Source organism: Molossus molossus, unplaced genomic scaffold (assembly GCF_014108415.1).
Source record: "Molossus molossus isolate mMolMol1 unplaced genomic scaffold, mMolMol1.p scaffold_m16_p_17, whole genome shotgun sequence".
Classification (NCBI taxonomy): Eukaryota; Metazoa; Chordata; class Mammalia; order Chiroptera; family Molossidae; genus Molossus; species Molossus molossus.
The window spans coordinates 11134849-11262985 of record NW_023425352.1 but is presented as its reverse complement, the minus strand read 5'-3'; the positions used below and the strand labels follow the sequence as shown (position 1 = coordinate 11262985).

General features: G+C 40.9%; 1 protein-coding gene across 1 annotated transcript; it reads left to right on the top strand.

The window, feature by feature from the left end:
- Positions 1-51835: 51835 nt before the first annotated feature.
- Positions 51836-105642, top strand: CCDC172 (coiled-coil domain containing 172). Its single transcript, XM_036265970.1, has 8 exons — positions 51836-51969; positions 52146-52231; positions 77545-77661; positions 79224-79389; positions 85756-85857; positions 87014-87116; positions 104369-104456; positions 105292-105642. The coding sequence occupies exons 1-8, from the start codon at positions 51891-51893 to the stop codon at positions 105331-105333; spliced, it is 783 nt and encodes a 260-aa protein (XP_036121863.1). The 5' UTR covers positions 51836-51890; the 3' UTR covers positions 105334-105642.
- The last annotated feature ends 22495 nt before the right edge of the window (positions 105643-128137 follow it).

Here is a 128137-nt window from a genome sequence, read left to right as displayed (position 1 = left end):
ATTGAATGAAGTAAGATTTCATTTAAGGACATCATCCACATCTTTTGTAAGTGTTCTTTATTCAGAAATGATGCTATGTTATCATAATATTCCACAGGCATCTTTAAAATAAAAATTTAACTGGGTGGGGGGAGGGTGGAATAAAAGTTCTCCAAAAGTAAAATATGGGATTTCTTTTTAAATATTTATAGCTTCACTATGGCCGGGTTTGCTCAGCGGTTAGCGTCTTGGCCCACGGACCAGAGAGATTGGGTTCGGTTCCCGCTAAGGGCATGTACCTGGGTTGCAGTTTGTCCCCGGCCCCAGTTGGGGTTGTGTGGGTGGCAACCAGTGATGTGACTCTCTCATATCTATGTTTCTCTCTCTCTCTTCCTCCCTCTCTCCCTCCCACTCTATCTGAAGATAAATGCAAATATATATACATATATGTGTATATATATTTATAGCTTCAAGAATATGTCAGAACCACTCACAAACACACGTTCTCATTACATTCTTGCTGCTGATGAAAACAGAGCTTTATTTTTCTTGAAAATGTTTAAAAATTTTTTAAAATTAGTCACCAGGCACTATAAGTGTTGTCCAATACAATGATCACTAGCCGGGTGGTTTTTTTTTTTTTTAGTAAAAATTAATTTAAATTAAAGAAAAGGAAAATGCAGCTCCTTGGTAGCACTTGCTATGTTTCAAGTGCTCAATGGCCACATGTGGCTAGTGGCTACCATATTGGACAGCACAGCTGAAGAACATTTCCAATTTCCATCATCACAGGAGATTTCTATTTCTTGAGGATAGCTGTGTAGAAAAACAAAAAAAACAAAAATTGTGGCCCCTACCCTGAGACTTCTTATAGCAGGAGCTAATAAAAAAATTTTGCCCAGCAGGTGTGGCTCAGTGGTGGAGCATCAACCCATGCACCAAGAGGTCGCTGGTTCGATTCCTGGTCAGGGCACATGCCCAGGTTGTGGGCCAAATCCCCAGTGGGGGCATGCAGGAGGCGGCCAATTAATGTTCTCTCTCATCGATGCTTCCATCTCTCCCTATGTATCCCTTCCTCTCTCTCTAAAATCAATAAAGAAAAAAAAATCACTGCTTTACTACTATATCCACTACCTTCGAAAAGTGGAAGAGACATGACTGAATGTCCTTTGAATACGGACAATAGAAATGCAGCGTGACTTGTTGTATTAATATTATTTCTGTTTCCTTGGAGCTTTTCTGTTCCCATGTGCACGGGATTGATCTCAGGATAAAAGGTGGCATCGAAATATCAAATATTATTAATAATTATAAAAATCTGTGCCATCTTCTGTGACATGTTTTCTCAGTAGAAAATTGGTTTTAATGCTGCAAAATTAGGTTCACTCCATCCATAGGCATGTAAAGTGAGCAGTTTTCCTACACTTCTTGATACAAGTGCATTTTCATAAGTTAACAGATGAGTCACGGTGAGAATGACAGTTTTATTCCATGCAATATTTTGTCTCCCACTTTCATTGCCTTGGCCCTATAAACTATAATGCAAAATACATTCATTTAGCAAAATTATGCTGCTCAAAAACCACTCAAGTTTCTTTAACTCAAACTAGTTCATCAAAGTAGGTGACATTAGACAACTTGACAAGCCTACCTCTGTAGCTATACAAAACCACTCACTACACCTAGAAGTGCCATGTTTGTTTGTTTGTTTGTTTCCTGCTGCTCCTTCTTTGCTCATGCTGTTCCATCCTGATGTTTGAAGATCTAGCTGAGCTCTAACGAGCCACTAAGGAAAGTCTCCTTTGGTCAGAAAGAATCGATCTCTTTATTGGGCTCTATGGCCCCAGCAGAGTTTCCATTATACCTGTTGTCACACTGCATTGTGGCTACTTGCTCTATCTGTCTCTTTAACTGGAATGTGAGTTCCTTGAAGGCAGGAAATGTTCTGTTCTTTTTTTCTTTTCTTTTTTTTTCTTTTTGTATCCACAGCATTTAGACTGATGACTGATACACAGTCACCCCAATAAATGTATATTGATTGCCTGAATAATGAGTGATGATGTTTCCCATTTTTCTCTGACACAATAATTCTACTGAAAGACTTTCATAAAATCTCTTTGCTATGGGAACAATACTAAATGTAAGTACCTCATGCAATTACTGGTATTGCTGTTCCAATAGTACTATCAAATTTGTATTATTCCTTTGGGGGTTTGACATTTACATTTTTTTAAACAAAACCCATTATTGTAATAGAATGCTCTTTTACTGGTTCACTTTAATAGTAACATATGACATATTTCATTTCTGGGAAATGATAGCTTGCCTCAGGTCATATTTTAAGGCATAAAGCCAGAGGCACAGTAACATTCCCACCTGAGGTTCTCTAATCATCTAGAAATGTGCCTCTCTCTGGGAGAAAGGATTTAGAAGGGCTAGATTAAAACTACCCTGGAGCCTATACCCTCAAAGGCAAAATTCTTAAAGCCCAGTTTGCCCCAAGAGTGTTAAAAAAAATTTTTTTTATGAACACACAAGATTTGGTATAATCTTTTAGAAAAATGAGAAAATGGTAACCATTCCAACCTGGAATGCTAGTGAGAGGGTCTGTCTGAGGCTGACACAGAGCTCACCTTCCAGTGCTGTCCTCAAAACATTTGCCCTTTGGAAGTGCCCCTTGCTCTCAGATTTCAGAGCCCTGGTCCAAGATGACTATATTAAGATGTGTCTCTTGAACATTATTTGAAAATGTCCGCTTCTTATTGGCTGTCAAGGTGCCTGACCCCTAGGAACCTATCTTAGGAAGCTTCTCTTCCTCCTTACTTTTTGAGCCATTCTTCTTTCTTAGTATTAATAAGCCAGTGCACGGATTCTAATGCATTTGTGAAAGACTATTGCATTTTGTGAGCGTTAAAGTCATTTGTACTTTGGCCTTATGCCACAAAATGCATTCAAGGTGTGCAGCCCTGATGAAATAAAGTGCCTGTCACGTCTTATTGCTTAGATATATAGCAAAAGATACCCCATCTTCAGGGGACTTAGAAGGCTTTCTTGGTGATTGCCGAAGGTGCCGCATTGAAAGCTCTGTACATTTCAGCCCTCTGTAGCCAGGAAGGTTGGGAAATGGCTACACTAAGGAAACATCTTTTCTCTCTACCACTCTCCTAATAAGCCCTAACCCCCATTCCAGAGGGACTGTCTCTTCAGAAGGGCGAGAGGGAAGCTTAATCCCCAGCTTTGTCCAGTAATTAGCCTCTCTCTCTCTCTCCCGGGAGGCAGCAAACACAGATGCCGGGCCGGATGAGCTTTGGGACACAGAATAAAAACAAGACGGAAAACACTGACTCATTTCTTCAGAAGCCTTTTAGCAGCCTTTCAGACAGTAAAAACTTCTGCTCCTCTCGAAGCTCATTAGGTCTGAAGTGGTGGGATGGGGTTCTACCAGCGGCGATCAAGCAGGGAGGCAGCAAAGGCAACCCAAAGTGTGGGAGTGAGCAGCTCCGAGGCCCTGGCTGCAACCAGGGCAGGCTCCGGAACAGAGCTGGTCCTCGGCATGCCACTTGCCAGGCGCCTTTCAGCCGGTGCCATGGAAATGCACTCTCTTCCGAAACCAAAACCTCTGGAAGCGCTGTGGTATGAGCCCACTCACACGATTAGCTTGTGGTTAATGATGAAGTCCCCACCAGAACTAATTAAGCCAAGGGTGCTTGGAGCACAAAGGATCCGGGCCTGTATTAAAGCATTTATTGTGACATCACTGAAAAGTCATTTCAAACTCAGCCGAGACTGTTGCTCCGAACACAAACGCAATGTAATGTTCTTAGAGTTGTTGGTTTGATTTTCCCTTGTCAAACATTTGACAAAAGTCAGTTGAAACTGTCAAGGGAAAAACATCACACAATATGAGGTTTTCCTCAAATTTGAAGTATAGACAGAATGACAAATCTGTTCTATAGATTACGAAACCACAGAATAGAATTAGAACAGCCCAGGAGATATACTATCATAATGAATATATGAGGTTATCCTTGACACACTTCATAAATTTGGGGTCATGACAAAGAATTCAAATGAGTTCAATTTGGTTTTGATCTGAATTACCTGTTAAGCTTAAAATACAGAAAGATCAATAGGATGGATATTTGTGTGAGTGTTTTATATATACACATCATACTAAGAGACAAAGAATGTTTCCTTTTCCCATTGCTAGAGTATCTCTTGGTGAAAAGGTCCCTCTAGCTTTCAATATTTTGTCTCAAGTGTCAGTAGAGATTTACTTGTATTCTCTAAGATTTCATTGGCTGCTTGATTGATTCGTGGGCAGGTTGCTTTGGTTCATTTATTTATTTACTTACACCTGTGCAGTAGCTATGACTGTACGGTACAAAGAATGCCCGAGGCCAGACCAGCATGCTTCCTTCCCAATGGGAGACTCCTGATTGCCCCTGGGTTTTTCTGTCATAATTCTACAGTAGTGCCTTCAGACTGTGGACCATGCTTCATTTGTTAGTCATAAACAACCTTTATTTATAAAAATCTAAAAATAAGAAAATGCATTACACACAGTATTGTTTTTGAAAAAACTTTTCATTTCTGTATGTGTATGGGGCTCTACTGGATTGTCACATAAAATGTCTTTCTTATTGTGAGTCATGATTAAAATTTTCAAAAACCACCGCTTTATAATAACAATACTCTGATTTTTATTTTGATGCCTGGCCACCCAGAATAAAGATCAAACTTCCCAGCTCCCATGGAAGCCAACTGTGGTCCTGTGGCCAGGATCTGATGACTAAGATGTCACAGAAATGATGTGAAGGGGCTCGGATGGGAGCCCTTACTCGCTGCTTTTCCTGTGTCCTCCATCCCGCTGCCTGGTGTGCTGTATTTGACTAGATGGGTGAAAGTAACAACTAGAGATGGCAGAGTGACAAGACAGGAGGGGCCTGAGTCCCAAGATGACCTCCTGGAGCAAAGCTGTTTGCCCACCTTGGACCTTCTACCTTCATACTATGATGTGAGAGACAAATAAACGTGTCTTATTTAAGCCACTGTTACACTGGGTCTCCAATACACGCAGCTGGTCTTATGGAGCTAATATATACAATTTCTAATGAAAGAAGAGAAAGAAAGGAAAATAAATGCAGTGCAACAGTTATTTACTGAGACCAACCGGGGAACACAGAAGAACGCTGGCTCTGGAGGGAAGTGTAATCTCAGTGATGAGTGGTATATCTGACATAATCAAATAATATTGTAAGGAAGTGTAAGAAATCGTCGGCATGAATGGAAATAAAAACAAGGCTCTACAGCGTCGGAAGAGATAGGTAGAAAGGTAGGAAATCAATGGATCCATGGAACTGAGAGAAGAAAAAAAAGAAAGTAATAGAGTAGCAGGAACATTCTCGAGATACTTTCAACTACTCTGAAGATCTGGAATGAAATTGAAGACACCCAAAATAGAAGCGGCATGTCCCTTTATCCCAGGTCTCCACATGCCAGCTCTGTATGACATTCCAGCAAGGCTATCAGCAAGGCTCCTGCTGTGGCAGAGTGCCCCATCTACAGACTTGTTCCTATCTGGACAGACTCATTCTCATTTGTCAAAAACCCTTGTTTTGTTACCACCACGACAGACCAAAGGCCACAGGCTCCTTTGTTAAAACCTCACGCTGAACAGGAGGCTGTCCTTGTGGGAAGTCATTCTGGATTTACGGAGAATGTCTTTCTTGTGGGATGACAGCCATCCCACCTACACGTACCCCCACTTTAGGATGCATTGGTCCCTGCCCTATTCGACAAGGTTTTGATGAGGCTTCTAATGTTTCTCTGGGTAGTTTGCGCTGCTAATGATGTGGACATTCCGGAATTCTGTTTTCTGTACACCATCTCCAAGCCATTCAACACCCTGGCCTCCCGACTTGGAAGATGCACGACTTGGAGATGCCTTGCTGGCAAGGGAGGGGCATGTGAAAAGGAAAAGCGTTATTTCAGCAGACTCACCACAGAGGTATGTGTTAATTAACTTAATTGTGCTATCAGTGATGCAGACAATGACAGTAACTACTCCCCATAATGGGACTGGGTTATTGCCATCATTTATTAAACGTGCAGATTTTCTCAAATGCAGCCACTTTTCCTGATTTCTTAAGTGTGTGTGCGTGTGCGCGCGCGTGGGTGCATGCGTGCACACACACACATTTATAGCTTGCCAACCTCTTCCGTATGAATTAAACTACAGAATTTGATCCTCATACCTACTCTGTGAAGGAGGGCAGTTATTTTCTCCATCGAGCAAATGAGGAAACTGAAATCAGAGCTGTCCTGTGACTTGCCCAAGGCCACCCACCTTCTTAGTCAAGGAGACACGTTCTAAGTCCAGTCTCCCTCCCCATCTGCCACATGTCTTTGAAGATTCATGATATTCTGAAACACAACAACCAACTTTTTATATTCCACATCCCCAAGCACATGGGTTTGGCAAGTTGTAAATACTAACTTATCTATTTAAGTGATTGGCGAATTGTCTAATTGCTCCACTTATGAAATATGAAAGTAGTAACCTCCTATGGATTGGTCCAGACCAAACACAATCTGAATAAATAGAAATTTGGATAATTTGAAATGTCACCCCAGACTCCATCCCCTACATGATTCTCCAAAATGTTAGACAAGTGGCTTAACCCCTTTAAAGCTTTGATATAATTAGTGACTGCTGAGAAAACACCATCATCCTTGGGAAAGTTCACTCAGAAGTGTTTTGGTCAATTTCCCTGTAGTATGACTGCGTTTGTGGTCCTTGGCTGGAAAAAGAAAGAGCTTCCTGAACTCCTGACATGGTGTCCTGGAGTAGATGAGCAACGAGCTCCCCGTTCAAAGATTCTAACTTCTGGAAACTGGTCAGGCTTGAGGTTGGTGTGCAAGGGAGAATCTCAACCATGTCTAACATCACCAAACACTTGAACGTAAAGCTTCTAAAAAAAAAGGTATGCTACCCTGGCTGATTTTGCTCAGCGGTTAGAGCCTTGGCCCTCAGACCAATGAGTCATGGGTTTCATTCCAGTCAAGGACATGTACCTCGGTTGTGGTTCATCCCTGGCCCTGGTCGGGGTCGTGCAGGAGGCAACCAGTCGAGGTGTCCCTCCCACGTCGATGTTTCTCTCTCTCCCTCCCTCCCACTCTAATCTGAAGACAAATAGAAAAATATCCTCAGGTGAGGATTCTTTAAAAAAAAGGTATGATAAACTCACTTTTACCTTATGCCTAAACAAGCTGTAAAAGCAGAGAGAGCAGGTTTCTTCATCAGGTGGATAAGATTGCGTGTCATCTTTAAAAGGCTTTCTAGAGCAGTCTTCTTCAGCTGCTGGACAGAAGAAAGCTGGTTCACTGACAAGTGAGTTCACTCAGCATGCGCTGGAGAGAGTGTTCCGAGAAACTCATTTGTGCTTGAATTCATTATTCCCTGTTAGTGTAAACACGTATCAGCCAAATCTAATAAGTTTTAGAAAATACATATTTGGAACTGTGCAGAAATGAGTTAACACAGCAGGCCTGAAACTTGTTATTCTTGGAAAGGTCTGCTTACAAGGTTGGACCTGGCTAGAGTCTGGGAACTTGGATTTTAAGAGATTCCCATCATTTCCTAATAAGAATGGCTCACGGTGCCTAAACATTTGTGAAAGCAATAATGGTCTGTGGTACACTCTCTTTTCTTCTGGGAGTCCAGAATGTGGGTTCATGCTAGGAAGAGGGTGACTCTATGACCAGCCCCCAATAGAAACCACGGGTAGTAAGTCTCCAGTGAGCTTCTCTACTAGACATTTCACATGTCATCATGGCCCCTTGCTGGGGAAGGAAGCAGGCCCTGTGTGACTCCTCGGGGAGGGGACTATTGGAAGCTCACACCCGGTTTCCTTTGGACTTTGCACCTTCAGCCTTTCTCCTTTCTGATCCTGCTTGGTCTCCTTTCACCGTAATGAATCATGGCTGGGAATGAGCTAGATGTTGAGTCCTACATTGAATGTGGGGCTGGTCTTGGGGACCTCCAACCCAGAAATATATATATATATTTTTAATTTTGTTCTTTATTGATTTTAGAGAGAAAGGAAGAAAAAGGGAGAGAGAGAGATAGAAACATTGATGAGAGAGAACATCGATTGGCCGCCTCCTGCATGCCCCACACTGGGGATTGGGCCCACAACCTGGGCATGTGTCCTGACTGGGAATCGAACCAGCAACTTCTTGGTGCATGGGTTGATGCTCAACCACTGAGCCACACTGGCCAGACCCAGAAATATTCTAAATGCAAGTCATGAAATGAATGGCCAGCAGTAGAATACTGTAAGTGATGGTGCTGGTGCAGTCAAAGTGGGAGTGGAGAGAAATACAGCCCCATGTGTAGATGGGCTCTGGGCTTGGTTTCATGCTCTGCCACTATTTCGAAATTCCAAATAATAAATGAACAAAGGCCCCTGAATTTCCCTTTTTCATTAGGCCCTGCAATTTATAAAATTGGTCCTGTGTCAAGGTGACATGTAGAGACAAAAGAATGGACTTTTGTCACCCCCGAGGCTTACTCTCTCGCCACTGGCAGTTTTTCAGTCAACTTCCTACAGGGCCTAAAAGTCTAACGATTGTAGATTCACTTTCTGGAGGAGGGTGCCCCGGAGTGCTGAATGGCTGTCAGTACCAACTTTGGGGGGACTCGGTTATTCATTCACTCACTGTGTGGCCTCCTCCTCAACTCTTAGCTAGGCTCAAAGTACCAGGTCAGCATTTCCCAAAATGCGATCCTCAGAATATTGATCCCCACGGAAGGCAGCGGGGGTGGGGGGAGGGCACGGTTTTATTGTTAAATGTCTGAGATACTCCATCACTTCTTGGAGGTTTAGGGTGTACATTAGCCTGTTAAAAACTCCGAAACTCTTGCACTGACATAAGCTGTTTAACTTTAAAATAGTTTCCCAGGGTTCCCATAACACTGCGCTGCAAACTGGCCGAGTTTAACCACAGACGTGCTGTCTCTCAGCTCTGGAGTCTAAAAGTCCAACATCGCGTTTCAGCAGGACTGGCTCCTCTGAGGCTGCGCGGGAGACGGTCCAGGCCTCTGTCCTTCTTCTACTGGTTTCTGGCGCTCCTCGGCGGCTAGACATCCCTCCAAGCCCTGCCTTCAGGTTCACGTGGCCTTCTCCCTGTGTGTGTGTCTCCGCATTCGATTTTCCCCCTTTTATTAATCCTCACCCGAGGATATGTTTCCATTTATCTTCGGATAGAGCAGGAGGCAGGGAGAGAGAGAGATGCATGCAAATAAGAGAGACACACCGATTGGTGGCCACCCAAAAGACCCCAACCGGGGCTGGGGACAAACTGCAACCAAGGTAAGTGCCCTTGACCAGAACCGAAACCCAAGACTCTTTGGTCCACCGGCCGATGCTCTAACCACTGACCCAAACCAGCCAAGGTCTGAATTATTAGGACACTAATCATATTTGATTAGGGCTCACCCTAATGACCTCATTTTAACCTGGTTATCTCATCAAGACCCTGTTTTCAAGTTCAAGTGTATTCTGAGGCCCTGGGGTTTAGGATGGCAACCTATGAATGTGGGGGGAGACGAGTCAGCCCATAACGAACTTTATCACTTTGTCCCAACATGTTTAACTGTCAGAGGGCCTACATCCTGTTAGCATCCCGTGGAAGGAGGGTGTGGCGGCGGCGGTGGACAGGTGCTCTCGTGGCAGGGTGACTTCCTGCAGCGCGCCGGCGCGGCGGCCGAGTGGGGAGGATTACACCGGGCAGCTGTTTGGAGATGGAAAGAGGAGAGGCTGGAGGCAGGGAGACCGAAGAAGAGGTTATTTCAAAGTCTAGGGGTAAAATGGAAAAGAAACCTAAACCAAGGCAGCAGCGGTGGCAAGGGGGAGGGGCTCACTCAAAAGGTAATAAAATATAAAAGACACACACTTTCATATTCATATATATGTGCACATATCTCAATACATATTCATGTGTATACGTATTCATATATAAATAGGTATACACACACACACACACATAGTGGATCTCAGAGGAGGTGCCCTTGCCCTTTGAGCCTTTGGCTTCTCTACCTGGCTGGGGCCACTCAGGTGAAAAGCTCAGAGAGGGCACATCTGGGAGATGTGTCAGGCTGGGAGAATCCTGTTTTGTCCCTATTAGTGGCCTTGATGTGCCATGAATTCGAAGGGACAGATGGGGAAACAGGGTCCTCGGTTGTCAGTCCCAGCTTCATCTTGCCCCCCGCCCCACCCCCAATTTCCTAAGCACTAGACATACTGACCTTGTGTCTGTTCTGTTCCAGAGCTTTACCCTTGCTGGGCCCTTAGCCTGGCTCCTGACTCAGTCCCAGTTTTGGTTGAAGGTCTTAGCTTATATGACACTTCTGGGAAGCTTCTCGGCCAACCCCCTGCAATTCTTTCATCAGATTTGTCATCTCTTGTTCCATATGTCTCTTTTCCTCTAGACCCCAAGCTCCTTGAGGGCAGGGGGCATGTCTGCTGTACCCCAGAACCTAGCACAGGGCCTGGCACTCGAAATACATGTTGGGCGAAGGAATGATTTACAATATAAAAAGGATTTGAAGTGATAGAATAAAGGAATGATAAAAAATAGTCGAGGGACTAGATGATTTGATAGCTTAGAAGTCAGTTGGGAACTTCCCCTTACCAAAATGACTTTTAAATATGAGGCCAAAGTCAACTCCTAAAGGGTTTATATTAATTTAATCTTATCCAAAGAAACTTCCTCTCAGGAAAAAAAAACAGGGCAAGGGGGTTACCAAGATTTATTTTAAAAGCTTCATAGACATCAAATCACTAAGAAAAGGGGGGGAAAAACCTTCAGATGAATGTGTTTGAGCAGAAACATGTGGATTGCATTTCCCTTAAACTCTCCTGGGTTTGCAAATTAGAAAGAAGGGTTTGGAATAAAATGCACTTTTTATTTTTCTGAAGTCAGTGTATTTAGAAACAGCGATGTTGGAGATATGCCGGAAACTGAGAATATGTGTGGGTACCTGTTTAAGTACTGTTCTTTCCAGTAGAACAGTAAAATGCTGATAAGAAAGAGGAAGTGGGCATTTAGCATCTGAAAAGAACCAATTCAAAAAAAACTTTTTTTTCTGGGTAGCTTTCATACAAGAGAAATCTCCCTCGGCTTCCCCACCCTTGACCACAATCAATATTTTTAGGGGCTGGAGGCAGAAAGAGGAAAGAGTCTATTCTGGCTTTTGTATGCGACTGAGCTGTAGAAACAGGATGGAGATTTTGCTAAATCTGTCCATTAAGTGCCTCTAAGTGCTTTTAAAACATGTCCTAGAGCAGAATGGAGGCCACAAGAAAGAGAAACTGGAAATTAGGGCTAAATGATTACATTTAAGTGTCTTGATAGTGGAAATGTCAGAAAAAAATAGCAGGAGGGTTGAGCAGATACAACTTCAGATGCTCCACTTAAATCTTCTTTTGTTGAGCCACCCCTAGAAGCTGAAAAGTTGTTTTGGTTCTAAAATGGTCGAATTATATAATTTCTGTGGAGTGAGGAGTCATTTTTCTTACCCATCAGGATCAATATATAGTTCTTTTCCAGGTGTGCTAGATAAGAATTGAGTTAGAATGTAACAACCTAAATGCTTAAGATGATTGTAGGCATTTCAACAACGTACCCATTGGGAGAAATTTACTTTCTAATTTAGATCATTTGAAGAATTCTTTTAACAGAAAATCAAGAAGTTTCATGACATATAGGAAAAAATTTTAATGTAAGGAAGAAACAGTGAAAAAAAGAAAACTTTTTACAAAGGCTATTAGTAATTTTGCTTATGTTGTAAATAATATTGAGATAACCTGAATCTATGGATATTTAGAGATGACAATGAAGAGTTATCTATTTTTAAATTTCAATTTCTTATAGCAAATCTATTTGTGTCTAAAAGGTGGACTGCTAGAGCCCTCTAGCTGTTGGAAATAATTCTGTTCTCCTAAGTATAGATTAATAACCTAACTGCACTGGCAATAAGTAGTTCACCAAGAAACCTACTGGAAAAAAATTAGATAATAACATACAATTTGCCCAGCCAGTGTGGCTCAGGGGTTGAGTGTTGACCCATGCACCAAGAGGTCACTGGTTTGATTCCCGGTCAGGGCACATGCCCAGGTTGTGGGCCCGATCCCCAGTGGGAAGCATGTAGGAGGCGGCCAATCGATGTTTCTGTCTCTCCCTCTCCCTTTCTCTCTCTCTAAAATCAATAAAGAAAAAAAGAGTAAACAACAACAAACAAACATACAGTTTGATCTTCCACTACTGTCTTACCATTTGGGTTGGTAGTAATGTCAACACTGTTGTGAGCATCCATGGACATCTATCCTGGCCCTCCACACCCCTGAACTTCTCTCCACGCCACTTATAAGGACACCATCACCACCCTTTCCCCAACTGTTTTTTTTTTTTTTAATCCTCACCCAAGGAGATTTTTTCCACTTTTTGTTCAGATAGAGTGGGAGGGAGAGAGAGAAACATCGATGTGAAAGGGACACATCGAGTGGCTGCCACCCGCATGACCCAACCAGGGACAAACTGCAACCAAGGTACGTGCCCTTAGTGGGAACCGAACCCGGGTCTCTCTGGACCACAGGCCGACGCTCTAACTGCTGAGCCAAACCGTCCAGGGCTCCCCAATTGTTTTAATTGGTTTGAACTAGATGGTATTCCCAATCCAGAAATAAAGTTCCCCAGATCTAGATGGACGATTCCAGTTCCCCTCTCGGTGGGAGGGTCTGTCCTAAGAACCTGGGGTGAACTGGGCCTTGGGATAAATCAGGGGTACAAACACATCCCCTAGGGACAAACATGTTTTGTTTGCCTTGCACAGAGCTTTAATAACCTTTAATAACCAGCTAGACGATTTTAAAAAACTGGGAAATTTCAGATGAAAATCCACATGTTCATCTTCTCTTAAAAATCAAAAGACCTAGAAGCTCTGGGCCTGAGTCCCCACATGGTACCAACAGGCAAGAGATAAGTAGTGGTAACCTGCTTTATTCGAAAGATACAAGTTCAGTTCACCAAAGTTCCCACCTTTTCCCACTGCAATTACTTCACCTACTTAGAACCCATAGGCACTGGAGTCTACAACACCTGGTCTAAACCCTGAAAACTATATTCTTCCTCCTCCTCCTAAAAACAACAACAACAATAATAATGCAGCTTCTGGCATTAAAAACACTTACTATGAGTCAGACATGGTAAGAGGTTCGTTATGTGTAGTATTATCTCAAACCTTCATATTGACTAATTATTACACTTATTTTACAAACCAGGAATATGAGACTCATATTCAAATAAAGTAGCTCAATCAACATACAATGAGCGCCACTCTGAGCCAGGGACTGTCCTCAATGCTGAGCAAGCAACACTGAACGAGAGAGCATAGTCCCTGCCCCCAGGACGCCTGTGGTCCAAGTCCAAGCTGATGACAAAGTGGAGAGCGCAGGTTGCTGTGAGGGGTGAGGCGAGGGGGATTTGATGTGGTTTGTATCAGGCTTCTCGATTTTTTACATCAGAGTCACCTGGAGAGCTTGCAGGTTCCCACGGAATCCCTATCTCTTCCTCTCAATTTTCTGATGTAATAGGCCAGGGTGGAAGCCAGGAATCTGCCCCCATTTTGTTTTTATTTACTATTTTTAAAATGCCCGGTGGGACTTCCAGCCAAAATGGCTGTGTACTTGAAAGAGGAACTCGCCTCCTCCTACAACCACATCAAAATTCAGAACAATCATCATTCAGAACCGCTTGACATCGAGCTGAATGAAAGTCCTACAGCTACGAAATTAAAGAAGCCACATGGAGACTGGTAGGAGGGCAGAGGGGACGGGCTGGTCCCACACCCACGAGTGGTGGATAAAAATCAGGAGGACACCTTGGCTGGGAAGGTCCTCCCCAAGGAGTAAGGGGACCCGTCCCACCCCAGGCCCCCCAGCTCAGGGTTCCAGTGCCAGGAAGAGAAGTCCTCCTAACTTCTGGCTGTAAAACCAGCAGGAACTGAGGCTGAGGGAGGCTGCAGCTGCTGGAGCCCCAGGCAGTTCCTGTTTTTTTTGTTATCCTCACCTGAGGACATTTTTTTTTTTTTGGTTTTATTTTCAGATAGAGAGGGAGAAAGAGAGAGAGAGAAACATGGGTGTGAGAGAGACACACATGGACTGGTCACCACCCACACAACCCCAACCAGGGCTGGGGACAAACTGCAACCGAGGTGTGCCCTTAGCAGGAACCGAACCCAGGACTCTCTGGTCTGCGGGCCGACACTATAACCGCTGAGCCAAAGTAGCCAGGGCCAGGCAGTTCCCCTTAAAGGACACACACTCACTCAGACTCATTCCCTCTGGGCTCCATCATGGGGGAGGCAGCTTGAAAGGCACCAGAAACTTACAGGGAAGAACTGAGCTGTTTGGCGTAGGGGTGAGAGCTGGAGGGGCAGCTTTCTCCCGGACAGACGTGCTGGTGGAGGCCGCTGTTCCGTTGGTGAACCCTGCTACCACGGGGCTGGCAGATGGCCACCATATCTGGGACTCCAGCAACCTGGATCATACTGTTTGCCCCGCCCTGCTAACTACCTGAGGTCCTGTTCCACCCAACGTTTGGACCCACCTAAGCTGTTTCCAGTGGCTTTACCGTAGGACGAACCTGTCTAGGATGGACCTGTCTTGGCTCATGCTTTGGACTTTCCTAAAATCTCTCAATCAGCATCTAGTCTCAGCGAGCCCCTTATCTCTCACTAAGTGGTCCCAGGCCCGGCACTAGTAGCAGCGGGCCTTGGCTCATAGCTTGGCCTTGCCTGGGCACCTTCAAGCCCTGCACAGGAAGTAGCCATCTGCAGATCACCTTGCAGTTTACGCCTGGTGGCCCCAGGTAGAACACAGGGAGTGGCTGACCTTGACCTGCCCTCCCAGGAGGCCCCAGAGCCAGCATGCCCAGTGGACAGCTTCAGACCACACCAGAGCACCATGACCCAACCACCTTCACAAGTGACACACTCAAGGGGTGGACTCAGTGGGTACCAGAGCCCTGCTGAAGTAAGTCTCACTCTGTGTAGTGGGCCCCTGCACAGCTGATCCTCCAAAGTAGTCAGAGGTTGGTGGTCAGGGGACATAGCCAGTCCTTGTAGCTGATCAGCCTGAGTAAATCCCTCCCATTGATATACCAACAGCAATCAAGACTCAATGACAACAGAAGAGTGTATAGTCCACATGGGGGGTGCACCTCGAATGCCCAGCTGGGGTGATCAGGGAGGCTGTACCACTGGACCCTACAGGACACCTACTATAATAGGCCACCCTAAAAAGCCTAGGGGATATAACAACTCTACCTAGTAAATAGAAACAAACACAGGAGGCAGCCAAAATGAGAAGACAAAGAAATATGTCCCAAATGAAAGAACAAAACAAAACTCCAGGGAAAGAACTAAACAAAATGGAGATAAGCAATCTAACAGATGCAGAGTTCAAAACACTGGTTATAAGGATGCTCAAGGAACTTAGTGAGGCTCTCACTAAGGACCAGTCCAAAATGAAGGATGCACTAACTGAAATAAAGAATAATTTACAAGGTATCAACAGCAGAGTAGGTGAAGCTGAGAATCAAGTCATCGATTAGGAATATAAGGAAGCAAAAAACAGTCAGAACAACAAAAAGAAAGAAGAATAAAAAAAAAAAAGAGTCTCTGGGACAACTTCAAGCATACCGACGTTTGAATCATGAGGTTGCCAGAAGGAGAAGAGAGAGAGCAAAAAATTGAAAATCTATTTGAAAAACAATGAGAGAAAATGTCCTTAATTTGGTGAAGAAAAAAAGACATACAAGTCTGGGAAGCACAGAGAGTCCCAAACAAGATGAATCCAAAGAGGCCCACACCAAGACACATCATAATTAAAATGCAAAAGGTTCAAGACAAAGAGAGAATCTTAAAAGCAGCAAAAGAAAAGCAGTTAGTTGACCACAAAGAAGCTCCCATAAGACTGTCAGCTGATTTCTTCAAAGAAACTTTGCAGGCCAGAAGGGAGTGGCAAGAAATAGTCAAAGTGATGAAAAGCAAGGACCTACAACCAAGATTACTCTATCTTCCAAAGCTATCACTTAGAATCAATGGCCATATAAAGAGCTTCCCCCACCCCCACCCCCAAAAAGCTAAAGGAGTTCATCATCACCAATCGAGTATTTATATGAAATGTTGAAGGGTCTTCTTGAAGAAGAAGATAAAAAAATATGAACAATAAAATGACAATAAATACATATATATCAACCATTGAATCTACAAACCAAATGAACAAGCAGAACAGAAACAGACTCATAGATACAGAGAACGTTTTGTTGGTTGCCAGATGGGAGGGGGGCTAGGGAGATGGGCAAAATGGTGAAGGGATTAAGAAGTACAAATTGGTTATTAGACTGTTAAACCTCACAGGGAAGGGGGAGGGTTGCAGGAAGAGATAAACCAAAAAACTTATATTAATATATGTATAACCAATGGACACAGACAATAGTGTGGTGAAGGCAGAAGGATGGGAGCAGGAAGGAGGGAGTCAAGAGGGGGGAGGGGAAGACATCTGTAATTCTTTCATCAATAAAGATAAATTTAAAAAATGCCTAGTAAGAACCCTGGCTGGTGTTGCTCAGTGGTTAGAACATCAGCCTGTGTACTGAAGGGTCTCAAGTTCAATTCCTGGTCAAGGGCACATACCTGGGTTGCAGGTTTAATTCCCCTGCCCCAGTTGGGGTGCATGCAGGAGGCAACTAATCTGTGTGTCTCTCTCACATCAGTGTTTCTCTCTCTCTCTCCCCTTTCCTTCCTCCCTTTCACTCTTTCTAAAAATCAATGGAAAAAATATCCTCCTTTGAGGATTAACAACAACAATAAAATGTGCCTGGTGGGATATGATATTTTCATGCTTGAGTCAGAGATAAACAATTTTATGCTGTAGGAGTTCTCAAAGAAATTGAGGAGAATGCTTTTCTGAGTACTTAAATCACTTCATTTAGATGACATTTATTATAATCTACCTCGTATTATAGGTTATTGTGTATATTTGTGATTTTTCCTTACCAGATTATAAGTTTCTTGAAGTTAGGAACTATTTCTTAATCATCTTTGAACAGTTCTCAGCTACGTTACCAAATAACTCACAGCACTGAGTAACTCACAGTATATTATGTGCTGGATACCTCCTTAATAAAATAGAGATCCAATAAAAATTCAGTGAGTGAACAAATAAATAAACACGATTCACAGAATAGCAATTGGAGAAACGAGCATAAATGGGTTACGATTTGCTTAAAATGAACACATTTATGTGTTAGAGAAGGCAAACAGCAAAACAATTATGAAACAAAATGTTGCAAATAAAAGCCTTCCCTTAAAAAAATAAAAATAAAAAAGAGTAATAGATACCTCAAGAAGCTTGTGGCTTATCCTTCAAAAAACTGCTCTTCTCAGAAATGGGAATATGTCTGGAAGGACAAATCAGACAGAGCATCGGATCAACAGAAGTTGAGGATACCATACCGCCTGGATTAAAGGGACTGTTCAGAATGAGGTATAGAATATGAGAGAGCAGCCTAGCCCGTGTGGCTCTATGAATTGAGCAGTCAGCCCATGGTCTGAGAGGTCCTGGTTCAATTCCCAGTCAAGGCATATGCCCTGGTTATGGGCTCGATCCCCAGTAGGGGGCGTGCAGGAGGCATCCCATCGATGTTTCTTCTCTGACACTGTTTCTCTCTCTCTCCCTTTCTCTCTCTGTAAGAAGAAATCAATTTAAAAAATTAAATAATAACATAAGAGAGGAAGTAGACATATTTTGTTGTCTCTGCATGGAAGGCTCAGACTGACACGTGATCCATGCTTTAACCAGGGAAGGGGTCAGGAGAGAGAAAGGGGCAGAGGACAAGGGGCACAGTGGAAAAGGAAGGAGAGGAAGTTTTAAATTAAAGTTTGAAATAATAGCTTCTCTTTCCCCTCTATTCCAGGGAGAGAAAGAGAATTAACTAAAGCAGTCAGATACAATGAAATATTATTCAGCCTTTCAAAATGAGGAAATCCTGTGATTTATAGCAGAATGAATGGACCTGGAAGACATTATGCTAAGTGATGTAAGCCAGGTACAAAAAGACAAATAGTGCATGATGTCACTTACATGTGGAATCTTAAAAATTCAAGTTTATAGAGTCAGACAGAGTACAATGGTGGTTACCAGGGGCTGGAGGGTAAGGGAACTAAGAAGATGTCGGTTAGAAGGTATAAAGTTTCCATTATCAGATGAATAAATTCTGGAGATCTGACGTACAGCATGGTGGCTACAGTTATGAATACTGCATTATATACTTGAAATTTGCTAAGAGAGTAGATCTTAAATGTTCACATCATAAAAAGAGTGAAAATTATAGCTAATAAATAAAGCAGTCAGTGAAACACATATTGAGCCTCAAAAGATTAAGTGATGTAGAAGCATCTTCTTTGGAAATAAACTTTCCTAAAAAAATATTTTCATATTTGACCATTTTCAGGGGGGATATTTCTTGCAATCAAAGTTGTTTATGTTGAAGCTCACAGATACCTGCTTATCTCCCATCTGCTATTTCTAAGAGTTAATCAGGACCCAGTTACTGCTTCACCGGTTTTAATGGGAGTTCAAGAAAAATCTTCAATCTATTTATTTTACAGATTCTTAGTAACTGGTTTTCTTGACATTTCTCTCTACTACCTGAGGATTCTCAGGGTTTTTTTGGCCCACATTTAACCAGAACACTTACTTTTAAGTAAACTTTAGTTGAGGCCAAAATGTTTATAAATGAGGGGAGGCTGAAATAGCAAAATGGGGGGAGAATCTAAGAAGTCAGGATTGGGAACGGAGAGAGGATTTGGAAAGACAGAGGGAAGGGTTTGCAAATTCCTCCAGTTCTTTCCAAGTGCACAAAGGACAGGTCACACCGGCTGTAACTGAAACCATATTGTTCCCAGAGAGTAGAATGCTCATACATGTTTAAACCCTGTCATCGCCTGGGGATGACTTGGGGAGTCTGAGCAGAAGGGGTTCACAGCGTATGTCAGCAAATCAAAATCAAGTACGTAGGCTTCCTCCCAGCTTGTTCTGGGCTCCCATCTTATGGGACTGGGAATAAAGCCCGAAATGCAGCTACTTCCTCCACCGTCTGACCCCATCTCATGGATCATTCCTGATAGCTTCACTGGCTCTGCTAAAAAAGTTAATGCTTTTTTTTGAAAATTTGGGAATTAACAACCTAGGAAAATGACCATGTGTAGCAGGTACAGTGACTTCTAGCTTCTAAAAGGACACAGTCTGAAGAAAACCTGCACCGTGGCGGACATCTGGTCCTTTGAGTCACCTCTCAACACCTGGCGTGAGAGGAAGCGCCGTAAATGTTTGTGGAATGCAGTGGAAGGACTGAAAAAAAAAAAGATACTATGCAGATCATTGTAAAGCATGTAATTAGGAAGAACTTTCTAATTCAGAAAGCAAGCAGTTGTCCATGCAAAGTGATTGCCCAATATAACAATTGTTAATTATTCAACCCTTTGGATTAATTCAACGTTGCCAACAATATACTGTTTTTATTAGTTGGAGTCCTATGGAATTGCAAATACTTGACCATTTTTTATCTCCAGAGTGGTGGTTTAATGTGGTTCAATCTAACATTCTAATTAGCATCATCATAATAGTAGTAGTAGGTTGATCCCTCTGAGATTGCTATTTTTGTAGGTCACACACTGTGGACTACCAACAATTTCATAGTTTAACTATAGTAATAATACCCACCTGTTTAGGTATTATATAATTTTTTGTCATCAAATAGCAGTAACAGCTACTACCACCTATTAAGTATCTACCATATCCACACATTTTGCTAAGTAGTTTATATACATTATTTCATTTAATCTTATGAGGTTCTAACATTATCCCTCAAATTATGCAAACAGTCCAGGAAATAGTAAGACGTTAAGCCGTTAGGCATTTTTGCCTCCTGAGATCAGTTTAATAAGTGGTCCCAGTCGCATGCTTTCAAGGATGTAAGGATTCAAGGTTGAAGCCACAACCTTACAGGGTAACAGCTTCAGGTTACAATTCCGGGTGACCTTTTGTGAAACACACCTGAGTTTCCTCCTTGGTTTCCAACTGGTCCTGGGGTCACAGCTGTGGGAAAGGTAGTGTGTAATCTGGTGGGAGACAAGACACGCACATACTCACACCCGCGCACACACACTTTCAAACACAGAGTGGCCCTGCAGTGGGCCCTGACAGCTAGAGGGACCACACGTCCGCCGGGTCCAGGACAGCACTGATTTACACTGCTGTTCCAGCACAGTCGTTAAAAGTCCTCCATGCCAGGCCGGTGCGGCTCAGTGGGCTGAGCGAAGCCCCATGGACTGAGAGGTCCCGGTCCGATTCCCGGTCCGATTCCCGGTCAGGGCACATGCCCAGTGTACAGGCTCCAACCCCAGCGGGGGGCATGCAGGAGGCAGCCGATGGATGTTTCTCTCTCACATGGATGTTTCTATCTCTTTCTCCCTTCCTCTCTCTCTCTAAAAAACTCAATAGAAACATATTTAAAGAAAAGAAAGCATTAAAAAAAAAAAGTCCTCCATATCCCCCTCAACAGCAGAGCCAGAGCGAGAATGAGGCCATGAGGTGTTCGCCCAAGGCGCAAAACTGAAGGGGCACCGACAAACTCAGTAATCAAGAGAAATCATATTTTAAGGCAGTATTTTTAAAAATCTAAATTAATACAGAAATACCAAAATTGTAAATAAAAGAAGCATCAGCATTAGCGGTTTTCCCTGTCGCCTCAGGCTGTGCATGGCACAGTTCTAACACCTCTCAGTTTGAGCAATAAATTACAGGGCGGCCCGGGTGCAGAGTACTCCGAACGTGGTGGCTAGTGCTTACTTAGCGGTTCCTAGCCGCCACGTACTGGGGCACGTGCTCCACATATACTAACTACGAGCCAAGTGTTGTTATTACCCCATCTACAACCGAGGCTCGGGAAGCTTTGGTCATTTGTGTGAAGTCCCACAACTAGGGGGTGGCGAGGCCAAGTTCGGAACCCAGGCAGTCCGCCTGCGAGGTCCCTACCCCCGACTCCACAGATGCCAGGCCTCCAAGAAAGAGCTTCCCCAACATCGCTACTGTGCATGTCATTATAGATCATGAAGAGAGAGGAGCATCTGGGAAAGGGCGGTGGGAGGACCAGGAAGCAAGTTGTACCTGCGTCTCCGTTTGGACTAAGTACAGCCCAGAATACAGCTGTTAGCTGGCTGTAACTTAACCTTCCTGAGCTTCCTGTCAACTGAAAAGATTGGACCGACTGATCTCCAAGGCCTCTTTCGGTTCCCAACAATAGCTCCTTTCTCTAGGAATCCTCACTGCCAGATAGCATGTGTCTCGCACTCGCCCATCTTCCAAAGTACCTTTTCCCTCCCATGTCCAGTTCCCTCCGAGCTCCTCCCTGGTCCTCCCTCCATATGGTTTTTCCTTGGTGACCTCATCCCTCGGCTTCAGCTCTCACCTCTCTGTGGCTGACTCCAATCTCTGCCTCGCCCCTCTCCTGCCCCCTTTCCGGCTGTCTGCTGGGCTCTCCTGAATCTCATCGCAAACTGGAAGTCATTGTGTCCTGGGTGGAAGTCAGCGCCTCCCACCATACTCCCCTTCCTCAGGCTCAACCCCTCCCTCGTCTCTTGAGCCCCAACTCGGGCAGTTTCTGAGACCTGGCAGTCTGATCTCTGCCTCTTTTCTTGCTCTGCTTCTTCCCATTCCAACTGCCCTCACCCCAGGGAGCTCCTCACCTCCAGTCTGCCCCCTCCGGATCCTGGGCAAGAAGACTGGTGCTGGCATGACTCTCCAAGACTCTAATCAGGATCCTGGCTCTCCTGCTGCCGAACAGTTAGTGGCCTCCCAGTGTCTGCAGAGGAAAGTCCAGATTCTGGTTTTGTCATTCAGACCTGCGCTGCCAGAGTCCGGCTCCGATCTGCTTTCCCAGTCTTCCCTTCCACTTCTCCGCTCTATGTATTTTACAAGCCGTCTACACTGGACACTGATTCCTGAATACGTTGTGTATCTCACACGTTGTGTGACTCCCTTTGCTTGGTGTTCTTCCCTCCATGTCTCTCTACCCATCCTTCAAGATTCAGCTCAAATGCCCCCTCCTTTATAAATCTTCTCAAATTCCCCAGGGCAGAGAGAGTCTTTCCCTCTTGTAAATATTTATAGCACTTTATCTATACATTTCTGCCAGCACTTAACTCCTTCTACATTGTCTTATACTTTCGTGTATTTACTTTTTCGTCCCAGCAGACTAGAGGCCTCGTGGCTGCAAGGGTCACGTCTTTCAGCTCCTCTGCCCACACCTCCTCCGTGGTGCCTATTACATCATCCCGCCCAAGGTGCTGATCAAAATGCACGCGAATGATCTCCCTTGTATGTGGACTCCAGTGAACAAAATAGATCCAGAGACATGGAAACATGGAACAGACTGATGGATCTCAGCGGGAAGGGGATGGGTGGGAAGAGACTAACCAAAGAACTTATACGTCTATATGCATAACCCATGGACACAGAACATAGTGTGGTGACAGCAGGGATGCAGGGGTGGAGGTGGGGGTGAAGGGGGACATCTATAATATGTTCAACAATAAAGATAAATTTCTAAAAAATGCAAGCTAAACCACTTGATGTGATTTTTTAAAATTATTATGTCTGCACGATACAGTAACTGACCTAAATTTTGAGTGAGTGGAAGGACAGAATCCAGTTTCACTGACTCTCCCAGAAGGTAATTATCCTCTGTGAAGAGTGGCCTCTTTCTGGCAGCAATCCTTCAGGGACAAGCCTGCTGCCCAGCCTAAATTCCAAATCTCTTTTAACACTTGAGAGCATCTCATCCCTTGCGAGGAGTCTGAAGTCTTCCTTCCTCTTTCCAGAGGTTCTCCCAGGATCCCTGGGTGGCAGCCCTTTGACTCCTCTTCTTCCCAGGCATGCTGAACTCCGATGTTCCTTACAAGGGTCATTACTCAGCTATTTCAAAGACCAACCCTATCCCTGTGTGATGTTCGTGGGGTGGTCTATTCAGGGAGTACAGCGAATGGTTTTGAGATAGGCTGTTCTCATGATTCCTAACTGATAATACTGAAAATACTTAGAAATGGTTAAAGATAACTCTCCATCCTACATTTATAGCTGGGTGAAGATCCAACACAGGACATGAGTTACAAAGATGAGTCAAGAAGAGCTCATCGCCAAAGGTCATTCGTTCTTAATCTAACAGCTAAGAGACAACATTTTTTTAAAATGCATTTTCTGCTCGGGTTTGTTCTTGAGCTAACATCTGATTATAGAATTGTAATGTAATATTACAGCATATGTTGTCTTTCTGAATTTAAAACTCCACGACGTGATTCCAAAATATTTTCAACTTCTCCAGAAGAATATTCTCACCAAAATAAGGTCATCACTGGCAGGTGGTATTTATAATAAATTTACAATTTCTGAAAAACTGGGATCAATATATACAATTAATATTGCAAATAAATGTCAAAATGATATACTTCCCACCATGTAAATGAACCCTGTTTCACACATAAATGTGCTCTGTGGCAATGGTTCAAAATCCTTTTTCTTCAACAGTAAGCAGATTGAATGAAATAAAAAATGATGTGCCAGGATTCAAAGGTACAAATGGTGCAAATTTCAAATTATTGATTGCTGACTGCGCTTACAGGCATCAAACAATACTTTTTCAGGCAGCTATAATAGTCCACTTCAATGGAGACAGGATATATTACAGGAAAGTTGAAAATGTGAAGACTATTGGACTTGTCAATGGTCATTTTAAATTATTAAGGCTTGGGGTTTTGTTTGATTTTTAGGTTTTATATATATACATATGTATAAAACTATGCAAACTAAGAGGAATCTCATTAATGTCAAACCGTTCGTACCAAGCACCTTTATTATAGTTTGAAAAGTACCGAGATGTCCGGTTAGAATATAAACTCTCTGCTAGAAGAAGTGCACATTTGGGCCGAATCCATAGGCAGTGACAGCCCTTAATGGAAACTCTAGCAGACCAAAGCAATCACTCTTGAAGGACGCTGAATGTATTTATGTAGCAAGAAATTTTATCAGGAACTAAGTTCTGATGTATAGGTGAGATGTGCTCTCATAGAGCCCGAATCTGAACTCACTCAACCTGCTCACTTCTGTACAATTATTGTCAGGCAACTTCTTCCCAGAAGTAGCTAAGAAATCGAGTCAATGGTCCTGCACTGTGGCACTTGAAGCACTCGTCCCATAACCTGGAAATGGGAAGCAGATTTGTGTAGTAGAAAAATCAATTGGTCAGAACTCTTTCAGTTGCAAGTGACAAAAACCAAACTCCAGCTAGCTTAGGCCAAAAAGATAATTTATTGCCCCATGTTATTAGAGAGTTTTAATAAGGCTGGACCCAGGGGTTCAGATGATGTCATCAGGAGGATGTCTGTTTCTCTCCATCTCTCAGCCCTGCTTCCTCTGTAATGGATTCATTCCCAAGCTGGCTATAACCACGTGGAGGGCCCGAGAATCAAGGATGCTGAGAGCTGGTGTGGCCAGGGGGACATTTTTTCTAGGTGCTGCAGCAAGGGTCAAGTGGCTGAAAATCTTTACACTGTGTTTGTATAGATCAGAACACTGAGGCCCAGGGCACTCTCTGATCTCTTACCCTGTAATGTGTAAGAGATCTCTTCTCCACACACACACCCAACTCTGTTCCATCTCATTGGTCTAGCTCATGGGCTTCCATGCTAATTTCACAAGACAAAAGTCTCTACCTGTTTCTTTGTTTCTCAATCTCTCTTCTTCTCTTCCCACCCCTAGGTCCCTCCCAATCCATATCAAACTTAGGGACAGAACACCAACTGGTCCTGCTAAGGTACATGCCCCCAACCCTGACCAATCACTACGCCCAGTGGGATGAGTATTCTGAAGGACCAGGGCATGCCCATCCAATGGGAACTGGGGCATACCTTGATGGACAGCCCACGAATTACATGTGCAATTAGGGTGAAGGAAGCAGTCCCCCAAAGGAAGTGTTCTAGCACACCCAAATAAGAAACAGACTCCAGCTTGACTACTGAAATCACCATAAAGAATCAGGATTTGTTGTTGTATGTGATTTTCCTTCCTCTCAGTTTTCTGATTCAGTTGAGACCCATAAAGCCAGTGGACATAATACCTCTATGGAAATCGCCACTGATAGCTACATGAGAAAAGGACCACTTGTTTCCACCTTATGCCCTGGCATTGGATCTATCCTCATTACACATGTGTGGCTTGCCCAGCCGTGTGGCTCAGTGGACTGAGTGTCTCCCCATGGACTGAGAGGTCCCGGTTAGACTCGCAGTCAGGGCACATGCTGAGTTGCCACTAGATCCCCAGAAGGGGGCGTGCAGGAGGCAGCCGATTGTTGTTTCTCTCACATCAGTGTTTCTCTCTCTCCCTACCTCTCTCTCTAAAAAATCAATAAAAACAATTTTTTTTTTAAATGTGCGGCCCAGAACTTCTATGCATATACCCAGGCTTCAAGACTGGACGCGAGGCCAGGCCTTGGAGCAGCGGAGCTGGTGTCTAGGACAGGAAATGAAGAAAGGCATTGACGTGGGGAAAAGCCTCTCCCTCGCGATCTGGGAAGGGGCTGAACATTCAACCTGGTCAAATAAAGATGTACTGTGTGCTTCCTATACACCAGGCATTACAGAGACATTTTTTAAAAACCCCAACTTCAGAAAATGCACAGGTTTTAGGAGAAAAGCCAAGCAAATGGCGAACTAGCCCAGCATGATTCCGGTAATGAGAATGGTGTGACAAAGTGTAGGAGCGAGGAGGACGAGGTGATTGATTCCGCTGGGGATGGAGGGAGTGAGCAGCAATCAGAGAAGTGGGGAGAGAGAGATGTCAGGAGAGGTATCCCAGGGGAGGTGACATCTGACCTGGAGGGTGAGAGGGAGTGTGACAACTTCCAAGGAGGGAAACAGCATGTTAGGCAGAGGAAGCAGCAACAGGGAGGGAGAAATCAATCCGCCGTCTCTTTAATCGTCGCCGGCCAAGTTTCCACGGCCAGTACAAGGGGGAAGATTGAAGCAATTATTGAGAAAACTGTCTCAATCTTTCCTTTTCTCCTAGCTGTGGAAATCTGGCCATTGTAACTCTTTTGTAAGAAAAAGAGTCTTGATTCCAGAGACCACACAATGTTAAGTGATGGCAAAATTATTTTTTCGACAGAACAGAGAAAAACCAGAGCACCTGAATTCAACTGGGAAAAACTAGATTTTATAAGAAAAGAAAACGAAAATCCTTATTCTTATTCTTCTCCCCCCCCCCTCCTTCCCTCTTCCTTTCTTTGTCCGGGAGGGGATGGAGAGGGTTCACTTCAAAGAGAAAATCCACTGAGCAAAAACCATGTGTCTATATGCAATTGATGCCTTGTGAAAACTTAATAAATACTGATCATAGGATGATGAGGATGACTCAAATAATTTTTCAAGAATTTACTAACATCAAAGTTAAAAAGGACCTGACTCCCATGCCCTCTCCTCCACTATCCCATCTCCCCAAATGCCTAGGTAGCTTATTAGCCTTCAACACATCGTTGGAAGATGAAATAGCATTAAATGTTTCCCTTGCAAGGAAAGAGATACAAATTTATGTGTAAACAAGTCTTTGGTAAAAATGTGTGCAAGAACACAAAGACCACAAAAGGTGCCGCAAATGAACAGACACTGAGCGGACTTCAGTTTGAGTTTCAGCACCACGACTTATTAACTGGGTGACTTTAGACAAGTTTCTGAACATCTCTAGACCTCAGTTTTAAAGTGTTAATAATGGCATTGCCTACATTGTAGAGATACATTGAACATTAAAAGGGACAATCCATGAAAACAATGTGTTAGGTAGTACATAGCACACAGTATTATCTTGAAATCAACAGAGCGATGGAATTACCAGAAATTGCTCCAGAAGTGGTAGTAACCACAGCAGCAAACATTACATCAAGATCCTAATCTGGTGCCACCGATGCCATTGTTTGTCTCGTCGTCCAGGTGTTACACTAACAACATTTGCGGACTGTCATTATGACACTGATCCACGTTGGCTGTCACCAGAGGACCAAGAGACGACCTTCAGAGCTTTTTACCTTCCTGTTATTTGCAAAGAGGAAAGAGAAGGCATGGGACTCCCTCTGCTGGAAACCTTGTCCACGTGGCGCCTGTGACCTTGGTTGTGGAGAGGGAAGGAGAAGGTTCTAATTGCGATGTTAGCATGAGTCCAAAAGGCCTCCCCCACGGCAGAACTTCCTCATGGTATCTGAACATACTCTTGGAAAACAACAGGTCACTTCCTGAGCATTAAGCCTTAGAATTTGCTAACGTGTAACCTTTGAGCTGCTATTCTCTTTACAAAAAGACAGAGGGAAGCATATGCTTCTAACCGAAGTGTCGTGTGCGTAGCAGTGGAATTGTCTATGCTTCAAAGAGGAGATAGACTCATGGACACAGAGAACTGACTGACAGCTGTCCGAGGGGAAGGGTTGGAGGAAGGGGGGAGGGATTAAGCAAAGAAAAAAAAGACTCATGGACACAGATAGCAGTCTGGTAATTGCCAAAGGAAAGGGGGTGTGGGAGGAGGGAGAAGAAGGTAAAGGGGAGTAAATGGCGATGGAAGGACACTTGACTTGGGGTGGTGAACACGCAATGCAATATACAGACGATGTGTTACAGAACTGTACACCTGAAACCTGTATAATTGTATTAACCAATGTCACCCCAATACATTTTTAAAAAAAGAAGACAAAAATGAGTATGAACGTTCTCTTTATGTTACACATGAGAAGTAGGTACATAATTCAGGGCTGCTTGTCTCTGTATTTGCCTGTTGAGTCTTCACCTGGAATTCCATTTCTCACAAAGGAGCTAAAATATGAATTTGTGTGGAAACAGACGTCACGGCGTAATTTCCAGTAGGCTGTGTTTAAACTGACCTTTTTGTGTTTTACTTTTATAGTTAACTGCTTTGACACAGTGTCATTCATCTCATTGAATATACAAGGAGGAAAGTATGACTGATTGCAGACTGAAAATAAACATGTGACAGGGAGTGCTCAGGGCTGTACACTGTGGGCAGATTTTTTTTTTCATGACTTGATTCACATATCTGCTACTCAAATTCATTTTTAGCTGAATGTGTACACCAAAGGGATGTGCCGGCTGCTTGTGATTTATTGAAGTAGCTGAACAGTCGCAGGATACGGCTTCTTGCAGTCATCTATCGTTCTGAACGGTAATTAAGACCAAAGGGCGTCATGATTTAGAACAAGAGCGACGTGAAGTTGGGGTGACGAGAATGGGCCGCACCACGGTTCGCATTCACAATGAAACTGGAGGAAGAAATGAAAGAAAGAAATCATGCTAGACATATTAGATTTTGCAAAAATCAAATAAGCACGACTTTGCAGAATGGGTAATTAAATACTGGTATCTTAGGTCAGTTTTACAAGTGACGTTATAATGGTCTTTGGCCAAGTCTATAATGACTTCCTACCTTTCTTTAAAAAAATAAAAAATAAAGTGTGCCCTGGCCAGTTTGGCTTAGCGGTTAGAGCGTCAGCCTGCAGTCTGGAGAGACCCGGGTTCGGTTCCCACTAAGGGCATGTACTTCGGTTGCTGTTAGTCCCCGGCCCTGGATGGGTCGTGCAGGTGACAGCCACTCGATGTGTCCCTTTCACGTCGATGTTTCTCTCTCTCTCTCTCTCTCTCTCTTCCTCCTGCTCTATCTGAATAAAAGATGGAGAAATGTCAACGAGTGAGGATTAAAAAAAAAAAAAAGTGTGAAGTTAAAAGAATTGTTGTAATTGAACTAAGAAGCTCTATACTTTAAGGTTTCTCAGTTCAGAGAAAGTCAACCAAAAGTGGAGGCTTTTGAGCCTAGAACGGGTCTGTCACCGTACATTTGAGCCAATCAGAGCCTCAGTTTCTTGATCTGTAAATCAGAGACAATGATAATCATTGTGCTGCTTCCCCACCGAATTGTCCTGAGGATCAAATGAGATAACTGATGTAAGCTGCCTTATTAGTATCTGAAAATCAATCAGTTTAAAGAGAATTACTGCTTTCATTTCTTCTTAAACAGCTTAGACATAGTCTTGCATGGAAGCACCGTGACGTAATACGTTATTTCCAAAGGTATTGCCTTGAAAGTGAGGTATCGTCGTGTTATTTGTTTTTTAATCTTATTTTTATTCCCAGGCTGAGGGGACATAAGGAAATATTGCTCATACTTAAGTTTCTCTGAAAAGTGCATAAATTGATCCAATGATGCATGTGTAAAAACCATGTGTGCATCTGTTTGTGTGCGTAAGGATTAAGAATAGGTATTCTGGCCCTGGCCGGTTTGGCTCAGCGGTTAGAGCATAGGCCTGCAGTCCAGAGAGACCCGGGTTCGGTTCCCGCTAAGGGCATGTACCTCGGTTGCAGTTTGTCCCCGGCCCTGGTTGGGGTTCTGTGTGTGTGGCAGCAGTCGATGTGTCTCTCCGACATCAATGTTTCTCTCTCTCTTCCCCCTTCTCTGCCTCCCGCTCTATCTGAAGATAAATGAAAAACATCTTTGGGTGAGGATTAAAAAAAAAAAAAAAATAGGGGTTCTGGAACCGGGTGGCTTAAATTTGAATCCTACTTGCTTGTAACCCTGAAAAGTAACTTAATCTCAATCTTGCTGTGTCTCAGTTTTCTTACCTGGAAAAGAACAAATATACGCAGGGATATCAGTGTGGATTAAAGCACTGAGAATGGTATCGCTACGTGGCGTAAGCGCCTAGTAAATGTTCATTGTTTTTATCATCAAGAGGACCTATAGTTTAGCAGCAAAATAATCAGAGGTGATTTACTCTGTTCAAAACACACTCGTGTCCTGCCCCTGGTGAACAACAGTTAACCAAATCGCTAGCCTAGACCAAGGTTACAACTTCTAGGACTCCTGGACAGAGCGAAGCTGAGTAGCCTGTAACAGAAATCCATACCCGGCTGGGAACCGCAAATTGTGTATTGTAGAACATCATTGACCCCCCACATGGTTAAGTGCTCCTCACGAGAAAGGGTCGTGGCCAAATACATTGGGGAACATTTTGTTAAACATTGTGAATCAGGGTTTCTTTATTGCAGGCTGTCTCAGAACTTTTAATTAACTGATATGCAGGAACACTGTAGAATGCTGTTTCCCAAATTATTTTCCTACAGAATCATTGTTTATTTTATTTATTTATTTATTTATTTATTTATTTATTTATTTATTTATTTTTTATCCTCACTCAAGGACATTCTTGCATCTTATCTTCAGATAGAGCGGAAAGGAGAGAGGGAGGAAGAGAGAGAGAGAAACATCGACATGAGACACCCACACGACCCCAACCAGGGCTGGGGACAAACTGCAACTGAGGTACATGCCCTTAGTGGGAACCGAACCTAGGACTCTCCGGTCCATGGGCTGATGCTCTAACCACTGAACAACTGGCCAGGGCTGTTTTTGTTTTTTATAGAAAACCTCTGAAAATCTTGAGGCATATTAGAGGCTCTTTAAGACACAGCTCAAATAGTTTTTCTCACATTCAGATACTTTCGGCTGGTACATTTTTTAAAAAATTTATTTTGTTACAGATGTTTTTCCTTTTTTCCCCATTGACACCCTCCTCCCATGCCCCCGACCTCATCCCCAGCTTTGTTGTCCATGTCCATCGGTTATTCGCACATACATATAAGTTCTGTAGTTTATCTCTTCCCTCCCCTCCAGCTCCTCTTCTGAGGGTTGTCAGTCTGTACCTACTTCCATGTCTCTGGGTCTAGCCTGTTCCTCAGACTGTTATGTCCATTATATTCCACACAAAAAACTGCGATCATGTGACATTTGTCTTTCTCTGCTTGGCTTGTTTTGCTTAGTATAATATTCTCCAGGTCCTTCCATGTCGTCTCAAAGGATAAGAGATCTTTCTTTCTTACAGCTGCATAGTACTCTATTGTGTATATGTACCACTGCTTTTTTATCCATTCGTCTACTGATGGACACTTGGGCTGTTTCCAGATCTTAAGTATTGTAAATAGTGCTGCTATGAACATGGGGGTACATATATTCTTTCTGATTGGTGTTTCAGGCTTCTTAGGGTATATTCCTAGAAGTGGGATCACTGGGTCAAATGGAAGTTCAATTTTTAATTTTTTGAGGTAACACCATATTGTTTTCCATAGTGGCTGCACCAGTCTGCATTCCCACCAGCAGTGCACTAGAGTCCCCTTTTCTCCACACCCTCACCAACACTTGTTTGATGATTTGTTGATGGCGGCCATTCTGACAGGTGTGAGGTGATACCTCATTGTTGTTTTGATTTGTATCTCTCTGATGATTAGTGATGTTGAGCATTTCTTCTTATGTCTCTTAGGCTGGTACATTTTTTGTGTGTGTGTGTTTTGTTTTGTTTTTTTTATCCTCACCCGAGGACAATTTTCCATATTTGTTCAGATAGAGTGGGAGGGAGAGAGAGGAGGAGAGAGAGAGGGGGGGAAACATCGACATGAAAGGGGCACATCAAGTGGCTGCCTCCCACACGACCAACCAGGGCCAGAGACAAACTGCAACTGAGGTACATGCCCTTATTGGGAACTGAACCCCGGTCTCTCTGGTCTGCAGGCTGATGCTCTAACCGCTGAGCCAAACCGGCCAGGGCTAGGCTGGTACATTTTTAATAACAGGATGATGAAGAACCAAAAGTATGCAACAAAATGCTTTTTTTGGCCCGGCCAGTGTGGCTCAGCGGAATAAGCATCCTTCCATGGACTGAGAGGTCCTGGTTCGATTCCCGGTCAGGGCACATGCCTGCGTTGCAGGCTCAATCCCCAGTAGGGGGTGCACAGGAGGCAGCTGGTTGATATTTCTCACATGGATATTTCTGTCTCTCTCTCCAAAAAAAGTCAATAAAATCATATTTTTTAAAAATGCTCTTTTGGGTGGGACGGGGTCTCATAGAATCCTCCACTGAAAGATCTTGGGGTCATCTTTGTTGGTAATAAGTTAATTATGGCTTGTCAGTGATTTTTAAAGAGAAGAACCTCAAATCCTAGAGATTGCTGTGGATTGTAGAACAGGGTTCACTGTGAAAACTCAACTGAAGTGTGAGCTTTTGGGAACCCATTTACACAATTTAGAGATGATGAAAATTTCTTTTTTGTGGATTAAAACAAAATTGTTCACTGCAGAGCAGAAGTCAGGCCAGACAGATCGCTGCTCCAGAGAATGAGCGGATGGTGATTTCTATTTTACAGTAGCTGACGAGTTGGAGCTGCTTGTTAATGAGATCAAGCACCATTTCATATATGACTGGCGTCCTCAGTAGCTGCAGGTCTATTTTGAAATATCTTTATGCTACATTTGTTCAAAGAATTGTCTTTCTGTTCAAATAATTCACCTGCACATTAAATTTTCTCCAGAATATACTATTGATAGTTTAAAGAAATATTTCTGTGTATCTTATTGTCTGAATTTGGAAGCTCTGTATTTTCTTTGAGTTCCATTTCTTCTAAAAACTAGTTGTTGACAAATACAACTGTCACAATGATTGCAGGACTGAATTACCCTGTTGATTTCCTAATTCGTTGCCTGAATCGTCATGATTCAAAATAAGAGCAGTCTCTCTAAACTACTTTGTCATCTTTGACTGTTTGAAAGATAAATGGTCTTAAATAGAATTGTTGAAATTCTTTGCTAGAATTGAAGTTTTCACATCAAGGTCTATATCCAATAGAACGTACAGGGCGGGGAGTGCTCTTTTTGGGGTAGGTTTTTCTCATTAAAGCAGGAGAATTCTGTAGGATCAAGGATAGATTTCCAAGTAAAAAAGAGAGCTGAAATGTGTATTAAAAAGAGTGCAGGGTTCAGGTCTAGATCTTCATGAAATCTTGGATACATCCGGCAGCTATCTGGGTGTCAATTTCCATATTTATGAAATGAAAGGAACAGACAGCAGCTGTCTGTGAGGTACAACATTTTCCATTAAATAGCTGGTATGGAAGGAGAGGAACAAAGGAAAAATATGGGGCCTAGCAACTAACTCTAGACTTCTCTCCATACATTAAACATGGGGGAAAGTCATGCTATTAAGACTCATAATACCGTATTCTTTGGTTATGATTATTGCACGTGTAGATTAGTGACAGCTATTGCTTTGGGGGTAGAGGTAGCATTTCCAAACTCGACTCAATTTTCTGCCTAGAATTTTGTATGTCGTTGTATGTCTAGATTTTTTTTCCACTTCTTATTTGAAAGGTTTCCACTTGCTATGCCTATAAGCTATGATATTAAGGCTCAATGCCAGTGAAATTTCAGGGAAAAGAGTGAGAAATTTATTTAAAAGGACTACTTTTTGATAATGGCAGTGTTTTGACAGTTTTTGACAGGCAATTTAAAATAATGCAACCTCCTGGATTTCAGCCAACCTCTGAAATAGGCTGTAATTTAGAATGATGGCAGCTCCTATGACCTCTATATTGGAGAGTCACTGGAATTAAAAAAAAAAAAAAAAAAGAATTCTCCAAACAGTTTCAGTGTATATTGAAAATCTGGCTTCAATGTTCTGACATGTAGCCATTTGATTTAATGAAAGAGACTTCTTGTCCTCTACACAAGTCCAGATATGTATTCTAAAGCTGGGGAAGAGTTTCTGCCTTTCTGCGTGTGGTGAGAGTCTTCTGCTCAGATTACACTCCCAAGCAGACTGTAAACATTCTAATGAGCTGGTTGTGGGCCCATCGGCCCTTCTCTGCACTGGATGAAACCAGACCCACCTGGCCCCGGGACCACGTGGCGCCATCATTCTGCAACACAGGGAAGTCCAGGGCCGTCCCAGCTCCCGTCTTGCTCCTTTCACGCAAATGTGTTGTCTCGAGTTCAGAGTTTGGTCCTCGAGGCCCCTTTGGAAAATAGACCCTGTTACTCCCTTAATTCCGAGAGTTAAGCGTTGTGTCAGCTACCAATGAGCTGGGCGTGCAGAGTGGGGTTTTTAACCGAACTGCAGTCCTCCAAGCACGCCAATATATCCCAAAATTGCCAGTTGCAGGTCATAAAATATTTACATCCCCGAGTAAATAATGTATGTTTAGTAAGAAACGATGAAATATTTACGGTTTTTCTAAAGATACTGCACGGGGATTTTCCTCTGTCTACCACAGCCGTTTTTCTGGAAGCAGGCAAAATAGGCAACTCCGCTCCGAGAACATGGAAGTATCTCTGAAGGCCGAGGATGTTCTGAGGCAGTAAGTGGAAAAGTCCCCATAAAGAGAAGAAACGACAGCTGATACCAGGCAGCAAGATGCATATTTCCTGTGGTTAAAGGGCTAGGGTGGGCATTAGCAAACGATTTTGGTATGTTTACCATTAAATTAGAGAGTTGCTAGGCTCAGGTCACATGACAGTGATTTGCCAAAGCTATTCTGTGGGAGGGCCGAGAGCCTCCGAGGAGGGTATGACTTTCCAAGCTTCCTAACAAAGATATTTTTCAAACCTCCCCCGCATGCTCATTGGCCCTGAAGAACTCAATCACAGTGTTACGAAATCTGCGGGGGCATGTGTTTGGGAAACAGTCCGCAGAAGCTCCGAACAGACTGTTCAGGCCCCCACCTGTCCTAAGAAATTCTAAAAGGATAGCCCTGGTGTGGGGCCTGGGAATCTTGTTTTTGGAGAAGCTTCCCAGGTATTTCTGATGATCCTCTGGGTGAGGGAACTGTGGTCGGCCGAATAAAGGACCCCAAAGATAGCTAGGTCCTAATCCCTGGAATTTGTGTGTTACCTTATATGGAGGAGGTTACAGATGCAATTAAATTAAGTCTTGAGATGGGGGGATTAGCCTGGATTATCTAGGTACAGCTTCCAACTTTCTCCTTTCATGCAAATGTGTTGTCTCTGGTTCAGACTTTGGTCCTCAAGGCCCCTTTGAAAATGTGGTCACCAGGGTCCTTGTAAGAGGGAAATGGAGGGGTACTTGACTATGGCAAAAGAGGGCAAAATGATAGAAGCAAGATGCTGGGCTTCTGACTTGGAATATAGTCAACAGATGTAGGCGGGCACCAGACATGGGAAAAGGCACGGAAGGAGACGCTCTCCCGGAGCCTCCCGAAGGAATCTGTCCTAGTGACATCTTGACTTGAGCCCAGTGAAACAGCTTTTTGGACTTTTGACCTTTAGAACTGCAAAAGAATAATTGTGTGTTGTTTTATAAGCTACTGTTTATGGCCATTTGTTACAGTGGCAATAGGAAGTAAGTACACAACCCATTACTCAGGCATCTCAATTTTAATAGTCTTTTGTTGCTAAACACAATTCTTCAAGCCAGAGCTTTAAGGTCCTAGAATTTAATCCATCCCCCAACTATGTAGGGACACAACAGCAGCCTTGCCCTAGAAATTACTGTTGCCCACCCCTTTCCCATCTTGGCTAAGCTCCTCCTCTAGTCACATTCCCTCCCTGATGCCATCGATGCCCCAAACAGAGAAGACAGCAGTGTGGGACGCGGCCAACAACTACATCCCTCACGCTTGGACATCAAGGCATAAGAAGTCATCATCCCCTGCCTGTGTGCTCAGCACTTTGCTGGCCACTGTGGGGAATTCAGGGCGTCGGGAGAGGTCACTCCCCATTCTTCTGCTGAGTACAGAAACTGCAGAGTGATTACCAACACTCAGGTTGCATTTTCCAGGACTGTCGAAGCGGAGGCTCCCCTGGCTACAAAGGATATCGTCTCATTTGGGGAGAGGATGAACGCATCACTGCAGTTTAGAGGAAAGGAGAGGATGTCCAAGCACGGGCTTCCCAGTTCTACTCTGATTAGACCACCTGGAAATCAAGTCACTTCCATAGTTCTAGGCTTCCTGTAAGCTGAGGGACGTATTAATGAAGTATGTGCAACATCTGAAATGTCTTCTCCAAGGGTGTGTGTGTGTGTGTGTGTGTGTGTGTGTGTGTGAGTGTGGTCTCTATTTTGTCAGTACTTGTTCCTATCAGAACTCCTGACAGTGAAAGAGAAAATAAGATGGCAGCTGCATAGAGCTGGGATAGCATCTTGTTTCTATGGCAACAGTGTCTGCTCTGCTCCCAGGCTCCATCTGGTATTTTCAGGCCTAACTGCCAGGTAGCATCTAAACGCCTAGAGGGAGAAAGAGGCATCGATGGAGATTCTTCAGATCAGGCACAAATGAACACCGCAGCCCCATGCCCCTTCCAAGAAAATCAGTGAATCGCTTCACCAGCAAAGGGGTGTTGTGAACATAGACCACATAGTGCACAGAATGCACTCAACTCTATTTTATGGACTGAACCAGCACAACATGCACATAAAATAAAAGAAACTGTTGGGGGGACCGATGAGGGACCTTTTCCTAAAGGCAATCTAAGGAGGCTCCCATGGGGTGATTCTCTCTTTTACCCTCTCTTTCCTGGTCCTGCTTTGTGGAGCAGTGTGTTGTAGGTAATATGGATGCAGCAGCTCTTGCCTGAACTTCCCTTCGGATTTTATCCTTGCTGCTTACTGGTGGCTCCACAGAATTCACGACGAGCTGGATTTCAGTCCTCCGTGGGCACTCGCTCGCAGAAAAGCATGCTTGCACAACAGCACGGTACGACGCAGTCGGTGTGCACCTTCCCCTACCCCTACTAGATTTGAACACAATCTAGTGATAGCACTTTTTTTTTTTTTTCATCCTTGATAACACCGACATTAAGAATATAACAGCTTGGGGCTCGGCAGTTAGAGCATCGGCCTACGGTCCAGAGAGACCCAGGTTCGGTTCCGCTAAGGGCTCGTACCTTGGTTGCAGTTTGTCCCCGGCCTTGGTTGGGTCGTGCAGGAGGCGGCTACTTATTGTGTCCCTTTCACGTCGATGTTTCTCTCTCTTTCTCTCTTCCTCTCTCTCCTTCCCACTCTATCTGAACAAAAAAAATGAAAAAACGTCCTTGCGTAAGGATGGAAAAAAAATAGATAACGTCTTTACAAAGACAGGACTTCTCTAAAATATGAGGCAGTGTGACTTTAGAGTTGGGTTGTCATGCAATATTTGGGATACACTTATACAAAACAATTAATTCATTGCTTATCTGACATTCCAGCTTAGCTGGGCATCCTGTATTTTTATTTGCTAAATCTGGTAACCCTAGTTACAGACAGAAATATAGGCTTTCTCAAGTCAAATGATCACTTGGACTTTGATACAATATATCCAAAGGTAAGTACTTTGAACTGAGTATTGGTTTCAAGCATTTTATGGTTAATAAAAAGAACATTTAAATGTTCATTGTTTACACCAAAAATGGTTGTTTACATCAAACCTTTGCATACATTGATTTTCCCTTCCTCCAGCACCGAGTCTCAGGTACCTGCTCCTGCCCAGCACGGTTCCAGCTGCAAGGGATCGGGGGTGCACAGAGGCCACGGGCGCTTTCTCACCGAGTAACATCCTGTGCGGCTCCTTGATTCTAATTCAGGACATTTGCGTACAAGCACTTTGACATACAAAGACCCATCGGATATGGTCCTGCCCTCTAAAAGCAGATGAACTGTCCTAGATTAGTTGTCCTTTAATCACCTTAAAATTTCCCCAAAGCTCATGAAATCATTCCCAAGTAGTTTCACAGGCATTACATCACAGAGGAAATTCAAATAGTCGTTTTCACTTCCTTTGTGCCTCAGTATCCCAGATTAGGAGACAACTGACCCTTACTGGAGATTTGGACAAGGGTGATATTTACATTCTTTCTCTCTCTTCCTCTCTCCTTTTTTCTGTGCTGCCCCAATTCTTTTCTCCTTTTACTATTTCATCTATGTGCTTCCGGTAACCCCTAAACCAGAGGGGGAAATTAAAGGTCTGCAGAAATTTCTTGAGATCTGGACCTATTTTAAGTTTTTTTCTATATGACTCAGATTTTTTTCTCTCACATCGCACTTTTTGACCACGACACACTTAGTTTTATGAAAATTCTAGGTAACTTATTATATACACTTGAGTATGATATTTAAAATATATAACCACGGTGGTAGCTAGAATAATGGTCCCCAAAGATATCTGCATGCTAATCCCTGAAAATTGTAACTATGTCATCTTACATGGCAAAAGGGATTTTGAAGATGTGATGTAAGGTAAGCATCTTGAGATAGTGAGATCATCTTGATTTCATCTAGGTGGGCCCATAGGCATTTACAAGAGTCCTTATAAGAGAGTGACAGGAATGTCGGAGGAGAGAGATTTGAGGATGCTATATCCCTGGCTCGAAGGTGGGGGAAGGGGACAGGAGCCAAGGGATGCAGGCAACTTGTACAAGCTGCAAAAGACAAGGAAACATCCCCTAGAATCTCCAGAAGGACTGCTGAACCTTTGATTTAGCCCAGTCAGACCCTTTGTGGACTGGTGACCTCTAGAACTGTAAGATAACACATTTGTGTTGTTTGTAGCCCCAAGTTTGTGGTGATTTATTACAGTAGCAATAAGACAATGTACCTAGCGCTGGCCAGTTTGCTAAGCGGTTAGAGCATCAGCCTGTGGACTGGAGAGTCCCAGGCTTGGTTCCCGCTAACGGCACTACCTCGGTTGCAATTTGTTCCTGGTCCTGCTTGGTGTCCTATGGGTGGCAACCACTTGGTGTCTTTCTCTCACATCGATGTTTCTCTCCCCCCACACTCTATCTGAAGATAAATGCAAAAATCTCCTTGGGTGAGGATTAAAAAAAAAAGACAATGCACCTATAGGCCCAGGAACTGAGAAATTAGAACTGATCCTGAGCAGGTATTAAGCCTTAGTTGCCAGATGGTGGTAGATCTGCATGGTCATGGAGTTGGAACAGCCCTGTAGTTGGCCATGGAGGGCTGGGGTCAAGGTTAGTTAACAACCACTGTGGGAGTAGTTCACTCTTTTTTACAATGAGTATATCAGTGAATTTCTACTGTACACACACTTATGCACAACTAAATCGAAAGGTTGTCAAGTGCATTCTGGCATCATTCTTGAATTTTTCTTCCCAAAGGCCCTGATGTGAACCTATAAACGAAGTGGCCAATGCAATGATTCTAGTAGATTTCTAGTTTCTTTGTTATGTGGCCTACACTGGGCTTCTCCAGAGTGTGAACTGGGGTGGCTCCTTCCACTTAAGGGCTTTTCATTACTAATTTATTAGTTGTTGGTTTCAACTTACTAACTGACCTTTTCATCTGTAAGTATTGAGTATCCTTTTTCTTTTCTCTATCCTATTTTCTCCTTTATTTTACTCAGCTTCTCCTATCCTCATTTGAAAACAAGTGAAACAGGGGGAAAAGACTCGCTCAAGGTCACATCGCTAATTATCAACCAAGCGAGCCCTGGGCCTGGATCAACACCCCCCATCTCTCCCAGGGATGTGGATTCACCTTATTCTTAAAACCAAAGAACTTATATGCATATATGCATTCCCCATGGACACAGACTATAGGGTGTTGAAGGCCTGGGGTGGAGTGGGAACCAGGAGGAAGGAGGCAATGAGGGGAAAAAGGAGAGACATCTGTAATACTCTCAACAATAAAGATTAAAAAAATGTAAAAAAAAAAAAAAAATGCAATCACTCCCCCGCAGAACCCTCCTAGGGCCTTCCGCTGCATTTGGAATGAAATCTGAACTCGGTCCACTGCCTTCAAGGCCCTGCATGATTGGGCCTTGCTCATTTCACCAACCCCATCTGTGTACCGATCCCACTGGCCTCCTCTCCATTGTTCAGATGCCAGTTCCGTCCAGCCTGAGGGACTCTGCGGAAGCATAAATGTGTTGTCCAGTCTATGGCAGGTCTCAGCCCCACGCTGTTAGATGTTACACTGACCTTACTCCATGCATATTGAATTAATGAATGTGTTCGCTTCTTGTCCCCCATGTAGGCTCCATGAGTACAGAGCGCTCATTCATCTTGTTCATTGTTGTGGCAGAACCTGGTGTTTGTGGTCCTTCCTCAGGGCCTCATCCTAAAGTCATTCCACCACTCCCAAGGCACAGACTTCCTAGTCCATCTTGTAAGCCACGGAGTCAGGCAGCCAATCAGATGCTGGGGCTGAACAAAGGAAAGACAAGTTGTCGGGTCAGACACATAAAAAAGCATAGTAGGAACTTAAGGGAAGTGGAAACTAGCTTTCTGACCTCTGCGGTAATCAGTTTACACTATATCTACTTCTAGACGACAGCAGTATGTCTTATTTATAGTTACAGACTTCTGGACTGAAATACCGTATTTTATGAATAATAGCATCTGTAAGTATGATAAAAGACAACACAGGAGAAAACGAAAGCATTTAAAATACAATTACCAAAATAAAATCATCTTTAGGATATTCTTCTGACAAGTTCTCTTAGGTTTTATTCATTTCTTCTAAGAATATCACCATGAATCTTTTTTATGAGTGTTTGGATCCCATGTGCACAATCCTTGCATTTATTCTCTGGAGGCTAATTCACAATAGAGGGCAAGGTCTCAGCTGTTGCTGCTTTTCTCTGTGTTCACACCTTGAAAAGGGTGGTAGAGCTAGGTTATCAGACAGTTAAGGAAACCCTAAACATTTTATAAGTAGAAAGGTGAGATATGCCAGGCACAGAATTATAAAATGGCCACATTTCAAACGATGATATATACACAACTTTAGTAATTCTAATATTTCATAATATTTCCTTCTTTGTTTTCAGATAGTTAAATTCCCTTCACTCTCTTTATTTATCCCTTAAATTCCAAAACTGCTTACGATTACCTATGGAATAATCAGCTTATTCTCTGAAATGTTTCCTAGTGAGCTCTTTTATTTAAATGCTAACTAATTGTTTTCTTTAACCATCTCACAGATCTTCCATGTTCTATCATCAACCCACCTGCAATGTCAAACAAAAGATAAAGTTTATGAGCCATGTAAACTATGATAAAACATTTTTAATTGTCAGTGGCATTGTGAAGGGAAAGTAATGATAGTGTCTGACTTTTATAATGTAATACTATTGTACTAAAGCCCCTAAAGTCATTTTAAACATTGGAAGCATAAAGTAGTTCTATCTGGATAAATGAGCCATTTTGTAAATTGTTTCAACAATAAATAGGATTTATTGTTTACTCTCCCTATACACATGTATGTACCTATGCACATTAATTTTTTTCAAACTTTCCAGAGTCACTGTGACCAACTCACAGATAGTAATAGAAATATTAAACTGTATCCCAGATTTCCAAACAATCACTATGACTAATTCACATAGATTAAAAGACATTTAGAGTAGAATATGTTAATTGTTTGTTTAAGTTTGGATTTATTTAACAACTGAAGAGTCAATTATCTACTAAGTAACTATGTACTTATTAGGTAGGTAAACAATACATTAATGACTAAACCAAGTAACTGATAAAAAAACAAAACAAAACCCTTAAATGTCTCCCTTTCTATTTTTTTCCTCTGTATTTGTTGTTGTTGTTCTTAATCCTCACCTGAGGATATTTTTTCCAATGATTTTTAGAAAGAGTGGAAGGGAAAGGAGGGAGGGACGGGGAGAGAGAGAGAGAGAAACATGGATGTGAGAGAGACACATTGGTTGGTTGCCTCCTGCATGTGCTCTGATCGGGGCCGGGATAGAATTTGCAACCCAGGTATGTGTCCTTGACTGGGAATCAAACCTGCAACCCTTTGGTATGTGGGCCAGTGCTCTAACCACTGAGAGATGTAAATGTAAATCTATAAACTTAATACGTTACGGGTGCATTGCATTATTAATCCACATTCTAGAAGTCTGAAACTGTCTTCAGAAAACATCTTAGTTTGTTGCTGATAAGCATTTTTTAGTAAATGTATCTGTCTTGAAATGAAACAGAGCTGCTGAAATACTCATTTTCTCCAGCCTCTAGTTTTTGGAGGCAGTGAATGAAGTGGTTAAGGATTTGCCTTGATAGTCTATCAGGGTTCAAATCCTGACAGTGCTACTTCGCTACTGTATGTGACCTTGGACAAGTTCCTTAGCTCTCTCTGCCTCAGTCCTCCAACTGAATGCTGAAATAGTAAAAGCATTTATCTCATAGGGTTGTTGGATTGATTAAAAGACTTTTTGGTGCTTCTAACCCACAGCCACAGATTGACTGCATAAAGCAACTCTGACATGCCACTCACCTGCTACAAAACATTATATTTTTCTCCATCAGATACATGAAAATGTTAGACAGGGTCCAAATGTTGGCCCCCATCTTACTTTCTGCTTTTTTTCCCCTTCTCTCTTACTGTCTATTGAATTCCCATTCTCCTTTAAAATCCAGATCATATTTTATCTTCTACTGATAAGTCTTCCCAGGACACCTACATCAAACTTATTCTTTCTCCCTCTGCCATATTCCCATAGCATAAGGGTGAGACTCTTATACACTTCTTGCCTGGGAGTTACTTGTGAATGATATGTCCCATTTGAGAGGTCATGACCTCCAGGAGGGCAGGGCCTGTACCTTTCAATTTGGTGTGCCCCACAGCATCTAACAAAGATTTTACACTTAGTAGCTACTCAATAAATGGTTGTTAAACTTGGTTGAACCCACATTTCTGTTTTGTTTTTGGCATATGCTGTAAGAAAAACATAAGATAAATGAATGACTTTTCTTCTTTTCATTGCCATATATATGCCCTGGGCTAGTGGGTATTTGCAAGCCTGGTTTAGAATTTAGGGAAGTCATCCATCTAAGAAAGGAGAGACAATGCATTTTAAATCACAAGAGCAATATAGCCTTATATAAGGCCTTCTAGCAAAGCAATTATCGATAGCACAATAATCCAGGTGCTAGTGTTATTATGAACGAAAGTCTGAGGTTGAGAAACAATGAGTGATCCTAACTTTTATACTCCATAGGTATGCGATTCAATGAAACATGTACAGATGGAAAGCTTAGATCTGAGAATCATACGTGGGTATTGTAATGCAAATAATTGGCTTTCTTTCTAAAGAACATCTGTTGAAACATCTGAAAGCAGTTGTTTATACTGCTGCCAAAATGCTGAAAAATATCATAATTCTCCAATGAAGTTGGAAATATCCGGGGGAAGAAAAATACTTTTCACGTAGTTCTGTTTTTATTAAATCCTGTTTTTGATTCACTAAGGTGGCACATAGGCGATGCTCAATAATATTTGTTGAATGAATGTTGAATAAATAGCAGACTCATTAAACAGTTGCTGAATGAATCATTTATTTTTTTTTACTTATAATATACATTTTCAGAAAATAGTATGCCCTGGCTATACTATGTCATATGTAATTTTTGTTTGGCATAAATTAAAATAATGCTTCTCTTGCTCTAATGTGTATCTATAAGGGAAAATATCTTAACCCTATAGAAAAATACGTGACTAGAGTTAGATATACAATAGTAATATTTTAATGTCTTAATATTTTACTTTTACTCATTATCATGAGACACTTTTAAAATGTGAATTGTGGGCTTGCATACTTATATTTGCTTTAATAAATGAAATGAAGCACCCTGCTAATGTCTATAGCTGTGATTCCTCTAAAAAGGCTCGAACTTAGCGATACATCAGATAAGGGGTTAATTTCTAAAATATATAGAGTGCTCATACAACTCAACAAAAGGAAGACAAAGAACCTAATTAAAAAATGGGCAGAGGATGTGAAAATGGAGGCAGAGTGAATAGAAGCTAAGCAGATGATCTCCCAGGACCAAACGGGAATTACAACTAAAATAAAGACAAATCCTCAGAAAAAAGCAACAGAAAAACCGCAGGACAGAACCACATAACCAGGGACACTGGTAGGATCTGCAGAGGCGCGAGAGGGTGGCGGGCTGGGAGCCCACGGACAGCAGCAGTCCTAGCTGTGAGCAGCGCCCTTGGGGTATAAAGACCAAGCCCGATCCACAGTGCAGAAAGCTGGGACAGGGCGCTAAAATAGCCCAGCCACTCACCTGGGGGCTACAGCAGAGGGAGGGCAGACTAGGGTGGAACTCTGTGGGGACACCTGGGATTTGGAGGGCACTGAGAGTTTGGCGAGTTGCAGCCACAAAGGACGGTGGCCAGTGTGCTCCTTCCCAGAGCTGTGGGAAAAAGCAGTAGCCCCTCCCCCCCCTTCGGAGATTCAGCTTTTCCCAGGTGAGGCAAAGAAATGTGAATTGAGGCTCATTAACAACCAGCGTCTATCCCACCCTCTGGAAATCCTTTTATGCAGAACACCAGGGCTACATTCCAAGGCACTGAGTAACTGAGACTACTAGACACCAGGAAAAAGCTAGAGGATAACTGAACCTTTCATGGGCTTGCAAATCCACCAAGGAAAGTAAGACTTGACAGAGGTGTTTAACATGAGCCCATCCAGGCTCATCCAAACCCAGTAGAGGGAGCGACAAACAGCAGAACACCAACACACACAGGGAAAATTTGGCAGGCTCCAAAACCCACTGAGATAGCCAAAATGGTGAAACAAAGAAACAAGTCCCAAATGAAAGAACAAGAGAACTCTATCAAAGATGAGATCAATGAAATGCAGTTAAACAAATTATCAGAGGTAGAGTTCAGAGCCATGATCTTGAAGAAGCTCAACAGCATGAGTAAGGACATCAGCACCATGAGTAAAGATATAGAAACATTGAAAACCAATCAAGTGGAAATGAAGAATGACATAGCAGAAATTAAGAACACATTGGAAGGACTAACCAGCAGAATAGAGGAAGCTGAGGACTGGATCAGTGAATTAGAAGACAGGGTAGAAAAAAAATCAAACAATCAGAAAACCAAAAGGAAAAAAACAATTAAAAAACAGGAAAACAGCTTAAGAGAACTGGGGGACAACTGGAAACATAATAACGTTCACATCATAGGAGTCCCGGAAGAAGAATAAAATGGGCAAGGGTTAGAGAATATGTTTGAAGAAATACTGACAGAAAACTTTCCTAACTTGGTGAAGGAAGAAGACATTCAAGTTCAAGAAGCACAGTGAGACCCGAGTAAGAAGAACCCAAACAGCCCACACCAAGACACACAGTAATTAAAATGCCAAAAATTAAAGACAAAGAGAGAATCCTAAAGGCAGGAAGAGATAAGCAACAGGTTACTTACAAAGGAAACCCCATAAAACTCTCAGCTGACTTCTCAACAGAAACACTACAGGCCAGAAGGGAGTGGCATGAAGTAATCAAGGTCATGAAAAACAAGGATCTGAATCCAAGATATCCAGCAAGGCTATCATTCAAAATAGAAGGTCAAATAAAGAGCTTCCCAGACAAAAAAAAAGGCTAAGGGAATATATTAACACCAAACCAGCACTGCAAGATATGCTAAAAGAACTGCTGTAATTCGTAGAAGAAATAGGAAGAAAAATAGAACCACACTAAACAAAAATGGCAATAAATAAGTACATATCAATTATCACCTTAAATGTGAATGGTTTGAATGATCTGATAAAAAGACACAGAGTAGTTGACTGGATAAGAAAGAATGACTCATACATATGTTGTTTATGAGAGACCCACTTCACAACAAAAGATTCACATAAGTTGAAAGTGAAGGGATGGAAAAAAATCTTTCAAGCAAATGGAAAGAAAAAAAAAGCTGGGGTAGCAATACTCATATCTGATAAAGTAGATTTCAAAATGAAGGCCATAACTAGAGACAAAGAAGGCCACTACATAATATTGAAAGGATCTATCCAACAGGAAGATATAATCTTGGTAAACATATATGCACCCAATATAGGAGCATCAATATATATTAAAAATCTTTTGGAGGACTTCAAAGGAAAAATCAACAGCAATACAATCATAGCAGGGGACTTCAATACCTTACTGACATCACTGGATGAATCTTCTATACAAAAAATTAACCAGGAAACACAGACTCTAAATGAAGCGCTAGATTAAATGGATTTAATAGGTATCTACAGAGAATTTCACCCCAAAACTGCAGAATTCACATTCTTCTCAAGTGCGCATGGGACATTCTCAAAGATAGACCACATGTTAGGGCACAAAATAAATCTCTACAAGTTCAAGAAGATTGAAATCATATCAAGTATCTTCTCAGATCACAATGCAATGCAACTAGAAATCAATTGCCACAAGAACATGTAAAGACATTTGAAAACATGGAGTCTAAATAGCATGTTATTGAACAATGAATGGGTTACCATGGAGATCAAGGAAGAAATTAAAAACTACCTGGAAACCTATGAAAATGAACACACAACAACACAAAATCTATGGGATGCAGTGAAAGCAGTTCTGAGAGGGAAGTTCATAGTACTACAGGCCTACCTCAAGAAACAAGAAAAATATCTAATAGACTATTTAACCTTGCAACTTAAAGAACTAGAAAGAAAACAAAAAGAAAACCCCACAGCAAGTAGAAGGAAGGAAATAGTAAAGATCAGAACAGAAATAAATGACATGGAGACCAAAAAAACAATTCAAAGGATCAATGAAACAAAGAGCTGGTTCTTTGAAAAGGTAAACAAGATTGATGGACCCTTAGCTAAACTCGCCAAGAAACAAAGAAAGAGAACCCAAATACACAAAATCAGAAATGAAAGAGGAGAAATAATAACTGACACCACAGAAATACAAAGGATTGTTAACAAATATCATGAACAATTATACGGCAACAAATTCGACAATCAAAGTAAAATGGACAAATTTCTGGAAACACATAGTCTCCCAAAACTGAACTGGGAAGAGATAAAAAAAAACTTGAACAGACCAATAACAAAAAAAGAAATTGAAGATGTAATCAAGACTCTCCCAGCAAACAAAAACCCAGGCCTGGACAACTTCATGGGGGAATTTTACCAAACATTCAAAGAAGAACTAATACCCATTCTCCTTGAACTATTTCAAAAAATTCAAGAAGAAGGAAGACTTCTGAACTCATTTTATGAGGCCAGCATAATCCTAATTCCAAAACCAGAAACAGACACTACAAAGAAAGAAAACTACAGACCAATATCCCTGATGAACATAGATGCCAAAATCCTGAACAAAATACTAGCAAATCGAATCCAGCAATACATCGAAAAAATTATTCACCGTGACCAAGTGGGTTTCATCCCAGGGATGCAAGGCTGGTACAATATTCGCAAATCAATAAATGTGATATACCACATAAACAAAATGAAAGATAAAAATCATATGATAATATCAATAGACGCTGAAAAAGCATTCGACAAAATCCAGCACCCATTTCTGATAAAAACGCTCAGCAATCTGGGAATAGATGGATCATATCTCGACATAATAAAGGCCATATATGAAAGACCTACAGCCAATATCATACTCAATGGGCAAAAACTAAAAGCATTTCCCTTAAGAACAGGAACAAGAGAAGGATGCCCACTTTCGCCACTCTTATTTAACAGAGTACTGGAAGTCTTAGCCATAGTAATCAGACAGGAAGGAAAAATAAACGGGATCCAAATTGAAAAGGAGGAAGTGAAACTGTCATTATTTACAGATGACATGATACTATACGTAGAAAACTCCAAAGATTCCATCAAAAATATACTAGACTTAATTAATGAATTTGGCAAAATAGCAGGATACAAAATTAACGTCAAGAAATCGATGGCATTCTTTTTTTTTTTTTATCCTCACCTGAGGACATTTTTTCATTTTTTGTTCAGATAGAGTGGGAGGGAGAGAGAGGAAGAGAGAGAGAGAGAGGAACATCGATGTGAAGGGACACATCGTGTGGCTGCCATCTGCATGACCAACCAGGGCGGGGAAAAACTGCAACCGAGGTACGTGCCCTTAGTGGGAAATGAACCCGGGTCTCTCTGTACCGCAGGCCGATGCTCCAACCACTGAGCCAAACCGGCCGGGGCTCGATGGCATTCTTATACACTAATGATGAACTCACAGAAAGAGAAACTAAAAAAACCAATCCAATTTACCATCGCAGCAAAAAAAATTAAGATACCTAGGAATAAACTTAACCAAAGAAATAAAGGACCTATTCGCAGAAAACTACAGGTCATTGAAAAAAGAAATAGAGGAAGATATAAAAAAAGTGGAAGCACATACTTTGTTCATAGATTGGAAGAATTAACATCATTAAAATGTCCATACTACCCAAAGTAATCTATAGATTTAATGAAATCCCCATCAAAATACCAACGACATACTTCACATAACTAGAACAAATATTTCAAAAGTTCTTATGGAACCAAAAAAGACCTTGAAGAGCCACAGCAATCTTGAAAAAGAACAAAGTTGGAGAGATCACATTACCAGATTTCAGGTTATACTACAAAACCATTGTAATCAAAACAGCCTGGTACTGGCACAAAAACAGGCATGTAGATCAGTGGAGCAGAACAGAGAACCCAGAAATGGACCCAAAGCAATATACTCAATTAATATTTGACAGAGGTGGCAAGAGCATACAATGGAGTAAAGAGAGCCTCTTTAATAAATGGTGTTGGGAAAATTGGACAGCTACATGCAAAAAAATGAAACCAGACCACCAACTTACACCATACACAAGAATAAACTCAAAATGGATAGAAGACTTAAATGTGACTCATGAATCTAAAAAAAATCCTAGAAGAAAATGTAGGCAACAAAATTTCAGACATCATATGCAGCAGAATTTTCACTGATACATCACCTAAGGCAACAGAAATAAAGGAGAAAATGAACACATGGGACTGCATCAAACTAAAAAGCTTCTGCACAGCAAAGGATACAATCATCAAAATGGAAAGGCAACCTACTGTATGGGAGAATATCATTGCCAATGATATATCAGATAAGAGGTTAATTTCCAATATATATAGAGTGCTCATGCAACTCAACAAAAGGAAGACAAAGAACCCAATTAGAAAATGGGCAGAGGAACTAAATAGACACCTCTCCAAACAGGACATACAAATGGTTAAGAGACATATGAAGAAATGCTCAACATCACTAATCATCAGAGAGGTGCAAATTAAAACAACAATGAGGTATCACCTCACACCTGTCAGAATGGCTGCCATCAACAAATCATCAAACAAGTGTTGGCGAGGGTGTGGAGAAAAGGGGACTCTAGTGCACTGCTGGTGGGAATGCAGACTGGTGCAGCCACTATGGAAACCAATATGGTGTTTCCTCAAAAATTAAAAATCGAACTGCCATTTGACCCAGTGATCCTACTTCTAGAAATATACCCTAAGAAACCTGAAACACCAATCAGAAAGAATATATGTACCCCCATGTTCATAGCAGCACTATTTACCATTGCTAGGATCTGGAAACAGCCCAAGTGTCCATCAGTAGATGAATGGATTAAAAAGCTGTGGTACATTTACACAGTGGAACACTATGCAGCTGTAAGAAAGAGATATCTCTTATCCTTTGAGATGACATGGAGGGACCTCGAGAGCATTATGCTAAGCGAAATAAGCCAATCAGAGAAAGACAAATACCACATGATCTCATTTATTTGTGGAATATAATGAACAGAATAGACCCAGAGACATTGAAAGAAATACGGTTCAGACTGACAAGCTTCAGAGGAGGGGAGCAGGGAGGATGGATGAGAAAAACCAAAGAACTTATAAGCATGTATGTGTAACCAGTGGACAGAGATAACAATGCTGAGGAGGGGGCCGCCGGATGGAAAGGAGAGTGTCGCGGGGGGTGGGGGGAAGGAGAAACATCCGTAACAAAAATTAATTAATAAAAATTGAGAAAACAAAAAAAGACTTGGATTTAGGATTTAAAAGCACCAAATATTCTGAGATTTGAAGAAGACTGCAGAAGATGAAGAAGCCATTTCTCCCTTTACCCCCTTCCCAGCATTTCCAGCAGCTCTCTTCCACACTGCTGTGTGAGTGAGGCGACAGGCCTCCCTGAAGGCTGCCCGAATTTCTCTCTGCCAAGGTTCAGTGCAGAAAGAGCATGCTAAATAATACATGTGAGTTTGAGTGTAACTAATAAAATTGGAATGTTAAAGAGCAGCATACTTTTGAAAATCAGCCTCCTTATGCGGATGCTCCCTGTGCAAGTCCACGGGAAATAATCCTGAAAGGAGTGATATTAATTAGTAATATAATTTATCTTCAGGAAGCCCTATCCTTTGATGGCTGCTACAGCATAGTTCATAAGCCTCTAAACGAGCGCTCAAAGAACTTCAGCTTTGTGTTCCATCCTTGAACAGGAAAGAGTCAAATTTATTTCAGCATATCTAAATTTTACACAGGCATCTGTATGATGGAGGATTATGAAGTTGTAAAAAATGTTATTTATGGAGAGTTATCAATGAAATGCTAAAATGCTTGTGATGTAATACAAGGGAAAAGAGCAGAATCCAAAATTAAATTCATGGCCTCTGATCTGGGATTTCCGGATTTCAGAGCTCACTCTGCCATGAACTAGATATGCAAATTTGGCACCATACCGAACTGTACTCGGCCTGTTTCCTCAACTACACCATGAAGGTAGTAGTAAAACTCATCAAAAAAGGTTGAGAATGTCCAGAATAGTGCCTGGCAACTTTACTCAATAAATAATAATTATTACTACTTATTCACAATATTTTCTAGTTTTAGATGAAAAATACAAGGTGAGGAGGATTACCTGGAAGGCAATAACCAAAATATTAATATTTGCCTCTGAATATTATGTTTGAGAGCAATTATTTTCTACTTCATCACCCTTTGCAGTATGTATTCTTTCACAACGAAGTTTAAAACAAGTTTTATGCATACATGGCTTGTTAGAAATTAAGGTGGAAATTTGGAAGAGGTTAAAATTTATGACTGATTATTCTACACCATGAATGAAATATTGTCTGTTATACAGATGATGTACCAGGAATTATATTTTCCTTCTTTTACTTAATTCTGAACACATTCTAAACAGAAATTACTTTTTCAAGTTTAGCCATCAGGACTAAAGTCAAATGCTTATTGTAATCATAATATTTGACCTACTAAAATTAAACATATTTTATTTTTTTAATTGGAAAAAAAAAATCCCATGCGGAAGGCCCAAAGGTGACTTTCATGTTTAAGCTTTAATTAGCAACCACTTTGGTCTCTGACACATACTGCGCAGATATTTAAGTGTTAATATTACTGCAGCTTGATTACAAAAGGCAATGATTAATTTTAAAGCAGACCAAAAAGAGATGCCCTGATTACAAAGGCATGATCAAGGCGGAATGTCAGACACTGCTCATTTGTAGCTATCTTCGCCTCGGATAAGACTTTGCACCAGTCTATATTTAGAACCACGGATAGATAGTCCACTTCCTAACGCTGGGTGTCTGTGCCTTGCAGGTAGATCGCTCCTGCGCCGACCTCCGCGGGCCACGTGGTCACGGCCGAGCCGGGCGCAGAGTGGGCCACAGGAGCCGCCGTAGTTCCGCCCGAGGCCCCGGCCTTCCCGGTCTCCGGCCGCGTGCTGTCCGCGGGCCCGCGGGCCCAGGGCGAGCCCTTTGAGGACCTTACCTCCCGGGAGAGGGGCTGAGAGGTGCAGGCTGAGGACAGGAGGGCGCGGGAGGCAGGCCTGGGCCCGAGGGGAGGGAAACCAGGAAGGGCCACGGCCGGGGGACTGCGCGGCCCGGGAGGAGGCCGGGCCCAGGCCGCGGTCTTAGAGGAACGAGGGGCGGAGGGGACCAGGCCGGGGACCCGGAGCTGAGGCCCTGGGGGAGCAGCCCTAGACTGATCCTCCTTCTTTGCTCTGCTCTCCAGGATCCTCAGGCTCGGTGATAAAATATTTAAGGGCAGAACAGGGAGCCGGGAGCGGGCCGAGATGAGCCTGGAAGCCTTGTTTCAGCACATCATCTTCTCGGAGCACCAGGCCCAGGAGAGCCGGCGCTGGATGCAGGAAGGTGCTGGGGCGCCGGGCCCTTTGCGGGGGCCTTTGCCTCGTGCAGCGGGGGGCTTGGAGCAGAGGGTCCCCAGAGCTGTGTCAGAGCCCCAGAGGAGAGGGTCTGCCTTCGCACGGGCTGCAGACACGGGGACGTCGGGAAGATGGATGTGCTTAAGGATTTCATTTGTCTTCCAGTCAGGTCGGAAATAAACAGATGTCGTGAAAAAATGAAGAAAGCAACAGAGGAGCTGAGAGAAGAGAAAGTCAAGTTGGAATCTAAGGTATTGCCATGGAGAGACCGTGCTCATCAGCACTTGACAAGGTGTTTTAACTTGCCTTTGGGAAGGTCTTTTACTGTTTAACTAGTTGCTCTTCAAGTGGGAAACAGGCAAGTGAGCTGGTTAGCTAGGTCCATGTTGCCTGGGAATATTGAACGTTCGGAACCTAGTGACACCTTCCAGTCCAAAATGCATTTGCCCCAAAGAAACCCGTTTAAGTAATAAAGAACACACTGTCCATGTCGTGGGATGGTTCAAGTTTTAAAAGAGCACAATGTCATTGGAAAAATAATTGTTCCATCAGTAGTTGGTGCGGCATATATATTTTGAATCATAAATAATTTAAGAAGTGTACAGTGTCGGATGTAACAGTTGAATGTAACTTTCAAATGAGCCTCCCTTTTGTTTCTCTCTCTTCAGCAATTTGTAAAGTTCTGTTATCTCTCTCTCTATCTATCTATCTATCTAATCTATCTATCCTATTCTATCTATTTATTTATTTTTGGTACGTGCCCCTAGTGGGAACAGAACCCAGGACTCCCTGGTCCTCAGGTCAACGCTCCAGCTGCTGAGCAAAACTGGCCAGTGCAAGTTCTGTTATTTTAAATAGAAGCGAGGGAATCTGATGACTTCTTGAAAGAGAATTTTTAAGGGTGGGTAGACTTTTGGAGAGGCAAAGCAGTCGGAGAAATGCATTGGGGCTGGGGAGGATATAAACAAAAGGGAGACGTATCCAAGGCATATTGGGAGAGAAATCTCCCAAAGCAGAGGGCTGATGTCTGGAGGGCGGATAAACCATTGCAGGTTTTTGATTGGGGAGGTGTGTGATACCAGTGGTTTTCAGAAGCTCTCCCTGAGCTCTGGGAGGATTGGAGCTAAGATCATCCAGGTGTATCACAGTGAAGGCCTTGCTATGGGCAGGTGCGGACAGTCATGCAATGCTATTTATTCACCTCTTAAAGGTAAGCAAGCAGTTTGTGCTGGGATTCTGTTTGAGGAAGTCTGTTTTCTTAAGACGTGTATTTTAACTTAACACTGTGAGGAATTTCCAGTTCTCTTTTTGAATAAAATTATCATAGATCCCTTCTCCACCTGGAGAGCTTCTGCTCTTCCTTCCCAAGTCTTGCACAGATATCACCTATGAAGCCCTCTCTTGGGCATCTTGGGAAAGGATTTTTATAACATTCTGTGCATCACCTTACAATTAAACACTATGTACTTGTGTTCAGATCCTTCACTATTTTGTGAGCAATGTATCTGGGATTTTTTTTTTCTTACCCATTTTTTTATTCCCACAGCTTATATCCAGTGCCTAGCACATAAAACATTTGCATTTTTAAATGAATTAATAAGTACCAGTATTGAGGTAATTGGGAGAGTAATGCTGTCTTTTAAAATAAAATTTGGGACTAGTATTTAGTGAAACGTTAGGTCCTGTTTTGCCTGTGAGTAGCAGATAAACTAGCTGCTAACTGCTGTACTAAAAGCTGATGGGATGGGCAAAGCATTAAGAAGGTCATGATGTAGCTTTCTTTTTCTTTAAAAAGAATTAAGATCCTTTCAGGATTGGTAACTAGAAGCTATTAGAAGTAATAGGCAAAACATATACAATTAGGTAATGCATAGCTAACACTTACTGAGCACTTCCTATATGCTGGCATTGTTCCAGAAGCTACACCCTTGTTTCCTCCATTAATCCCGGTGGAAGGCTATGATGGGGCACCATCATTAATCCCCCTTTCTAGGGGAGGAAACCAAGAGGTTAAATGGCTAGTCCACAGCATATAACTTTAAAACAAACCACCATTCTTAAAGTACACAGCATTATTTCTTGAGCTCATCTTAAACTTTTTTTGTATATAATAATGTATATGAAGCTTTTGCATCTAGTGTAGGGCAGTATTTTTAAACGGTCATTTATATAGGTTTTTGTACAAAACGTTTTTCCCCCTGGATTTGTGAAGATACTGACCTGACAGATAACAAATCAAGTGTTAAAAAAAAAATTACTCTTTGAATAATATTTTGGAAAAGAAAAATAGGTTTACTCTTTGTAATGTTTTCTTTGTTAGCAGCCTGTTTTGCTGGAAAATGGAAATGTAATTTGTTGATGTATACACATACATAAAAAATGTTGATTCAAATATTTATTTGAGATAAGAGAGAGCAAATCCCTCACATTGTTTAGACACATTTGCTGAAATGACGAATTACTATAGTCTCACAAATGTGCATTGCTTTTTAATCAGCTCATATGTGGGGTAATAATACAATTGTATTTTACTAATAAAATTAACATATGAGGGCCACAGTTCATATAGTAATTTGTAATTGAAAGAATTTTGATTCATAATATGTAGTCCAAATGGTATGTGTGTATGAAGGTTTTAGAAGTGGCACCACAATTACAGTGTAAATGACTAATGGGAAGAAGTAAAGAAGTAATCATAAATTGATTTCTTGTTTCTTTTAGTCTCAGAGTTAATTATATGTCTGCCAATAATAATGAAAATATATTTACTTGCATATTTGACTTGGCATTTATTGACCAGTTTATCAAGTAGAAGTGAATAAAGAGAACTAGAACATAGTCCAGTGCTTGAGTTATTTGTATAGTGACACAGTCAGAAAATATTTGGGGCATTTATTTTATAAGTTGCTGTGGTAAAAAAAAAAAAAAACGTATTTAGAAAGTACAGTATTCACTTTTCTTTTGTTCTGTAAAAGCCAGGTAGCATGTAATTAGAACTTGAATGATAGCATTTGCCTTTCAGGGCTCGATGAGTTCTTTAAAATATGTGGTTGCAAAAGTCTCAGATTATGTAGTATGAGTATGTTGTGAATTGGACAGCTATGCATGCCTGGTTAGGTCTGGTAATATGAAAACAGAAAGACAAGAACATGCCCTGGATTTGCATTAATGCTTCCTAATATCCCCAAAGCTCGGAAGCCACGGAAGGGTTTTAAGGTATTGCTGATAGAGCAAATCAAAATTTAGGACTCTTTTAAGCACCTATAAGATTTTTTAATGTTAAAAAATAGTATATAGTTAAAATTGGGGCACTCAATCTTTATAAACATACATGTAAAACCTAACATAGTACCATACTTCCTGAAGAGGAAATAAATGGAGAAACGTCTGCAGTGATTTTCTCTTATTATTTTCTTCTCCCAGTTTTAACTTACTGCATATATGTCATCATCATAATAAGAATTCATGAGCTTTTAAAGTAAAATTATATTGAAATAAACAAGTAACTCAAGGTGGCTTCTTTTACTGCCTTACTTCAAAATGTACACATTCCTTTTACCCTCTCAGACCAGTGGGCAGTGTCATATCCATTAGTACTCTATTACCTAATTAGGGAAAGAACAAAATCACAAATTATTAACATTTATAATATTGAAATGGAGTTTTGTAACTGAGATTTTAAAAATATTTATTTAAGTTGAATCAAAGAAAACTTAATGTGCTGCTTAAATTTAATTTTATTGCTGATTAACAGTTACTTAAAAATAGATAAAAGAAGGGCATCATCTTTCCCTTCTAATTAACATTTGTTTAAATAGCATTACATGTGATTATTTCATCTTAATTTTAGAAAATAAAATGGGAATTCTGCCTATCACAATTAATACATGTCTACAGTTCTAATCCTTGTGACCAAGACACTTTGGGGGTAGTTATATGTAGTTGCTTCCAATATCTATGGCTTTTTCTCTTGAAATCCCTTTAAGCCAAATCTCTCCTGACTTGAACACATGCAGCTGCTTTTTAAAGCCTTACCATAGAACTCGAGGTATATTGAGCTTTTGACATTCACCTTGGTCGCATGGACAGTTCCATAGCCAGGGCTGCACCGAGTCTGGAGGCCATTCTGTGGAGCATGATTTTCTTTCCCACCTCAGAGTTGGAGGTTCGGTAGATGTCCTCCCCTCTTCACTCTCCAGCACTGCTTCCGGAACACTGTTTCTTTTTTATCCTCACCTGAGGACATTTTTCCATTTTTTGTTCAGATAGAGTGGGAGGGAGAGGGGGAGAGAGAAACATCGACGTGAAAGGGACACATCGAGTGGCTGCCACCCGCACAACCCAACCAGGGCCAGGGACAAACTGCAACCGAGGTACGTGCCCTTAGCAGGAACCGAACCAGGTCTCTCTGGACCGCAGGCTGATGCTCTAACCGCTGAGCCAAACCGGCCAGAGCCAGAACTTTATTTCTATACCCACTTAAGGATCGCTCAGGCTTTATTGTAGAGCAGTGGTTCTCAACTTTCCTAAATGCCACGACCCTTTAATACAGTTCCTCATGTTGTGGTGACCCCCAGCCATATAATTATTTTTGTTGCTACTTCATAACTGTAATTTTGCTACTGTTATGAATTGCCATCGGAAATATGTGTTTTCCGATGGTCTTAAGCGACCCCTGTGAAAGGTTCGTGTGACCCCCAAAGGGATCGCGACCCACAGGTTGAGAACCGCTGTTCTAGAGTCTAGGTTGAGAACCGCTGTCCTAGAGTCTATCATCTTTTCCCCCCTTGTCTTATCTGTCATCCTACTAACTCACTGGATAGTCCCTTCTTCCTTCGAAATTGGCACCTGGTTCCCAGTCTTCCACTCTGTCTCCACTTTGCTATCATCTTGGATGATGTCATTGTCTTTACGGACTGTTCTGTTACCATTCTAGCCTGTTAGTTCTCCATATCTCCACCGGCCTTTTCCTTCCTTCTGTCTTGGGCACCTGTTTCCATAATCACACTCTGGACTTTGCTGTCACCTAAAAACATTTCACTTGTGAGATGAATTAGGCATTTCACTTTTTTACCACATTTGCTCTCCAGTTTCATCAGGCCCTCAGGTCCATTTCCATCTCTCTTTGTCCACTAGTACCTGCCTTTGTATTCATTTCCCTTTTTGTTCTTAGAGTTCATGGCTGATCATTGCACTCTTTCCCCTGAATCCTGTTTTCTTTCTTTGTAACCCCTGGCAAAACTCCAGCTCTAGGTGAACCAGTTATCTGCCACCATGCCAGCAATTGTATGACTCCAGGAGAGGATGGGTCCAGTATTCGTTCATGGACGCTTGCCCCAGCCTCAGCTGAGCCCTCTACACTGCCAGGGAATACTGCTAGTTTCTCTCACTCTGTGATGACTGCTGGGACACTTCACACTTTATGCTCTCTTCCAAACTACCTAACTTTCGGTCAATAACTGCCTTTTATTTCAAAGAGAAAATAGAAACTACCCCACAGGAAATGTTTTTATTTTCCAACCTTTAGATTTTCTTTCTTTTTAAAAATTTTTTAATCTTTATTTTTGAATGTATTACAGATGTTTCTCATTTTTCCCCCATTGACCCCCTCCTCCCCACTCCCGCCCCCCTCCTGCCTTTTCCCACACTACTACCTGTGTCCATTGGTTATGCACATATGCAAATAAGTTCTTTGGTTTATTTCTTCCCACCCCCCAACCCCCCTTCCCTTTGAGGTTTGTCAGTCTAGCAACCAATTTGTACTTCTTAATCCCTTCACCTTTTTCACCCATTCCTCCAACCCCCCTCCCATCTGGAAGCCAACAAAATGTTCTCTATGTCTATGAGAATGGGTCTGTTCTGCTTGTTCATTTTGTTTGTAGATTAAATTGTTGATAGATGTGTATTCATTGCCATTTTGTTTGTTCATATTTTTTATCTTTTTCTTCAAGAAGACCCTTCAGCATTTCATATAATAATGGTTTGGTGGTGATGAACCCCTTTAGCTTTTCCTTGTCTGGGTAACTCTTTATATGGCCATTGATTCTAAATGACAGCTTTGCAGGATAGAGTAATCTTGGTTGTAAGGTCTTGCTTTTCATCACTCTGATTATTTCTTGCCACTCCCTTCTGGCCTGCAAAGTTTCTCTTGAGAAATCAGCTGACAGTCTTATGGGAACGCCCTTGTAGGTAACTAACTGCTTTTCTTCTGCTGCTTTTAAGATTCTCTCTTTGTCTTGAACCTTTTGCATTTTGATGATGATGTGTCTTGGTGTGGGCCTCTTGGGGTTCATCTTGTTTGGGACTCTCTGTGCTTCCTGGACTTGTATGTCTGTTTCCTTCACCAAGTTAGGAAAGTTTCCTGCCATTATTGTTTGAGATAGGATTTTGATTTCTTGTTCTCTCTCTTCTCCTTCTGGCACCCCCAAGATGTGAATGTTGCCACGCTTGAAGTTGTCCCAGAGGCTCCTTACACTCTCCTCATTTTTTTGAATCCTTTTTTTTGCTGTTCTGATTGGGTGTTCCAAATCAATGGTTTGCTTCTTGGCTGTACCTACTCTACTATTGAATCTGTGTAAATTATTCTTTATTGCAGTTAGTGCCTCCTTCACTAAGTTCGCTGAGGTTCACACTAAGTTCACTGAGCATCCTTGTAAGCAGTATTTTGAACTCAGCATCTGTTAGGTTGCTTAACTCCATTTCGCTTAGTTCTTTTCCTGGGGTTTTGTTCTTTTCTTTCATTTGGAACCTGTTTCTTTGTCTCCTCATTTTGGCTGCCTCCCTGTATTTGTTTCTATGTATTACTTAACGAGAGGCATGGGGCTAGCTGAGACCAGATGCTTGTTTGAAAGAATTTAAGAAAACCTGAAGCGGGATCCAAGACAGGCCAATCCTATGGTTAAGCAAGTGGCAACAGCTTGGGTGGGCCTGAAAGTTGGGTTGGGCAAGGCGGGGCCTCAGGGAGTCACCAGGGCGGGGCTACCAGTGTGAGCCAGGTTGCTGGAGTCCCAGATACGGCGACTGTCTGCTGCCCCCGGGAAGGGCTCACCAAAGGAACAAAGGTCTCTGACAGCACGTTTGTCCTGAAGAAAGCCCCCTCTCCAGCCCTCGCTCCAGTGCCAAATAGCTCAGTTCTTCCCTGTATGTCTCTGGCGCCCCTCGAACTGCCTCCCCTCCAAGCTTAGAGGGAATGAGTCTGTTAAGTTCATTTCACGGGCCCTTTAAGAGGAGCTTCCTGGGGCTCCAGCCACCTCAGCCTCCCTGAGCCTCAGTTCCCACTGGTTTTTCCAGCCAGAAGTGATGGGGATTCTCTTCCTGGCACTGGAACCCTGAGCTGGGTGCCTGGTGTGGGATGGGGACCCCTCAGTCCTCAGAGAGGACCTTCCCAGCCGAGGTGTCCTCCTGATTTTTATCCGCCACATGTGGTTGTGGGCCCAGCCCCTCCGCCTCTGCCCTCCTACCAGTCTCGATGTGGCCCGCTGCTTTAATTCCATAGTTGTAGGACTTCCATTCAGCTGGGTTTCAGGCGGTTCTGAAGGATGGTTATTCTGTAGTTTAGTTGCAACTTGATGTGGTTGTGGGAGGACGCGATACTGCATTTACCTACGCCACCTCTTGACCAGAAGTCCCCAACCTTCAGATTTTCAAAGCTGCCTACCCTAGTTTTATTTTTTCAACAGATTTGATGAGTTTGTGTCCTATGTTTAATGGAGTTATTAATAAGAATGTTTTATTTCTAAATTTTTTTTTCTTTACTAGTTGGTTGACTTTATGCTAGTAAGGTAATAACTTGAGTTTGGAAAAGTTTTTCTGTAATCATTAGGGTTGCTCATCACTAAAGATCCATATCAGTCAGACAGCAGGTTAGGATGAGTAATATGTGGCCTATTCCCTTGAGGGATTTAAGAGTCAAGCCAGAGGTATTACCCCTTCCTTAGAGAGGAAGGCCATCAGTGCAGACAACAAGGGGGGCTCTGTAATACAGCTAACAGAAAATAACCGCACGGGGCATCTAATAAAAAGTTCCTAACTGAGCAGGTCATGGTGGGTGGTCACGCTGCAGGCCTTTACTTTCTCTAGTATGTCAGCCCTGACCATTGCTGTTGTGCATCTAGGTTAACATGCCTTTGAAATGTCTCTTTTTTCAGACCCCTTCAAATCATAACCAAGAGAACACATAACCTGTTAACTGTCCTGTGGTCCCCTACCCACCTTGCGCCTCCCACATTCAGCTAGTCTTCCTTACATTCCCTCCTTAACCCCAAGTGTTTGAAAGAAACTGGGAAACTCATTCTCAGGAGTATTTGAGATCTTGTTTCTCTGCCTGTTATCAGTTCGGCTCGAGTAAACTCATAAAAATTCTCCTCAGGTTTGGGTGTTTCTTATGCTGACAGTTTAGGGTGTTCTTGGTTGCAAGTAATAGAAATGCAGTTTAAAATGGCTTAAACAATATTGGGAAATTATTGACTTAAATATTTACAACTCAACATTTGATTCTCTTGGGTATTCCATCTAGATGTAGAATTTGTAGGTTTATATTTTTATATTTCCTGTTCCCTAGAGACATTAATGTCAAACATATTTTCAGGTGCATATTGGCCATTTGGCACGTCTATTCTTGACATGAGCTATTTAATTAATAGTCATGTACGTGATTGCAGTTCTTTTAAGGGGGAGGACTGGTCTCTGAGAGGTAGCAATTTCTCTTCATATTTATTGAACTGAAATGATCATATTTCTAAATGCAGTGAAAAGTATTTCACATAACATTTATTAGACTAGTTTTTCTCAGCTTTGTTTTTGTAATCTTAAGGAAATCCAAAGAATATTTCGTGCTAATAACAGTTTAGAGTACACTCCGTAACAATATGCCAGATAGCCTTTCTGTTTGCAAGCACTCATAAATCACAAAAGTTGCACACTTCCTGGCTTGGATCCACAAAGTGGATGAGCTACTATGCTGTTTCTAATTGTACAATCTACCCGTGTTCCTCTCTCTTGTTTAAAGAGCTTCTCTAAATAAATTGTTTACCAGAAATGTTAGAAATGTTTTGAACAGAAAAAGCTCCTTTTCCAGGAACTGAGAATGGTCCTCTAATTAAAGAACAGTATGCTTGTGGTGCAGTGTGCAGCGAACACATGGTTAAATTAGTTTACCAGCCTTGTAACACTCTGCTGCACGAAAGAATGCCTTGTAGAAAGTTTACCATTTGACAATTGATTTCTTGGAAAATCAGGTAACTCTGTGCCTCACTTATAAATATCTCCAATCACACATTGGATAATTGTTCATTCAACATACATTCATTGAGCAACTTCTAAATCACACTACGAATAATTGACAAATTATATAACAAATGTGTGGCTTAATTAGAGGGTTGACATCAAACCATTTCAACTATTTATTAATCTAACAATAAACTCAAAATTCTTGATGGTCTCATTTTTCAAAAAAGTTTGTAGTTTTAATTTTCTCTATGTAATTGCATAAAGAAAACCTTATCACATTTATCATGAATAATGATCTGAAACATGGAAATAGACAGAAGAGGTCACCGGAAGGTCTTTGAGTGTAGCACCAGGCATTTTCTAGTAGCCCACCTGCATTGGGGATAGTCTGGATTTCTAGAAGTATGTACTTTTGTAATGAGTTATTTTTTTCTTCAGTAAACCAACCATTCTCTGGCCTCAGGGCCTTTGTATTCCTCTGCCTGAAATGCTTCTTTTCTCAGCTATTAGTATTTTATGCACACTCACTTCTTTCGTGTCCCTACTAGTAGGGTGGCCTAGTCTACTGAATGTGAGACTCAGTTCTAACACGGGGAGAGTCCCATGCAAATCTTGATGGTTTGATACATTTGCCACTTCAGAGCTGTGGTTCTCAAAGTGGGGTCTGCAGATCCATTGGTGGTCCCAAGACTCTTACATAAGGTCAAATTATTTTCTTAATAACACAGGTATTATATACAGTTTTCACTGTGCTGACGTGCACACTGAAGGTGCACAGGCAATGGTGAGTACAATTGTTGTCACCTTAGCACAAATCAGTGCCTTGGCACCAAACTGTATGAGTGGCCAGTGTGTTCTTCACTGCCGTGCTCTCACAGTAGGCAAACAAAACCTCCTCGCTTCACTGTATGCCCTTGATTAAAATGTAAATTACTTTGAAGCTGACCATTGTGAGTATGTGTTTTTATACTCTGTGTGATGAACTGGGCTGTTCACACAAAATACTTTTGTATTCCAAAGTGCAATGATTATCTCACGGGAGAGTATTTGTGCAATTGTTGCAGTATGAACTACCTTTTTTTTTTTTTCTGGAACACCATTTTTACTTGAATAATTGATGGTTAAACTGTAGTTATGTAAACTTGAGTATTTGGTAAAATTTTCTCAGAAATGAGCCAAGTGACCCAGACGTTTTAAGGCAAACAACTGATTATTGTTGTTATTTTACCAATGATAATATTCAACCTTCCTAGCAAAAATTCAAATTTTGGGAGACTCAGATCTGTCACTGTAACCTTGACAGTTTCCCAATACTTAAAGATATTTCTTGAGTTTGTTGGAGATATTAAGGCATGCTATTTTTAATATTGTATTATGAAACATATCAACATTGGAAGGATCTGAATAATTCAGTGAAGCAATATTTTCCAAATGACCAGTGCAAAATGTTACAAAATTATGCATGGATAAAAGATCCATTCAAAGCGCAAGATAGACCAATGGATTTTATTGTAACAGAGGGTGAAAAGTTTATTAAAATGGCTTCAGATTCCACATTGCAACTAACCTATCAGGAACTGCCACTTGTTGAGAAGAATACGCACAATCATTTGAAAAGGGTATTAAAATACCGTTCCTGTTTCCAACTCATCTGTGAAGGCCAGGTTTTTTTCATGTACGTCAACCAAAAAACATAGTGCAAAATATTGAAAAAAGAAATATGATAATCCAAGTGCCTGCTATTAAACCAGACATTAAAAAGATTTGCAAAAAATGTAAATGTAACTCTTCTTAATGTTTTTTGTTTTTGGAAAATATTTTTTCATAAAAATGTATTTATTTTAACATGAAATGGGCTTATTCTTTTTTAAAATCCTCACTTGATATTTTTCCATTGATTTTCAGATAGAGTGGGGGGGGGGAGAGAGAGAGAGAGAGAAACATTGATTGGTTGCCTCCCACATGATCCCGACGGGCCAGGGATCCAACTGAAACTGAGGTACATGCCCTTGACCAGAATCCAATCCGAGACTCTCTGGTCTGTTGGTGAATGCCCTAACCATTGAACCAAACCGGCCGGGGTGAAATGGGCTTATTCATTTTTGTTTTAAATCCTCACTCGATATTTTTTTCCCCATTTATCTTCAGAAAAAGTGAGAGGAAGGGAGGGAGGAAGAGAGAGAGAGAGGAGAGAGAGAAACATCAATGTGCGAGAGAGACACCAATTGGTTGCCTCCTGCACAACCCAGCCAGGGTTAGGGATGAACCACAACCGAGGTACATGCCCTTGGCTGGAATCAAACCTGGACTCTGGTCCGTGGGCCAACGCTCTAACTGCTAAGCCAGACGGGCCAGGGCAAATGGGTTTATTCTTAAATGAATAAATGTTTTGTAAAATTCTCAGTTTTAATCTTTGATACAGAATATGTTGATAGATATAACTAACAAAAACAATCAAACAAGTCAATAGTTCTTTAAGACTGTGAAGTCTTAACGACCAAAAAGTTTGGAATGGCTGCTGTAGAGGACTCTCCCTGACCTCCATATAGAAAATAACATTACCTCATCCCTTCTGTTTCTATCTCTGTTCTTTAGTCTGCTTTTCCTTTGTAGCACTTAATGTCTCTTGATGTATTTTATATTGATCTGTTTATTATTTGTCATCCCTCAGTGGAACGTAAACTCCACAAGGAATACAAATTCATCTGTTTTGTTCACTACTGTTATTCCCAGTATCTAGAATAGTAGGTGTTAAATAAACATTATCAAGTGGATAAATTAATCTACATTTTTTTTCTCATAGGATTTTCTCTGTTTTCAGTTTTCCTCTTCTGTCAACTCTGCCTATTTCATCCGATGACATTTACACGGTGGTGCATTGTCCTAAGAGCTTTCAAACATTTTTATCATGGACTCTTTTTTTCTTTTTATTAATTTATTTTTGTTATCATGGACTCTTTAGCAGGACTTTTCTTTCTTGGAAGTCCACACATTCCCTCGATAACAAAAAGATGTCCCCGAGGAGCAGTCTCACCCTGTTGCCAGGGCCTTGCGGATTTTACCTGTCTGGGACCAGTTTTCATGTTAATTTCTGAGTTTAGGCTTTCTGCCCTGCATCGGTAAGAGATACTCGATTCTCACATCCAGGGGCAGCTCAAGCTTGGGGTTGAAGTTTCTCCGGTGTGGCTCCTCCTCTCCTCCTGGCTCAGTGGAGGTGGTTCATGCATGCTGCCTCTCGGAGCAGTGGGTGGAGTGCTGCTGCTTCACCTGTGTGGCTCCTCCTCTCCTCCTGGCTCAGTGGAGGTGGTTCATGCAGCTGCCTCTCGGAGCAGTGGGTGGAGTTCTGCGGCTTCACCGTGCTGGCGTAGATGCTGGGATTCCTGGCTCTATCCAGTGCGCCCTCTTCTGTTCCCTTTGGCCTTGACTTTGAGTCTTATGTAAGCATTTTTTTTTTTTTTTATCCTCACCCTAGGACATTTTGCATTTATCTTCAGATAGAACAGGAGGGAGAGAGGGGGGAATAGAGAGAGAGAAACATTGATGTGAGAGAGACACATTGACTGGCTGCCACCCATATGACCCCAACTGGGACTGGGGACAAACTGCAACCGAGGTACATGCCTTTAGCGGGAACTGAACCTGGGACTCTCTGAGCCGTGGACTGACGCTCTAACCACTGAGCCAAACCAGCCTGGGCTTATGCGGGCATTTAAAACCCTCCCCTGTGATGCCTGTATCTGACCTCAAAGGCACCTCTTGGACTTGAACTCTAGCTTGATGATTTCTGGCATGACGATTTCTCTCTTGTTTTCAGCTTAGCTATGTAAATGATGCATGTTTAAATTAGTTATGTTTTATCCAGCATTTCTCTGTGTTTGAACAGAGAGTAAGTAGGTCCTTTCCACATTTTTAGACTGCCATATTAACCAAAGTAGTTCACTATAAAATTCTGTAATGCTTCAACTTCTTCATTCTTGATTTCTTATTTTGCTTTTGGTGATTCTATGTAATTGGTTAATTTTTTCAGGGAGACTATGCATATGATAGATTTTCTAAGCCATTAACAGCTGGAATTTTCTATTTTCATTCTTGAGTGAAAGCCTATCTGTATAAAGAACTCTTGACTCGAGCCTGTTTTTGGAATGTTTTATAGCTCCACCATTATTATCACTATTATCTTCTAAAATTTGTTAATTCAGAAGAGAATTATTAAAGTCAGCCTGGTGTTTAAAATATTGCTTTAGGTAACCTGTTGTATTTAATTTTTTTCCCCTTGGTTGCTTGTAGAAACTGTTTTTTATCCTTATAATTCCAGATTTGTACATAGATGTATTTATTAATTTTGTCTCGAATGAGGGTGAACCTCCAATTTTAACCTCAACTATTATATTCTGGTTTCTTTTTCAAGAACCTTATTTCTTATAGCTTAGATCTTTGTTCTCTTTTCTCTGAAGCTGTATCTTCTGTTATTCTTGGGCAGCTTTTTCTGCTTTATATCACTGATTCCATCTTTTGTAGTTAATTCTGTTATTTACTACTCTACAAATTTACATTATTTGTTGTCATTATTTTACATTTCTGTAATTTTCTGTCTTCCTTTTTATCTTAGCTTATATTATTTATCTCACTCTTTTTTTTTTTTTTTTAATTCTCACCTGAGGACATTTTTGCATTCATCTTCAGATAGAGCGGGAAGGAGAGAGGGAGGAAGAGAGAGAGAGAGAAACATCAATGTGAGAGAGACACATCGAGTGGCCGCCACCCACACAACCCCAACCAAGGCCAGGGACAAACTGCAACCGAGGTACGTGCCTTTAGTGGGAACCGAACCCAGGACTCTCCGGTCTGCGGACCGACGCTCTAACTGCTGAGCCAAACTGGCTAGGGCTATCTCACTCTCTTACATCCTTACTTGCTCTTGTTTTTTAGTGGACATGTCTTTGTGTACACTTGACATGAAGCAATTGATTAACAATTTTTTTTTGCGCCCTGTAGTAAGGTATTATAGACATACACAGTACTCTTTCTCTGTAATCTTTCAGGTAATTCTTTTTCTTTTCTGTTAGTGCTTTTTATTAGTGTTTTTCTTTCAGGTAATTCTTTTTCTTTTCTGTTAGTGCTTTTTGATAGTGTTTTTGTTGTGATTCTGTGAGAATTGTTCATACTTAGAGTTTTTCAACAAATACAATATATAAATTGTTCTTTGTCCCATTCTCATTTTCTTGAGTTCTTGAAGAATCAACGTCTTCTTAAAGCTAAAGCTGCTGATCGACAAGTTGATGTGCATATCCCCACCCCATTCCTGGTGTTTTTGTAGTATACCTGACTGAGGTATGATCTTTCCTTGCTTGGGCGCTGCATTTTCTTATTACAAGGAGGATATGTATATCTTAAGGTATCTGTGACATTTTATAGTTCTTCTATTAAAAGCAGTGCATGAAAAATCACTACCATGGGCATTTCATTGTTTTATATCCTGATAGAATAGGAAGATGTAGTGATAGGTAAGGTTAGGTACTGCCTTCTGAGTTGTCAGATAACACAGAACTCACCTTATTTCAGAGTATTTTCCTAATAAAAGTCTTTCAGCTTAAGATTTATTATTATAAAATAATACTTCTGCTTTACTGTTCTTTCCTTAATCAGCAGTTCTCTGGGAATGGGGGTTTTACTTGAGCAAAAGGGGAGAATCGTTTTGGAAAATGAGAGTTATTTTGAGAAGGGTAGATTTAGGTTGGCAGTGGACTTTGGAATACCAGATGGGTTCAGAAGAGATGAATGAAAGAGGTCAAGGGCAAACTGGGTATTTACAGCTGTGCCTGTGATCTTGATGTTGCTGGAAAGAATTCCTCACATAGCCTTTGGTTCTTATGTGGTCTTATGAATTGTTACTGCCTGAATTAATATTTCAAGATAACTTGAAAAGCTGCCTACCTCAGCTTCTTTGATTCAGACTAGTTACATGGCTTTAAATATAGTTCCTTTTCTCCTTTAATGATAAGCAATGTACAATTATATGAGAAAGAAAACTCACATGTCGGAAGATGGAACAAATTTTTATTGTCTTAATTTGGCTTAATATTAATAGCCAAGAGAAGAGAGAAAAGAGGAAGGAATGGGAGATATGTGACCACCCCAGCAGGAAAATAGATTAGCTTTTCACTCTGAAATGGTCCTTTTCTCTTTATCACGGGCTCCTCTTTACTTCTGTTTCTTGTTAAGCTTTTGTGTTTTATTTATTTTGTTTTTGCTGTTGTGAACAGGGTCTTTTTCATGTTTTTTCTATTTATTGGTGGTAACTAGAAAGGATACTTAGTTTTCGGTATTTATTTTGTTACTAGCCTCTTTACTGAACTCTTTTTTATTTCTAACAGTTTCTCAGTAGATTTTCTTCGATTTATTAGGTATATAGTAATGACATTTGCCCAAACAAATAACAGACAGAATTGTGTGCCAGCTTTTTGATAATCATCTCTCTTATTCTTTCTTCTTGCCATATTGCATTAATACGAACTTTCAGAACAAACTTAGATAGCAGTGGTCTGTCTTATCGGGCATCCTGATAACCCTCAATGAAAAGGTGACGGATGAGCCAAGACTTGACTGAGGTCAAGGAACCAGCCACCAAAAATCTGGGGAAGGAGATTTCTAGGCAGAGAACAGCCAGGGCAAAGGCCTGATGGGGGTGGGGCCCCTGGTATGTTCAGGAGTAACTAGGAGGACAGTGCGACTGGGGAGGCGACTGAGGAGCTGGTTGAAGATCAGATTGGACGGAGAATAAGGAGTAAGGACTACTATTTGCTAATGTTGAATTTTCCTGGATTTCTGTGTCAAAGTGAGTTATTCCTTAGGTATTGCATCTTTGGCGAAGAAATGTATTTACAAAAAAATAGATCTAATTTTTTGAAAAAACTTAATACCTGCTATTGAGACAATATTCACTGATGTACTGTAATTTTTTAAGTGTCCTTTATCAAAGTGATAACACACACATTCTTTCTCCAATTGCTATGATCTTACAAATATGAAATCTTCTGCATAGCTCTCTAAGTTTTCATATGTAAAGTTGCCTCTTATACTACTGGGAAGACCTATTAATCAACAAAATGTCAGTTTTTTAAGCCTGAGATTATTTTCTTTGTATTTTTATTATTTATTTATTTTTTAAATCTTCATTCTTTTTTTTTTATCCTTACCCGAGGACATTTTTTCGTTTTTTATTTAGATAGAGTGGGAGGGAGAGAGAGAGAGAGAGAAACATCGATGTGAAAGGGACACATGGAGTGGTTGCGACCCGTACGACCCAACCAGGGCCGGGGACAAACTGCAACTGAGGTACATGCCCTTAGCGGGAACCGAACCTGGGTCTCTGGACCACAGGCTGATGCTCTAACCACTGAGCCAAACTGGCCAGGGCTTATTTTTATTTTTTAATTAATTTATTTTTGTTACAGATGTTTCTCCTTTTCTCTGCATTGACATCCTCCTCCTGTTCCAGCCCCCATTGTTGTCTATGTCCATTGGTTACACATATCCCCTCCCTCCCCAGTTCCCTCCTCTGTGGTTTGTCAGTCTGAACCTTACTTCTATGTCTCTGAGTCTGTTTTGGTCATCATCTTAATTTGTTCATTATGTTCCACAAATAAGTGAGATCATGTGATACTTGTCTTTCTCTGACTGGCTTATTTCACTTAGCATAAATACTTTTCAGGTCCCTCCATGTCATCTCAAAGGATAAGAGATCTTTCTTTCTTACAGCTGCATAGTATTCCATTGTGTAAATGTTTCAAAGCTTTTTTATCCATTCGTCTACTGATGGACACTTGGGCTGTTTCCAGATCTTAGCTATTGTAAATAGTGCTGCTATGAACATAGGGGTGCATATATTCTTTCTGATTGGTGTTTCAGGCTTCTTAGGGTATATTCCTAGAAGTGGAATCACTGGGTCAAATGGCAGTTCCATTTTTAATTTTTTGAGGAAACAGCATATTGTTTTCCATAGTACCTGAAACAGTCTGCATTCCCACCAGCAGTGTGCCAGGGTACCGTTTTCTCCACACCCTCACCAGCACATGTTGTTTGATGATATGTTGATGACTACCATTCTGGCACGTGTGAGGTGGTATTTCATAGTTGTTTTAATTTGCATCTCTCTGATGACTAGAGATGTTGAGCATTTTTTCATGTGTCTCTTGGCCATTTCTATGTCCTGTTTGGAGAGGTGTCTGTTTAGGTCCTCTGCCCATTTTAATTGGATTATTTGTCTTCCTTTTGTTGAGTTGTATGAGTACTCTATATATTTTAGAAATTAACCCCTTATATGATGTATCATTGGCAATTATGCTCTCCCATAGAGTGGGTTCCTTTTCCATTTTGATGATTGTTTCTTTTGCTGTGCAGAAGCTTTTTAGTTTGATGTAGTCCCATGTGTTCATTTTCTCCTCTATTTCTGTTGCCTTAGGTGATGTATCAGTGAAAAATCTTCTGCCTGTGATGTCTGAAAGTTTGTTGCCTACATTTTCTTATAGGATTTTTATGGATTCATGGGTCACATTTAAGTCTTTTATCCATTTTGAGTTATTCTTATGTATGGTGTAAGTTGGTGGTCTGGTTTCATTTTTTTGCATGTAGCTGTCCAATTTTCCCAACACCATTTATTAAAGAGGCTGTCTACTCCAGTCTGAGATTATTTTAAACAGCAGCAAGCACAACAAAGAGTAGCTTTGTGCTTTGCCTACTTGGGCACAAGCATTAATTTTAAATTCTCAGTCATTTTAGATTTTTAAGTTCTTCTAGTAGAAAAACACCTAAAGGCACCCAGGCAGCAACAGTAGTGGAGTCACAAATCATGGCTATACTGAAACTGACCTAGTTGACCAGATAAGTCAGCTCAGTGGGAAAACTATAAGCTCTGTTGAAAAACCAAATATCCCAAGAGGAATAAAATAGGGAGAGGAAAAAATTATCTTTATTGCTGAGAGAAGCAGAATTAACCAGAGTGTTGGCATTGCTATAAATGAAAATTTTCCATAACAGCAATAATTTCTAAGCTTGGCTATTTGATTCTAGAATGTAACTCTAAGGCTACATGCAAATATGTTTTCACTTATTGTCACAGAAAAGAGAGAGATGAGAAAGAGACATTTGTATTACTGCTGCTAGGAAACTTCCATTTATTTGTTTTTTTTTTTATTAAAAATTTTTAATGTCGCCCTGGCTGATTTGGCTCAGTGGTTAGAGTGTCGGTCCACGGACCAGAGAGACCCAGGTTTGGTTCCCGCTAGGGGCATGTACCTCGGTGGCAGTTTGTCCCCGGCCCCGGTTGGGGTCATGTGGGTGGCAGCCACTCGATATGTCTCTCTCATATCGACGTTTCTCTCTCTTCCTCCCTCTCTCTCTCCCCTCTATCTGAAGATAAATGCAAAAAATGTCCTCAAGTGAGGATAAAAAATAAATAAAAAATTTTAATGTTGACATACTTGCAGTTGTTCCCCTTGTTCCTGCCCTTTGCCCACCTCCGCCCACCCCCATTGGTCTCCTCCCTAGGCCTTCCCCAAACATTTTCCACATCCATGGGGTATGCATATATGTTCCTTAGCTAATCTCTTCACTTTCTTTACCCAGTCACTCCTCACCCCTCAGGCACCAGCCAATCTGTTCCATGTATCCATGTTTTCGGGTCTATTTTATTTGTCAGTGTATTTTTTTTTCATTAGATTCCACATATTAGTGAGATCATATGGTATTTATCTTTCTCTGACTGGCTTATTTTGCTTAGTATGATACTCTTCAGGTCCATCCATGCTGTTGCAAAGGATAAAAGTTTCTTTTTTTAAATTTTTTTTATTTAATTTTATTTTTGTTACAGATGTTTCTCCTTTTTTACCCTATTGACACCCTCCTCCCCATCCCCCCTGCCCCATCCCCGCTTTGTTATCCATGTCCATTGGTTATGCACACATGTATATAAGTTCTGTGGTTTATCTCTTCCCACCTCCCACCACCCCCTCTTCTGAGGGTTGTCAGTCTGTACCCTACTTCCATGTTTCTGGGTCTACCCTATTCCTCAGACTGTTATATTCATTATATTCCATATATAAATGAGATCATGTGATATTTGTCTTTTTCTGATTGGCTTGTTTCACTTAAGATAATACTTTCCAGGTCCCTCCATGTCGTCTCAAAGGATAAGAGATCTTTCTTTATTACAGCTACATAGTACTCCATTGTGTATATGTACCACTGCTTTTTTATCCATTCGTCTACTGATGGACACTTGGGCTGTTTCCAGATCTTAGCTATTGTAAATTGTGCTGCTATGAACATGGGGGTACATATATTCTTTCTGATTGGTGTTTCAGGCTTCTTAGGGTATATTCCTAGAAGTGGGATCACTGGGTCAAATGGAAGTTCAATTTTTAATTTTTTTAGGTAGCACCATATTGTTTTCCATAGTGGCTGCACCAGTCTGCATTCCCACCAGCAATGCACTAGAGTCCCCTTTTCTCCACACCCTCGCCAACACTTGTTTGATGATTTGTTGATGGCAGCCATTCTGACAGGTACGAGGTGATACCTCATTGTTGTTTTAATTTGCATCTCTCTGATGATTAGTGATGTTGAGCATTTCTTCATATGTCTTTTGGCCATTTGTATTTCCTGTTTGGAGAGGTGTCTATTCGGGTCCTCTGCCCATTTTTTAATTGGGTTCTTTGTCTTCTTTTTGTTGAGTTGTATGAGTACTCTATATATTTTGGAAATTAACCCCTTATCTGATATATCATTGGCAATGATGTTCTCCCATACAGTGGGTTGCCTTTCCATTTTGATGGCCCTGATGAACATAGACGCCAAAATTCTGAACAAAATACTAGCAAATCGGATCCAACAATACATCAAAAAAATTATTCACCATGACCAAGTGGGATTCAAGGCTGGTACAATATTTGCAAATCAATAAATGTGATACACCACATAAAAATGAAGAATAGAAACTATATGATCATATCAATAGATGCTGAAAAAGCATTCGACAAAATACAGCACCCATTTCTGATAAAAATGCTCAGCAATGTGGGAATAGATGGATCACATCTCGACATAATAAAGGCCATATATGAAAGACCTACAGCCAAAATCATACTCAATGGGCAGAAGCTAAAAACATTTCCCTTAAAAACAGGAACAAGACAGGGATGTCCACTTTTGCCTCTTTTATTTAACATAGTACTGGAAGTCTTAGCCACAGCAATCAGATAGGAAGAAAAAATAAAAGGGATCCAAATTGGAAAGGAGGAAGTGAAACTATTATTATTTGCAGATGACATGATATCATACATAGAAAACCCTAAAGACTCCATCAAAAACCTACTAGACTTAGTAAATGAATTTGGCAAAGTAGCAGGATACAAAATTAACGTCAAGAAATCGACGGCATTCTTATACACCAATGATGAACTCACAGAAAGAGAAACTGAAAAACCAATCCCATTTACCATTGCGGCAAAAAAATTAAGATACCTAGGAATAAACTTAACCAAAGAAGTAAAGGACCTATTTCCAGAAAACTATAGGACATTGAAAAAAGAAATAGAGGAAGATATAAAAAAGTGGAAGCACATACCTTGTTCATGGATTGTAAGAATTAACATCATTAAAATGTCCATATTACCCAAAGCAATCTATAGATTCAATGCAATCCCCATCAAAATACCAACAACATATTTCACAGAACTAGAACAAATACGTCAAAAGTTCACATGGAACCAAAAAGACCCCAAATAGCCACAGCAGTTTTGAAAAAGAAGGACAAAGTAGGTGGGATTACAATACCAGATATCAGGTTATACTACAAAGCGACTGTAATTAAAACAGCCTGATACTGGCACAAAAACAGGCATATAGACCGGTGGAACAGAATAGAGAACCCAGAAATGGACCTAAGGCAATATGCTCAATTAATATTTGACAAAAGTGGCAAGAGCATACAGTGGAGTAAAGATAGCCTCTTTAATAAATGGTGTTGGGAAAATTGGACAGCTACATGCAAAAAAATGAAACTAGACCATCAACTTACACCATACACAAAAATAAACTCAAAATGGATAAAAGACTTAATGTGACCCGTGAATCCATGAAAATTCTAGAAGAAAATGTAGGCAACAAAATTTTGGACATCATACGCAGCAGAATTTTCACTGATACATCACCTAAGGCAACAGAAACAAAGGAAAAAATGAATACATGGGACTACATTAAACTAAAAAGCTTTTGCACAGCAAAAGTTTCTTCTTTTTTATAGCCGTGTAGTAATCCATTGTCTAAATGTACCATAGCTTTTTAAAAAATATATGTTTTTATTGATTTTTTAGAGAGAGAGGAAGGGAGAGAGAGGGAGAAACATTCATGTGAGAGAGGAACATCTATTGGCTGCCTCCTGCACTTCCCCTACTGGAGATTGAGCCTGCTACTCGGGCATGTGCCCTGACCAGGAATCGAACCAGGACCTCTCAGTCCATGGGGTGACGCTCAGTCCACTGAGCCACACCAGTCAGGCTACCATAGCTTTTTTATCCACTCATCAGCTGATGGGCACTTGGGCTGTTTCTAGATCTTGGTTATAGTAAGTAATGGTGCTATACATAGGGATGCATGTGTTCTTTCTGATAGTTGTTTCAACCCTTTTCTTATTATTGTTTGTAGCTCTTTGGAGTCCCTGCATAACTTAGGAAAATAGAGTCAGTAATTTAAAAATATTTAAGTCATGATTGTATATCTCTTCTATGTATCTTCCTAATTTTGATCCCCACCTATCACCTTTGCAACTAAAGAGAGGTAGAGTTTCCTGATAATAATTTATTCTGTGAAATGTCCTACCTCATCTTGTGACCCTGTCAATGTGTTCAGGAATATTTACCTAAATTTAACATATCAATAAGTCTGGTTTTCAAACACAAGCAAGTGAAAATAATTTAATAAATTTGTTGTAATAACAGAAAACACAAAAGGAACAATGAGAAACATTCTGCAAATAGGTGGCCATGAAAAACAATTTTAGTTCTTAAGAGTTACTAGTTTATACTTGGTAGAGAGGAACTGGGCAGATCCAAAACTTTTTGTCCCTTTAGTTCCATTAAAATATTTAGGCTCTCTATTAATTATATTAGACCCGAGGTAGGCTTCTGCAGCCCTCACTTACTTGCCGTCTGCAACATGGAAATCAGCACATTGTAGGCATCTGTTCTTTCTTGACAGTCCTGACGCGAGCTTTCCCGAGTTCCTGCCTCTTTCTCTGTCATGCTGTTTGAAAAGGAATGTTACTGTGATTTTTAAAGTTGATGAAAAGAGGAAAATGTGGAAGTAAAGGATAAAGACAGAGTGTAAGACAGAAAGTGGGGATGAAGAGGAGTAGACTAATGTTAAAAAAGCAGAAAAGACCTCAAAATGGATCATTTACATAGGATTTTAGAGAAAGAGGAAAATTATAGACATATCCTTCTTATAAATCTTTTGAACTGCTGTCTACTTTTCATTTTTGAGTATATAGGTTTTATTTTTCAGGTATGATAAAATATTCTAATTCATTGCCAATATGTCTCATAGCTTTCTTTAATATTCTTATTTTCCCTTTTTAGAAAGAGAATGTGAGCTCAGTAGTAATTCGGGTCTTAGTTGGTGATAGCTGGAACTGAACGCCTGAATTTCTGAATCTTTAGTAAGGCTTTTCTGAACTTGAATAATACATTTGCTTAAGTCTTATTTTTAAATTTCTTGGTTTGATAAGTAGAGTTTTGTCAACTTTTGAGTTTCGACACAGGTCATTTACAACAGATTAGTGACAGGAATGGAATCAGAATTCAGGAGTATTAAATAAAAATTTACCCAGCCTGCCCTGGCCAGTTTGGCTCAGCGGTTAGAGTGTTGGCCTGCGGTCCAGAGAGACCCGGGTTCGGTTCCCGCTAAGGGCATGTACCTCGGTTGCAGTTTGTCCCCGGCCCTGGTTGGTCGTGCGGGTGGCAGCCACTCGGTGTGTCCCTTTCACATCGATGTTTCTCTCTCTCTCTCTCTCTCTCCCTCCCACTCTATCTGTACAAAAAATAGAAAAATATCCTCGGGTGAGGATAAAAAAAAAAAAAATTTACCCAGCCCAGTAATTGGTTTGAAACATTTTTTTAGGCATTCATGGTTACCATCAATAATAGTAACTCTGATTGTTAGGTATATATTGCCAGCAACCTTCTCTTAATAAGCTCTAATGGATCTAGTATTTGATAATTAATTTTCTTACACTTATATTCTTTCAGTGTGTACTATTATCAGAGACTGGAGTCCCTTCCTGGGTCCAGAAATATCTCTTTTTAAAGAGTTCAGTATTTCCATATTAATATGATTTACAAGAAAGGAAGTCCAAAGACCTGTATTTTAGTCCTGGGTTTGCCCCTAATTAATTATATAACCTTTGTTAAGTTATTTGACTTCTCTGGGACTCATTTTATTGTTATCAATGTAATATGTACTAAATAGCTTTGAAGTATTTTTTTAATTCTCTCCTGAGGATACATGTTTTATAGATTTGAGAAAGAGATTGATTGGTTGCCTCCTATAAGTGCCCTGACCCAGGATCAAACCTGCAACCTTGGTATGTGCCCTGACTAGGAATTGAACCCAAACCCTTTTGGTGTAAGGGATAAAGCTCCAACCAACTGAGCCACCCGGCCACGGCTGAAGTATTTTTTATTCTAAATAAATGTGTTATAATTCATGATCATATTCTTGCCATTGTTACCAGTTTCTATATGATTTTATAGATCTGGACATATGTTTTCCAATTTCTGTTTTCCCAGACAGTGAAATACTAACTGCACCATTCTCCCCTCGTCCACTTCTGAAAGTAATTTCTGATTTCCTCAGTCTTGTAAATTTCACCTCTCTAATCTCCTCTATTGATGTCTTCCTTAAGACAGAGTTGATGAGAAAAGCACCAAGTACTGAAGGTGTGGGCAGATGTGCTATGGTAATATATAAGTGTAAGATCATATCTTCTGTTTTATTTAAGCTACTTTTTTAAATGCCAATATCTGTAGGACTTTTGAGTCACATCATTTCAAAATGTCTTTTAGGCCTACCCATTGCCTCTGGACTAGACTCTTTCTAAGCTCTTTACTATTCAATATCTTCTGGGACAGAGATTTCACAGTCTGTCGCTCACCTTGAGGGAGTTCTTACAGCTAACATAAATCTTGCTTTCTGCAATTTAAGTTGAATTTATTTCTTTTTTCTTTTTTTCTGTGGAGATAGGAACAGCCCCAAACTAGGAGTGATGCTTTCTTGTGAAGGCCAGTACTGAACACAGTGGAAAGGGTACTTCCAGTCCAGCATTATTTTTAGCTTTTTTTTTTTTTATTTAATCCTCATCCGAGGACATTTTTCCATTTTTTGTACAGACAGAGTAGGAGGGAGAGAGAGGAAGAGAGAGAGAGGGAAACATCGATGTGAAAGGGACACATCGAGTGGCTGCCACCCGCACGACCAACCAGGGCCGGGGACAAACTGCAACCGAGGTATGCGCCCTTAGTGGGAACCGAACCCGGGTCTCTCCGGACCGCAGGCGGACGCTCTAACCGCTGAGCCAAACCGGCCAGGGCTATTTTTAGCTTTTTTATATTACAGTTGACTTTCATTTCAACATTCATAATCTCAAGAGGTGCTATATTTGACAACCTAAATAAAATAACAATTACATGTCTAATATTAAATTTTCTGTGTCTTTTGCTAGTTAGAATCAAATGAGGCACTAAAATAAAAAAATAAGTTCTCAAAACCCACTTGAGGATTTTAGAAGATTTGTGTTTTATTTAATATAACTATAGTCATGGGATTTGGTTTTTGCTTATGGTTTATAGATTTTAACTCATTATTTTATTAGTCATATTGTATATATGATTTATTTGTCCATATCTTCCTTATAAGTGATGAAAACAGAAACTTGTTCTTCAAAACAAGCTGTCTTGAAGCAGATTTCCATGTGTGTAGTCAAAAACCTTTAGTATCTAAGTGAAGAAATGTGCTAGATATTGAAAAGGAAAAAGCATTCTCCTCCCTTGAGGAGCTTATAGTCTTATTGGGGGAAGAGATTATGAAATTTGTAATCATAAAACACGTATAGAATATTATAAGATATAGCATATAAACTAAGGTATTTACTATGAATTATATTTTGCATTTTGAAGATAATACAGAATGTGTTTTATACTATATAGAGCTGTTCTATTAACTAAGGTACCCTAAAATGTCTGATTGGTTCATTCAGACTTCTGGTGTTGTTTTTTTTTTTAAGGTTCAGCAGTTTTCTGAAAAATCCTTCCTCTTACAGCTTTTGAAAACTCATGAAAATGCCTTAGAAAGACAGTGCAGTGAAATTACAAACCAAAGGAATATGCTTCTTCAGACCCTTGTAAGTCTCCAGCCACTTAGAAAAATCTATTTCACTAACTGTGTCTAAAGTATGTGAATACACTTAGGTGTACTTTTAGAAAATTACCCATATGCACATTGGCAGATAGTCCTGTTCAGATACAGAAAAGTATTAAGTGCTATTTAAAACAGTTGGTAGAGTAATATAATTTGGAAGAATTTTTATTGGCAGGGATACAATATGGAAATTATTTGTAATTGTAATAGCATAAAAGAAACAGTGAAAACTGATTTGAATTGCTCAGGCTTCTAAACATTGTTTTTAATGCTTTTGAAAAGCAGAGAGGTTTGCACTGTAGGCATATTTATGGATATGGGTGAAGAGATAGATTTTGTTTATCTTTTCATCATAAGTCAGAGCCAACAGACACAGTAGTTTTAAATGATAGGGCAGTTTAGGAACATGGCTTGTAATTAATTGACATTTCAAAGAAAATACATTATAAAATATTAAAAATATATATCTAGCCCTGGCTGGTTTGGCTCAGCGGTTAGAGTGTCTTCCCACGGACCAGAGAGTCCCAGGTTCGGTTCCCACTAAGGGCAGTACCTTGGTTGCAGTTTGTCCCTGGCCCCAGTTGGGGTTGTGTGGGTGGCAACCACTCGATATGTCTCTCTCACATTGATATTTCTTTCTCTCTCTTCCTCCTCTTCTCCCTCCCGCTCTATCTGAAGATAAATGCAAAAATGTCCTTGGGTGAGGATAAAAAATTTTTTTTAAATAAAAAAAATATATATATATGTGTGTGTGTGTGTGTGTGTGTGTGTGTGTGTGTGTATATATATATATATATATATATATATATATATATATAAAGTCAACAGAATCATCAGAATCAACCACCAGTTGTTTATGAATGATATGGCCAGTTTCCAGATGTAGTTTATAATCAGTTGACATTTCTTAGAAAAAATAGAAAAATGTAGTAATGTTTAGCTTCTAGCATTGTCAGAAGTTTAAGGTCTAGCATTGTCCAAAGTTTTTAAAAATTCTTATTTCTACACCATGTTGATATTTCATAAAAATGTAAACTATTATTTAGAACTGAATTTGAAATGAATATATAATTTTATATTAATTGTATACATTTTAAAAGGGTTCCTTGAATTTCCTTGTTTGTTTTTCTCTTTTTTTCTTTATTAGGCAGTAATTCCTTTGTGTATACATTTTTATTTTCAAGTTTGATCATTTAATTATGTTACCACCAAATTTATATTTCAATGACAAAATGGCAATGTGGTTATAAGTTTAATACAGAAACAAACACATGTATAATGACGAGTGGTAGAATTTCTACATCAGTAATTCTCCTGAAACATTAAGAATAAATCTTTCATGTGAAAATAGTTGGTTGTTATTACATAATAGCTTTAGATTTTTTATGAATATTACTGGAGGAATAAAGCATTGTTTTCACAATACCAGGAAGTATAATACCATATTTTGTTGTTAATAGTATAACATGATTGCATTTTAAATCACGAAAGAAAAATATTATTGCAATTAATGCCCGTATTTGATATCTTGTTTCTGTTTTTCAGGAGGCTACTAAGAAAAAAGTATTGGAGGAGGAGGAAAAATTTATTAAGGAAATTACAGACTTCAATAATGAGTATGAAATAACAAAGAAAAGAAAGCTTTTGATGAAAGAAAATGTCAAGACTGAAATATCTGACTTAGAAAACCAGGCCAACATTTTGAGAAGGGGTATGAATACATACTGTTGTCTCATTTTTATCTGGCTTGATGAAATTAAGTTTGGCTTCAGATATTTTTAGTTGGAGATGTCTATGACATAAACAGGTGGAGATGCCCAGGTAGCTGGTGGAAATTTGATTGTGAGGCTGATAGGAGAGAGCAGGGCCAAGGTATTAGGTTTGGGACTGAATCCAGAGGAGTTGGTGACATCATTCAGAGCAGACATGCAGAGGGAACAAAGAGGAGGAGCAAAGACCAAAGACAGAAACTAAGAAAGCATAGCATTTAAGGAAAGGAAGAGAAGAATTAGAGTAGACAAAGAGGGCAACAGGGAATCAGCAGAGCGTAGTGTTTTGGAAACTAAAAGCAACAAAAAGTTGTGCACAACTGAGTGTGAGTCAAAATAGGAAATTCATTTGACAATCAGGAGATACCATGAGCAGCATCAAAGAGTGGGAGTTGAAGTAGAGAATGAAAATATAAATGATATTAAATTGAAAATTAGTTTTTCATGGAGCCTTTCTAAAATGTACTGTTACTTCGATGCCTTTAGTAAATGAAGAATAGTAAACACATGTAACACTTTTATTGACTTAAGAGTTATTGTTACAAATATTTTATCGTGCTTTGCATGTGACAATTTTTATTATTAAGGTAATATTTACTAGGTGTAAGCCATATGAAAACCACCATCCTGAAGATTATAAATGCTGAGGTCATGTTAACTGAATTTAAATCTTAATTTCACCACTTAATTGCTCTGTAATTTTGGGCAAGATACTTAAATTTCTTCGTCTCCGTTTCCTCATCTATAAAGATAGGGGATTATAATAAGGTTGTTATGAGGATTCAGTGAAAGAATATTTAAGCATATGGGATGCTGCCTGGTATATAATTAAGATTGCAAAAATATGGGGATTATACTTTTAAATTAGTTTTATTCTATAGAGGAAGGAAATGAGGTTCTCATAGATAAATTACTTTGGGTAGAGAGATTAGGACAGAGGTTCTTAACTGTAGTAGGTATACATGTGAGAAGTTTAAAAAAATACTAAGTACTTGACTCTTATCCCAGACTTATTGAATCAGAATCTCTGTGGATGAGGATAGGGAACATAATTTTTTAAAGTCCCTTAGGTAATATTGATGTGTACTGCTATTTAATGATCACTAAAAACAAAGATAAATAGGTATTAACCTTAGGAAATAGTCTGAAACTAACTTTCTTTAAAAAGTCACTGGATGTCACTACTTCTGTCCAACACAGCATTGGAGATTCTAGGCAGACCAGTTAGGCCAGAAGAAGAAATAACAGGCACCCAAATTGGAAAGGGAAGAGGTAAAATAATCTCTGTTCCCAAGTGACATTATCTTCTATGTAGAACACCTAAAGATTCCACACAAAAAACTGCTAGAGAAATAAATAAATATCATATTGACCCTGGGACAACATGAGTTTGAACTGTGCAGTTCCACTTATACATGAATTTTAAAAAATAAATATACACACGGCCCTCCGTATCCCTGGGTTTCACATCTGTAGATTCAACCAACCAGGGGTTGAAAACAGTATTTTTGATCTGCGGTTGAGGGCTGACTTAAGTTAAAAGTGGATTTTAGACAGTAGAGGGTTGGAGTCCCTAACCCCCCACCTTGTTCAAGGTACTGTACACCAAAGTTTCAGTATACAAAATCAACACACAAAAATCAGTTGCATTTTTATGTAGTAGCAATGAGCAATTCAAAAAGGAAATTTGAAAATTCCATTTATAACAGCATTGAAAAGAATACAATACTTAGGAATAAATTAACCAAGGAGGTGAAAGACTTAGGTATTGAAAACTATAAAACATTGCTGGAAGAAATCAGAGAAGACCCAAATAAATACAAAGACATTCCACGTTCATGGGTTGGAAAACGTAATATTGGTACAGTGATGTTATTACTAAAAATGATCTACAGAATCAATGCAATTCCTATAAAAAAAAATCTGCCAATCTAACTAGTAGTCAGGATACTATTTTCATTGTTGGTTCAATTAGCATTTCTGTGATTTTGCACAACACTGGATATATTTCTCTGAATTTATTGACCACTATTATTTTTCTGTGAACAGTCTATTCATATTTTTTGTTCAACTATTTATTTTTTTGTTTTTACTATCTGTATGTGCTTTTTGTCCGTTAAGGAAGTTATCCTTTTGTCATGTGTTATAAATTGTTTCCTAGTCTATTGTTTACAGTTTGACTGTATTTATAGTGTGTGTGTGTGTGTGTGTGTGTGTGTATTTGTGTCTGTCTCTCTGAATGCCAGATAGAAATTTAAAATTTTTGCAGTCATCTTAATGAATCTTTTCCTTTATGATTTCTAGACCTTTGTCTCTGGCTTAGAAAGGCTTTTCTGTGTAGCATTAATAATTAAACAATTCAGCCCTGGCCAATTTGGCTCAGCGGTTGGAGTGTCGGCCTGCGGTCTGGAGAGACCCAAGTTTGGTTCCTGCTAAGGACACGTACCTTAGTTGCAGTTTGTCCCCAGCTCAGGTTGGGTTGTGTGGGTGGCAACCACTCGATGTGTCCCTTTCACGTTGATGTTTCTCTCTCTCTCCCTCCCACTCTATCTTAACAAAATGTCGAAAAATGTCCTTGGGTGAGGATAAAAACACAAAATTAAAATTAAAAAAATAATAATTAAACAATTCACCCATGCTTATTCTGGTAACTTTCAGTTTCCATTTTCCCATTTATATTTTACATGATATAAATAAATTCAAAGAGCTTAGGTAGCCAACATTTTTTTTCAGTTATTTAACACTACTTATTGTGCCCTGGCTGGTTTGGCTCAGCAGTTAAGAGCTTCGGCCTTCAGACCAAAGAGTCATGAGTTCATCCCTGGCCCTGGTCGGAGTCAGGTGGGAGTCAACCAATCGATGTGTCTCTCTTACATCGATGTTTCTCTCTCTCTCCCTCCCTCCCACTCTGTCAAAAAAAGAAAAAAAACACTACTTACTATGTAATTCACTGTTTTCCAATCAATTTAAATTCTACATTTATTATATGTTAAATTTATGTATTGTATGTGTGTCTTTCTGTACTCTGTTTTCTCTGTTTTTTGAGTATTCTAGTTTTATAGTATCATTGAATATCTAGCAGGGCATCCTCTCTCCTTATTCTTTATTATTGATTCTCCTGTGTTTATTTTTCTTGATAACATTGTTTCATTTTATCAAGTTCAAAAATGTTTGTATTTTAATTAGAATTGCATTGACTTTATTAATGAATCTAGAGAGAATTGATAACTTTACAATCTTGAGTCTTCCCACCTAAAAACAACATATGTATTTCAGTTGTCTTCATCTTTTCTTGTTAATATTTCTCTATGTATTACTAATTATTGTAAATGGAATTTTAATATATGAACTTTGGGAGGACACAAAAATTCAGTCTTTAGCAATAATGATGTTGCATATCCTTTATTACTAATTTTAATGGAAATATTTCTAGAGTTTTACTGTTAATCATGATGCTAGATTGAAGCTCTCTCTCCTTCTCCTTTTCTCCCATCCTCTTTTCTTGCATCCTCCTCCTCCATACTCCTTTTGAGATGATCATATATGCTTTTCCCACTTTAATCTATTAACATAGTGAATTTTATTAATACATGTCCTATTATTAATCATACTTAGTTGTGGTCTCTCAGTCTTCTAATATACTGCTGACTTCTGTTTGATAATATTTTCTGTAAGATTTTTGCACCAATATTTATAAGTGAGATTAACTTTTCGGTGAGTTAACCAAAAGGATGTAAAAGCTTCCTTTTTTTTTCTCTAGCTGGAAAAATGTTAATACTAAATGATCTGCTCCTTCAAGGTTTGAAATAACTCACTGGTGAAACTGTTTCTAGTGCCTTTATCTCCTTGTTGTTGTTCAAATTTTAAGCAGATATTATCCATAGCTGTTTTGTTATTTTCTACTATTCAGAGTGTTTTTCTTTTTTTTTTTTTATCCTCACCCGAGGACATTTTTTTGTTCAGATAGGGTGGGAGGGAGAGAGAGGAAGAGAGAGAGAGAGAAACATCGACGTGAAAGGGACACATTGAGCAGTTGCCACCTGCACAACACAACCAGGGCCTGGGACAAACTGCAACCGAGGTACATGCCCTTAGCGGGAACCAAACCCGGGTCTCGCTGGACCACAGGCCAACGCTCTAACCGCTGAGCCAAACAGGCCAGGGCTCAGAGTGTTTTTCAATGACCAGATATCTTCTTTGATTTTTTTTCCCATTTTTGTTCAGAGTGGGAGGGAGGGAGAGAGAGAGGGGGAGAGAGAGATAGAAACATCGACATGAAAGGGACACATTGAATGACCTCCTCCCACACAACCCCAACCAGGGCTGGGGATGAATCGCAATGGAGGTACATGCCCTTGACCAGAATTGAACCCACAACTCATTGGTCCGCGGGCCGATGCTCTAACTGCTGAGCCAAACCGGCCAGGGCTCTTTGATTTATTTATTTATTTAGTTATTTAGTTAGTTATTTTTATCCTCACCTGAGGACAGTTTTTCATTTTTTGTTCAGATAGAGAAGGAGGGAGAGAGAGGAACAGAGAGAGAGAGAGAAACATCGACATGAAAGGGACACATCGAGTGGCTGCCACCCGCACAATCCAACCAGGGCCAGGGACATACTGCGACCGAGGTGCATGCCCTTAGCAGGAACCGAACCTAGGTCTCTCTGGACCGCAGGCCAGCGCTCTAACCGCTGAGCCAAACCAGCCAGGGCTCTTTATTTTTTAACCCCAGAGTTGGATTCTCCTTGAGAGTGTCAACATATTAACACCCATATATTTTTAAAAGACATTATTATATTACTACTGGGCTGTTTTAATGAACCTCTTAATTTATTTATATTCTGTTTAAAAGTATCATGATCAACATAGCAAACCAGTACTTCAACTTGTTTTGCCATCTCTGCACCACCTCGTGCCTCTCTGCCTTCCGGGTTCCCCAGTGGCCTTTGCTTTCTGTGCTGCATGCACACGGACCTTGGTCACTTCCTAGGTCGTAGTGTGCTTCCTCCTGCCTCAGGACCTTTGAATTTGAGCTGGTCTAAGCTCAGATGTTGCTTCTAGAGGATCCATTCCTCTGACGATATTCTCTCATGGTCTCTATACTGATATACTTACTTGATTCATATCTATCTCCCCTACAAAGGTGTAAGCTTTCACAATGACAGGAATTACATCTTTTACTCACCAGTGTATTTCTAAAATATGCCTAGTACATTCATTCATTCAATAATGATTTTTTGTACTCTTTTGTGTATCGGGCACTCTTACAGGCATTGATGATACCTCAATGTATGACAAAGAAATAAAAAATTTTTCCTTTATGGAATCTACATTCCTGTAAGGGAATATAAACATCCATGTTGCAACCCGTCAGAATAAAAAGATCTCACTAAACAGCAGAGTCCTACCCTAAATAGTAGGATTAAATTAACATTAGACTCAAGGCTATTCTAGACCCACTGTTTAAAAAAAAAATCTTAAAAATGAGATTGGAACCTGATCCATAAGTTATTTAATCACCTGCCAAATAACAAATATCAACATGGTTTAGGGGAAGATAGCAAAATTCAAACATTTAGCAAAACAGTAAATGCAATATCTTGTATTTAATAACAAATCACTAGACATTTGAAGAAGCAGCAAACTGTAACTCATAGTAAGGAGGAAATTAGGTCACTTGAAACATACACACAAATGACAGATGATGAGGTTAGCAAAGAGAGACTTTAAATTGCTCTTATAAATATTATAAATAGACTCAAAGACATGGCTATAATCAAGAGATAAGTGAAAGATCTAAAAATGTAATCAAAGACACAGAAAAAGCATTTAACAAGATTCAATAGCCCTTTGTGATAAAAATTTAAATATAAAAGAATTTGTTGTGGGAATAAAGGGAGGAAGGCATTCTAGGTAGAAGAAACAATATTAACAATATTGTGGAAGCTTCTAGTCATATAGTGAATACTATGGAAGATCATTTTAAATACACTTTAGTTATGAAGGATAGAGTTTTCTTTTTGTATCATTGGTAAGTTTGTTTTACTTCGTGATATTACATTATTTTGAATTCTTTGCTAGTAGTCTAACCATCGACTAATTTTCATTTGTATCCACTTGGTGCTTAAATGAATCTGGTCACTTTATTAGAAACAGTTCCTAGGTGGCCAAGGGAAGCCAGTCCAGCCTTAAAATTAACCATATGCTGCTTAAATTTTTGCTACATGAGAAAAAGTTAAGAAGTGCTAACATTTATGGCAAAGCCCAAATAGTTAAAATAATGATTTTTTGTTTATTCGTTTCTAGAAATGAAGTCAATGGAACAAGGCAGTGGCCAGTTAAATGAGGTTCAAAAACAAAAGAGTGAATTAATGCAAGAACTATTTACTCTGCAGAGAAAACATAAAGGTATTACCTTTTTGTGTTTGTTTATTTTTCTGATGCGTATATTCATATACACATGATAGGGTCATATTATTCTTTCAAAATATATCAACTTATTGCAATGTAGTGCTATTATTGGTATAAAAAAAGAAATAGGTAAAACACTGAATTGATCAGTGTTAGGCTTGATATATCTATTTTTTTATTGATTGTTTTTTTGTTTTTTGTTTTTTTTTTATCCTCACCCGAGGACATTTTTCCATCTTTTGCACAGATAGAGTAGGAGGGAAAGAGAGGAAGAGAGAGAGAGAGAGAAACATCGACGTGAAAGGGACACATCGAGTGGCTGCCACCCGCACGACCAACCAGGGCCAGGGACAAACTGCAACCAAGGTACATGCCCTTAGCGGGAACCGAACCCGGGTCTCTCCGGACCGCAGGCCGATGCTCTAACCGCTGAGCCAAACTGGCCAGGGCTTTTATTGATTGTTTTTTAGAGAGAGAGGAATATGGGGAGGGAGGGGACGCTCGATTGTTCTTTAGAGAGAGAGAGAGATCCATGTGAGAAAGAAATGTTGATCAGTTGCCTCCCACAAAGCACCCCCACCAGGAATTGAACCTGAAACCTAGGCATGTGCCCTGACTGGGAATCAAACCTGAAACCTTTTGGTGTGTGGGACAGTGCTCTAATCAACTGAGCCACCAGACCAGGGCTGACCTGATATATATATATAAACTTTGTTAATCCTCACCCACGGATATTTTTTTCAATGGTTTTTAGAGAGTGAAAAGGAGGGAGGGAGAGAGAGAGAGAAATATCGATGCACGAGAGACACATCAATTGGTTGCCACCCACATAACCCTGCTCAGGGCTAGGTAGGGATCAAACCTGCAACCCATTTATGTGCTTTTGACCAGGAGTCTAACCTGTGACCCTTTGGTCTGCAGGCCAGTACTCCAACTGCTGAGCCAAATTAGCCAGGGCTGACTTGATATTTTTAATGTCTCAAATTTTGTTAAGACTCTTGTTGTGCCTTTAATTGCTATATTAAAATAGAAAAATAAAAATCATTAGTGCATACATTTTATATGGAGCAGTAGAAATTAAAGGATTATTCTTATGAATGAATAAAGACAAACTTTAATTTTTAAGATTGTAAGCATTTTCATAATTGTTTAGTTTTTGAGGATAAAAAGAACGAAGCCATTTGTACTACCAAATACCTAGAGGCAGAAAAAATAAAAATCAATGAGAAGCCTCAAAATGATGCTGAATGCTTAAGGTAAGAATTGCCCATTACAGTTTGGTATAAAATGTGGTAATTTTTCACGTTGTCAAATAGATTTCAGCATAAAGCTTAAATGCATAGATTTTTATCCAGTTCCAGATGAAGGCATTATTTTTTTCCTATGTGTATTCTGAAACATGCTAATAAGCAAATACTTCACTGGCTAGAATGTGCTACACATAAGTTTCATGATGCATTGGGTTGATAATGCTGGAATCAGTTTTATCTTTTCTTATACCTCATGGGCTCAGTGTTATTCACATCCTAATAGATGAAGAAAAAATATTGGTGTCACAACTCTCCTTTCTTTTATCCCTGACATTTCTTTTGGAAATGATTGGAATTATTTTTTATCTTTCTAGATTTCAGGGGGTGGAAATCATAATTTACTATTTTGTTTGAAATTTGTTACCCTGATTTTATGCCTAAAGAATGAAACTATTTTCTGTATGGAATATTCTGATGCTTTTTATGTGTTTGGATAATGAAAGAATGGCTGATGTTTAAAATAAACAGTCATAGACTTCCGGTCAAGATGGCAGGTAGGTAAATGCGGTATTGCGTCCTCCCACAACCATATCAAAGTTACAACTAAACTATAGAACAACTATCCTTCAGAACCGCCTGACATCCAGCTGAATGGAAGTCCTACAACTACGGAATTAAAGCAGCAGTCGCAGCAGCCCTCCTGGTAGGAGGGCAGAGGGGACGGGCTGGCCCCACACCCACGTGCGGCAGATAAAAATCAGGAGGACACCTCGGCTGGGAAGGTCCTCTCTGAGGATTGAGGGGTCCCCATCCCACACCAGAATGCCAGCTCAGGGTTCCAGTGCCAGGAAGAGAATCCCCATCACTTCTGGTTGGAAAAACCAGCGGGAACTGAGGCTCAGGGAGGCTGAGGTGGCTGGACCCCCAGGCAGCTCCTTAAAGGGCCCGCGCACGGACCTATGGGACTCTATCCCTCTAAGCTTGGAGGGGAGGCAGCTCGAGGGGCGCCAGAGACATACAGGGAAGAACTGAGCTGTTTGGCACTGGAGCGAGGGCTGGAGAGGGGCCTTTCTTCTGGGCAGACATGCTGTCAGAGGCCTTTGTTCCTTTGGTGAGCCCTTCCCTGGGGCGGCAGACAGTCGCCATATCTGGGACTCCAGCAGCCTGGCTCACACTGGTAGCCCCGCCCTGGTGACTCCCTGAGGCCCCGCCCTGCCCCATCCAACTTTCAGGCCCACCCAAGCTGTTGCCAGTTGCTTAACCATAGGATTGGCCTGTCTTGGATCCTGCTTCAGGTTTTCCTAAATTCTTTCAAACGAGCAGAATCTGGTCTTAGCGAGCCCCATACCTCTGGTTAAGTAATATACAGAAACAAACACAGAGAGGCAGCCAAAATGAGGAGACAAAGAAACAGGTCCCAAATGAAAGAACAGAACAAAACCCCAGGAAAAGAACTAAGTGAAATGGAGATAAGCAACCTAACAGATGCTGAGTTCAAAATACTGCTTATAAGGATGCTCAATGAAGTTAGTGAAAACCTCAGCGAACTTAGGGAGGGCCTCAAGAGCATAAAAAAAGACCAGTCAGGCCCTGGCCAGTTTGGCTTAGTGGTTGGAGCGTCGGCCTGTGGACCAGAGAGTCCTGGGTTTGGTCCTCGCTAGGGGCACCTACCAAGAAAAAAAAGGTCTAGTCAGAAATGAATGATGCACAGTCAAAAATGAAGGAGGCACTAACTGAAATAAAGAATAATTTACACAGATTCAATAGTAGAGTAGGTAAAGCCAGGAAGCAAACCATTGATTTAGAATATAAGGAAGCAAAAAACACCCAGTCAGAACAGCAAAAAGAAAAAAGATCCAAAAAAATGAGGATAGTGTAAGGAGCCTCTGGGACAACATCAAGCGTGGCAACATTCACGTCTTGGGGGTGCCAGAAGGAGAAGAGAGAGAACAAGAAATCAAAAACCTATCTCAAACAATAATGGCAGGAAACTTCCCTAACTTGGTGAAGGAAACAGACATACAAGTCCAGAAAGCACAGAGAGTCCCAAACAAGATGAACCCCAAGAGGCCCACACCAAGACACATCATCATCAAAATGCAAAAGGTTCAAGACAAAGAGAGAATCTTAAAAGCAGCAGAAGAAAAGCAGTTAGTTACCTACAAGGGCGTTCCCATAAGACTGTCAGCTGATTTCTCAAGAGAAACTTTGCAGGCCAGAAGGGAGTGGCAAGAAATATTCAGAGTGATGAAAACCAAGACCTTACAACCAAGATTACTCTATCCTGCAAAGCTGTCATTTAGAATCAATGGCCATATAAAAAGATTTTCCCAGACAAGGAAAAGCTAAAGGGGTTCATCACCACCAAGCCATTATTATATGAAATGATGAAGGGTCTTCTTGAAGAAAAAGATAAAAAATATGAACAAACAAAATGGCAATGAATACATATCTATCAACAATTGAATCTACAAATAAAATGAAGAAGCAAAAGAGAAACATTCTCAAAGATATAGAGAACATTTTATTGGTTGCCAGATGAGGGGGGCGGGGGGGGGGATTGGGGGAATGGGTGAAAAAGGTGAAGGGATTAAGAAGTACAAATTGGTAGCTAGACTGACAAACCTCAAAGGGAAGGGGGGATGGGGAGTGGGAAGAAATAAACCAAAGAACTTATATGCATATGTGCATAACCAATGAACATAGATAACAGTGTGGGGAAAGACAGGAGAGGGGCGGGAGTGGGGAGGAGGGGGTCAATGGGGGAAAAATGAGGAACATCTGTAATACATTCAACAATAAAGATAAAAAAATAAATTAAAAAAATAAACATTCATATACACATGGAGGACAAAAACCCGTTTTAGTAATTTGACTTTTTTTTTATCCTCATCTGAGCACATTTTTGCTTTTTTTTTTTTTTTTTTTTTTTTCAGATAGAGTGGGAGGGGTAGAGAGAGAGAGAAACATTGAAGTGAAAGGGACATATTGGGTGGTTGCCATCCGCATTACCCAACCAGGGCTGGGGACAAACTGCAACCAAGGTACGTGCCCTTAGTGGGAATTGAACCCAGGTCTCTCTGGACCACAGGCCGATGCTTTAACCGCTGAGCCAAACCAGCCAGGGCAATTTGATTATTCTTTATTAATAATTCAGTGTTATATTTGCTGGTTTAATTTTAAAGAAGTTTCTATACTTTCTAGGATTAACCAGGCTTAATATAACCAAAGAAACCTCATTACTGAGTCTATGAAGAAGCAAATGAAACCACCTTTCACATAAATCATATAGGAAATATGTCCACTAGAGCCGAACAAATGTTTCATATTAGCAGTGTAGTGCCTTCGGCCATAATTTTAGTAGATTATGAGAAAATATTTGCAATTTAATTTCATGTTAAGTTTTGTAAGCATGAAATATCAATCTCTTGGATGATAGGTATGATGCAGAATGAGTTTTTGTAATGACAATCTGCTCATTGATTATTTTACGCTTTAAAAAATGGCAATGCCCACTGGTATCATTATAGTTAATAGTGTAAGGGCTTCTAATACGAACTCCAGTTTTGTGGGTTTATTACTTACCATAAAAATTTGCCCTGGGTTAAACTTAAACACACAAAGTCTGTGTCAGAGCGTGCTTTCTCCTTCACTAATGATGACGGAGAGAATTTGCATAGACAGAAACATCAGTCCACGTACCTAGTCTGTTCTTTGGATTTGAGCAATCATTAAATGAAATGCCAATATTTATCAGTTCTCACTTTTAATTCTTTGATATGCATAGCTTGGTTTCCCCACTGGTATATTCTGTATAAGTTATTTTGAGTCTGAAGAGCAAAGTACTGAGTTTAAAATTTTAGGAAAGAGGCCCATCAGTCCTATAATTAGTACAAAAACAAGAAGCTAATGATGGCAAAAAATGATATGACATTTATTCAACTTTGTCATGAAGGCCAAAATTAAGTTGGTTTTATCCCTAAATTTTGCAATAGAATAGTCATTTTTATCTTTGTGCTCAAATGTATACCAAGTTTTGTAATAGTTGCCTTTTTCTTAATTTTTCAGGTTTAGCCACTACTGGTATGGATGCAATTTTTATAGGAGGGTTTCTCAAACTTGGCACTGTTAACATTTTGGGGCAGGTTATTCTTTGTGGTGGGGAGCTGTCCTGTGAAATGTAGATGTTTAGCAGCATCCCCAAACCCAATGCCAGTAAGCATCCCTCACTCCTCAGCCTTGACAACCAAAAAGGTCTCCAAACGTTATTGTCAAATGTCCCCTTTGCACAGGGATATGGGAAAATGGTCCACAGTTGACAACTAGCTTTATTTTAAGGTTATTATAATTATGCTTCTATTAAACTTTAGTGAGAAAGCGATTATAAAAAAATAATATTCATTTCTGTGAGCTTATTGTTTCTACTTTTAGTAATTAGAAAATTTTGATACATATTTTACTCGGTCTACATTACTGAATTCTTTCATAATTATTATGTGTATTTTAAGTCAGTTTGCCATGTGTAGGATGTCTGTTGAACCCTCTTGATGCCATCCATGAAGGTGGAGAACAGTACTCACCTCATGATGGTGTAATGGTCCCTGCTTCAGGTAATCTTTCCCTGTTTTTAAATATCAAGATGTCTGTTTATTTAAAAGATTCACACTATTGAAGTGACGTGTGTGGGCTCATTAATTAACATATGCTAAGATGGCTAATTTATAGAATATTGCTATGCTTGATTGACACTTAAGCCTAGGCTTCCCAACGACTTGTGAAACTGTGACTGAGCTTTGTTTCATCTAGTCTGGGGAGGACAGAGGTGATAGAGCTCGGGCCCGAGAGGAAGTAAGCATGGAGGTGGAGAGTGCAGACTCGTTTGAATCCCGGCTGTAGTCTGGGGCGGGACCTTGGAGAAGCCATCGTCTGCGCCTCAGTCCGCACATCTATGAAATGAAGTTAATGATAGCACCTCCCTCACAAGATTAGAGTAAAACAAAATCAGTGACTTATTTATACCAATCCCTTAGAACAGTGCTTAGCGTACAGTAAATGCTCTACAATTATTAGATATAACTATGTCATTACTTATGATTTCATACTGTCCATGAGGATTTCATGCCTTTCATTTGTCTTCCTCATTTTCTCCTTCTATTTGTCCTTTAATGCAGAGGCTCCCTGGAGGTTAATCATTTATTGTCTTCTTACTTTGTACTCTTCTTGAACAATCTCATCTGGTCTAATCATTTTAGTTATTTACACATTTTTGTGCCTAAACCCTCTTTCCTAAGCTTCAATCCTATATTCCCAGCAGTCTAATACAAAAAGAGAAATAGTTCTAAAGTGATGCTGTCCTGATGAAACTAATAAAAATTAATTGCCAGGAGCTCAAGGGCCTTCATAATCTGTCCTTTCTCTCCGTGCGTTTCTGTCACATGCCTTACGCTGCAGGTACATCCTGATACTGTTTGTGGAATTCTGAATAAGCCACAGGCCTTCATATCTTTGCATCCTTCTCTCTTCTTCATCAGCCGAAATCCAGCTGAGTCCTCAAGGCTCAGCTTACGTGTCATCTTTACTGGCTATTGCTCAAATCCAAAATGTAGCAGGCATTTTTGCCATGTTTACAAATCACACCATTCTCTCCCTACCCCAGTCCATTACCTCCAAAACACTTGTTGAATCCTTCTACTCTGTCTCCATTGCTCACATCCTAGTTCCAGCCTCCAGCCTCCCCCACCTGGATCACAGTAACAGTCTCTCTTCTACTGTCCCCTCATCCACTCCACTGTCAATTGAATCGTCATTTGGTGGCTTCATAACGAATACCATAAAACCTGAAGTCTTAGTGTGGCCTACATGACTTGCCACAGCATGGTCTCTGGCCACATCCCGGATGTTATTTTCCACCATGGTCCCCTTCTCTGCTCCCACAGCACCCCAAGCTTTGTTCCGCCTAAAGACCTTTGTTCCTGCCATTCCTTCTCCTAAAACTATCTTTTCACCCCTCTGCCTGCCTGTCTCTAACTGGCGGGACATAGCCCGTCCTGTAGGTCTCAGTTGAAATGTTTCCCCAGAAAAGCCCTCCTTACTCTGTGATCTAAATTGTGGAACCTGTTATTTTTCTAATAGCACACAACTTTTTCCTTTATAGCACAGATTCCATTTTGTAATTACATATGTATTTGCTGTATTTTGTTAATGTCTGTCTCCATTATGTGCTCAATAAGAGGAGGTAACCTGTCTATTTTGTTTACTATTCTATACTAATGGTCTAAGAGCGTGGCATGTGGCAGGTGTTGAATAAGTAAATGGAGGAATAAATGAATGTCCAAAATTATGAAAGCTTTCCTCTACTGTTCCTTTCTCTGTGCTCATTGAGAATATGCTTATCATGCTGCTACCTCCTTAATCCTGTTCAGTGATAGTATGTGTATCAATATATCCCCTAGACTGGGAACTCCCTCCACTGGTTTATTTATTTTTATCAGTCTCTGCATCTGGCAGAGTCAAGGGCAAATAGTGTTCCAAATATTCTAAATATTTACTTCAGTGATTGAGTCTACATATAATTTTATCATCACTGCAAAGAAGATAGCAATTCATCATATATCTTCAGCATTATTTGCAAAACCTGGTGTAGTCTATCCACTGGGATAGCCCCAGGGAATCCTTTCTACTCCTTACTTTTTCTTCCATGTGGAAAATACTTTGCTGGTTTAACCTTCCTGGTTGCCCCCAGCCCCCCACACGTCCCCCGTTCTTATCCTGAGGTGAGGAGGAAGGACTCACCTGATTGGGCACTTAGGAAGGACTCGGTTGGAGCCGGTCGCTCCACTCTGCTGCTCAGGTTTTCCAGTGGGAGGTCCCAGGAGGGCGACCTCGTGGCATCAGCTCTGCCTTTAGTGGGGTGTATATTAGTCTGACTCGGGTTCAGTATGAGGAAGCCCTCTCCTTACAGATGTAAGCCGCCTTCTCCACTCTGTGCTCTGCTTGTGGCAAATGTGATGTGTTGACCTCCCTTCTGCCTTACTTCTTTTGGGCAGAATTCAGGCAGGAAAGAAGAATGTTATATAGCGGACTCCCGACACCCATTATTTTTGTTTTATACAACATCAGTCACTAAAATATAGTTCTAGATCATGACTTTTTATTTACCTCAAATAGTAAACATACTGGATAACTTTTTTCCATTGACTTTTTTTAGAGAGAATGGAAGGGAAGCGGAGAGGAGAGGGGAGAGAGAGAGAGAGAGAGAGGGAGAGAGAGAGAGAGAGAGAGAGAGAACCAACTTGAAACATTTTAGGCATTTTCCTTATCCACAAAAATTATTTCTGGAATGGTTTTACATTTTTATAACCAATATGTGTGATTGTTTAATGCAACAGGAAGGTGGTATCAGAAATGAAATTGCAAAGTCAACAGCCTGGGATTTTTCCTTCTGCACATTTAAAGATAGTATGGTTTTGTGAAGAGCATATTTGCAATGAAAACTGTACAAAAGTTAATATACACTTGCTATTGATAGAATCTAAATGCCTTTGTATGAAGTAGTAAGTCAGTGCTATTCCCTTTCAGTGAAAATATCATCCAGTTAAGTTGGTCATGGAGGTCATATAAGTGGTCCTTAGATTTATAAGAAGACATAAAAACATAGTAGTATTCAAATACTTCCAACCTCTGTAAACAATATATAGATAAAAATGAATATTTACACACACACACACACACACACACACGTTGTTAATCCTCACCTGAGGATATTTTTTCCATTGACTTTTATTAGAGAGAATGGAAGGGAAAGGTAGGTGGAGAAGGAGAGAGAGAGAAAAAACATCGATGTGAGAGAGACACATTGACTGGTTGCCTCCCACAGGCACCCCAACTGGGGCAGGGGATAGAACCTGAAGGTACATGCCCTTGACCAGGAATCTAACTCGTGATCCTTGGGTACATAGGCCGGTACTCTAATCAGTGAGCCACACTGGCCAGGGTTGTATATATATTTTTATTTTACCAAATAGATACAGGTGGTTTTAAATGATGATAGTAGGTTTTGTTGATGGAATAAAAATTCAAACACTACAAAGACGTAAAATATCAGAGTCTCCTGTCTCATTACCTCACTCCAGAAATGCTCAGAGTAACCACTGTTAAAAGTTTGGCATGTGTCCTTCCAGAGTTTATGTATCCGTGTGTGTGTGCGTGTGTGTGCGCACGCGCACCTGCACAGGTGCATGTGCATGTGTGTGTGTTTGGCAAAAAAATGGGATCACACTTACTGGTCTGTAATTTTCCTTACTACTTTTGCCCTTTCCCATGTTTGTACTGATTGTCTTCATTGTTTTTAATGCCAGTGTACAGAGATGCCATATTTATGTTATCTTTATGCCATTGATCGATCTTCAAGAGTTTCTAAATATTCATAATTAGAAACATTTTAATTCATGTATCCATTTAATATGTGGGGGAGTATTTCTGTAACATTATTTAGAATAAGCATCATTTAGCAGAGGAGTAGAAAATTTTTTTCTTTTTTCTTTTTTCAATCCTCGTACAAGGATATTTTTTCATTTTTGTTCAGATAGAGTGGGAGGGAGAGAGAAAGAAACATCAATGTGAGATGTACACATCAACTGGTTGCCTCCTGCACGACCCTGACTAGAGCCAGGGACGAACTGAAACCTAAGTATGTGCCCTTGACCAGAATTGAACCCATGACTCATAGGTCCACTGGCTGACGCTCTAACTGCTTAGCCAAACCGACCAGGGCCAGAGTAGTAGGAATTCGTTGTTCAGGCTACATTGAGAAAATAATGCACATTCACTTTGCAGTGCTCTGTGTCATCAAGAATGAACTCAGAGTGGACAAGTGTAATAAGATCTCAGTTTTAAGTTTCTGGAAAATACTACTCAAAAATAATTATATATCTGATTCTAACCCACACGATCTCTTTTTTAAAAACTTTTATAATACATGAAATTTCCTATTTAATTCTAGGATTATTGTTAGCCGCGTATTTTGTTCAATATTTCTGTGGACTCTGCATCTTTTCTGGTAAAACTCATCATTTATTCACTAACAGAAGTGTCTCTACAGCATTGATTTTGTAGCCTTCCAGCTAATGGAGACCCCCCATTTTATGAATTTGTGGCACATACTATAGTTACTAAAACGTCTATGTAAATACAAGGGACATTTTGATGGTAGAATCAGTTGATTATTTTAAAATTTATATTATGTAAATGTACCTAGTTGTAAATATCTCTAAACTTTGAAATAGTTTTGCTTATTGTATGAGCCATATAGATTATCATTATCAAAATTCATTGATAGCTTTGATATAATAAGATTTAGAAATTTTTTCATATGTTTATCTTTATAAACAACCCCTTTTGATATGAGAGCGGGGAATATGATAGAAAATGTGTGGTAAAAGGAGATGCCTAATCCAACCAACCCAGGGTGTGGGTAACAGATGATGGAGGACCCTCTTTTATCTTCTCAGCAGGTCTCTCCGGTTCAGCCTCACACCTCTGAGTGTTCTTACCTGTCTGCCAGTGGCCTGGCTGGAAGGAAGGCGTCATTAGGAAACTGAAGTTTTGCTTTGACATATTCAACTTTCAAACCTACTTTCAGAAGTAAATTGTATATGAAAGAGGATGCCCTGTATATCTTTAAAAATAGTGTTTTGTGTTTAAATGATACTAAAATAATTTTTGTATGAATTAATATAGAGAAACATGATTAAGAAAATTGAATCATGGGAAAACTAGTGAAAAGTAGAAAGGACTATTTATTTATTTTTTAATTTTATTTTTGTTACAGACGTTTCTTCTTTTTTACCCCATTGACACCCTCCTCCCCATCCCCTGTGCCCCGTCCCCGGCTTTGTTGTCCATGTCCATTGGTTATGCATACATGCATATAAGATCTGTGGTTTATCTCTTCTACCTCCCATCACCCCTTCTTCTGAGGGTTGTCAGTCTGTACCCTACTTCCGTGTTTCTGGGTCTACCCTATTCCTCAGACTGTTATATTCATTATATTCCATATATAAGTGAGATCATGTGGTATTTGTCTTTTTCTGCTTGGCAGGACTACTTATTAAACCTCTGGTATGATTAAGGAAACCAAAAAGGATAAGATTAACAGATTTAACATAAAATCTCATGTGTCAAAAAAGTCATTAACTTGGAGTGATAAACAGATAAATTTATAATAATTATGACAAGGGTTAACAGTTTATCAAATAATCAAATGATGAAAAGCAATAAGAAAACACTAAAATCAGTAGTTCTTTATTAAGGTTTTTACCCAGCAAACAGGTATTAAATGCCCACTTTGTATCATGCACTGAGCAAGTTACTAGCAAGACCAAGATGAATAAGAGGAGAAAATTCTGTTAAACTGCTAACTAATTAAATGTGAATTAAAACCACTGAATATAATTTTTCTATCAAATTATGAAAGACATTTTTAAACTACCATAATCAGAATTGGCAGGAGTGTGGTACAGAGCTAATTTATACATTGTTGTGGCAGTATGCATTGCATATATTTGCAAAGCAATTATATAAATGTTTATGCCATTTGACCCAATAATTCCACTTATGAGCTCTCTCCTAAGGACAATAATTCTAAGTACAGAAGAAACTCTATGCACGGAAGTGTTATTTATGGTAGGGGGGGAAAGTAACAATTTAAATGCTGTACCATGAATGATTAATTTGACTGTGGTGTAGCAACTTAGACTACTACATATTTATCTTAAATGGTATTAATTGTCATGCTTAATTAACTGGGGGAAATGTATATGATAAGCTCTAAGCAAAAGAAAAAGCTAGGAGGCACTAGCACATAATCACTATTAGATGGAAACAGAAAACTGTGATGAAGTATACTTAAATCTTAATAGCATTTGAGTTTGTGTACTAAGACTTTGGATGAGATTTTTTTCTTCTTTCTAATTAAATAGTACTTTGTAGAGTTCTATAGCTGAAGAGAATGTTCTTTCGATTAAGTCTTTTCTGTGACACTTAGCAACAAATTTTATATGACACTGAAAATAATTAGAAGGCTGCAGGAAATCGTAAAAATACAAGGAGCACCAGTTTTGCTAAACTAACTAGCATGTTGGCCATCCTGGTCATTAATTGATTCAAAGAAAGGTGACAGTAACCAGTGCAAATTGCCCTTGTTACTGTGCAGCAGATGAAGGAAGTCCTCCTTGACTCCTGTAGGCAATCAGTCTATGCACTGAAGCATGAGTTCTGCTTACCATTATATAGCTCTGGTAGCTGCAAATGTATTAATATTCATACCATTATCATCAGCCTCTTTTAAAGCTAGCAACAGCAATCTTTAAGTGCAGATCTAAATTCTGCAGCTTGATTATATGCTGAATAGTGAAATACTTCCTATAATTTGCTCTGAATGCCCTCCTTAATTTCAGTGGTCTTTCATTCTTATTGTTAGCTAACTAAAAGCGAAAGTGGCCACCACCCAATTCTGATGGACATGAAAGATCTCACAGAACCTGTAGTCCATTTGATCTGAAAAGGAAAGGGCAAGTATTGATGATATGGTGGGAAGAAGGAGCCCTGCCATTTTATTTGAAAAAATAAATATATTAAAATGAAGCCTTGAGTACACCGTATAGCAGTATTAGAGTAGGCAATTAGTTAGATAATTAACAAGAGAGGAGGGAAGGAATGGAACAGTCACCCCGGGGAGTAACCAGCATCTTTCAGCCAAATGGAGCAGCACACCCTGCCTAGTCAACTAGGCAGGAAGGATAGCTTAGAAACAAACCACAGGAGCGGAGCCAGAAAGGGGGTGGCAGGGAGGTATAAGGGGCAAGTTTTGCCTGATTTACCTGGGAGGGAGAAAATGGTGAGGGCTAGTTCCTTTTACCGAGTGCATATGCCGTAGGAGCCAAAACCGCACAAGGGGGAGGCACAAGCATGTGGAACTGGATAGGGAGGGTCACAAGCTCAGGAAAATCCAGGGAAGAGATTGGATGAGGGAGGGCACAAGCACAGCCCTGGAAACGCCAGGAAAGAGGTTGGATAGTTCGAAAGAAAGCCCCTCTTTCCCAAACCCAAAGACATAAAGAAGCGTGACAATCCGCCCGTGCCCTTCCTGCTCTGGGCACTATTTGCTTTCTCTTCTCCTAAACGCTAAAGGTCCCCGGGAGACTTGCAACCAGGGGAGCAGCAGAACCCTCCTTTGTCTCTGTAACTTACTTTCCCGAATCCATGCCAGCAGCTGCTGCCCTATGGCCTCCCCCTCTCACCTCTCTGGGTGCTGTCGCTTTCCCTCTAACACACCTTGCCGTCATTGCTTAGAACTCCTCCGAGGCGAGTCCCTGGAATGCTGCACTGCTGATACTGCCAAAGAACCCGTCTCCTCCAGTAACAGCAGCATACATGGTACATTGTATCTCTCCATTTAGCCTTCCGCTTATTCTTTAAAATTATGTATTATAAGAGGTTTTATGCTTGTGTAAACATTTAATGCTCAAAATTAATAACTTGTTCTACCTTTCCTACCTGAGCATTCCTTCAGAATTCCTGTTTTAAATTCTTCAAAGTCCAGAACACCATGAGCTTCACATATACAGGGTATTGTTTCTTCATTCATACCTATAACTATTCTATTTTTCTTCTCTGTGTGTAAGTTCTAAAGAATAGTAATATAATGAGTTAATGAGTACCTGTGAACTAAACCAGAACATTACCAATGATTTGTAATAGCTAGGGGTTCTTCCTTTATCCCTAACCCTTTCCTTACTCCAGATGGAATTACTGACCTACATTGTGTTTTGTTTTCGTGTGTGTGTGTGTGTGTGTGTGTGTGTGTGCGCGCACTGTCTCTGTCATGCTTAGCTATCACAATTAAACTTTACTGTTTTCCTTATTTTTATACTCTGGACCAATATAGTATTGGGATTATTTGATCTCTAAAAATGCTTTTGCTTTTTTTTGATAGTATAGTTCTTTGGAAACTTTCTCCATTTTAGCTATAGTTATTGGGTGAGAAATAGACCTTGGAAGGGCTACAACTTTTAAAAACAAGAAAGAAGCAAGAGATGGAAATTAAAGGCCCTGGAGAAACAAAAGTCATAAAATCAAAAACTCAGCAACCCTTCCCATTGCCAAAGTAAGAGAGCCATTGATTTAACAAACATTCCCTTCGATTTCTGGAAAGCCCGGTAGTGTTCTCAACCCTGAGGCCGCAGACTGTGGTCCTCATTTTCCCACATTGGGTGGGACTTCCTGTTTCTGAGGATCAGTTAGCCTGCGTTATATCACCCCACACCCTCCCTTTCCTTTTCCTCTCTTCTATGTAATTGCTGCTCGGCCTCTGCATTGTGGACGTCAGATTCGGTTCTACTGGATTAAGATATTTATTTCCATATTTATGTGTAATGTCAAGTTTATAATATCCTGTTTCTTAATTAGCTTGTAAGTATGGCCTATAGGTGACATAATTTGGCCTTGTAATTAAGAGATTGTTTTTATTTAGGTGGTTGTCATTATTTTATAAGACAGGTTTCTTAAAGTATAACTTACAGTAAAATTCACCCTTTTTTTAAAATCCTCACCCGAGGACATTTTTCCATTTTTTTGTTCAGATAGAGTGTGAGGGGGAGAGGGAGAGAGAGAGGGAGAGAGAGAGAAAGAGGGAGAGAGAGAGAGACACACACACATTGACATGAAAGGGACACATTGAGTGGCTGCCACCCGCACAACCCAACCAGGGCCGGGGACAAACTGCAACCAAGGTACGCGCCCTTAGAGGGAACCGAACCCGGCTCTCTCTGGACCGCAGGCCAACACTTTAACTGCTGAGCCAAACCAGCCAGGGCTAAAATTCACCCTTTTAAATATACAGTTCTATTAATTTTGCCAAACACATTTAATTATATAACCACCATCACAATCAAAACAGAATACTTTCATTACTCCAAAATATTCTCACTTGCCCATTTATAATCAAGGACCACAATCCACTCCCAGTCTCTGGTCTATTTTCTTTTCCTTCTTTTGTCTTTTCCAACATGTCATATAAATGGAATAATATGCTATGTAGCCTCATCTCACTTCTTTTATTTAGCATAATGTATCTGAGATTCATCTATACTGCTCTAATATCCATGACGTTTGAGATAGTGGCAGAGCATCTTACAAAATGCACTGATACAAAAAGCTCTGATACAAGAAGCTCAGAGAATTCCAAGCAGCATTTTTAAAAAAATTATTTATTTTTATTGCTTTTAGAGAGAGGGGAAGGCAGAGGAAGAGAGAGATAGAAACGTTGATGAGAGAGAACATCTATTGGCTGCCTCCTACATGCCCCCCACTGGGGATTGGGCCCACAACCTGGGCATGTGCCCTGACCAGGAATTGAACTGTTGACCTCTTGGTGCAGGGGTCAGTGCTCAACCACCGGGCATCAAGCAGCATTTTAAAAAAGCAAACATCTCTACACATTATATTCAAATCTCTGGGGAAAAAAAACAGATAAAGAGGGAATCATGAAGGAAGGCAGATAAAGAAAAGACATAAAACATATTGCATACAAAGAAATGAAAAGAATTACAGTAGACTTCTCATCAGAAATCATGCAGAAGACAAAGGAATGACTCTTAAAATATGGAAAGTGAGAGCTGTCAACTCAGAATTCTCAATGAAAATATATTTTACACATGAAGGCAAAATAAGATGTTCGTAACAAATATGAATTATAAATATGACTTCTTTGAGAACAGACTACATTACAAAAAAAAGCTGTAGTAAGTTTTTCAGGAAGAAAGAATATACCAGATAGAAACTCAAAACCAAACCAAGAAATAATAGCTTGAGAAATGGTTAAAGTGAAGGTAAATATAAGAGCATTTTTTATTTTTAATTGCTCTAAAAGGTAAATTACTAAATCAAAAATACTAGCAACAGATTTCATTTTATAGTAAATGTAAAAGAAAAATATGTGATAACGAGAACAAAAAACGGGGTAATTGGAAGCATACTGTTGTAAAGTTTTTATACTTTAAGTGTGGCTGTATAATGTTATTCGAGAGTGCACAGTAATAAATTGAAGATGTATATTATAAACCCAGTTCAAGCATTATAAAAATTTTAAAATATGTATAAAGAATAAGTCAATTAGTAGATGAAATACAATCATAAAATAAATCTAAAATGGGAAGAGAGGAAAAAAGTAACAAAGAACAGATGGAACAAATAGAAAACAAGTAGCAAAATTTTTAATCTGGCCAAATAACCATATTAAATGTAAACGATCTAAACACACCAACTCAAAGACAGAGATTATTATGTAAGATAAAAGAGTATGACACAACTATACAGTTTGTGGAAGAAACTCGCTTTAAAAATATATAGATCCCTGGCCATTTTGGTTCAACAATTAGAGTGACAGCCTGTGGACCAGAGGGTCTTGGGTTTGAATCCAGTCAAGGGCATGTACCTGGGTTGCAGGTTTGATCCCTGGCCCTTGTTGGGGTCTTGTGGGAGGCAACCAATTGATGTGTCTCTCTCCCTCCACCTTCCCTCTCCCCACCACTCTGTCTGAAAATCAATGGAAAATATCCCTGGGTGAGGATTAACAATAAATAAATAAATAGACATAAATGAAAAGTAAGTGAGTGGAAAATGATAATCTATGCCAGCAGTGTCTGAGAATTTTAGTTTCTTCAGATCTTTGTCAACACTTGGTATTTCCTGTTTTTCATCTGAACTATTCTGATGGGTATGTTGTGGCATTACATTGTGCTTTTCTTTTATATTTTATTGAAGTTGAAAACCTTTTCGCCCTGGCCAGTTTGGCTCAGCGGTTAGAGTGTCGGCCTGTGGTCCGGAGAGACCCGGGTTCAGTTCCCGCTAAGGGCACGTACTTCGGTTGCAGTTTGTCCCCAGCCCTGGTTGGTTATGCGGGTGGCAGCCACTCGATGTGTCCCTTCACGTCGATGTTTCTCACTCTCTTTCCCTTCCTCTCTCCCTCCCATTCTATCTGTACAAAAAATGGAAAAATATCCTCAGGTGAGGATAAAAAAAAAGAAAACCTTTTCATATTTTATTAGCTATTGGATATCTTCTTTTGTGAATAATCTAGTAAATGTGTGTATGCGTGTGCCCATGCGCGTGTGCCCATTTTCCATTGTTTTATTTTTTTCTTATTGACTTGTGGTTCTTCATATCTGTTTTTTTATTGTCTCTAGTGACCTTTACTTACAGTGCTTTCTTTCTTGAGTACCTGGTGATTTTTTATTGTAAACTCATTGTTTGCTCTTAATCTGTGGGAGGCCTATGAGCCTAAATAATCTTAAATTTTCCTTCAGAGAGGATGTGCTTTTGCTTCTGATAGTATAAAGGGAGTGCCACTGGCCTAGGACCCCTGCAAGCCCCTTAAGGACAGGGCTCAGCAAAGGTTCAAGTTGATGTGTACTTCTCACCTTGTGGCTGGCCCACCTTGGTTGAGTGTGTGAAAGCGATGCTGTTCTTGGTGTCTCTGCTCAGGGCAGCCTGCCCCTTCTATCTGCCCAGCCTCGGGCCCCAGCTCTCCAATCACAGCTTCTGGCTTTTGTTATGGTCTTTGTTTTTTTGGAAAGAATGTTAGTCATAATGCTAGAAATAGATGACTGTTTCATCACTATTTTTCACATTAAATATGTGCATAAAATAATTTTGCTAAAAAGTAATTTCAGAATATTCAAAAGATTAAAGACTTAATTGGAGAAAAGAAACATTGATATTACTTTTTCACTCTCAAAATATATTTTAATGATATATGTGTAAAATCAAGTTGATGTTTAATTTTAAAGCAAGAAGAAATCTAAGAGGTCATGCCTTTTTCTGTACGCAGAATTCTCAGGTGAGGTTCAGAGAGGCTAAATGATTTCGTGACGCTATTGGGCTTGCAGCGGCCAGGACTGAAGTGGAGGTCTTCAGGCAGGAATATAGATTCCCCACTAAACCATGTTGCTCTTTTAATTACCGTAAAGTTACTGAATGTGTGTTATTATTCAATTTACCTTATTTAATGTATGAGAGTTTTCCCCCAACATTTTATGTAGTTCTTACATAATTATAGAGATTTAAAATTCCTTTCCAATTTTTTAGTGTTAACTTGTAATTCTGATGATAGAACTGCAGACCTGCCACCATTGAGGTAATAAAAATTATTATACAAGTTGATTGCTGAACTAATAGGATGAATTTTCCATTTAAAACAGACTTAAAAAGGAACTAGAACTTTATAAGGAAGATGACATGCAAAGTGTTTATGAAGCTCTCCAAACAGAAATAGAATTTTTGGAGCTGGTAAGCTGTCGTTGATTCTCTAACTTCTGATTACCACTGTTTCCCTGCTGGTGGAGTGGTTTCGGTGCTGCACATGTCACTGAGCTACTCTCTGCTGTTCGCATGGATTTGTACTGGATACAACAAACAAAGCAGCAACAATTAAAAGAACTACGGTCAGGATATAAATCTGTGAAGTATTTAGAGTTCCTGGAGAGCTTGGTGCTGCATAAAACACATTATATTGAAAGAGAACATGCACAATTTCAAACTAAGTTAAATAGAATTTAAACTTGACCACACAACAAACTTCCCTGGGCTGAAGCTGTTATTAAAGGATTAATGCACTAAAGAAGTTTAACTATCATAATGCTAAAAGCTTTTTGGTTTTGATAGGCATAAAGTATACTTTTATTCTATTTGATCCTAAAACCTTCTTATTACAGATTTTTATGATCTTAAGAACTTTGGATTCAATTATTGGACACTTATTTTCAGATTGTGTAGGAACACTTCAAATTGCTTTTAACCTTCTGTTTTGGTTATTTATAAAATGAAAGTATTTGCTATGCTGTGTTTTAATGGAGACCTAAACAGCTAGCTTTAAAGCATGTTCAAGTATAATTTTATTTAAATGTTCCATTTTGTTTCATGTTCATTTTCTGTAAACATTTTCTTTTGTTTACAAATGCTCTAGCAGGTTGTGTTAGGATTTGTATTTTTTTATTAAAACTTTTAAAAATAAAATTTAGGAATACCCAGACTAATTGTGGCATTAAATTAACATAAATTTTATGTAATTCTTTTAAGAATTTCATCTTCCTTATGAATAATTATTAATATGTTTTCCTTTCAGACATTGGCACAGAAAGATCTTCAGGAAAACAAATACATGTAGAGAATTGATCAGCTTTCCAAGATTTGATCAAAGCATCTTAGAATCAAATCTTTTTGATAGATACATGAATGACACCTATTACAATAGATTCTTATGGAAAACGTGAGGTCCAGAATGTTCAAAGTTGTTGATGTCTAGAACTGGTTTATTAGCACTTTAAAACAATAATTTTTTGTCTTATTACTTGCTGGAACTTTAAGAGTTCTTCTGTGGTTTGATGTCTTTTCTAAAGGAAGACGAAGGAGTTGTAGATGCTGTGGTCTCAGGCTCCCAATATCCCGCTGATCCTTACGCTGATCTGGACTTTCTGATGTTGATCATTTTTTGTTGCGGCTTGCCTTGGGTCGAAACACACGTAGGAAGAAACACTCAGGTGATTGACCTAATTTTGTCAGTGCCCTTTCCACCAACAGGGTGCTTACTTTCCTTTTAATCCTTCTCCAGTCACATGACATTTGTTGACAGAAGTCCCCTGAGGTCTTTCATCTGCAAAAGCCAATGTTCTCCACTTTCCTCTAGATGTGTCTATGAAGTTATGTCTGGGGCACTGGCGGCCATTATTCAGCATCTGTACCTGCCAGTTTTCTTCCTAAAGCCAGTTTTGGTTAGAATGAAATAAGTCATCCTCTTGGAGAGGCGCATAATCTCCTCACGGCCATCAGGATTCATCTGCTCTGGTGGCCTGAAACATTGCGACTGAAAACAGTGTACTTACATCTGGATTGAACTTGGTATTGCCGCCAAATTTCTAACATCACATATGCTTCTGCTGTTAGCAATTCTGACTAGGAAGAAAAGTATATTTTCAGTAGTTTCTATATAAAAGTACGAAACTGTTCAACAAGGCCCTAGATTGCAGTAGCTGGGGAAACAGAACAGAAACCTATTTGGGGGTATATTTCAAAGCACTGAGTGCAAATATGAGAATCATGTTTTCTTTTGTGGTTGTAGTTGAATAAGTTTAACATTAAATGTGAGATGTTTACAAATGCTTTATATCTGCTGATGTCAAAGCAGAGTACTTAGGTCTAGGTTCAAAGCAAGTCTTACTTTAGCATAGCTTTTTTGTACATGTTGATTTACACTCTTATTTTTTTTAATTAGCAAAGCTAAAACTTTCCTTTGAGATGTGTACCAATTGCCATCTGTTTAAATAATTTGTATTTTCAGGAGTGATTTCTATTTTGATTTTTTCAATATTTAATAGTAAATTATTTTTGCTTAAAAAGAAAAAAAAAGATAGGTTTCAGGGAATTGCAACATCTATTTTATATGCAAAAATAGAGTGGGAAATGGTTATTGGGATTAGCTCTGACTTCAGTTCTGTTTTATTTTAATCCATTTATTTACCCACATTCTAAGTTCTAAGTCTTGTGAATATCTGTTATTAAATATATATCATATTTTTAATATGTAGATTGAGCTTACACATAAAATCTTTTCCACTTAACAGTAATTTTTGTTTGTTGTTGGTTTTATAGCTAAAATATTAATATGAATCAGAGATCTGCCACTTATTTGCATAATTAACACACAATAGCACATATGCAGAATAAACTCTTACTGATAATATCAACTATCTTTGTGTGTGTGTGTGTGTGTCATAGAGAGTATCTAAATTACATGCACAGTAATGGAATCAGGATGAGTTAAGAATTGAATTTGAGAAAAAAACAGGAGGTTCAGTATTTTCATTACTTCACAATGCTGAAAATGCATATTTTAAGATTTAAACTAATATTCAAACAATCAAATACATTATTATTTCAGCACTGCACAGTCGAGAAATACAAAGCACAGCCCATGTGATACCAATCAGAATACTGGGCTGTTAGAATCAATGTAATCAATGGAGCAAGCTCAGTGAACAAAGGACACACGGCAATCAATAGAAATCACAGTGTATGAAACCAAACTGCACTGTCAATATAAAATCGCAATATAATAAGTCCATTTTTAGGTTTTTAGGAATTAGTAATTCATAAAACTCTTAAGTAAGAAAATAACAGAAATTATCTAGGTACAACTGTGTCTCAGACTGACCTCAATTATTCTGGACAGTCTTGGGCTATACAGAAATGCAGTTCTTAAATGCTCATTCATTAAGTAAAGTCACTGAATTTCCCCTGTACTTAGTTGTGACCAAGCTCAAACCACCCCAGAGAAGTCCTGATACTGCTCTGTTCTTTACCATAACAAGTTCTTTCTGAAGCAGCTCCCTCATTCTCAGTTCTCTGTTGGGGATAATATTAGGATGTATAGATAGTTTGCTGCATATTTTCCCTGCTGATTAATGGAGCTATTTGGCGAGGGGAGAAGCAGCAATAAAACGGTAGGATGTGGAGCATGCCCACTGGACTAGAAACGCCTGTCTTCCTTCCCTGGCCTAATTAGTGAGATGGAGAAAAAAGCAAAGAAAAAGAAAAGCTTTAAGGGATGTACAGTCTGGAAGATTTCTAAACTCTTCATTGTTTTGTCAGTAGTAGTGTTTTCCTCTGTCCAAGAAGCCAAAATTGAGGAGCATTTTGTCGGCTGCTCCCTTTTTCCTTAAAAACTGGAAAACCAGTAGTGAGATTCCTAAAAGTCCAAAATAAGGTTGAAGTCATTGTATTGTAATGATTTGGAATCTAGAAACATCTTAAAACAGTGTCGATGGGATGGTCATTTCTTATAGAATGGAAATCATGCTGTGAAAACCTATTGAGTTTCTCACCAGGACAGTCAGTGATTCAGCTGGCTGGCTGCAGATGGACATGCAGCCTGCACCGGACAGACCCTATTGTAGCTTATGCTTGAGGACAAAGTCCCTTTCTACTTCATACCAATCAATCAGACATAGCTGTCACATTATTATGAATAAGTCATTTATTTGCAGTCCAGAAAACAGTAGCAATTCAGTGACATGATTAGAAATAAATATGATTTTTAATCCTGGGCGTGCCGGATAAGGTGTTCTGTCATTCAAATACTCATATATAGTATAAAGTTTGAAATCTGAAGTTGTTCAGTGTGCTAAAAAGTATTTTAACATTTGAAACTGATTTATTTTAGATCAACTTTTATGTTTGTTCTTGAGTCCTCTCCTTTGTCATCCTGAAAAACTTAAATGAAGCAAATGCATTTGCTTTTCTGAGACTAGTTCAGAACATTTTCTGTCAGGGGAATTTTTTTCAGGATGTGAACTAAAAATGAAAAATATTTCTTGTCATTAGCTGGAAGCAGGGATTAAGTCTTGGGGTTTTGCAGCCCTTTTATCTTAAGACAGCAGATTTTTTTTTTTTTTTTTTAAATGAAAGGATGGGAAAGATGAAGTTGTCTTTGGAAATGTTGGAGGTAGGAATGCATGGTTAGTTGCATTTGTACTTTCTAAACATTTTCAAGTTAAGTAAGTTTTTTGCTCGGCCTGCTAATGATCAAATCATACCAGTGAAGAAGCTTTGTTTTCTTATTTGCTTTCCTGACATTTGACAAAAGAATAATATTGAGATGGCTTTGACCAGCATATGAAGGAAATAATGTGATAACTCCCTGTTCTAGAAGGGAAAATCGGGATTTCATGTGTTTGTTATTCATTGTACTGAGGGTCACGTTCCCTAAACGTGTGGAGAAGCGTTGCAGGGTGATGCTGGTTGTAAGAACATGTTTACTTAGATTGGCGGGAAAGCATAGCAAAGAAAGCCATGACGGATGTAAAACGCTCTGAGCTGCTGCTATGAAAATATCAAGAGCAAAACTGTCAGAACCAAATGCTTATTTAAACAACTGCTTTTGATGCATGGCAAATTTATCTTTAAAAGACCTTCATGAAATTGACAGCAACAGAATTCAGATGTCTGGGAAAATAAAGACTAAGTGAAAATGTGAAATTAATAACAATGGCTGATATAAGTAGCTATGCAAAACGAGGCCTATAGAGTAGGAGGAAAATGATTTTGTTTTCTTCCTACAACCAGAAGAGCTTATACTGCTTTATAACTCTAAGTTAATTATTTCCATACTTATAATAAATTGTCATTCTAATTAGTTGGTAAATAAAATCTTGTTAAAATAAAATCCTCTTAATCTACATTTAATAGATGCAAGTACAATTGCTAATGAATATTTCTGGATATGGCCTTGTGAGAGCTGAGAGAACGTATTTGCAAACTCCAACCACCATTAGGTGGTGTGGTTGTTGACAGTTTCCGTTGACTTCAGACAGAGACGTTTCTGGTTGAGAATGGGTGACATGAGAGGAATCATAGGGTCAATTTAATGTGAGCTCTAAAATCTGATACCAATCAAAATGTGTAAAATGCCAAGGTTATATTTATAAAAATATTTTTGTTCAATATTATCTAAGCTCTTTATTGTGGTTCTGGTTAGAAACAAGCGTACCTCCCAGTTTTTGCAGGAGGAACTGAGATCTGGATTGATGTGATCTGTGTGAAGTCACAAGGGACACTGGGCCTCTTTATTTACAGCTTAATTGCTTGAAATGTTGGCTTATAATAAAATCTTATAAAACAGGTAAATATTAGAAGATAAAAGAAATTTGAGAATCATTTAAATCACCCTTTTGATAATCAGAATCAGTGAATGTGAATATTTAATAAACTACGAATATCTTTTATATCCCTGAGGAGAAAGGGGCAAATCAGTACAAAACAGACTCAAATCAAGCATTATTGAAAATTCACCTTCTAGGTATCTCTTGAAATTAACACCTATTCATTTCACTTTATTATACTTTCTACAGATGTATTTTTTTTCAGTGCTACCCTCTGGTCATTGATAATTTAAGGTGATAACCTGAGGGATGGGACTTTCTTAAAATATCAAAGAATAAAAGTTACATTCATGAAGCAGGGGACCGGATGAAAGAAGGTGAAGGGATTAGCCAAAGAACACATATGCATAACCCATAGACAGGGACAACAGTGTGGTGATGGCCAGAGGGAAGGGGGGATGAGGTTGGAGTAGGGGGTGAGGTAGGCAAGGGGATGGGTAAGGGGAACATCTGTAATAGTTTAAACAATAAAAAAATTATATTCATTTTTTAGTACTTGCTAAGGCAGAAATGTAAGCTAATAGAAAACTTCCAGAAAGATCAACGTGTAAAAAAATCTCTGATTAGCCTGCAGTTAGCACTCTTGTTCATTTATTTTCCCCTTCTGTTATTCCTGCCATCCATTCTTTTGGCCATCCATCCATTCATTCTGGCGACTGAAACTCATGTCAGACCGTTGTCCTTGCACGTTCCTGTCGGGCTGCACTGGCCTTTCTGCTCTGGCCTGCGATCGTCTCAGGAGCCGTGTCCCCTCTGCGTGGGATGCTTCTTCTCCTGATCGGTGTGTGGCTGTCCACTTCTGTCATTCAGGCGTCCGCTGAAGGGTCACCTGGAGAAGGCTTCCTCTAAACAGTCTAAGTAGTCATGGGGTCACGTTATCACTCACTGTAGTTCAATTCATTCTTTCTTCATACTACTAATTTCTGCCACCTTTCTTATTTATTGTTCTTTTCTACTTATCACCACTGAAACCCGAGTTCTAGGAGAGCAGGGGTATGGTTGGTCTCAGGCATCATTTTTGTCCTCAGCGTCGGAACAGTGTAGGCCTAGAGGAAGTGTTGGAGGCCTGCTGCTGAAATACGGCCGAATCGACGTGTTCCCTTAACCCATGTTTATTAATTGAGGATTTAAGCACAAGTTATAGATGCCCTAGTTAGAGAAACTGGATTCATTTACTGTTCATTCTCCTGCTTGATTGAGTTAGCCTATTGTCTTGCTTCTTTTTCTCTCCGAGCCTGTGTTTACGTAGTTGAAAAATGGTAGTGAAGATGTTTGCTAGTGTCAAAGCCTGCAGAATAACCAATAAGAGCATTGAAAAGAAACCAGAATTAGATAATGATCCCATATCATAATGGAGAACGTGCGGGTCTCTCGGGTCTCTCAGTGGTCACTGACAGCTTCCTGTCACCAAGCTGCTGGCACGTCATGGTGCCCAGCCACTTTCCACCAGCGGCTGGGAGAGGAAGTGAAAATTGTAAGTTGATTACATGCTATGAATGTGCATTAGAATAGCTTAAAAGCACTATTTCTTCGTGGTAATAGAACAATTTTTAAATGTGTTTGCTTCTGACTGTGATTTATTCTGTCTTCGGGTCTGAAATACAAAGTTGAGGCAATCCTGATTTTCTCCAGCCCCGTATTTAGAAAAATGTATGAGTGCCATCTGCTGGATTTCCCTGGTACCACCTCGAACAAGATAAAACAAAATGGGGGGGGGGGGGCGGAGTTGGGAATGACAAATTATTATAAAAGAATGACCCACCCTTTCTTCCTCCCTCCCTTTCTCCCTCCCTTCCACATTTATATAGGTATACATTTTATATCTCTATATAATTTTCAAATATGCATTTGATAGTAATTTTAAAATTAATACCACGTGACCTAAAGAAAATATAAGGTTTAAGGGACATAAAAGTGAAATTCTAGTAATATTACAATACTAGTTATACTTTTGCTAATCTTAAAACAGCCTAATTGGTTCAATCAATGCATATTCTTTATATTTGAATTAAAAAATATAAGTAACAGATTTTTGCCCTAATGGTACATGAAGAGTTGGTATTAATTCAATTGATTGTTTATAAGACTCCTGGGTGTGCTAACCTTGATTGTTTAGTGTTTGTGTTTAGCCTTCAAAGATTCACTTGTGAATTGTTGATCCATCAAATGAAATGAAGTCATTCTACATAGGATCCTTAGTAATTGACCCACCAATCAGCTTTATTGCCAGAAATGAGTTTTCTTTAAAGCTTTACTTAAACATTTCTGTCTTATCATTTAAAATCTACAGAGTTTATGTTGTTTCACAAGTTAGGTGTGTGACGTATTTTCTAGAACAATTCTGTTGATGAAGCCAAATTGGTGTGAATCTCTGTTGACTCCAAGAATATCCTAATAGTGGAATATCGGACAATACTCCATGTGTCCAATCAGCAAATCTTACTTCTGTCTACCTTCAAAGTACATGCAAAATCTGGAACTTCTCATCGCAGCGAGCTCTGCTGGCGTGGCCCCTCTGAGACTTCGGTCTTTCCTGCCCTTTGTGTCTCTGCACTTGCCTTACATGTTTCCGTTACTTACACATTTTGTCATATTCACTGTCTGCCTTTCAGACTAGAATGTAACCTTAGAGATGGCAGAAATGTTTGCTCTGTTTCCCTGCTGTCTCCCAGAGCCTGAAACAGAGATGGTAAGAAGTCACTTCTTTCTTAAATGAATGGGTTTGCTTTGAGTGATGTTCCTCTTTCTCAGATAAAATATTTTCTACATTATATTAGTAGGGACATATTCTTGGTACTTCTGTCAACTCTAAATTATAATGTCCAGATAAGCGTAATCTTTTTTATTATATACGTATGTTCAATTTGACTCTATATCACTATATTTAAAGGAAAAACCTGAGCACCCACTAAACAACATCATGATAGTTGTCGTGTAGGACCAGAGGTGACGGAGACACGGCCCTTACGCTGATGGAGCTTGCACGTGTCCGCTTCTTTCTTCCCGAGGATTGCTACGGGGTTGCTGTGGAATGACCAAGGAATTCCGACTCAGCGCTGCTAGATTTATTCTTCAGTGACATAGAAGTAGGTTTAGTTTGGTTGCATTTTGCTTTATTTTTCTGAAAGGTATCAGTTACCTTGGCAGTGACTCCAGAACAGTTCTGTGTACTTCCTGATCCATGAACACTTGTCTTGTGTGCATATTGGTGTTAGAGAGTCCGAATTCAGAATTCCATCCCCGACCTCTCATGCTCGGTACTTTACATAAATCCCTAATCTTCGCGGCTGTCCTAAAAGATGGGACTTTGATTATTGTGCTGCAGCCAAAGAAGCAAAGGCTGCAATGCTAAGCAAATGACCAAGATAATACAGTGACAGTTTCAGACCGATTTGAATCTCGCCCTACCTGAATTCAGTGCTCTCTGATGCTTCCCAGTTCGGAATGCCGAGACACTGATCTGCCTGGGTTTAGAAAGGTAGCAAAGAGCTGTTTCTCTCACAGAGGCAGAGCGCCATTTACTAGGTACCAGGGAGGTTTCCACTGGCTCTTCCCCAATGGAGGCCAGTTTCCTCCTTCCCAGCGAGTGTGGAGGTCACTGGAATAGGACTGTTCATTCCTTTCACATATTGCACCGTGTTCCTTCCTCTGCCAAGTGTCTCCTGGTTCCATCAGGCAAATTAAGCATGCCTTCTGTGCCCTCCAGAACTGCTTCAGAATGTACATTGTACATTATATTATCCAGAAGTGGTATAATTATGATTTCCTGGATTGTGAACTGTATGAGGGCAACAACTTCATTCACTTATCTTTGCATACCAAATCTACACCAAAGTGCTTTGCATATAGAAAATACCCAATAAATGTGGATGAAACCATGCATATGAATAACTTACACTCCACATCCTTAAAGGATTGACCAGGTTTTGTAGACTGATCTGGGACCTAGTCATTTTAATATTCTAGGTGAGAGAGAAGGCACAAGTCAAGATTTAAATAACCTAATTAACATTAACATTTGAACCCCAGGAGCCTAACTTTATTTCCTTCTCAAATTCTTGTTTTGGCGATCCCCCCCCAAACTTAATTTTGCACTCAGTACACCCAGTTGCCATTTGCTGTTTACAGTAGCACCTTGCTAGTGTTAAAGGGGAAAGTAGGAATACTCACTAGCATGGGAACATTTTTAAAGGAATGGAGGAAGCAATGAAAAAATAGCTGAGGACAGGTGACCGGAACTGAAGAATTGATGCATGCGATTCTAAGAAGAGTAAGTTCTTCATAGGAAAGGCTGTTTTTGGTTGACTCCATTCTGCATGTGTAGAAAGAAGCAGACTTGGCCAAGCGAGAGCAGTGTTAATGCAAGGACGAGGATGTGCTCAACGGGCTACGTATACATGTTTCATTCAGCTCTCATTTCTGCTCGCCTAAAACCTTATTATGTTTAACTGGGAATATGCTTATTTGAAAACTGAATCAGTTCTAACAAAAAATGTGATGATTTTATTTTGACTTTGCACACTGAGTTAAATAAGCGTCTATTGGCTTGTTGGAGAGTAAAACAAGACTAACTGGTTTGCATACATTGGCTAGTCAATTGTATTAATTTCCCATTGCCGCTTTGACAAATGACCACTAACGTGTGGCTTGAAACAACACACATTTGTTATCTGACCATTCTGGAGGTCAGAATTCTGATGTGGTCTCACTGGACTTCTGCGAGGTGTCAAAGCTGCCTTTCCTGGGGGCTCATCCAATGAGCAGACTCAGTTCCATCTATGACATGAAATCCTGTTTTTCCTGTACCGTAACATAGTCATAGAGTGGGAAGTTAGGATGTCACCCTCTTTGGAGGGGTGCATTATTTTGCCAGCGCTATCAGTGAAAAATTTGTGTTCTCTAAAACAGGTTAAGCTGTCTAATAAATTGTGCAACACATTTTGTGTCAGTTTTCTTAGCAAGTCTTTTGAGACTGAGTTAAAATGTTACTCTTAGTTAATGGTATTTTACTTTTTCCGATTCTGAGGCCCATCACCTGGCCGACAATAGAGTAAAAACACAGTCGAGTGATTTTTGTTTCTCTCCCAGAAAACAGGGTCCTGTGGTCCTATCGCAGACATTTCACGGGCAGTTATCTCTTCCTCCTCTCCATCCCCTCCTCCTCTTCCTCGTTGCCAACACGTCTGCTTTTCCTTTCTGAGCTTCTCCCAAACACAGTTTTGTGATTTTTTTCTCCTATTTTTCACCTTATCTCTTTTGCCCACACTTATTTATCTGTTTCACTGCATTACATCTCCTCTTGAGTAGATAAGTGAAGCTGTGTTTCTTAGGTTTTAATACTAACTGAATCTCCCTCTCTGGCAAAAATCTTCATTTGGAAATATCCCTACACTAAAAAATCCAGAGTGACCTGTGGAAACTAAGGGAGAAAGTCTACCCAGAAAGCCCTTGGGGAAAACTACCTTGTTGATTCAAATGTTTAGAATCCGTTTCTATTTTAAAAGGCAAGATATTGCAAAGAGGTGTTAAATAACAAGTTCTGTGTGTCTCTAGCAGCTGATTTCCTGGTAGAAATCTGGCTCGTGACTGATCGTATGTAGTTGTAATCTTGAAGGAAGTTGTTCTGGAGCATTATTCACAGAGTTATTAAATAGAACAGTCTTCAATTTGATGAGTATGTCTTGACTTTTTTCCTCTGGCAGGTGTATGGGACACGTACACACACACACATACACAAAGATATGGTGCAAATATGTAAAAAAAAAAATAAATGAAAAGAAAAGAAGACTTCAAGTATGCTGTGTTGCATTACTGAATCAGCTTGGGTTTTGTGTTCAAAATAAATATTTGTATTGGCTTGCAAGTCAGCTCATTTCAAACTGGTTATGTGGTGGCTTTAGAGTAAGGCAGACCTACAACCCTCTTCTGGCTCTACCCCTCCTGCGTGGCCTTGAGCTAGTTACTTAACTCTTCTGGATTTCAGCTTCCTAAGTGGTGGTTACAGAATAAAACAATACCCTTTTGTCAGGTCGTGCACTTTATGCACAAAGATGAACTTCCTGGTTCAGAGGCTTGGATTTCTCGCGTTGAGTCACCAGAATTTCACATGTGTGACTTATATCCCAGACTCGTGAGGCACTTGACTTGCCCCTGTGGAATTTTCCGAACACTTGGAAGTTGGCAGGACTAGGTGTCCCGGACGTGAAGGTCCAGGTGGGACTGGAAACAGAGGGATTGGCTGAATGTTTTAAAGAAACACTGAGATCCTTAGATCCTGTTCCCCAGTTCAGCTTGGGGAACAACCCCTCCTCACCCTAGCAGAAGATTTTACATTAACTCTCCGGAGACGATAAAACAGGAGGTCTCTGGGCAGAGGGTACCAGGCACTGTTGAGGATAGAGTATAATTCCTGAAAACAGAGGGATGAAGAAAAGTTGACATTCTTAGTGTTATAACCCCAACCCTTTCCTCTAATTCAGGTCTCACTTGAGACCATCACATTGTATCCTCCAGGCCAGCCAGTGCTCTCCAGGAGTGTTCCTAGCACCAGCTCTGTCAGCATCACCTCGAATCGTGTTAGAAATGTGAGTTTTAGGGCCCTATCCCAGACCTACGGAAACACTAAAGGTGGGGCCCAGAGATCCGCGCTGTCACAAGCCCTCTAGGTGATTCTCATGCGCGCTCAAGTCTGAGAACCCTGCCGCTCCAAGGGAAAGATTGGGATGTCCTTTTCCAAGGAACTTCACAAGCTCCGAAGAAAAGACTTGGAAAGAAAATGTTCAATGAAACAGTCCAGCCAGCCAGCCAGTCCCTAGAGGGAAGCCAAGAACTGACAAGCTCTACCCATGTCCAGAGATTGCAGTTCATCTTGAACAGCCCCACTCAAACAGAAGCAGTCGGCACTTCCAAGACATGCCCTTGACATAAAGAGGATCCAGCTAAACAAACAGGGACAAACAACTGGAAGAAGGAGAGGACTCGGGAAAAGAGGATACACCTGCCATTATAGGATGCAAATACATGAAATTTAAAAATATGCCAGCAGAACTCTTTAAAGATATATGAGTTAAGAGAGAAAGTTGAGGAAAGCTCCCAGCAAGTAGAATAAGACAAAGTGAAGAAAAAGGAGAAAGATAAGATTTGAGAATCAGTTCATTTTGTTCACCATCTGAATAATGAGTTTAGAGAGTACAGAAAAAAACAGAGTTTTTCAAGAATTAAAGGATGTGAGTTTTTATATAGAAAGAGCCCATTAAGGGCCCAGTGAAATCAATTTATTAGACTTGCTATCTGACATTATCACAAACTTTCAGAATATGGAGGACAAAGATAAGATCCTGTAAATTTCCACAGTGAAAAATAGTCACATCTAAAGGATCAGGAGTCAGAAAGTTTTGGACTCTCTAACAGCAACACTTGGATGACCAATCCAACGGTTGGTTAACCAATTCACATGACACGTGAGGAGAATCCCATAGACACGCAGAAGGTAAATCCCAGGATCGTAACCGTGCACCAGGCCTGGAGAGCAGACAGTTCACATGGGAGCCTCCGGAGAGTGTCTCCAAGGTGGAAGTGTTAGAATACCTGTTAGGCTGGAACTATTGAGAGGAATTTTAAACAGTTGAGATGGAGTTTTGCTATAACTCAGCGACAAGTACATATTAAACTGAGCAAATAATAATCATCATCATAATAATGAAAACCCTGCAAGAATATCACTAACTCCAGAGAAAACAAAAAGTTGAGGAAGGAAGGAAAAGCAATATGACTCATAATACTAGACAGCTGAGCTGTGGATGCTTCCGTTATAGTATTTGTGTAAACACTTAATATTGATCGAGCTAAAAGTACAATGCAATGTTGGAAGGGTGGGGTGGTGAGCAGGGTATTTGGGATGGTGGCAGATGTTTTATGGGAAAGAAGACTAAATTCATGTCTTCCATAGTGGGAAATCAGTAGACAGAGCCAAAACAGGAAGAAAAATAGGTAGCAGCATGGGCCTGTTATGTAGACATGAAGTCAGATTCAAAATTAAACAGCCACAAGGGTTGAAATTATGTCCAGGGGTAAGGGTGATGGGAAGAAAAGGGGAGCAAGAAAAGGAGTTTGTAGAACTACATTTTGAAAAGTTTGCTTTGTTTCCTGATCATATCTCTAAACGTGACATGCAAAGCAGATCTTTATTTTTAATGTAAATCGTAAATCTCGTCGTGTGCCTGGAAACCAGCGACGGGGGGCAGGGTGGTGGGATACTGATTTATAATTCGTGGTAAAGACTTCCACCATGGCCGATTTCAAGCTAACAATGGTTTAACAGCTGACTCACAAAGTTCCTAAAATTTAACTATCAGTTCTTGCAAGGCAGTGTAATTCAGCTTGTAATGATTTCAATAAAATTATATTTTTTCATAGTGAAAAAGTTATTTCTGGCTTCTGTGAAAAGCTCAATATTGTTATGGGAAACATGGTTTTTTATTTTTCTTTGCTGTTTTTTAAATTTAAGTCAATTTTTGAGATGTCATTTACATGCAATAAGATGCACAGATTTTTAAGGGGACAGTTTGATGATTTTTGACAAAATCATGTACCCACTGTCCACACCAGAGAGCAGAGCACTTTTATCATCTCAGAATTTTGCATGTCTCCTTAAAGTCAATTCCTACTCTATCCCTGCCCCTGCCTCAGGTAACCACTGTTTTGATTATTATTCTCTGCAGATTAGTTTTGCCTGTGTTATCATCATAGTTAGCAGTTAATATTAATAATAGTAAGAGAGCAAAGGGGAGGCCAGACACTACAAGCATGATCATCTGGGTAGCTTCACTAGGAAGCTGCACTTCATGCTCCCCAGGGAACCACCAGTCCATTCTCTGCAAATCACTGGGGGAAGGGGTCCAACAAAGAGGGAGATGGGTGCATGCACAGTGAAGTCAGGTGACATAGGGAAGGTGTTTGCCTCTCAGGAAAAAGATAATTGGCTAACGGAGTGGAGCCAATGCAATATGTGAAATCCTGAAGGGTTAATTGGGCAAGCTCCCAGTTGTAATCCCCAAAGAGCTCGCTGTATCTTGCTTTGCTCCTGCTCCCTTGCGCTTTCTTGCTCCGTGACCCACACTCACCCCTTACACTAGCTCACCATGTGTCCTTGAGCAGCCAAAATCGGGCTCTTAGATGGAGGAGCAATGGAAATTATCAACCCTTTATTAATTAGGTTTTATATAATAAGTTTATCCTGGAAACCTCTGCCTTCTTTTTCATTGGGCTGTATGGACAGTTTTAACCGGTAGCCCATGAGGTCTCATTTATCAAGCCAATTTATAAGTCCCTAAAACTTACTTCAATTTTCACTTATTATTCACTGTGTTAGAGCATCTATATCCAATATAGGATATTTTAGAGCAGTGGTTACTTTGACTATGAGAAATTTAGGCAAGGATACAATTGAAATGAGGCATTGCTATTTCTCCTTTATATTTAGTTGCCTTCTTAAGATGATAGGAGGCATAGTGTTTAAATTTAGTGGGATCCCCAGGTGTAACTGAAATTTGAGCACCGCCCTGGCCGGTTTGGCTCAGCGGTTGGAGCGCTGGTCTGCGGACCAGAGTCCTGGGTTCGGTTCCTGCTAGGGGCATGTACCAAAATAAATAAATAAAATAAAATAAAATAAAATAAAATTTGAGCACCAATATTAAGTCTATGAATCTTTGTCAATTAGTGCATTTTAACAAATATTAAAGTTAATTTAGAACCTAGGTTGTAGAGGTACAAAAAGCCAGTTGCTCTTTTTATATTTTTGTTATATAAATTCTTTAGGATTTCCAATCAATAAAAAGAAAGATGTGTTGGACAGACTAAGAGAGAATTATGTTAACAGAAATGAGCCCTGGCCAGTTTGCTCAGTAGTTAGAGTGTCGGCCTGTGTTCCAGAGAGACCCGGGTTCGGTTCCTGCTAAGGGCACGTACCTCTGTTGCTGTATGTCCCCGGCCCTGGTTGGTCGTGCGGGTGGCAGCCACTCGATTTGTCCCTTTCACGTCAATGTTTCTCTCTCTCTCTCTTCCTCTTTCTCTCTCTCACTCTACCTGAACAAAAAATGGAAAAATGTCCTCGAGTGAGGATAAAAAAGGATAAAAGAAAAAAAAGAAACAGAAATGAGGTTTTGAGTGTGTAGAAAAGTTGCAACATCACCCAAGACAAGTTCAAAAGACCTATTTGATAATACAGATAAGATAGTGAAATCCGCCTGGCTGGTGTAGCTCAGTGCGTGGATTGAGTGTCATCCCATGGACTGAGAGATCCCAGTTTGATTCCCAGTCAGGGCACATGCTTGGGTTGCTGGCTTGACCCCCAATGGGGGGCGTGCAGAAGGCAGCCAATCGATGTTTCTCTCTCACATCCATCTTTCTGTCTGTCTGTCTCTCTTCCTCTCTCTCTAAGAAATGAATGGAAGCATATTAAAAGAAAAAAAAGATAGTGAAATCATGTCATCATGAGTTGGCAATGCTATAGTTATCCTGCCTGCTATTTGAATAGGGCACCAGTTATGCAAATCTATTGGTTATAAATTAAGAATAGGAATTGTTTCCTGGTGCTTGTCAGGAACAATGACATCATAATGGTTAGTTTATGGATTGATTCTAATACCTTAATATAGATATGATAAATGAATACTATAATGTTGCCTTTAATCTTTTTGTTCAGAACATGAACAAAATATATAGCCTTCTTTGAACAATACTGGACAAATCATTCTTTTACAATGTACCATGCTTCTTATGTATGACAATGTGAGAGATGAAGGAGGAACCTTCAGATAGGTGCCTTAGGAGACATCAGAAACCTCACCTCTGTGGGTTGCTGAGAACAGGAATTTATATCCTCTCCTTCATTGTTAAGAAAGGTTAAAATTAAGTTGTCTAAAACTTAATTTTCTCCATTGCTTATGCTGTTTATTCCTTTGACCTGGAATCTTGTCTCATGTTTTCTGCCTATTAACTTCATATACATTTTAATAGGTATTTATTGAGCACTGAATAAGTTGGGACATCAGGTATCCAACTCAAATTAGCTTAAGAAAACAAAAAAGGAGTGCGCTGTCTCACTTAACTAGGAAGTCCTAGCGCGCATCTTGACCTTAGCACAGCTGGATCCAAGGGCATCAACGGTAATTAGACCAGTCTCTTTCTCCCCTCCCCCCCCACGCCCATTTCCCACTCTTCCAGCCTCATCTCAGGCAAACTCTGTCCCTGAGGCTTGGAGACAGAGATGGCTGCTGGCAGCTACAGGCTTTTATTGTCCATTTAACCATCCCCATGGAAGGAGCACCTTCCTCCGGCAGTTCAAGCAGGTGTCTGGACTGGCGCTCGTTGGCCTGACATGGACCAAGTGCCTATGCCCGAACCACTGTCTATTATTCTCACTGGCCAGGCCAGGCCAGGCTGTTCATTGCCAGCAAAAGCATTTACCATATTCCAAGCACCACTGAGGTACACTCTGTAAGGAATCGGGGGCGCCGCCGAATAAAACAGAGAAGAGACTGGAGAGCCAATCAGCCGAATAAACAGGGATCAGGCTTTATTGGGTGCACTCCGGGCGGGTTCACAGACTCCGGGGGTCGAGTCCTAGAAGCCGCCCTCAATGTAGGGGCTTGTGTCTTTTATATCTGCCTGTTGCAGCTGGAATTTGTCCCTTAGGGTTTGGCCCTGCGGGGGCTATGCATGGAGCCTATGGAATATGAATAGATAAGATGGGAGTTAATCTATAGCCTCGAGGCAGGCCATTCAGGGTGGGAGACAAGGCTGAGCAAGGAGACAATGGTCGAGCACTTTGCCTGGTGCCAGTTCCCCAGGCCATCGGACATTCCCGACTCTGTGATAATGACAAAGGGGCGCAGATGTCTTTCTGGCTACTTCGAGCTGGACAGGGGCGGCGTTAGGGGAGGGGGCCCATGTCGGCATGATCCGGGCCTGGGGATCTGGTGAGAGGTTGATAATGGCTTAGCATCATGATCTCGTGCACCGTCTGGCTGGTGAAGGCCTTCAGTCGGTTTTGTAGTAGGGAGGAGAGTAGTCGCAAGAGACAGGGTCCGAAGGCTAGGGCTAGAAAAAGGAGAGTTAGGGGACCCATAAGCGGCAAAACCCAGTGTGCCCAGTTGGAATCGAACCAGGTGCTCCAAGATTGATCTCGCCTTTCCCAAATGCGTTGTGCTCTTTCTTTTAAGTTATTGGCAGCATTTCGGACGAGGCCTGACTGGTTAAGATAGAAGCAGCATTGCTCTTCTAGGAAAACACATATACCTCCCCTTTCTGCAGTGAGGAAATCTCGGCCCCTTCGATTTTGAAGGGTGACTGCTGCTAAGGAGTCTAGTTGATCTTGGATGCTGAGAAGGGTGGAGGCTATTTCTTAACCAGGGATGTATATTGTCTGTGGGGTATGAGCAATTATGGCCAGTAGCAGACACCTGAGGAGCCCCCCCAAAAAATGGACCTCGTTTGTGAAAAGCCTGTTGGCTTCAGGGGAGATGGCATAATCCACCCGGTTATTCTGGTGGTCCCAGGGGTGAGATATACCAAGGTGCAGGTGCCGGTCCAGTTAGTGGGGAGACACATATAGGTGGTGGACCCACACATATGGCAGAGTAGGCTGAGGAGGACAGGGATAGGCAGACCCAACAGTCAGGCGCAAATGTGGAGTTGGCCTTATAGAGGAGGCGTTGGGTCAAATTCAGGGTACGAAACAGATGGGAGGATTCCAGAAGCAAAGGAGAGAAGGTGGCAAGAGTGGGGCAAGAGTGAGGGGCAAGAGTGAGGGGCGAGGCCCAGAGTCAGACTTATCATGGATGATCCAATTAGGGTGTCTTGTGTATTCTGATTTTCGTCGGCCCCAATGGAGTGCAGGTGAGGCGAGGCTCCAGGACTGGTTGCTCTTCTGGAATCGGGGCTTTCTTTATCCTAGAGAGATGGATCCAGGCGGAGATCCCCAACACCTTAACTACAGAGGGAGTAGTCAGAACAACGGTGTATGGCCCCTCCCATTTAGGGTGTAGGGGTCGGGGAGAGAGGGTCCTGATTAGTACCCGGTCTCCAGGTGAAATGGGTTGGGAGAGCTCTGATCCCAGGTCAGGTCCAGGTTTAGGAAGGGTACGGTTAGCATGTTCTCGGAGGAGGGAGCGAAGGAGGGAGAGGTAGGGCAGGTATGAGGCCAGAGGGGGTGGGGAGTCTATAGACGGAGTAGGAAGGAGGAAGGGTCTTCCGTATAGAAGTTCAAATGGACTGAAGTGAGAGGGTCCCCGAGGCGCGGCTCGAAGACGGGTAAGGGTCAGGGGTAGCAGGTCAGGCCAGGACTGTCGGAGTTCCAGGCTGAGTTTGGTTAGATGTTCCTTGATGAGGCCGTTGGCCCGCTCAACCTTACCCGAGGACTGGGGGTGATAGGCTGCATGTAGTTTCCATTTGATGCCAAGAGAGTCCGAGACCGCTTCAGTGACCTTGGAGATGAGAGCTGGCTTGTTGTCTGATTGTATGGAGTCTGGCAGCCCGAAGCGAGGGCTGATGTCTTTCACTAGGTGAGTGGCTACGGTTTCTGCAGTCTCTGAGGCGGTTGGGAAGGCCTCGATCCAACCTGAAAAAGTATCAACCATGGTTAAAAGATATTTTAGTTGTTTGTGTTTAGGCATATGAGTGAAGTCTATCTGCCAGTCTTGTCCTGGCAGGTGACCCCGCATTTGGTGTAGGGGCCTGTGCACATGGCAAGCTCCTTGGCTGTTGGACCTGGAACAGACAGAACATGAGGCATGTGCAGCCTGGATAGCCGGCCGGAGTTTGTCGGGGTGGAGGATTGGGGATAAGAACCGGTGAAGGGCGTCGGGGCCTATGTGGAGAGACTTGTGGATCTCCGACAGTATTTGCAGTCTTTGGGCGTCTGGAAGAATTAGGAGGTCGTCTTGAAAGGCCCATCCATCCTTGAAGTGGACCCCGGGAGAAGACTGGAGAGACTTTAATTCTGTGGCTGAGTATTGGGGAGTATAGGAGCCTGAAAGAAAACAGATAGCAGGAGCCCGCCCCAGGCGAGCGGTGGATCGGGCCGTTTTATCAGCGAAAGCATTTCCCTTAGCTACAGGAGAGTTCGAAGTCTGGTGGCCCCGGCAGTGAATAACAGCTACCTGCAGGGGGAGCTGGATGGCTCGGATGAGTTTTTCGATGAGTTTTCCATTTAGGACCGGGGTGCCTTTGGTGGTGAGGAAGCCTCGTTCCTTCCAGATCATACAGTGGGAATGTGCGATCAGAAAGGAATATTTGGAGTCAGTGTAGATGTTGACTATTTTATCTTTAGCCCATATGAGAGCACGGGTTAAAGCAATCAATTCAGCCTGTTGTGAGGTGGTCCCCATGGGGAGCTGTCGGGCTTCAATGATGTTAGAGTCAGTAACTACAGCATAGGCCACCTGTCTGGTCCCGGAGGGGTCCAGGATGGAGCTGCCATCAATATAGAGAGTGTGGTGGGCGTTAGGTAAGGGATGGTCAGCCAGGTCAGGCCGGGGAGACTGATGATGTTCCAGGATTTCTAAGCAGGAGTGTGTGGGGACTTGCTGGTCTGAGGCAGGCAGAAGGGTTGCTGGGTTGAGGGAGCCACAGCTTGAAAGAGAGACTGAAGGGTTTTCTATAAAGAGGAGATGGTACAATTGAAGTCTAGAGGGCCCAAGGTGGGCCAGGGCCTGATGCGAGAGGAGGTCGGTAAGGCGGTGGGGGGAGAAAACCTGGAGAGGCTGTTGCAGGTTGATCTTCAGAGCCTCCGTGGTGAGTTCTGCCGCTGCTGCGAGGGCCCGGAGGCAAGGCTGCCATCCACGAACAGTGGGGTCCAGCTGCTTTGAGAGGTAAGCAACAGGGACCAGGGTGGGGCCAAGTGGCTGAACCAGGACCCCTATGGCTAAGTGATGTTTTTCGTCTGTATAGAGGAGAAAAGGTCGTTGGGGATTGGGGAGAGCAAGAGCTGAGGCAGAGCACAAAGCCTCAAGGAGGGTCTGGAAAGCCCGGCAGACCTCCTTAGGGGAGGTCAGGGGTCCCTCGGGGGTGTCTCTGGCTGCCTGGTAGAGTGGTCTGGCTAGGAGGGCAAAATTGGGGATCCAGTGCCTGAAGAACCCCATAAGCCCAAGAAAGGACTGAATTTCCATTGCCGAGGTCGGGGGTTGTAAGTCCCTAAGGGCCTGCAACCTGTCGGAGGTGATTGCCCGGTGTGTCGGAGTGACAAGGAGCCCTAAATAGGTCACCGAGGGAGTCGCGATCTGGGCTTTCTGTGCAGACACCCGGTAACCCTTGGTGTAAAGAAAATTGAGGAGAGCGGTGGTGGCTGAGATATTATCTCCTTCAGAGGGGGAGCAGATGAGAAGATCGTCTACATATTGGAGAAGAGTGCATGGGGACAGATCACATTCCCTTAAGTCCTGAGCAAGAGCCTGACCAAAGAGGTGCGGACTGTCTCGGAATCCTTGAGGGAGGACAGTCCATGTTAACTGTTGGGAAATATTGGAGACCGGATCTTCCCAGGTGAAAGCAAAGAGAAAATAGGAATCAGGATGTAGCGGGACGGTAAAGAAAGCATCCCTTAGGTCAAGAACCGAGAAATGAGTAGTATGGGGGGGAATATGAGAGAGGAGGGTGTAGGGGTTTGGGACTACAGGGGAGATGGGTATGACTGCTGAATTAATTATGCGAAGGTCTTGGACAAGGCGGTACTGCCCCGAGGGTTTCTTAACAGGCAGAATGGGGGAGTTACAGGGGGAGTTGGTAGGAATGAGGAGGCCCTGGCTTCTGAGTTTAGATATAATGGGGTGGAGTCCTAGTCGGTGAGCCTGAGAGATGGGAAATTGGGGGCGATTGGGGTAAGATGATGGGTTTTTTAATTTGATGAGGATGGGGGCGTGATGTGAGGCAACCGAGGGGGTGTTTGTGTCCCAGACCCCAGGGTGGACTGCCGGTAAGAGCTGGACCGCGGAAGCTGAGGCAGTAGCCTGGGTAGGGCCAGAGAGTAAAGCTATTAGATGCGGCTGCTGGGGGAGGAAAGAGATGGTAGTATGGAGTTTAGATAAGATATCTCTCCCCAAGAGTGGAACTGGGCAGGCAGGCATTACTAAAAAGGAATGGGAGAACGGGTAGCCTTCGAAGATGCAGTTAAGTAGGGCCGTTCGTTTGGGGGTTGTAGGGAGCCCATCAATTCCCATAACCGAGACCTGGGAAGGAAAAGTGAGGCCCGAATGGGAGGGGACGACAGAGTAGGTAGCCCCCGTGTCTATTAAGAAGGAAATAGACTTACCGGCTACCTGGAGCGTGACCCTGGGCTCGGCGAGGGTGACTGGAGTCGCAGAACCAGGGCCGCCTCAGTCGTCCATGAGCCCTAGTAGCTCCAATGCTGGGAAATCCTGGGTCTCATTTCCCCAGCATTGAGGTGCTGAGGATTGAGCCAGGGTCGGGCAGTCCGACTTCCAGTGTCCCATTTGTTTGCATTGGGGGCAGGGCTTGGTAGGTGGTCTGGGCTGTGGGCAGGCTTTGGCCCAGTGGCCTTCCTTGCCTCATTTGAAACAGGCGCCTGGAGGCGAGCGAGGTCCCCCTTTTGGGGCCTGGTGTCTTTTCGGGTTCCCTGCCGGCCGTAGGGCAGCTACCAGAGCCTGGGTTTGGAGGCTTACCTTCTGCTGGAGCCTCGACTTGCGGGCTGCTTCAGCCGTCTCCTCCCGGGCATTAAAAACCTTAAAGGCCATTTTTACCAGGTCTTGGATGGGAGTTTCAGGGCCCTCCTCAACCTTCTTGAGCTTCTTTCTGATATCAGGGGTGGACTGGGAAATGAAGTGGGAGGCAAGGACAGTGGCCCCATTTGGGGACCCCGGGTCCAGGCGGGTGTATTTGAGTAGGGCATCCTGAAGTCGGTTAAGGAAGAGAGCTGGGTTCTCATCAGGGTGCTGGGTGATTTCTCTCATGTTATCATAGTTGACTACCTTGTTGGAAACCGTGTCCATGCCTTGAAGGAGATATCGGAGCATGAGGTTCCGGCGCGGGATGTTAGACCCAGGGCCGGCCTGATAATTCCAGGCAGGATCGTCCTGGGGAACCGCTTCATTGCCAAGGGGGACAGTATTGTCCACCAGGTGGTCCCTATCTGCCTGCTGCCGGGCCGCCGCAGAAATGCGCTCATATTCCTCAGGAGTTAGGGTGGAGGCGCAAATGACCCGAATATCATGCCAGGTCAGGTCATATGTCTGGGTGAGATAGCGGAATTCACGGATGTAAAGGGAAGGTTCCGCCGAAAAAGAGCCCAGGCGCCTCTTGATTTGGGAAAGGTCTTGCAAGGAAAAGGGGACGTGAACCCGTACAAGGCCCTCAGCGCCCGCGACTTCTCGAAGAGGGGCAAGGAGAGAGGGCCCTTGGGAGCGAGTATGAGCGGAGACAGGGGACCCAAGGGGATCCTCGGGAAGAGGGGCTGTGGGAGAGGAGAGAGGTGGGTCCTGAGGAGGCTGGCGAACCGGGGGCGGCGCTAGGTGATCTGGGAGATCATCAGGAGGGGGCTAGGGAGGAGAATCAGTGGGGGTAGTTTTAGATGAATGAGGGGCTGTCTGAGCCAGGAGGATCTGCAGGGTACAGCAGTGGGAACACAGGTCGGGGCGGGAACGGAGGTCCCAAAAGGCCTGAATATAAGGGATCTCAGAGTCCTTCTTTGTGCGCCGGCAAAGTCATCTAAGTCACGAAGGACATTGAAATCAAAGGTGCCCATCGGGGGCCATCGCGACTGATTGTCTAAAGTATATTGGGGCCAGGCGACCTGGGATAGGAAGATTAATTTTTTCTTCCGGAGAGTCTGAGTGTATCCCAATTTGGCGAAATTTTGGAGTAGACATCCCAGAGGGGTCTTGGGGTCAGGCTTGGATTCGGAATTACCCATGAGGCAAATTTAGTAGGGGGACTGATTCTCAGGGAGCAGACGTTTGTAAGGCGTCCCTGACAAACGTTTGTTCCCAGACGGAATCGGGTGAGAAGCAACCCTATGGGCGTCCCCAAGGGAAGCTTCTACCCTGGGACGAAGGAGTCCCGGAGAGAAGCGGGGGTCGTCCTGGCTTGGCCAAGTCTAGGACAGGAGACCCGGAGAGGAGAACCAGTACCCTTAGAGAGCCAAAAATGACTTACAGTCTGTTGTATTCAGAGGGCAACTCCGGATCCGAGCCTGGAAATCAGTGGCGGCGCTGGGAGAGGAGGGGGACTCTCGGCCCTGGGGTG

Excerpts from the sequence above, each read along its gene's own strand:
- CCDC172 (XM_036265970.1), top strand. The coding sequence starts at position 51,891 with ATGAGCCTGGAAGCCTTGTTTCAGCACATCATCTTCTCGGAGCACCAG. Across the intron at positions 87,117-104,368 it reads AATGATGCTGAATGCTTAAG|ACTTAAAAAGGAACTAGAAC; the intron begins GTAAGAATTGCC and ends CATTTAAAACAG. Across the intron at positions 104,457-105,291 it reads AAATAGAATTTTTGGAGCTG|ACATTGGCACAGAAAGATCT; the intron begins GTAAGCTGTCGT and ends TTTTCCTTTCAG.